Here is a 142,405-nt window from a genome sequence, read left to right as displayed (position 1 = left end):
GGCTTTCTCAACCTGCTCTGCCACCTTCAAAGATTTGTGCACATAAACCCCAGAACTCTCTGAACCTGTGCCACTTTTAGATTTGTGCCCTCTAGTTTATATTGCCTCTCCTCGTTCTTCCTACCGAAATGTATCACTATGCATGTTTCTGCGTTAAATTTCATCTGCCGTGTGTCCGCCATGCAGCCAGTCTGTCTATCGCCTCTTGAGGTGTATCACTATCCTTCACAGTTTCTACCGCCATTCCAAATTGTGTGTCATCTGCAAATTTTGAAGTTGTGCCCAGTGCACCCAAGTCCAAGTCATTAATATATATGAAGAAAAGCAGTGGTCCCATCACTAACCCCTGGGGAACACCACTGTACACCTCCCTCCAGTCCACAAAACAACCGCTCACCACTACTTTCTGTTTCCTGTCCCTTAGCCAATTCTGTATCCATGTTTCTATTGTCCCCTTTATTCATGGGCCGCAATCTTACTGATAAGCCTACAGTGGGGCACTTTATTAAATGCCTTTTTAAAGTCCATATACACCGTATCAACTGCATTGCCTTCATCTACCCTCTCTGTTATCTCATCAAAATATTCCATCAGGTTAGTTAAACTCGTTTTGCCTTTAACTAATCCGTGCCGGCTTTCCCTAATCAATCCACACTCGTCCAAGTGATTGTGAATTCTGTCCCGGATTGTCGTTTCTAAAAGTTTCCCCAACAGTGAGGTTACCTGACTGGCCTCTTGTTGCTGGGTTCACCCTTGCACTCTTTCTTGAACAAGGGTGTAACATTTGCAACTCTCCGCTCCTCTGCACCACCGCCGTATCTTTGGATATTTGGATGATTATGGCCAGTACCTCTGCAATTTCCCCTCTTACTTATATCAGCAACCTAAGATGCATCCCATCCATTCGGGTGACTTATCTACTTTAAGTGCAGATAGCCTTTCAAGTACCTCTTTTTTATCAATGTTTCGCCCATCTGGTATCTCAACTATATCTTCCTGTACTGAGACTCTGGCAGCATCTTCATCTTTGGTAAAGACAAATGCAAAGTATTCATTTGGTCCCTGAGCCACCCACTCTGCCTCCATGAGCAGATCTCCTTTATGGTCACGAATCAAAGTAGGGCTCTTACGACCCGTTTAATGTTTACATGCCTGTGGAAGACTTTTGGATTCCCTTTTATGTTGGCCTCCAGTCTAGTCTTATTCTCTCTCTTTGACCCTCTTATTTCCTCTTTCACATCCCCTCTGAACGTTCTATATTCTGCCTGGTGAATGAATACGTAAAAAAAGTTAGGATTTCCGACAGCCTGAAACAAAAAGTTATTTGTTGATTAATGGCGATTTGAACAACTATTCGTCTTTTTTCAGAGTTTAATGAGTATTGCGAAATTAATACAGTAAACTATTTTGTAGAAGTTAATCCCCTGAACGGGAAAGGGACCCGTCTCCCACATTGAGAGCATTTGCAGACGGCAGCTATCATCTGAGGGTTTCCTATAAGATCGTGTGTAACAGCGTTTCTGTAGTGTAGTGGTTATCACACTCGCCTAACACGCGAAAAGTCCCCGGTTCGAAACCGGGCAGAAACATTTTGAAAACGTTACCCACTAAAATTCAATGAGTGTGAAAAAAGCAAGAATTCAGTCTGTCGTTAAATGTGAATAAAATACCACACCTCACAGAACAGGTATATTTTCCATTCTCTGTATAGTTCAATACAAACTCAAACACTACACATATACAGACAGTGTTTAACACTCACTCACGTTTCCTGAACTGACGGTGCAGAAAGCCCCTCTCAAAGCTGCACATTGCGAATAATTTCAGCTGATTTGTGAGAGATCATTAAAGGCTCCGGCAGTGCAGCTTCGGTTAATAACCACAGTTCTTGACAGCATTGCGGTCGCGGCAACAAACATCAGTTTTTCGATGTTTGATGTTCCCCAGCTCCCGGATTGATTGAGGCCACGACAGAAACAACATTAAGCCCCTCTTTCGGCCCCGCTCTCTCCAATCACACGTTGCTGGCGGGAAGCTGCAATTCCCGCTACAGACAACGCATTACTGCCCATCCCTGGGAAACAAGACACCACCGAAGCTTTGACAACACATCACAGGCATCGTCTGTCCCGGAGCTGTTGCTTCGCAACAAAGGCAGAACTTACCAGCTGTTTCAAAATGTATAGCTTGAACTCTGGAACCTGATATCACTACCCGCTTTAAAAGTTTGATGCTTTAACGAACGAGCTACCCAGGTTCGCTAGTCGTTAAGTTCCCATCTTAGATATTCATAAGAGGACTCTGAATTATCCCTCGAAGACGTCGAACGGGGGTGATGGTCACTGTTCTAAAATTCTCAGTCACGTGTTGAGGGGAATCCTTGATTTTATTGAACATGATCTAAGAAACATGGACAGTGAACTCGTGAGCTTAAAATCCTTGTTGTTTGTGCCAAATGTCTTGTCATTCGTTGGCACGAATTAAAATAACACTTTACCCAGTGGCCCAAAAGCTGAACTTGTCCCACACGGGAGCTGGAAAAGGCCTCTCGACCTATCAGCGTATTAACATCTGCAAGCTGAATAATTTCACCCGTGACACAGAGACACCAGGCAGCAGATTTCCCTTCCAAATTTTCCCCACACGAAACTTCCAACCGATGAATATCCGCTCAACGAAAAGAATAATCGTATGTTTGGTTCCATCGATTTAAAGATCTCATCCCGGCCCCTTTGCCATGACAGCTGACGCTGAGATCCCCCTCTCCCTCAAAAACAACGAAACTCGCATCTGCTCAAGCAAGACGGAAGGCCAGAGGAACTCAAGTGCCCACATGGGAACACTAAGAAGTAGATGCATCATGGAACATACCAGTTGTACTTTGAACTCCGGTCAAAATGCCCGGATTGAAAGGTTTGATTGTTGAAGGTGAAACTTGAACTCACAACCTGAGCACTTCCAGAGCCCATACTGCTTACATAAATACCGAAGTATCAGTGCTTTTATCAAACAGCTTGATTTTCAGCCTCTCAATGATCGCTTCGGGATCTTTCTCAAAGAGAAGCCGCCAATCAAGAGGCGCTTCGTCAAATATCCACAATGATCTTTAAAAGCCGTGGAATCTGAACAAAACCCCAAAAGATAAGAACTTTTATTAATATTATTATTAACTGAAGGACATTTTTTCATGATACTTTAAGGAGGATTTAGGCAAAGTGGGACCTGAAACTCAGAAACTCTCTCTGGGCTGTCCGTGACTGAAGAGATGGACGTTATTTCAATTGAAAACTGAGGCACGGAACTTTCTCGTGGAGAATCATAGAATCATAGAATCATAGAAGTTTACAACATGGAAACAGGCCCTTCGGCCCAACATGTCCATGTCGCCCAGTTTGTACCACTAAGCTAGTCCCAATTGCCTGCACTTGGCCCATATCCCTCTATACCCATCTTACCCATGTAACTGTCCAAATGCTTTTTAAAAGACAAAATTGTACCCGCCTCTACTATTGCCTCTGGCAGCTCGTTCCAGACACTCACCACCCTTTGAGTGAAAAAATTGCCCCTCTGGACCCTTTTGTATCTCTCCCCTCTCATCTGAAATCTATGTCCCCTCGTTATAGACTCCCCTACCTTTGGTGTGACAGAAGATTGCGGTTGGTTAGTGGCAGTTGCCGGGGAGATCTAGAGGAGAGGGAGAAAAGCCATCGTCACAGCTGTGACTGCGCAAGTGCTCTGCTTAGCTGTAATGTTTAAAAAGTAGTGTACAGTACAGGGCAGTGTCCTAGGCCCAATCATCTTCAGCTGCTTCATCAATGACCTTCCCTCCATCATAAGGCCATAAATGGGGATGTTCACTAATGATTGCACGGTTTTCAGTTCCATTCGCAACCCCTCAGATAAAGAAGCAGTCCGTGCCCGCATGCAGCAAGACCTGGACAACATCCAGGCTTGGGCTGATAAGTGGCAAGTAACATTCGCTCCAGAAAAATGACAGGCAATGACTGTCTCCAACAAGAGAGAGTCTAACCATGTCCACTTGACATTCAACGGCATTACCATCGCCGAATCCCCAACCATCATCATCCTTGGGGTCACATTGACCAGAAGCTCAACTGGACCAGCCACATAAATACTGTAGCTTCAAGAGCAGGTCAGCCGCTGGATATTCTGCGGCGAGTGACTCACCTCCTGACTCCCCAGAGCATTTCCACCATCCACAAGGCACTAGTAATGAGTGTGATGGAACACTCTCCACTTGCCTGGATGAGTGCAGCTCCAACAACACTCAAGAAGCTCGACACCATCCAGGACAAAGCAGCCCGCTTGATTGGTACCCCATCCACCACCCTAAACATTCACTCCCTCCAACACCGGCGCACAGTGGCTGCAGGGTGTACCATCCATAGGATGGACTGCAGCAACTCGCCAAGGCTTCTACGACAGCACCTCCCAAACCCACGATCTCTACCAGCTAGCAGGACAAGAGCAGCAGTCACATGGGAACAATACCACCTGCACATTTCCCCTCCAAGTCATACACCATCCCGACTTGGAAATATATCGCCGTTCCTTCATCGTCGCTGGGTCAAAATCCTGGAACTCACTAACGAACAGCACTGTGGGAGAACCTTCACCACACGGACTGCAGCGGTTCAACAAGACGGCTCACCACCACCTTCTCAAGGGCAATTAGGTATAAACAATAAATGCTGGCCTCGCCAGCGACGGTCACATCCCACGAACGAATTTAAAAAAACCTCAAACAAACAAACAGACCTTTTGGATGGGTTCACTAATTGGGAATCGGATTTAACTACTGTGTTTGGGCACACGGCCCCACACTGCTGAACTCCCAGCCCCTTCCATCAGCACTCGCTTTCTTTCACACACCGACTGGATTTCAGCCTGTTGCTGTTCCATCTGAAATTCATCAACGGACTCTCTGCCAAAACATCGAGTGAATCCTAATGCTTGGTCACCTGGCAATTCCCCACGCTCACCATTAGTCTTTGGTCCTTCCAGCATGCTGCATGCAGTGACAAAATCTGTTCTTCCACCGAGGTTTTCTGCTGACTGGATATTTTCAACATTCTCGATTTGGGTGCATGGGCAGGTCATATTGTCCGGTCAGACTTTCTTGTCCTCAGAGTCCAGGGCTTTACATTCAAAAAAAGAAAATAAAAGCGCTTTTATTCTGACTCAGCTCAGACGAAAGGTCATCGACCTGAAACATTAACTCTCTTTCGATATCTAACGATTCTGTCTGACCTGCTGACGATTTCCAGCATCTACTGTTATTATTTCAGATTGGCAACATAGCCATTATTTTCATTTTGAATAAAAGGGCTTTCCAATTTCTGCCCATGTGACGCGGTGGCCCAGAGGTTAAGGCAATGGATTGTTAATCTATTGTGCTCTGCACGCGTCGGTTTGAATCCGATCGTCGTTGATTTTTGTGTTAAAGTCTTGTTTCTCTCATTCACTCCATCCAGAAGGTGTGGCTGTCAGTCCCATGCTTCTCGAAACGGCAGACGGAGGTTTTTGCGTTGTTTGCTGCAATCAGCAACAGTTCCTTCCACGAAGGTGTTGAGATTGTGAGATCGCGACGTATCAAACGGACAGCGGTGTCCTGGTAAAAAGAGTCTATCTTATGGTCAACGTAAGAGAAACTAATCGACCATAATTGTGATTTATATCCCGGATCATTCCGTGTCTGTGTCTGTTTCAAAGGGATGTGCTGTAAGTCCCGGACCATTGCGTGTGCGTTTCACCCGATTTTCTTGATACCTTCTTCCTTCTGAACTGAAATGACGATCCTCTCTCGAGAAGAGGTTTCACCGCCTGCTTCGGGCAACTGGTAGGAAAACTGATGAGACCAAGTTCATTCTGGTGGGCTTCCATTCCAATCTCCGCACTCTATCCCCCATCCAGTCCCACCCCCGCCTGGACATTATAATCTGCGATATTCATAAGGGAATGGAAAAGCCGAATATCAGGGTTATAATTTTCTTGGTTCCTCAACACTGAATAGCATCAATTGTAATGAGTCAGAAGGTAATCATAGAATCATAGAAGCTTACAGAACAGATGGAGGCCATTCCGCAGTGGTACCTGTGCTGGATCTTTCGAAGACCTGTCCACGGACTGCAGCGGTTCAAGAAGGCGGCTCACCACCACCTTCTCGAGGGCAATTAGGGATGGGCAATAAACGCCGGCCTTGCCAGCGACGCCCACATCCCGTGAACGAATAAAAAAAAAAATTAAAAAAATTAGACCCACACCCAGATTTTTCCCTGCAAATTAGTCCTCTTCAATTACATGTCCAATTGCCTTTTGAATGATTCCATGGAATCTGCTTCCACCACCCTTTCAGGAAGTGCGTTCCTGATCTTAAAACACCCTCAGTGTGAAAACATTCTCCTCAGTTCCCCTCTAGTTCTTTTCCCAATTATTTTAAATCTGTGACCTTTGGTTACCGACCCACTTGCCAGAGGAAACCGTTTCTCCCAACTTTTACTTTCAAAACCCCTCATTATTTTAAATATCTCTATTAGGTCTCCCCTTAACCATCTCTTCTGTAAGGAGAATAATCACAGCTTCTCCAATGTCTCCACATAACTGAAGTCCCTCATCCCTGGTGTCATCCAGGTCAAACTGCTTTGAATCCCCTTCAATGCCTTTTCATCCTAATGTGTGGTGCCCAGAACCGTACATATAGTCCAGCTGAGGCCGAACCACTGATGTGTAAGGATTAGTATGAATTCCTTTTTTTGTATTCAATGCCCCTATTTGCAAAGCAAAGTATCCCTTATGCTTTCTAAACCGCCTTATCAACTTGCCGTGTTTTGTGAATATGCACCTCCAGGTTCCTCTGCTCTTGCACCCCCGCCCCGCCATAAATTGTTCCATTTAGATTATACTGCCTCTCCATGTTCTTCTTCCAAAAGTGCATCACTTCACACTGATCTGCATTAAATCTGTCACGTGACTGCTCATTTCACCATTCTGTCTCTGTCCTCCTGAAATCTGCTACTATCTTCCTCACTATTTACAACTTGTTGAACTTTTGTAATATCCGCAAACTTCGAAACTGTACTCCCTATTCCCACATCCAAGTCATTTATATATAACAAGAAAAGCAATAGTCCTAGTACCGACCCCTGGGGGATCCCACTGCATGTTTCCCTCCAGTCAGAAAAACATCCGTTCACCACTGCTCTCTGACTCCTGTCCCTTAGCCAATTACGTGCCCGCATTACCACTGGTCCTTCAACCCCACGTGCTTCTAGTTTTCGAATAAATCTGTTAGGTGATAATTTCTAAAATGTGACCTGAGAATAGCTGTAACCCCGTTATCTTATTCTTAAGCAATGAGAATACAGCTATTAAGACCGAGTGATAGATCAGGTTCATTCCCATTACCCGGAGGTGACGGGACCTGAGGAGGGAAATCCCATCTGGGTTTATATTTTTCGAAAACGGAGACGGAAAATCGCAAAGATCATCCCGTCGAAATACAACATTTGACTGAAGATCCGTCAGCCATACCCCATCCAGACCTGGCCGTTCAAGGAAGACTGATAAGTCCATCAGGAGAAAACACGGAGAGAGAGAAGAAATGCAGACAGAGATAGAGAGAAGCACGCAAAGAAAATAACAGTCTAAGTCTCCACATTCGGTGATTAAGCTGAAGCTTAAAATAAATCCCATATCGTGAAATCTTATAGGTATACATTTGGCTAGATTATCTCTTTATCTCTGAGAGAAGCACTGCCTGGTCATTACAGCTCTTATTTATTTCGTACTATGAGCGTGAGTTGGTTTCGAACGCCCAGTGGATTTCAAAGTCGATGCCTTGTCTCATTCGCTCGGTAACCCACAGGTACCGCGCGGCTGTAAAAGCAGGCTGCACAGGAGCTTTGCAGACTGCATATTCAAGATATATATCACACGCTACACGTGCAACCTGCAGCGATGTGTGCATTAGCGGTTCAGTGGTGGAACCCTCGCCTGCCGGTAGGAAACCAGGGATTTGGTTCCAGGCCAATGCAGCATCCTTTAGCTTTTCATTCTGCACACATGAGATCGCCTGAATGGGAAAAATTCACGTGCCGTCTTCAATCTGTAAAACTTCTTGAAAGATTATCTTCATTTCGTCTGCGTGTCTTTCGTGGACAAACCAGCGGCATTCTGTCCTCTGGTGCTCAAACATGCTCCGTTGGAGATAAGTCAAGCCTGCCTTCTGCACCGCTGAAAAGATGTGAGAAACTAATTGGTGATTTTTGATTGAAAATGGGGACACAACGGGGCTCATCCGGTTTGAACCAGTGACACTCCCTGAGCGAGAATCAGACCGAAAGGCAACGGAGATGTTCAGCCAGGGTAAAATTCCGTTCCCATATACCCGATCCGCTATCCTTTCAGAACGCTCTGTCCATCCAATCTCGCTTTCTTGTACCATGTACGATGGAGAGCAATATCAGGTTCGACACCAATTATTTCAAATCAACAATTTTAGTCTCTCTTTATCAAATTCGTTTTGAATGTACGACTTGCAATATCAAGTAACACTTTACAGAATGAACTGCGCTGAAACGACATTGTCGTCTGTCTCGGTGTCGTCACAATATGCACTCGAACACAAGTAAACTTGACTCAAATTGCTGCTTTCATTCACTATGAGAGCGAAGAGACGTAAGTGGACATTTGCAGATAGCAGATGTACCAGCATTGGTGGTTCAGTGGTAGAATTCTCGCCTCCCACGCGAGGGACTCGGGTTCGATTCCCGGCCAATGCAGGATCGCTTTGCATTCTGCACCAATGAGCAACTTGGGAACTGGATTCCGCCATTTTACCCCTCGAGAGTGTTCTGCAATTCAATGAGATTATGGCTGATCTGTGACCAACATCCATATAACCGCCTGAGCATCATATACCTTAATTCCTCTGGTTCACAAAAACCTATCAATCTCAGGTTTAAAATTAACAATTAAGCTAGCATCAACTGCTGTTTGCGAAAGAGAGCTCCAAACTTCTACCTCCCTTTGCTTGTGGAAGTGTTTCCCAACTTCACTCCTGAAATTGCTGACTCTAACGTTTATGCTATGTCCCTCGTCTCAGGCACCCAACGAGCAGAAATAGTTTCTCTCTATTTGCCCCAACAATTCCCCTTAATATCTTGAAAACTTCGATAAAATCAGCCCTTAACCTACCAAATTCCAGGGTAAACAACCCTAGTTTGTGTAATCGCTCGTCGGAATTTAACCCTTGGAGTCCAGGTATCATTGTCGTAAATCCACACTGCACTCACTCCACAGCCAATATACCCTCCCTCAGGTGCGGTGCCCAGAACTGAACACAGTACTCCAGGTGTGGTCTGACCAGAGCTTTGAATAGCTGTAGCATAATGTCTATTCTCTAGTATTCTATTCCTCTAAATATAAAGGCCAGCATTACATTCGCCTTTTTGATTATTTTCTGCACCTGTCCATGACATTCTAATGACTATGTAGCTGGACCCCGAAGTCCCTTTGGACCTCCACAGTTTTGAGCATTTCATCATTTAGAAAGTATTCTGAAATAACCTCTTGAGGTTCAAAGTGGATGAACTCACACTGGACTAAATTGAAATCCATTTGTCACAGTTTTGCCCTTTCATTTATTATATTAATGCCTCTCTGTAATATTGTTCTTCCATCTGCACTGTGTACAAAGCTGCACATCTTGGTGTTATCAGCTAACTTGGATATGTGGCTTTCTATCCTGTCATCTAATATCAATGAGGCCGCCTGAAGGTAAATTCACATCGAGATTCAATCTCCTCATCAGCTTGAGACATTTATTCACTTCACATGTGTTTCGCCTTGGAAAGTTCCGCACTCTCTCCTCTGGATCTTAAAAATGCTCTAGATATAATTCAATTCGACCAACAGCAACACTGAAAAGGTATCAGAAGCCAAATGGTGACTTTTCACATAAAGCCTTGTGGTTGTAAGCGTCGTCGTGGATTCGAACCCGGGACAGTTCGTATCATTAATCAATAAAATCCCCGAAGTGAGAATCATACCCCGAGAACAACAAACCACTGTCGCTACCGTCGTGCAGCCAGTATAAATGTCCGCTGTCTCCCACAGCCGATCAGCCATCTTTCAGATCGCTTCTGTCCATCCCATCTCGTTTTCTATTCTGGTGCACAGCAATATCAACTTGTACACTAACTATTTCCAGTCACCAATATTAGTCTCCCTTTAACAAACGGTTTTGACTGTACGACCTGTGTTATCAAGTAAGACGTTTCAGAATTAGTTACTCTGAAACTACCTTGCTTGGGAGGATACTGAGAGGTGTAGATCAATACAGGGACCTTGGAGTGCATGTCCACTGATCCCTGAAGGTAGATGGACAGGAAGATAAGGTGGTTAAAAGGCATACAGGATACTTCCCTTAATTAGCCGAGGCATAGACTGTAATAGCAGTGAGGTTATGCTAGAACTGTATCTAACATTAGTTAGGCCACAACTTGAGTACTGCGTGCAGTTGTGGCACCGCACCTCATGGATGCCCAGTTTTGAGCTGCTAGATCTGTTCTGAATCTGTCCCATTTAGCACGGTGGTAGTGCCACAAAACACGTTGGATGGTGTCCTCATTGTGAAGACGGGACTTCGTCTCCACGAGGACTGTGCGGTGGTCACTCCTACCAATGCTGTCATGGACAGATACATCTGCGACAAGAAGATTGGAGAGAGACGAGGTCAAGTAGGGTTTTCCCTCCTGTTGGTTCACTCACCACCTTTCGCATGCCGAGTCTGACAGCTATAGGCTTCAGGACTCAGCCAGCTCGTTCAGTCGTGGTGCTACCGAGCCACTCTTGGTGATAGACATTGAAGTCCCCCACCATAGTACATTCTGAGCCCTTTCCACCCTCAGTGCTTCCCAACATGGAAGAGGACTGATTCATCAGCTGACGGAGGACTTTAGGTGGTAATCAGCAGGAGGTTTCCCTGCCCATGTTTTACCTGATGTCATGAGATTTTATGCGGTCCGGCGTCGATGTTGAGAGCTCCCTCCTAACTGTTGATCACTGTACCGCCACCTCCGGTCGATCTGCCCTGCCGATGGGACAGACCATACCCAGAGATGGATGATGGAAGAGTTTGGGACCTTGGCTGAAAGTTCCGATTCTGTGAGTATGGCTATGTCAGGCTGTTGCTTAACTCGTCTGTGGGACAGCTCTCCCAATTTTGGCACATGTCCCCAGATGTTAGTGAGGAGGAATTTGGAGGGTGAACAAGGCCTTGATTTGCCTGTGTCGTATCCGGTGCCGAGTGCTCCATCCGGTTTTATTCTTATTATGATTTTTTTTGGCGAGATTGTGCAACTGAGTGGCTTGCTGGGCCATTTCAGAGGGCGATTGAGAATCAAGCACATTGCTGTGGGTCTGGAGTCACATATCGGCCAAACCGGGTAAGGACGGCAGGTTTCCTTCCCAAAAGGACATTACTGAACCAGATGGGTTTTTGCGACAATCCAGAAGTTTCATGGTCGTCTTTACTGATTACAGTGTGTTTAATTCCCGATTTTATTCAATTGAATTTAAATTTCCCACTTGCCGTAGCGAGATTTGAACACATAATTTTACATAAATTAGTATAAGTTGTTTGTAATGATTCGTTCAGTAACATAGCCACTATGCTACCGTGCAAAGCCAGTTAAGTTTAGGGTCAATAGTGAGCCCCAGTATGTTGATGATGGGGGATTCGGCGGTGGTGTTGCCGTTCAATATTAAGGGGAGCTAGTTCGACTCTCTCTTGTTGGATATGATCATTGCCTGGCTGTTGAATGTTACTTGCCACTTATGAGCCCAAGTCTGAATGTTGTCCAGGTCTTGCTGCATGCAGGCACGGACTGCTTCGTTATCTGAGGGGTTGCGAATGGAACTGAAAACAGTGTAATCATCAGTAAACGTCCTCACTCCTGACCTTAGGATGGAGAGAAGGTCATTGATGAAGCAGCTGAAGATGGTTGAGACTAGGACAGTGCCCTGAGAATCTCTTGCAGCAATGTCCTGGGACCGAGATGATTGGCCTCCAACAACCACTGCCATCTTCCTTTGTGCTGGGTAAGACTCCAGTCACTGGAGAGTTTTCCCCCTGATTCCCATTGACTTCAACTTTCCTAAGGCTCCATGATGCTACACTCGGTCAAGCCTGTCTTGATGTCAAGGGCAGTCACTCTCACCTCACCCCTGGAATTAAGCTCTTTTGCCCATGTTTGGCCCAAAGGCTGAACTGAGCCATGGAGCCGAGGGTCCCGGCAGAACCCAAACTGAGCATCGGTGACCAGGTTCTTGGTGAGTAAGTGCCGCTTGATAGCACTGCCGACGGCTCCTTGCATCACTTTGCTGATGATTGAGAGGAGACTGATGGAGCGGTAATTGACTGGATTGGATTTTTCCTGCTTTTTCTGAAGAGGACATACCTGAGCAATTATCAACGTTGTCGGTTTTCCACCTTGGTGACCAAGTGACAGTATAAACTTTAATAAGTTTTTGTGTTTTGCCTGAGTTGAATTGTCATCCGTTCCCATTTTACAGTCGTGATTTTCGGACTTGGTTAAAAATGTTCCGTGTTTATGATTCAAGGAATCTGGTGCAGTTAATTTCCCCACCTCAGTAACACAGAAGGACGACGACTGCTCCACTTTATCAAACAACTCCAACTAGTGCCGCCTCAATTAAAGTACATGAACTATTGCCCCCCACTATTGCACAACCACAAATGTGTACATACAAAGTGTGTGTGCGTTTGCTTGACTGTGATATTATGCAACAGCAGCCGCCAATCACTCCGTGTCAATGGAACGTTTGTGAGCGACGAAAATCGAAACCCACCCGGACAGTCCTGGAATATCAATGTCCGGGCTCAATCCACTCGGCCATGCTCTATGCCTCCGTGCAGTGTTGTCCAGGAGAAATTGCTGACGAGCTGCAGGCGTGGCTATGGTGACATCGTTTTGGGCGCATGAACGAATTTGAGTAGAAAACATCTTACACACGAACAATATACAGTACTTCACATTTGTATATTTCATAGCAAACATCTCCCACCATTCAGTAACCAAGGAAGTGAAGCACTCACAACGATCAAAACACCCCTACACTCTGCTTTTCACCATTTTATCAAAAAAACACACAAAAAGTTTAAAGTCCACATGCATGCGTCATGCGAATATGTTTATTGAGATCACAGGCCCAAAGACGGTGTCCATTTCTCATTCTTATTTAATAATCGCAATTGCAATTTGCCACATTTGGATTCCCATTTCGCCAGATGAGGCGAGTGACTAAGGTATTGGAACAAATGATCAATGCCACAATGGATTGATTCCACGGGCCGTGTTCTGCTGACCCCCAACACTACACATTCTTACAACCAATAAAAACAAACCTGCCGTGGACGGATGTCGGGTTGGTTTTCTGGAAGCAGCAAATCAACTTCGGGGAAAAATCAGCTCCAGCAAAAGGAACAAAAAAAAATCCGACATGTAAAGGACTGAATGTGAGAATTCGAAACCACACCACGAGGGGAAATTGCGATCTGAATACAGCGCCTTCGGCCGCTCGCTCATCCTGACTCCAGAAGCTGTAATTTACTGACCCTGATTTTCTCAATGAGGCCCAAGAACAGTTTCACTCACTTTGGTTCTCGGTAAATCCTGCTGGAAGCCCAAGTGATTAGGATATAAACTTCCCGGAGCTTCCTCTACCTGTGTTCGGTGTCTGTGAAGGCTTGGTCGGGCCGTGGTACCCAGTTTCCCAGGGAAGGGCAACAATGCTCGGTCTGAGACTGTATTCGCTGCTTTCCGTTGGCAGCCGGTGATTGGAGAGAGCAGGGCCGGACAGGCGGCTTGAATGGTGCTGCTGTCACGGTCTCACGCACTCCGGGAGCTGGGGAACAGCGAACAACTGATGGGATTGTTGCTGCGTCTGAAATGCGGCTTAGAACTGCTGTTGTTAACGGAGGCAGCGCTGCATGATCCTTTAATGATCCCTCACAAATCAACTGAAACCTGTCGGATTGTGAGTACAATTTGACTTTTCCAAAGCAAGGGGAGTGACAATCATTGCGAAAAAATGGGAAACAGTTTGCGTCTCGCTCACTGCAGAAATATCCACGTCACAGCGAGATAGCCCTCCGGCAAACAATGAGTCTTCTCTTCGGACATGGTCTTTCAAGAAGATTTCTAATTTCCTTTAAGCCAATCTCGGTTTTTTATTTATTGTTCGTGTGCCTGGTCTCCGACCGCAGGCGAAATGTTGGAATATCAGCTCATATCAGCAAATAAGAGACACATTAGAAACCTGACAATGCGAGACAATGAATGTTAAGGTAACAGTTACCCCCTTCTTTCTGTGAGTGGACTTGAACCACCAACCATTATCAATAACCAATTGCACGACTGAAACACGATGCCTTGCGCACTGAACCATTAATTTTCGGAGCTAAAGCTTCAGCTTGCAGCGATCAATGTAACTGTTGTCTTAGCATCAGTTTACTTTTCAAAAATAAAGGCTGTGCAGCTTGCACGATTGAAAATCGGTGCTGTCTTATTTCTGAACTTCAAACTCCCCTTGCCCCTAAATGCCTGTATGTTGGAAGACTCAGTCACCCAGTGATGGACAGCATTGATTTTTCGAGCTGTGATTCACCATCCTCTATTTCAGTAATATTCAGGTTTGCTGAAAATAAGATGAGTTGAAATGAGCAAGTCCAACGAACCGGCCTATAACGCTACACAGCATCAATAAAGTTGTCTCTTCCACCCACAGTGAAGCGGACCGTAGTTTTCACTTTTAAACCAGTGGTTGTAATGTTAAGAAAAAAATGTGTCCGAGAAAGACTGGATTTCAGAGGGTGACTCCGGGCCAGAGTAAAGTTCAGTTAAAATTTATGATTGCCGAGTAGCTGAGCAGTGGATTTGGAACGGCTGTGAGAATGCACTGCGCGCTGTCCAGATCTGTTTGGATCGATATTCCTTCAACTCATCCCTGGCGCTTGGTGATATTTCAAAAATTGGATAGGACCCGTGCCTGATCCAAGCTCGTCACTTACACGCTGACAGATACAAAGCGGCGACAGTGAGCTTCGGTGAGATGAAAGCCGAGGGCAATTTCACGGTCGAATGTAACAGCCAACAAAACTCATTCAAAGCAAGTGCATGTCACTGAGGTGCCTTTAAAGTTCTGATTGTTTGCACTGAACTTCTTCCCAAAGCGTTTGAGATTCACGTGGGGCGATTTGGGGATTCTTTTCATTTTATGCAAAAGTTTCAACTGAAGTTCAAGGTCAAAAGCCCTGGGACCACTGTTGTTCCCAATTTATCGGTGCTGGGACCACTGTTGTTCACAATTTATCGGTGCTGGGCCCACTGTTGTTCACAATTTATCGGTGCTGGGACCGTTGTTGTTCACAGTTTATTGGTGCTGCGACAGTTATTGTTCACAGTTTATCGGTGCAGGGACCACTGTTGTTCACAATTTATCGGTGCTGGGACAGTTGTTGCTCACAGTTTATCGGGGCTGGGGCTACTGTTGTTCACAATTTATCGGTGCTGGGACCACTGTTGTTCACAATTTGCATTAATGATTTGGACACGGAAATCGGAAGTACAATTTCAAAATTTGCGGACGACACCTAATTGGGTGCTGTAGTTAATGCAAAAGAAAAATGCGAAAAATACAGGAAGACATTAGTAAACTTACAGAATGGGCATGTAAATGGCAGATTAATTTCAATACAGTTAAGTGTGAGGGGGTGCATTTTGGTAGGAATAATAAGTAGGCCACATACTGCTGGATGATAAGACTCTAAATGGAGGAGAGGAGCAACGGGATCTATCGGTACATAGACAAATCATTAAAAGTCACGACGCAGGTTAATAAGGCTATAAGAAAACAAACCAAGCACCGGGGTTCATTTCCAGAGGGATAGAATTGAAAAGCAGAGAAGTTATATTAAACTTTCAGTGAGCCTTGGTCAGACAACATTTGGAGTGCTGGCGACAGTTGAGGTCTCCATATAATAAGAAGGATATAGGGGTAATGGGGAAGGTGCAATAAGATTCACAAGGATGCTACCAGGGCTGAGAGGATATACTTATCAGGAAAGGCTGAACAAGCTAAGGCACTTTTCTCTGGAAAAGAGAAGGCAGAGATGTGACCTGATAGAAGTATTGAAGATAATGAAATGGTTTGATACGGTAGACATGGAGAAAATCTTTCCACTTGCCTTGTGGAGGTGTCCAAAACTAGTGGTCATAAGTATAAGATAGTCACTGATAAATCCAATAGTCAATTCAGGATAAACTTCTTTACCCAGGGTGTGGTCGAAATGTGGAGCACGCTAGCACAAAGAGTAGTTGAGACAATCAGCACAGATATATTTAAAGGAAAACTAGTTAAGCACACAAAGGAGAAAGGAATAGAAGGATATGCTGATCGGGTTAGATGTGGAAGGGTGAGAGGAGGCTCGTGTGGTGCATAAACGCCAGCATTGACAAGTTGGGCCGAATGGCCTGTTTCGGTGCTGTAGACTCTATGTAAAAGTCGAGGGCAGAAAGAGACACCTCCCTGAAACTGGGGAACTCGGGAGACAGACTTTAGAGCAAGGTTCTGGATAATTAGAATGAGCAAATAAAACATTCATTCTGGAACATCCAGAATCCGATCAAATCTAAAAACAACTGTTAGCCCCGCGTGATTTGAACACTCAGCTTTCCTGTGACACAATAAGTAATGTAGATGGAAGCAGGAAGTTGAAAAGTGACGTTGACAGATTAAGAGAGTGGGCAAAACTGCGGCAAATAGAGTTCAATGTGGGAAAGTGCGAGGTCATCCACTTTTGTCCGAAGAAAGATAGATCAGAGTATTTTCTAAATGTCGAGAAGCTAGGAATTGTGGAGGAGTAGACAGATTTAGGGGTCTAATTACAGAAAGCACTGCCAACGAGCGTGCAGGTACAAAACATAATTCAGATCAATAACGGACTATTTGAATGGTTCGTCAGCTCACGTCATTAGTCAAAATCGCGGGTTTGATCCCTGTACGGGCAATCAGAAGCTCACTGTATTTGTTCCGGTTTTTTGCAACTCTTAAAATCCAACCTTTACAAGCAAATCCACACTCCGAGTCAAGGGAATTTTTCTGGTTAACATCGATTGCATCTTTGCCCCTGGGGCGGAAAAAACAGATCTTTCTTTTTATTTGTCTTCCTCTGGTTTGCAGATAAACGTTTAACTCGCGGCCTGTTCCCATTAATGGCCAGAAGCAGTAACAGACAGACAGAGCGGGTCTGACCGCCCCGAGATCTGGAAAAGACATCAGTTTAGGACAAATGCATCAAATAAAATGGTCACCTGGAACCGGGGGAGACAAAACCAAGAGAAAAAGGCAGAGGGGAATAGAGAAATAAAAGCTCAAGGAATACGATCGAAATTTTCCCAAACTTCATTCCTTTCTATTCCATCCTCAATCCTTCAGTGGCGGATATAAAATATCACTGTAAATAAATGCAAGAATCGACCCAAATCTGATTCTGGGGAATGAGATGGGCCAAGTGGAGCAAATGTCAGTGGGGGAACGTTTAGGGAACAGCGATCATTTCATCATAAGATTTAGAATCCATAATGTTTATGGAAAAGGACAAGGAGCAATCTACAGTAAAATTAATTAATTGCAGGAGGGCTAATTTTAGTGGGTTGGGTACGGGTCTCCCAGGGTAAATTGGAATCAAAGATTGGCAGGCAAAACTGTAATTGAACAATGGGCGGCCTTAAAAGAAGTGATGGTTCAGGTACAGTCTAGGTACATTCCCACGAGGGGGAAAAGTAGGGCAAATAAAGCCAGAGCTCCCTGGATGACGAAAGAGACAGAGAGTAAGGTGAAACAGAAAAAAAGAGGCGTCGGACAGATGTCAGGTTGATAATACAAGTGAGAACCGGGCTGAATGTAGAGAGTTCAGAGGGGAACTGAAAAGTGAAAAAGGGGCATAGAGTATGAGTATAGACTGGTGGCTAACATAAAAGGGAATCCAAAAGTCTTCTTTTGGCACATGAACAGTAAAGGGGTAGGAAGAGGAGGGGTGGGACCGATTAGGGGCCAAAAAGGAGAGCTGCGCATGGAGGAAAAGGCATAGCTGAGGTACTAAATGAGTACGTTGCATTTTTCTTTACAAAGGAAGAAGATGCTGACAAGATGCAGGAAACGAAGTCGTTGAGATACGAGGCGGGCTATAAATTGTTAAAGAAGAGGTATTAGAAAGGCCAGCTGTATTTAAAGAAGATCAGTCACCTGGTCCGGATGGGATGCATCCTAGGTTGCTGAGGGAATTAAGGGTGGAAATTGTGGAGGTACTGGCCATAATCTTCCAATCATCCTTAGATACGGGGGTGGTGCCAGAGGACTGGAGAATTGCAAATATTACACCCTTGTTCAAAAAGGCGTGTCTGGATAAACCCAGGAACTACAGGCCAGTCAGTTTAACCTCGGTGAAGGGGAAACTTTTAGAAACGATAATCCGAGACAAAGTTAATCGTCACTTGGACAAGTGTGGATTAATTAAGGAAAGCATCACCGATTTGTTGAAGGGAAATCGTGTTTAACTAACTTGATTGAGTTTTTTTGTTGAAATAAGAGAGAGTCGATGAGGGCGATGTGGTTGACATGATATATATGGACTACCAATAGGCGTTGATAAAGTGTTGCATAATAGGCTTGTCATCAAAGTTGAAGCCATGGAATAAAAGGGGCAGTGGCCGTAAGAAGTTGGCTAAGTGACAGGAAACAGAGAGCAGTGGTGAACGGTTGTTTATCAGGCTGGAGGGAGGTGTAGAGTCGTGTTCCCCACGGGTCGGTACTAGGACCACTGCTTTTCTTCATATGTATGAATGACTTGAACTTGGGAGTATAGTGCACAATTTCAAAATTTGCAGATGACACAAAGCTTGGAAGTGTAGTGAACAGCGAGGAGGTTAGTGATGGGACAAAGACAGGCTGGTGGAATGGGCGGACACATGGCGATACATTTTGTTAGGAAGAACGAGGAGAGGCGGAAAAAACTAAAGGGCACAATTCGAAAGGAGTTGCAAGAACCGAGAAATCTGGGGGTATATGTGAACAAATCTTTAAAGTTGGCAGGGCAAATTGAGAAAGCGATTAAAAAAGCATACGGGATCATGGGCTTTACAAATAGAGGCAGAGAGTGCAAAAACAAGGAAGTTACAATGAGCCTTTATAAAACACTGCTTCGGCCACAACTGCAGTATTGTGTCCAGTTCTGGGCACCGCACTTTAGGAAGGCTGTGAAGGCCTTAGAGAGGGTGCAGAAGAGATTTAATAGAATGGTTGTAGGGATGAAGGACTTCAGTTCCGTTGGTAGACTAGAGAAGCTGGGGTTGTTCTCCTTAGAGCAGAGAATGTTGAGATGAGCTTTCGTCGATGTATTTAAAATCATGAAGAGTCCAGACAGGGCAGATAGAGAGAAACTGCTCCCATGGGCGGAAGAGTCAAGAACCGCAGGACAAAGATTTATGGTGATTGCAAAAGAATCAAAGTCGACATGAGGTAAAACGATTTTACACAGCGAGTAGTTAAGATCTGGAATTCACTGACTGAGTGAGTGCTGGAGGCAGATTCAATCGTGGCTTTCAAAATGGAACTGAATAAGTACATGAAGGGAAAAGGTGCTGGGCTACGGGTAAACTGCGGGGGCGTGTGAAGAGCTGGAATGCTCTTGCAGAGGGCCAGCACGGACCCGACGCGCCGAATGGTTTCCTTCCATGCTGAAACAATTCTATGATTCTAGGATTCAAAGAAGCAGAAACTAAATAACTCAAACTGCCGAAACACGAGATCGTAAGACCTTTCGTCTAACGCCCTCCCAACTGAGCGATTTCCTTCCCACTGTTAATTGAACTTGGCGTACTTATGTTGGAAGAATATATATAACCCCGTGAGGAATTGCCCCTCCCGGTCATTCCGCACTTCATGTATAAACATCACACTCATATATACACACCCACAGTTCATATATAAACATCACACTCATATATACACACCCACAGTTCATATATAAACATCACACTCATATATACACACCCACAGTTCATATATAAACATTGCACTCATATATACACACCCACAGTTTATATATAAACATCGCACTCATATATACACACCCACAGTTCATATATAAACATCGCACTCATATATACACACCCTCAGTTCATATATAAACATCGCACTCATATATACACACCCAGAGTGCATTTATAAACATCACACTCATATATACACACCCACAGTTCATATATAAACATCACACTCATATATACACACCCACAGTTTATATATAAACATCACACTCATATATACACACCCACAGTTTATATATAAACATCACACTCATATCTACACTCCAACTGTTTATAAAATAACAGCTCACTGCTACACCACACCCACTTTATATGCACCCAAATTCTTGTTTCTAAGTTCTCATCAAAGTCTGAACACTGAAAGTTTAACTGTTTTCCAGATGCTGTCCGTCCTGCTTTGTGATTTTCAGCATCGGATTTCCTGCAGACCGGCAAAGGGAGCGGAATGGCGGTCCTGGCGGTGAATGCTGATTTCAACGGACGTCTCCTCGTCCAGGAGCGAGCGGGGGTTGGAAAGCTCTTGTGTCGCACGAAGTGCCTGAAAGGCCCGTATACACATGAAGAAAATCTGCGCGGTGCCGACATTTCGTGCTGCAATGTTAGTGTGTCTGACATCAACCAAAAAGGCGGATTTTTGGAAAACGTTGTGGTCACAGTTTCTTTTTGCAATTGAACCTAAAGCTTTCAAGATTAAATGTTTTCTTTGCTGCTTCACCATAAACAACATCTTATTAAAAAAATTGGTTCTTGGTTTTCCCGTGTCAGAGATGAAATTGTACGAACTCGAGCCAGGTAGAAATCAAACCTACAATCTTCTGATCCGTAGCCAGACGCGTGATCCATTGCGCCACTGGCCCATCTGATGATGAGGGACGTGTTTTATTTTATTTTTCATTCAGAATCAACCGACAGTTTGACACAGATAAACACAGCGAAATGGACAAGAGAAATCGAAATGAACCAAACGGCCTCAAACTCCAACACACATTGGCGAGTATCTGACAGGTAACAGTGAGAGGAGATGGTGATTTTGCAGCTTGATTTGGCTCCGTGGCTTCGCTGCTCAAAGTGCCTGTTTCGTCGGGTCCTTTTTTGACTTGAAGCCTCCGATGTGATATTTACCCAATTTGTGAGTGAAGCAACGAAATAACATTTAACAAAATAATATTTGTTTTCGTTTCGGAGTCAACAAGGAAAGGATTCCAGAACTGCAGTGCGGAAGTGCTCTTTCATTGTACAGACGGACCTCTCATACAATGTGTCCGAAACACGTTTCGAGGATACTGTTCGAGAGGGCTGATTTTACAAACTACTTTAGTTACAACCAGCAACCCTTCTCCATTAAAGGTTGCGAAGCGATACTCGTTTCAGAGCAGTTTTCGCTGTTCAGCTTTTGTAAAATTAGTAGATCTGATTTTGAACACATCTTAGTATTAATGAGAATATCAGGCACAGGACAATTGGGATGGAACCGACTCTTACAGTAAGTACAAAGTATAATAGATTAAAAAGTGAAAAGGCCAATCCAAGCTCTCAGTCTCTCTCTTTTCCGTCACTTTCTCGGTGAGTGAACGTAAACCAGCAGAAGAAGCTAAAACAAAGAACTGAGCAGTTTTGTTTGTTTCCTTTTCCTTCGGGCGAGTACAGTTGAAGAGAATGATTTCTGTTTCCTGCTGGACAAATAACTGGAATGAGCAGTGTATCTGGTTCCCATGGTTACCCAGTTAAACATCCACGTTTATATCTCACATTTACACTGATACCTTCCTTCCTTACCAATTATAGGAAACTTTTGGTAAGGTTCAATCACACTTCAGAAGTCCAGAAGCGCAATGGTGACGTCACCGACAGGTGAGAGAGGTTTGCAGGTTTACCTGGAGCTGTAAATGTATAAAGTCCTTCCAATGTACAAACTCCCCTCACCAACAGTAATTCAATTCTAACTGACCTGAGACTTTGGTCATTTATGGTGATTATACTTTGTGGAGTTAAAGCAGCAGTAAAATCCATTGCGTGTTATATACATAGCCGTTCAGTCAATATAAAACATTATCACCCGACCGACCATGAGCAATGCCACACGGGGTATGTTACGTTACGGACAGTTCTGCCTCCAGCAGTTGTTCTCTCGGTCACACATCCGGCATCACCTCTCGGCCTCACACTTCAGGGTCACGCCTGAATATAAACACATTTCTGTTTCAGACTTCCACCTGGAGGTCAACAATTCACAAGTCAAGAGGGAGGGAACAAACAAATCAAATATTTAAGAACTTTAACAGGTAGAAAATTCACCATAAATAACTGAGAAAAAATGAAGCAAACGGATTAAGATGAACAATTAGTAAAAGGTAACAATTAAAGAAAGGAGATGGGGAACCGATCAAATCGCTCCAAATAGTTTTTGAAAAATCCTTTTGGTTTTCATCTTAGTTTCTCCGTTAAGTTGGGGACGGACATCTGGAAATATTTTCCGTAACATCATAAAGACAATTAGAATACAAATTTCACAAAGTAATGATTAATCTTACTTATACATGAGCATCATGCTCTGTGTTTGAAATCTGGGATTATTTTACCATTTTTAAGTGTAGAGACCAGTTCTGAATGTATGTTCTGCATTTAAACGTAAGCGAATAAACAAAAAAAATGCGTAAGTTGTTTTTAATGACAGGAAGAGCTTCGTTTACATGTTACATATCGCGATTTATTTATTTACGCAACTGTCATTTGCCGAAATGAACGAATGCATTTATTTAATTGTCGGTACGGGTAAGGAAATCCCCACTGGATCATCTGCAGGAAACAGTCAAGTAATTAAATAAGTTTATCAAACCCAAAACACCCGCTGGGATTTGCTGATTGAAATTTTCAATGGAAATCGAGATTGTCACTAAGTATTGCAACAAATATACCCGCTGAGATTTCTGGTGTGATAAACACTGAGCATTTTTACAAATACTTACCCTGTTGCGGTTTCTGTATTATCGCGATTATCACGTTCGCCTCACACGCAAAAAACCCCCGATTCGATCCCGGGCAGAATTTTTTCATTATATTGGAACTTGCTCCAGATGTACCTCCAGGGGCGAGTTTCTTCTCCTGTGTTGATAGGTCGACAATCGGCTGTTCCTGTTCAATTTAACAACGGCTGCACCAAACTCCTGGTGTCATACACACTGAACATTTCCAAACAGTCTCCTAAAATGCAGTCTGCAAAGCGTTTCACATACAAAACATATCATTATTCAATTTATGACTGTCACTCGGTAACCACGTTAGCGTCTCTTTCAGTCTGCAACAGAAAATAATAGGTTGGTTAATGGTGTTTACAGAAATATTCCTCTTTTCGTAGAGTTTATTTGGATTCATGTAATTAATTATATAGGTGTGAACGCCGAATCACAACCACGAGCCCACCAGGCACCTGGACAGAGAGTTCACCCAATCCGGTTACTTTGATCACCTGCCCTAATCTGGCAGAAAATCAATAGGATGAACAGCCCTTGTCTGTGAAAAGTGTCCTCTCCCGTTGATCAAACTAATATCTGCAATTGATGTACTGGAGCGAATTGCGCTCGAAGCAGATCTGGAAAATGCGCAATGCAGCCGCACAGGAATTCCAAATGAACTCTCCGTGGAGGAAACGGAGTGACAGAAGCAGAAGGAGATGCCACGTGAAAGATTTGGGCCCGGACCTGCTGCATGAGACTTTAAATGTTGTCAGCCTTTAACTGTAGCTCACAGTGTGAGAACAGTCATTGCTATAATTAGCCCTTTATATATCTTCTTGCACTGCATCTCTTCAATAGCCCCGCATTATCACAGCATCGCTTTCTGCAAATTAAATCCCAGTGTGAAAACATACACGATTTCAAACCTAAGCAAAGTGTTTGAGATTGGAAGGAGAGTGCGAGTGGGGATCATGGGCCTGGGGGGAGGTGAGATCATCTCCTGAATACTAAGATATTCCATAAAGCAAAGAAGCAGGGAGATGAGACCTTTGCGTCTATTTTTCCCGGTATGTGCAAAATCCATCCCTTCTCAATGGCCAGCACCGTTCTTTCCCTCTCTCTCCCTGCTGACCAGGTCAAGATGGGTTTCATGTATTCGTTGTTTTTGCATCAAGCATCTAATTCAACTGGCAGCTGGAGGAGTAGATGAAGCAGGAAGGAAAGAAGATTCAGAAACAGGAGATGCCACTTGAAATGGGCCGAATCTTGTGTGTTCCAGTTGCTTCAAATGATCCACGGCAGCCCTGCGTCGCCTCATAGATTTCCCAGGAGCTGCATCGATTCGGCCTCTGCGTGCGTGTATTTTGGAAATGGAAACAGAGACACCCGCTGCTTGTGGGAGTATTTCACCTCAATTTTCCATTTCACGCGCAGGCCTATCCGCACTCGGTACTGTCATGGCCTGAACACGTCTTTCGTGTTCTCACAGAAAATGCCACTTTTGCGAGCAGCTCGTCTGGACTGGACTGCACTGAGCTGGGACACTGGGAGCATTCAATGAATGAAATCAGCACTTCAAACAGAAAACATTCTTCACTCACTCATCCTGATACATTCGGGTCTCCATACTTGAATTATTCTTTCATTTAATGGAACATAGGAACATGAGTAGGCCATTCAGCCCCTCGAACATCCAGGTTCATGCATCCTTCCTGAGGTGGGGTGCCCAGAATTGAATGCTGTCCTCCAGATGGGGTCTTGCCAGAGGTCTGTGCAGCTTTAACATAACTTCCACTCCTTGGTATTCCAGCGCTCATGAGATAAACGGGGAGAGTGAGAGCTCAAGATGGAAAGCGAGAGTGAGCAAATGGGAGAGAGAGAGAGGACTATGCATTGCACAAACCGTCGCTGTGTCGCTTTCTCAGGAGCTGCTTTGAATCTCCACCGAGCTTTTGAACCACTTACTGCACCGCAGCAAAAGTTCCAAAGCAGCATATGGGTAACGTGAAATAACCTAATCGATAGCCGATTTGTGGCGCCATGGGTAGCACGTGGGACTTCTTCTTATCACTGCAAAAGTTGTGTGTCCAAATCTCACCATCGTTGAATTTTAGCTCAGAGTTCGGTGATTTCGGCGCTGGGAAGTGAAATTTTGCATCAAAACCTCAACAGGATCATTAATGCCCTTCAAGGAAGGGAAACAACCCCCTACACTTCATCTGATACAAGTGGCTCCAGTCCCACCCGAATTTATAATGCTTAATCCACTCTGAGTTGGATTGGCGAAACACTCTCAAGAAGGAGGCTCATCATGTGCTCACCGCAAAAGTCAATCTGCTGGACTTCCGGTTCTATCAGACTGCATGTTCCATCAGACAGGTTTCCAACTGGACAAATGCATCCGGCTGCCGTGCAAGCATTGGTGATTCAGGGGTAGAATTCTTGCTTGCAGTAATTCTATGCTGTAGAAGGAGCTCCTGAAGATCGCAAGATGGAAATTATCGTGGCTGTGCGGTCGAACGCGCTGGTTCAAAGCTCAAGCTAAATCCCATAATTTACAGATGGATCAAAATCATAGTGCGTGGCTCCAATTCCGCAGTCTACCTCCTGTAAACTGATAACACTAAATATCACATCTGATATTGCAACAAGAGGAACCACGTGGCGAGACAAATAATTGATGCATTTTGGAACACTCAATTATTCCTTTTGCTCCGTTCGAAATGTTCAAAAGGAAAAAGATTCGTTTATCTCGGTGAGACTCAACTAACAACCTCGCCATTTCCCGACCCTGTACAGTCATACAAGGACGACGCACTGACTGATTGCGCCGCTGGAGCCCGGTCACTCTGATCAACTGTCCCACTCTGCTGGAAAGAATCTTAAGGTGAGAGACGCTTACCTGTGGAAACGTGTCCTGTCCACTTGATGAAAATAATATCTGCATTTCACTTTTAGCTTCTTTCACATCCTCTGCTCCATCGCACGACAATCGGGTTTTCTGTGAACAGATCAAAATAAACATTGCCAGAAATTCTAGCATCAGTGGGATTCAAACCCACGCCTCCATAGAAATTTGATGGAACACTTTAGACCGCGAGGCCACGCTACCATAATGTCACAGTAACGTTTAAAGAGCTGTTTAATGCTCAAATTAATGAATTGAAGCTGATTGATCGCATTTACCCCGTGCTGGGGTTGTTCTCCTCAGAGCAGAGAACGTAAAGAGGAGATTTGACAGAAGTGTTCAAAGTCATGAAGGGTTCAGATAAAGTAAATAAAGAGAACCTGTTCCCATTGGCGGAAGGATCGAGAACCAGAGGACACAGATTTACGGTGATTGGCAAAAGAACCAAAGGCGACATGAGGAAACACTTTTTTACCCAGCGAGTAGTTATAATCTGGAATGCGCTGCCTGAAAGGATGGTGGAAGCAGATTGAATCGTGGGTTTTAAAAAGGAATTCGATAAATACTTGAAGGCATAAAAATATAGAGCGACCGGAAGGAGCGGGGGAATGGGACTAACTGGATTGCTCTTGAAATGACCCGGCACGGGCTCGATGGGCCGAATAGCCTCCTTCTGTTCTGTAACCATTTTATGATTGTATGATTCTATTTAAACCTTTATTTTCTTTGCATGCATTTCTCTTTCTCTCCCTATCTCTGTCTCTTGTGTTGTTGCCTGATGGGCTTTTTAGGCTTCTAATGAGACCCTAATGTATCAGGATGAGTGAGTGAAGATTTTTTTCTGTTTGAAGTACTGATTTCCTTAATTGAATACTCCCAGTGTCCCAGCTCAGTGCAGTCCAGTCCAGACAAGCTGCTCGCAAAAGTGGCATTTTCTGTGAGAACACGAAAGACGTGTTCAGGCCATGACAGTACCGAGTGCGGGTAGGCCTGAGCGTGAAATGGAACGGCGACGGCTGATCGAACCTGCAACACCAGCAGAGAAAATTAAAGAAAGACTGAGACGGTAGGAAAAGTAAAGGTGCAACCCAGCTGCTGCAGCCAATGTCTACACATTTATGTATCGTCGCTCTCACAGTGAATCAAATTACCAATTTGATTAATGTATTCTTATGGTAGAGTGTATTTTATCACCATGCCGAGACAGACGGCAATCATATCAGAGAATCAGACAATCTGAAAAATTTACGCCAGTGGAGGCCATTCCGCCGATCGTGTTTGTACCGACCGGAAAAGAGGTATCCAGCATCGCCCGACTTACCAGCGTTTGGTCCGTAGTCTTGTCGGTTATGGCTCTTCAAGTGCATATTGAAGTGCTTTTTAAATCCGATGAGGGTTTCTGCTTCTCCCACCCTCTCAGGCAGTGAGTTCCAGACCCCCACCACCCACTGGGTGGAAAAAAATCCCCTCTGCTCCACTCTAATCCTCGACCAATTACCCTAAATCTATGCGCCCTTTTTATTGACCTCCCTGCTAAGTGAAACAGGTCCTTCCTTTCCACTCTATCCAGGCCCGTCATAATTTTGTACACCTCAATTAAATCTCCCCTCAGCCTCCTCGGTTCCAGAGAAAACACCCTCAGCCTATCCAATCTATTCTCATAGCTAAAATTCTCCAGTCCTCTAAACATCGTCGTTAATCACATCTGTACCATTTCTCGTGCAGTCGCATCTTTCCTGTAATGTGGTGACCACAACTGTATGCAATACTCCAGCTGTGGCCTAACTAGTGTTATATTCATTTCAAGAACAACCTCACTGCTCTTACAATCTATGCCTGGGCAACACATGTAAAGTAAATAAAATGTCTCAAGATGATGAAGAGATTGATGCTGAATGTGAATTTCCCCAAGGTCAGGCGGTCTAATTGATATTGGATAACGGGATAGAGAACGACATATCGAAGTTTGCCGATGGACCCAAAATGGGAAGCGATGTAAGCAGTGTAGATGAAAGCATAACATTCCAGAGAGACATTAATATAATAAATGAATGGACAAAACCGTGGCAAATGGATTTCAATTTTGACAAGTGTGAGGTCATCCACTTTGGACTTCACAAAGATAGATCAAAATACTTTACAAAAGGTGAAAAATTCGAAACTGTGGCGTTCCATAGGAACTTAGGTTTTCCCTGTACATAGATCAATAACATGTCATGGACCGGTACAGGAAATAATCAAAAAGGATAATGGAATGGTGGCCTATATATTTAGAGGACGAGAATACAAGGGAATAGACATTATTCTACAGCTACAAAAAGCTCTGGTTGGACCACACCTGGAGTACTGTGTTCAGTTCTGGGCACCGCACCTGAGGAAGGATATTCTGTCCTTGGAGGGAGTGCAGGGTAGATTTACTAGAATGATGCCTGGGCACGAAGCGTTAAATTACGAGGAGAGATTACACAAGCTATGGTTGTATTCAATGCAATTTAGTAGATTAAAGGCTGATGTGATCGAAATTATCAAGATATTATTAGGAACTGATGGGGTAGTTACAAAGAAACTATTTCCGCTCGTTGGGGTGTCGAGGACTTGGGGGCAGAGCCGAAACATTAGAGTCAGGACTTTCAGGAGTGAAGTTAGGACACACTTCTACAAGCAAAGGGAGGTAGAAGTGTGGAAATCTCTTCCACAAACGGCAGTTGATGCGAGCTCAATTGTTAATTTCAAACCCGTGATTTATAGATTTTTGTTCACCAAAGGTATTTCGAGATATGGGAGGAAAGCGGGTCCAGGGAGTTCGGTCACAACTCATTGAGTTACGGAACAGGCTGGAAGGATCAAATACCAAACTCCTGTTCCGAAGTTCCTCCTTGGTGCAGAATGCAAAACGATCATGCATTGGCCGGGAATCGAACCCGGGTCTCCCGCGTGGCAGGCGAGAATTCTACCCCTGAACCACCAATGCTGGGTTGTGAAGAATTTGCATGTTTCTAAATGGAATCCTGTCTGAACGAACATGTCGTTTCCAGCTGCGATGGACGAGTGGTTCAAGCTGTTGTCTCAAAACCCCAATGGAGTTTTCCTGCCTTGGTTTGAATTCGGCTCGCAGTGCTCCCGTTTAAAGATCTCTTCAATGCTCAAATACATAAATTGGAATTAATTGACCGCATTTACCTCTCTCCCAGCATCAGAGATACTTCAACGTGGCCGGTACTTTTAATTGGGCGTCCAATCTTCTCTTCCAAGATTTCAAGACCGAGAAGCAATATTTCCCAATCTGTAACTTAAATTCCGCTAGTTTTCAAAACCTGACATTTATACTCTTTATTTTCTTTGCATGCATCTCTCTATCTTTCCCTGTCTCTGTCTCTTGTCTCTTTGTGTGACCCCTGATGGACTTCTCAGGCTTCCTTGAACGGCGAAGGCTGACCGAACCTGCAACACCAGCAGAGGAGGGTAAAAAAATGGACTGAGACGGTAGGAAAATAAAGGTGCAACCCAGCTGCTGTAGCAAATGATTACACACTTATGTCTCTGCTCTCACAGTGAAACAAAGCACCAACTTGATTAAAGTAAACTTATGGGAGAGTGTATGTTATCACGATGCCGAGACAGACGGCAATCATATCATCGAATCCCAGAAAGTTAGGCCACAGAAGGAAACCATTCTGCACATCGTGCTTGTGCCGGCCGAAAAAATCGATACCCAGCCTTATCTCACTATCCAGCGTTTGCTACCGAATACTTTTAGTAACGGATCTTAACATGCAGATTGAAGTTTTTATTTTTTCAATGCGATGAAGGTTTCTGCATCTCCCACCCTTTCGGGCAGTAATTTCCCGACCCCCACCGTCCACTGGGTGGGAAAAAAATCTTCCTCTCCCCTCTAATCCTTCTACCAATTACCTTAGATCGATGTACCCTGATTATTGACCTCCCTGCTAAGGGAAATAGGTCCTTGCTATCCACTCAATCTCGGCCCGTCATAATTTTATACACCTCAATAAAATCTGCCAACAGCCTCCTCACCTCCAGTGCAAACAACCTCATCCTATCCAATCTAATCTCATAGCTAAAATTATCATGTTCTGGCAACAGTGTCGTAAATCTCCTCTGTACCATCTTTAGTGCAATCACATCTTTCCTGTAATGTGGTGACCACAACTATATGTTGCTTTCTTGCTGAGGATGAACCATTGTTTTATAAATTTCTACCATAACCTCCATGCTCTTAGATTCTATGCGTCAGCTAATAAAGGAGAATATCCTGTATGCCTTTTTAACCACTTTAACTACGTGTCCTCTTACCTTCAGGAATCTGTGGACATGCACTCCAAGGTCCCTCTTTTCATCGACACCTCTCAGTATCCTCCAAAGCAATGTAGTTTCAGAGCAACTAATTCTGAAACGTCTTGCTTGATAATAAAAGTCGTTCAGACGAAACCAATTTAGTAAAGGGAAACTAATATTGGCGACAGGAAATAGTTAGTGTACAGCTTGATATTAGTGCACACCGGAATGGAAAACGAGATTGGATGCACAGAAGAGGTCTGAAAGGATGGCCGATCGGCTTTGGAAGACAACGAAACTTGTCACTGGCTGCACAAAGCAAGTAACAGCGCCTGGTTGATCCAAATGCATGATTCTCGCTTTGGGGCTTTAGTTAATTAAAGTCCGAGAAGTTCCGCGTTCGAATCCCGGATGAGCCTTGCTATTCCACAACTTTGAGTGAAAAGACACCAATCGGCTTCTGACATCTTCTCAGTATTGCTTTTGGTAGGATTGAATTACATGCAGAGCATGTTTGAGCTCCAGAAGACAGAGTGCTGAGTTTTCCAAGGCGCAACACATGTAAAGTAAATAAAATGTCTCTGGATGATGAAGAGATTGATGCTGAATGTGAATTCCCCCAGTTCAGGCGTTCTCATTAATATTAGATGACGGGTTCGAGAACGACATATCGAAGTTTGTGGATGGTTCCAAAATGAGCAGCGTTGTGAGCAGTGCAGATGAAAGCACAACATTCCAGAGAGACATTAATATAATAAATGAATGGCCAAAACCGTGGCAAATGGATTTCAATTTTGGCAAGTGTGAGGTCATCCACTTTGGACTTCACAATGATAGATCAGAATACTTTACAAAAGGTGAATAATTCGAAACTGTGAAGTTCCACAGGAACTTAGGTGTCCATGTACATAGATCAATAACATTTCATGGGCAGGTACAGGAAATAATCAAAAAGGCTAATGGAATGGTGGCCTGTATATTTAGAGGATGAGAATACAAGGGAATAGACATTATGCTACATCCACACAAAGCTCTGGTTGGACCACACCTGGAGTGCTGTGTTCAGTTCTGGGCACCGCACCTTAGGAAGGATATACCGTCCTTGGAGGGAGTGCAGTGTAGATTTACTGGAATGATACCTGGACTCTAAGCGTTAAATTACGAGGAGAGATTACACAAACTATGGTTGTATTCCTTGCAATTTAGTAGATTAAAGGCTGATATGATCGAAATTATCAAGATATTAAGAGGAACTGATGGGGTAGTTACAAAGAAACTATTTCCGCTCGTTGAGGTGTCGAGGACTTTGGGGCATAGCCTAAACATTAGAGTCAGGACTTTCAGGAGTGAAGTTAGGACACACTTCCACAAGCAAAGGGAGGTCGAAGTGTGGAAGTCTCTTCCACAAACGGCAGTTGATGTAAGCTCAATTGTTAATTTCAAACCCGTGATTTATAGATTTTTGTTAACCAAACATATTGAGAACTATGGGACGAAGGCGGGTACAGGGACTTCGGTCACAACTCAGCCATGATCTCATTGAGTTGCGGAACAGGCTGGAAGGACCAAAAACCACAATCCTGTTCCGAAGTTCCTCCTTGGTGCAGAATGCAAAATAATCGTGCATTGGCCGGGAATCGAACCCGGGTCTCCCGCGTGGCAGGCGAGAATTCTACCCCTGAACCACCAATGCTAACTTATACAGAAATTGCATGTTTCTGAATGGAATCCTGTTTGAACGAACATGCCGTTTACAGCTGGGATGGCCGAGAGGTTGAAGCGGTGGTCTCAAAACTCCAATGTGGTTTTCCTGCCTTGGTTTGAATTCTGCTCGAAGCGCTCCTCTTCAAAGATCTCTTCAATGCTCAAATATATTAAATGGAATTAATTGACCACATTTACCTCTCTCCCAGATGCTTCAACGTGGCCGGTGCTTTTAATCGGGCGTCCAATCTTCTCTTCTAAGATTTCAAGACCCGAGAAGGAATCTCTCCCAATTTGTAACTTAAATTCTTCTAGTTTTCAAAACCTGACATTCATACTCTTTCTTTGATTTGCATGCATATCTCTATCTTTCCCTGTCTCTGTCTCATGTCTCTCTGTGTGTCCCTTGATGGACTTCTCAGGCTTCCTTGAACGGCGAAGGCTGATCTAACCTGCAACACCAGCAGAGAAGGCTGGAGAAGAGGACTGAGACGGTAGGAAAAGTAAAGGTGCAACCGAGTTGCAGCAGCCAATGTCTACACACTTATGTCTCTTCGCTCTCACAGTGAAACAAAGCACCAATTTGATTAAAGTATACTTATGGTAGAGTGTATATTATCGCGATGCCGAGACAGACGGCAATCATATCATCGAATCATAGAAAGTTAGGCCACTGAAGGAAGCCATTCTGCACATCTTGCCTGTGCTTACCGAAAAATCGGTACCGAGCCTCATCTCACTTTCCAGCGTTTGGTCACTAATCTTGTAGGTTACGGATCTTCACGTGCATGTTGAAGTTTTTATTTTTCAATGCGATGAGGGTTTCCTCCTCTCCCACCCATTCAGGCAGTGAATTCCCGACACCCACCGCCCTCTGGCTGGGAATTAAATCTTCCGCTCCCCTCTAATCCTTCGACCAATTATCTTAGATCTATGTACCCTGATTATTGACCTCCCTGCTAAGGGAAATAGGTTCTTGCTATCCACTCTATCTAGGCCCGTCATAATTTTATACACCTTAATTAAATCTCCCAAAAGCCTCATCAGTTCCAAAGCAAACAACCCCAGCCTATCCAATCTATCCTCATCGTTAAAATTCTCCAGTTCTGGCAACGTTGTCGTAAATGTCCTCTGTACCCTCTCTCGTGCAATCACACCTATCCTGTAATGTGTGACCACAACTGTACGCAGTATTCTGGCTGTGGCCTAACTATTGTTTCATACATTTCTTCCATAACCTCCCTGCTCTTTTATTCTATGCTTCGCAAATAAAGGAGAGTATCCTTTGTGACTTCACAACCACCTTATCTACCTGTTCTACTACCTTCTGGGATCTGTGGACATGGAGCGTCTGTAAATGAAGGGGAAATGGTGATCGGTCAGGGAGCGTCTGCAGATGAAGGAGAAATGGTGATCGGTCAGGGAGCGTCTGCAGATGAAGGAGAAATGGTGATCGGTCAGGGAGTGTGTGTAAATGAAGGAGAAATAGTGATCGGTCAGGGAGCGTGTGTAAATGAAGGAGAAGTGCTGATCGGTCAGGGAGCGTCTGTAAATGAAGGGGAAATGGTGATCGGTCAGGGAGCGTCTGCAGATGAAGGAGAAATGGTGATCGGTCAGGGAGTGTGTGTAAATGAAGGAGAAATGGTGATCGGTCAGGGAGCGTGTGTAAATGAAGGAGAAATGGTGATCGGTCAGGGAGCGTCTGCAGATGAAGGAGAAATGGTGATCGGTCAGGGAGTGTGTGTAAATGAAGGAGAAATGGTGATCGGTCAGGGAGCGTGTGTAAATGAAGGAGAAATGGTGATCGGTCAGGGAGCGTCTGTAAATGAAGGGGAAATGGTGATCGGTCAGGGAGCGTCTGTAAATGAAGGGGAAATGGTGATCGGTCAGGGAGCGTCTGCAGATGAAGGAGAAATGGTGATCGGTCAGGGAGTGTGTGTAAATGAAGGAGAAATGGTGATCGGTCAGGGAGCGTGTGTAAATGAAGGAGAAATGGTGATCGGTCAGGGAGCGTGTGTAAATGAAGGAGAAATGGTGATCGGTCAGGGAGCGTCTGTTAATGAAGGGGAAATGGTGATCGGTCAGGGAGCGTCTGTTAATGAAGGGGAAATGGTGATCGGTCAGGGAGCGTCTGTAAATGAAGGGGAAATGGTGATCGGTCAGGGAGCGTCTGCAGATGAAGGAGAAATGGTGATCGGTCAGGGAGTGTGTGTAAATGAAGGAGAAATGGTGATCGGTCAGGGAGCGTCTGTAACTGAAGAGAACTGGTGATCAGTCATGGAGTGTGTGTAAATGAATGAGAAATGTGATCAGTCCGGGAGCATATTTGAATGAAGGAAAAATTGTGATCCGTCTGGGAGCATCTGTAAATGAAGGATAAATGGTCATCGAATCATAGAATCATAGAAGTTTACAACATGGAAACAGGCCCTTCGGCCCAACATGTCCATGTCGCCCAGTTTATACCACTAAGCTAGTCCCAATTGCCTGCACTTGGCCCATATTCCTCTATACCCATCTTACCCATGTAACTGTCCAAATGCTTTTTAAAAGACAAAATTGTACCCGCCTCTACTACTGCCTCTGGCAGCTCGTTCCAGACACTCACCACCCTTTGAGTGAAAAAAATTGCCCCTCTGGACCCTTTTGTATCTCTCCCCTCTCACCTTAAATCTATGCCCCCTCGTTATAGACTCCCCTACCTTTGGGAAAAGATTTTGACTATCTATCTTATCTATGCCCCTCATTATTTTATAGACTTCTATAAGATCACCCCTAAACCTCCTACTCTCCAGGGAAAAAAGTCTCAGTCTATCCAACCTCTCCCGAAAAGTCAAACCATCAAGTCCCGGTAGCATCCTAGTAAATCTTTTCTGCACTCTTTCTAGTTTAATAATATCCTTTCTATAATAGGGTGACCAGAACTGTACACAGTATTCCAAGTGTGGCCTTACTAATGTCTTGTACAACTTCAACAAGACATCCCATCTCCTGTATTCATTGTTCTGACCAATGAAACCAAGCATGCTGAATGCCTTCTTCACCACCCTATCCACCTGTGACTCGACTTTCAAGGAGCTATGAACCTGTACTCCTAGATCTCTTTGTTCGATAACTCTCCCCAACGCCCTACCATTAACGGAGTAGGTCCTGGCCCGATTCGATCTACCAAAATGCATCACCTCACATTTATCTAAATTAAACTCCATCTGCCATTCATCGGCCCACTGGCCCAATTTATCAAGATCCCGTTGCAATCCTTCTTCACTGTCCACAATGCCACCAATCTTGGTGTCATCTGCAAACTTACTAACCATGCCTCCTAAATTCTCATCCAAATCATTAATATAAATGACAAATAACAGCGGACCCAGCACCGATCCCTGAGGCACACTGCTGGTGACAGGCCTCCAGTTTGAAAAACAACCCTCTCCAACCACCCTCTGTCTTCTGTCGTCAATCCAATTTTGTATCCAATTGGGTACTACTGCACAGCCCTCATCTATCTTCTTGGTTACCCCTTCAAAAAACTCAATCAAATTCATGAGACGTGATTTTCCTCTCACAAAACCATGCTGACTGTTCCTAATCAGTCCCTGCCTCTCCAAATGCCTGTAGATCCTGTCTCTCAGAATACCCTCGAACAACTTACCCACTACAGATGTCAGTCTCACCGGTCTGTCGTTCCCAGGCTTTTCCCTGCCGCCCTTCTTAAACAAAGGCACAACATTTGCTACCCTCCAATCTTCAGGCACCTCACTTGTAGCTGTCGATGATTCAAATATCTCTGCTAGGGGACCCGCAATTTCCTCCCTCACCTCCCATAACGTCCTGGGATAAATTTAATCAGGTCACGGAGATTTATCTACCTTGATGCGCGTTAAGACTTCCAGCACCTCCCTCTCTGTAATATGTACACTCCTCAAGACATCACTATTTAATTCCCCAAGTTCCCTCACATCCATGCCTTTCTCAACCGTAAATACCGATGTGAAATATTCATTTAGGATCTCACCCATCTCTTGTGGTTCCGCACATGGATGACCTTGTTGATCCTTAAGAGGCCCTACTCTCTCCCTAGTTACTCTTTTGCCCTTTATGTATTTGTAGAAGCTCTTTGGATTATCCTTTGCCTTATCTGCCAAAGCAATCTCATGTCCCCTTTTTGCCCTCCTGATTTCTCTTTTAACTCTACTCCGGCAATCTCTATAATCTTCAAGGGATCCACTTGATCCCAGCTGCCGATGCATGTCATATGCCTCCTTCTTCTTTCTGACTAGGGCCACAATCTGCCGAGTCATCCAAGGTTACCTGCTTCTACCAGCCTTGCCCTTCACTTTATAAGGAATGTGCTTACCCTGAACCCTGGTTAACATACTTTTGAAAGCCTCCCACTTACCAGACGTCCCTTTGCCTGCCAACAGACTCTCCCAATCAACTTCTGAAAGTTCCTGTCTAATACCATCAAAATTGGCCTTTCCTCAATTTAGAATTTTAACTTTTGGGCCAGACCTATCATTCTCCATAGCTATCTTAAAACTAATGGAATTATGATCACTGGTCCCAAAGTGATCCCTCACTAACACTTCTGTCACCTGCCCTTCCTTATTTCCCAAGAGGAGGTCAAGTTTTGCCCCCTCTCTAGTCGGGCCATCCACATACTGAATGAGAAATTCCTCCTGAATACACTCAACAAATTTCTCTCCATCCAAGCCCCTAATGCTATGGCTGTCCCAGTCAATGTTGGGAAAGTTTAAGTCCCCTACTATTACCACACTATTTTTCTTGCAGCTGTCTGTAATCTCCTTACATATTTGCTCCTCAATTTCCCGTTGACTATTTGGGGGTCTGTAGTACAATCCTATCAAAGTGATCTCTCCCTTCTTATTTTTCAGTGATGGGTCAGGGAGAGTCTGTAAATGAAGCACAAATGGTGATCAGTCAGGGATCGTCTGTAAATAAAGGGCAAATGGTGATCGGTCAGGGAGCTACTCCAACCCCCTTGCAATAAATTCCAACATTCCATTTGCCTTCCTGATTGCTCGCTGGACCTGCAAGTTAACTTTCAGTGTTTCTTGTACGAGGACACCCAAATCTCTCTCAACGCCAACATTTCATACTTTCTCACCATTTAAAAAGTATTCTGTTTTTCTGTTTTTCCTACCAAAGTGAATAACCTCACATTTCCCCACATAATACTCTATCTACAACCTTCTTGCCCACTCACTTAACCTGTCTATATCCCTTTGCTGACTCTTTGTATTCTCCTCACAGCTTATTTTCCCACCTAGCTTTGTATCGTCAGCAAACTTGGATACATACTTGTGGCACCCCACTGGTTACACGTCTAAGTCATTAATATATCTCAAAAAGAGTCATGGTCCTAATACCAACCCCTGCGGATCATCACTGTACACTACCTTCCAGTCTGTGAAACAATGGTTCACCACTGATCTCTACATTCTGCAAATTTTGTATCCATGCTGCCATCGGCTTCAATTTTACCAACAGGTCCATTCGGTGGTACTTTACCAAACGCCTTTTAAATGTCCGTGTACACAACATCGAGTCACTACCCTCATCAACCCTCTCCGTTATTTCATTGAAGAACTCAGTCAAATTCGTCAGACATGATTTTACTTTTAACAAATCTATATTGACTGTCATTTATTAACCCACGTTCTTCCAAGTGAGAATTAATTTTGTCCCGGATTCTGGTCTCTAGAAGTTTCCCACCACCGACGTTAGGCTGATTGGCCTGTAATTGCCGGGTTTATCCCTCTCCCACATTTTTGAACCGGAGAGTAACACTTGCAATCCTCCAGTCCTCAGACACCACTCCCATACCAAGAAGGATTGGAAGATTGTGGTCAGAGCCTCCGCTATCTACACCCTTACTTCCCTCAGTAATCCAGGAGGCATCCCATCTGGACCGAAAGACTTTTTTACTTTGAGCACTGCCAATCTTTTAAGTACCTCCTCTTTATCTATTTTTAATCATCTCCAATATCACGACGACCTCCTCCTTTACTGTACAATGGCAGAATCCTCTTCTCTGGTGAAGACAGATGTAAAGTACTCATTTAGAGCCTCAGCCATGCCCTCTGCCTCCACAAGAAGATCTCCTTTTTTGTCCCTAATCGACCCCACCCTTCCTCTGACTCCCCTTTTACTATTTGTATGTTTATAAAAGACTTTTGGATTCCCTTTTATGTTAACCACCAATCTATTCTCATACTCTCTCTTTGCACCTCTTATTCCCTTTTTTAGATCTCCTGTGTACTTTCTTTGTTCAGCCTGGTTCACTACTGTATTATGAACCTTACATTCATCACAAGCCTCCTTTTTCTGTTTCATTTTAATCTCTATCTCTTTAGCCATCCAGGGAGCTCTAGCTTTGGATGCCCTTCCTTTCTCCCCCGTGGGGATCTGTCTGCTCTGAACCTGAACCAACTCCTCCTTCAAGGCCTCCCATTGTTCAATTACTGTTTTGTTGCCAATTTTTGATTCCAATCCACCTGGACAAGATCCCTTTTTAACTCACTGGAATTAGCCCATTTTCACATTTGTTTGTTCCTTGTCCTTTTCCATAACTATTCTAGACCTAATGAGATTATGATCACTGCTGCCCCACTGAAACATGCTCCACCTGCCCCACTTCATTCTCCACACCGAGCCCACTGCTGTACTCACATTCGCTCTCTCACATTCGCTCTCTCACATTCGCCCTCTCACATTCGCCCTCTCACATTCGCCCTCTCTCATTCGCCCTCTCACATTCGCCCTCTCACATTCGCCCTCTCACATTCGCCCTCTCACATTCGCCCTCTCACATTCACTCTCTCTCACATTCACTCTCTCTCACATTCACTCTCTCTCACATTCACTCTCTCACATTCACTCTCTCTCACATTCACTCTCTCACATTCACCCTCTCACATTCACCCTCTCACTTTCACTCTCACTTTCAATCTCTCACAATCATTCTCTCACATTCACTCTCTCACATTCACTCTCTCACATTCACTCTCTCACTTTCAATCTCTCACATTCACTCTCTCACTTTCAATCTCTCACATTCACTCTCTCACATTCACTCTCTCACTTTCACTCTCACTTTCAATCTCTCACAATCATTCTCTCACATTCACTCTCTCACATTCATTCTCTCACATTCACTCTCTCACGCACTCTCACATTTACTCTCTCTCACAATTATTCCCTCACATTCACTCTCTCATGCACTCTCACATTCACACTCTCTCACATTCACAATCTCTCACATTCACAATCTCTCACATTCACAATCTCTCACATTCACTTTCTCAGTTTCACACTCTCTCAGTTTCACACTCTCTCACTTTCACTCACTCACATTCAATCTCTCACAATCATTTTCTCACATTCACTCTCTCATTCACTCATGGTTTAGGACCACTGAAAGATGATGCGATGTGTTTGGATTTCAGCACAGGGAGGAGGGAGAGTGTTTGGGGCGGGGATTTACAGCTTTGGGGAACAAGAGAGGAAAGAATGTTCCATAGCATCTAGAATTGTCTGTTCTGAATTTCTATCCTGTATTTACAGTGATGACTTTTATAAACACCTTTTACAGGGTATGAGAAGGGGAGGATTTGCAGACAGGAAACTCAAACCAAAGATCACGTCAAGATCTGACAAGAGTCATTTGATTCATCAGGACTTGAATATCATCGGCCTTTGAATGTGGAAGGAGAAATGTTCGTCTGTTCTGTCTCTGGGAGAAGATTTCAAACATCAGTGTGAGTGGAAAAGCACCGAGACACACACACCCGAGTGAGAGTGTTCCAGTGCACTGACTGTGGAAAGAGCTTCAACCAGTTACACAGCCAGAAAAAACATTGCACCATTCACAGCGGGGAGAAACCGTACACGTGTTATGTGTGTGGACGAGGCTTCAACTGATGTGTCTCTCCAGGTTGGACTAAGGACACCCGGACCACGGAGAAACCGTGGAAATGTGGGGACTGTGGGAAGGGATTCAATTACCCTTCAGAGCTGGAAATTCATCGACGCAATCACACCGGGGAGAGGCCGTTCACCTGCTCCGTGTGTGGGAAGGGATTCACTCAGTCATACGACTTCCTGATACACCAGCGCACTCTCACTGGGGAGAGACCATTCTCCTGCTCTGTGTGTGAGAAGTTATTCATTTGGTCATCCAACCTGCTGAGACACCAGCGAGTTCATTCTGATAATGGACCTTTCAAATGTTCTGACTGTGAGAAGAGGTTCAAAAGCAAATGTAATTTGCTGGAACACCAACGCACCCACACCGGGGAGAGGCCGTTCATCTGCTCCGTGTGTGGGAAGAGATTCACTCAGTCATCCACCCTGTTGACAAACCAGCGAGTTTAATCTGATGAGAGACCTTTCAAATGCTCTGACTGTGGAAACAGCTTTAAAAGCACAAACAAACTGCTGACACACCAACGCACTCACACTGGGGAGAGGCCATTTACCTGCTCCGTGTATTGGAAGGGATTCACTTGTTCATCCCACCTTCTGACGCACCAGAGAGTTCACTCTGGTCAGAGACCTTTTAAATATTCTGACTCTGAGAAGAGATTTAAAAGCACAAACGAATTGTTGGAACATCAACGCACTCACACAGGGGAGAGGCCGTTCATCTGCTCCGTGTGTATTAAGGGATTCACTCGGTCATCCCACCTGCTGACACACCAGCGAGTTCACACTGATGAGAGACCTTTTAAATGTTCCGACTTTGGGAAGAGGTTTAAACGTAAAAGGAATCTGCTGACACACTAACCCACTCACACTGGGGAGAGGCCGTTCACCTGCTCCGTGTGTAAGAAAAGATTCACTCGATCATCCCACCTTCTGTCACGCCAGCGAGTTCACTCTGATGAGAGACCGTTTAAATGTTCTGACTGTGAGAAGAGGTTTAAAAGCAGAAACGAACTGCTGAGACACCAACGCACTCACACTTTGGAGAGGCCGTTCACCTACTCCATGTGTCAGAAGAGATTTACTCGGTCATCCCACCTTTTGTCACACCAGCGAGTTCACACTGGGGAGAGACCTTTAAATGTTTTCACAGTGAGAGTGCTTTAAAAGCACAAATGATCTGCTGAAACACCAACACACTCACACTGGGGAGAGACTGTTCACCTGCTCCGTGTGTGGGAAGGGGTTCACTAATTCATCCCACCTTCTGAGACGGGTTGCACCAAAGCAGAACCGCGACCAATATCCTCGAGGGGGCATTTGCTAGTTCTGTTGGGGAGGGTTTAAACTAGTATCGCAGGGGGATGGGAACCAAAGGGCAGGTACAGATCGGACAAATTCAGAACAGGAAACGGTAAGTAGAAAAGCAGTTAGTGACGTAGCTAGCGACTCAGAAAGGCAAAAGAAGCAAAGGTTAAATAGTGTTCAGCACAGGAATTTGATGGGGTTAAAGGGTATATACGTCAATGCAAGGAGTATTACAGACAAAGCAGATGGGGTGATATAAATCGTGTACAAAATTATGAGAGGCCGAGATAGAGTAGACAGGAAATACCTGTTTCCCCTAGCGGAGAGATCAAGAACTGGAGGACATCGATTTAAGCTGATTGGCGGAAGGATTAGAGGGAACATGAGGAAAACCTTTTTTACCCAGAGGATGGTGGGTGTATGGAATTCGCTGCTTGAATTGGTGGTGGAGGCAGGGACCCTCAACTCATTTAAAAAGTAACTGGACCTGCACCTAAAGTGCTGTAAGCTGCAGGGCTACGGACTGGGTGCTGGAAGGTGGGATTAGAATGGGCACCTGGTTGTTCTTCGAGCCGGCGCGGACACAATGGGTCGAATGACCCCCTTCTGTGCTGTATTTTTTCTATGTTTCTATGGTTCTATGAGCTGAGGGCATAGATAGACACATGGCAGCATGATACCGTTGCTATAATGGAAACCTGGGTTAAAGAGGGGGATAATTGGCAGCTCAGTATCCCTGGATATAGAGTTTTCAGGCAGGATAGAGTGGGTGATAAAATGGAGGGTGGTAGCATTATTGGTTCAAGAATCAATTACAGTTGTGAGGAGGGATGATATGCTAAATGGATCATTAATCGAGGCCATATGGGTTGAGCTAAGAAATAAAAAAGGGGCAGTCAAACTACTAGGAGTGTACTATAGACCCCCGAATAGTGAAAGAGAGATAGAAGAACAAATATGTAGGCAAATTTCTGAGTGCAAAAATAAGAGGGCGATAATAGTCGGGGACTTCAACTACCCGAACATCAACTGGGATTCAAACAGTGTGAGGGGCACAGAGGGTGCAAATTTCTTGATCGGTGTCCAGGAGAACTTATTAGCCAGTACGTGACAAGCCCAACAAAAGGGGATGCAATTCTAGATTTAGTCCTTGGAAATGAAGATGGGCAAGTGGGTGAAGTGACAGTGGGTGACTATATTGGGGATAGTGACCACAATTCAGTTAGTTTTAGCATTATTATGGAAAAGGACAGAGTTAAATCAGGAGTAAACGTTTTAAATTGGGGGAAGGCAAATTTTACAGCACTAAGAGGTGATTTGGCAGAAGTGGGCTGGACACAACTGCTTGAGGAGAAATCAGTTGCAAGCCAGTGGGAGGCTCTAAAAAGTGGAATTTTACGGGTACAATGCAGACACGACCCTCAAAGAAAAAGGGTGACACTGCCAAATTTAGAGCCCCCTGGTTGTCTTGAAGTATTCGGGGCAAGATAAAGCAGAAAAAGATAGCTTATGACTGTCACAGAAAACTAAATACTGCAGAAAGAACATAAGAACATAAGAAATTGGAGCAGGAGTAGGCCAATCGGCCGCTCGAGCCTGCTCCGCCATTCAATAAGATCATGGCTGATCTGATCCCAACCACAAATCTAAAGAACACAAGAAGTCGGAGCAGGACCCGGCCACATAGCCCCTGGGCCCTCTCCGCCACCCACATGGCATTGACCGATCCGAACTCAGCTTCATGTCCAATTTCCTGCCCGCTCCCCATAACCCCTAATTCCCTTTACTTCGAGGAAACTGTCTATTTCTGTTTTAAATTTATCTAATGATGTAGCTTCCACAGCTTCCTGGGGCAGCACATTCCACAGACCCACTACCCTCTGAGTGAAGAAGTTTCTCCTCATCTCAGTTTTGAAAGAGTGGCCCCTTATTCTAAGATTATGCCCCCTAGTTCTAGTTTCACCCATCTTTGGGAACATCCTTACTGCATCCACCCGATCAAGACCCTTCACAATCTTATATGTTTCAATAAGATCGCCTCTCATTCTTCTGAACTCCAATGAGTAGAGTCCCAATCTACTCAACCTCTCCTCATATGTCCGCCCCCTCATCCCCGGGATTAACCGAGTGAACCTTCTTTGTACTGCCTCGAGAGCAAGTATGTCTTTTCTTAAGTATGGAGACCAAAACTGTATGCAGTATTCCAGGTGCGGTCTCACCAATACCTTATATAACTGCAGCAATACCTCCTTGTTTTTATATTCTATCCCCCTAGCAATAAAAGCCAACATTCCGTTGGCTTTCTTGATCACCTGCTGCACCTGCATACCAACTTTTTGATTTTCTTGCACTGGGACCCCCAGATCCCTTTGTACTGCAGTACTTTCCAGTCTCTCGCCATTAAGAAAATAACTTGCTCTCTGATTTTTCCTGCCAAAGTGCATAACCTCACATTTTCCAATATTATATTGCATCTGCCAAATCTCCGCCCACTCACCCAGCCTGTCTATATCCCCTTGCAGGTTTTTTATGTCCTCCTCACTCTCTACTTTCCCTCCCATCTTTGTATCATCTGCAAATTTTGATATGTTGCACTCGGTCCCCTCCTCCAAATCGTTAATATAGATTGTAAAGAGTTGGGGACCCAGCACCGACCCCTGTGGAACACCACTGGTTACTGGTTGCCAGTCCGAAAATGAACCATTTATCCCAACTCTCTGCTTCCTGTTCGATAACCAATCCTCCACCCATGCCAGAATAGTACCCCCAATGCCGTGATTTTTTATCTTAAGTAATAATCTTTTATGTGGCACCTTGTCGAATGCCTTCTGGAAGTCGAAATACACTATGTCCACTGGTTACCCTTTATCCACCCTATACGTTATATCCTCGAAGAACTCAAGCAAATTTGTCAGACATGACTTCCCCTTCATAAAGCCATGCTGACTTTGTCCTATTAAATTATGCTTATCTAAATGTTCCGTTACTGTCTCCTTAATAATAGACTCCAAAATTTTACCCACCACAGATGTTAAGCTAACTGGCCTATAATTTCCAGCCTTCTGCCTACTACCCTTTTTAAATAACGGTGTTACATTAGCAGTTTTCCAATCTGCCGGGACCTCTCCTGAGTCCAGGGAATTTTGGAAAACTATCACCAAAGCATCCACAATCCCTACTGCCACTTCCCTCAAGACCCTAGGATGGAAGCCATCAGGTCCAGGGGATTTATCCGCCTTGAGTCCCATTATTTTACTGAGTACCATCTCCTGAGTGATTTTAATCGTATTTAGCTCCTCCCCCCCGAGAGTCCCCTGTTTGTCCAGTGTTGGGATATTCTTAGTGTCCTCTACTGTAAAGACTGAAACAAAATATTTGTTCAGCATTTTTGCCATCTCCATGTTTCCCACCATTAATTTCCCGGTCTCATCCTCTAAGGGACCTATGTTTGCCTTAGCCACCCTTTTTCTTTTTATATAACTGTAGAAACTCTTGCTATCTGTTTTTATATTTTTTGCTAATTTCTTTTCATGATCTAACTTCCCTTTCTTAATCAATCCTTTAGTTACTTTTTGCTGTCTTTTGAAGAATTCCCAATCTTCTATCCTCCCACTAAGTTTGGCTACCTTATATGTCCTTGTTTTTAGTCGGATACTATCCTTGATTTCTTTACTTAGCCACGGATGGCTGTCATTTCTTTTACACCCTTTTTTCCTCAGTGGAATATATTTATTTTGAAAGTTGTAAAATAACTCCCTAAATGAACACCACTGCTCATGTACCGTCTTACCCTTTAATCTATTTTCCCAGTCCACTTTAATCAATTCCGCTCTCATACCATCATAGTCTCCTTTATTCAAGCTCAGTACGCTTGTTTGAGAATCAACCTTCTCACCCTCTAATTGGATATGGAATTCAACCATGTTGTGGTCGCTCGTTCCAAGGGGATCCTTAACTAGGACATTATTAATTAATCCTGACTCATTACACAGGACCAGGTCCAAGGTTGCCTGCCCCCTTGTAGGATCAGTTACATACTGCTCAAGAAATCCATCCCTGATGCACTCAATGAACTCGTCCTCAAGGCTGCTCTGCCCAATTTGATTTGTCCAGTTAATATGATAATTAAAATCCCCCATAATTATGGCTGTTCCCTTATTACATGCCCCGACTATCTCCTGATTAATACTTCTTCCAGCAGAGTTGCAACTATTAGGAGGCCTATATACTACGCCCACTAATGTTTTTTTCCCTTATTATTCCTTATCTCCACCCAAACTGTTTCATTATCTTGATGCTTTGTCCCAATATCATTTCTCTGTATTACAGTGATTCCTTCCTTTATTAACATAGCCACCCCACCTCCCCTTCCTTCCTGCCTGTCCTTCCTGATTGTTAAATACCCTGGCATATTTAATTCCCAGTCGTTGTCACCCTGCAGCCATGTTTCTGTAATGGCCACAAGATCATACCCATACGTAGTTATTTGTGCCGTTAACTCGTCCATTTTATTACGAATGCTACGTGCATTCAGAATAAATTACATAAAGGCATCGCTGGGAGTTGAACCCAGGATCGCCTGTTTACTAAACAGGCGCTTTAACCAACTAAGCCACGAAAGCCTAGGGGAGTATAGAAAGTACAGGGATGATGTAAAAAAGGAAATAAGGAAAGCAAAGGGAGGGCATGAAAAATATTAGCTGGTAAGATTAAAGAAAACCCAAAGATGTTTTATCAGTACATTAAGAACAAGAGGCTAGCTAAGGAAAAGGTGGGACCTATCACAGATGATAAGGGTAACTTGTGTGTAGAAGCAGAGGATGTGGGTAGGGTTTTAAATGAATATTTAGTCTCCGTATTCACAAAGGAAAGGGATGATCCAGAGGTAGTGGTTGAAGAGGAGAGGTGTGAAATATTAGACAAGGTAAACATAACGAGAGGGGAAGTAGTAGAGGGACTGCAATCCATGAAAGTTGATAAGTCATCATGGCCGGATGGATTGTTTCCTAGACTATTGAAGGAAGCCAGGGAGGAAATAGCGGATGATCATTTTCCAATCCTCATTAGATACAGGGGAGGTACCGGAGAATTGGAAGACTGCAAACGTAAGACCATTGTTTAAAAAGGGTACGAGGGAAAGGTCGAACAATTATAGGCCGGTCAGTCTTACCTCGGTGGTGGGCAAACTATTAGAATCAATACTGAGAGATAGGATAAACTGTCACTTGGAAAGGCATGGTTTTATCAGCGATAGTCAGCATGGATTTGTTCAAGGAAGGTCATGCCTTACAATTCTGATTAAATTCTTTGATAAAGTGACAAGGAGGATTGATGAGGATAGTGCAGTGGATGTTGTCTACATGGATTGTAGTAAGGCATTTGACAAGGTCCCACATGGCAGACTGGTCAGAAAGGTAAAAGCCCATGGGATACAGGGAAATGTGGTGCATTGGATCCAAAATTGGCTCAGTAACATGAAACAAAGGGTAAAAGTCGATGGATAACTTTGTGAATGTAAATCCACTTCCAGTGGTGTGCCATAGGGCTCAGTGTTGGGTCCCTTGCTGTTTGTGGTATATATTAATGATTTGGACTTGAATGTAGGAGTGCATGATTGGCAAATTGCAGAAATTGGCTGTGTAGTTGATAGTGAAGAGGATAGCTGCAGACTCCAAGAAGATATCAATGGGTTCGTGGAATGAGCGGAAAAATGGCAAATGAAGTTCAACCCGGAGAAGTGTGAGGCAATGCACTTCGGGAGGGCAAACATTAAAAGGGAATACGCAGTAAACAGGAATATATTGAGAGGGGTGGAGGAAGTGATAGACCCTGGAGTGCATGTGCACTGGTCCCTGAAGGTGGCAGTACAGGTAGATAAGGTTGTGAAGAAGGCATATGGAATGCTCTCCGTTATTAGCTGAGGTATGGAATACAAAAGCAGGGATGTAATGATGGAACTGTATAAAACGCTGGTAAGGCCACAGCTGGAGTATTGTGCGCAGTTCTGGTCACCACATTACAGGAAGGACGTAATTGCTCTGGAGAGAGTGCAGAGAAGATTTACAAGAATGTTGCCAGGGCTTGAAAATTGCAGCTACGAGGAGAGATTGGATAGCCTGGAGTTGTTTTCCTTGGAGCAGAGGAGGCTGAGGGGAGACTTGATTGAGGTGTACAAAATTATGAGGGGCTGAGATCGAGTAGACAGGAAGTCCCTGTTCCCCGATCGGAGAGTTCAAGAACCAAAGGACAGAGATTTAAGTTGATTGGCGGAAGGATTAGAGGGGACACGAGGAAAATCTTTTTTACCCAGAGGGTGGTGGGTGTATGGAATTCGCTACTCGAATTGGTGGTAGAGGCAGGGACCCTCAACTCTTTAAAAAAGTTCCTGGAGCTGCTACAGACCGGGTACTGGAAGGTCGGATTAGAATGAGCACCTGGTTGTTCTTCGAGACGGCACGGAAATGATGGGCCGAATGGCCTCCTTCTGTGCTGTATCTTTCCTGTGGTTACCTTATATCCATTAATACCAGGTTTTAGCTGTTGTCAGGAATAGTCCCTTCATGGTCGCCAATTGTAGGATTTAAACCACTATTTTCAGGATTATAATCTGATCCAATCTAAGGACTGGTTCCTGACAACAACAAGATCACCACTGGTACTGGTATTATAGTTAAAGGCAAAAGAGATTGAATAAGCACATCACAATTAGTACAAAAAGGTGATACTTAACATAGAAAAATGGTCAGTGTTCCTTGAAACCTCGGAAGTATCCCTCCAAGTGACTATGGCGCGGTCTCTCTCTCTCTCTCGCTGTGAGAGTTCTCTTCTTCCTTGCCAGAATCTTGCGCGCCTTCCTCAGCTTTTGAGGTCTATTCGAATCCCCTTTTTCAGTTTATGAGCAGTTCACTATCACATCCACATCTCTCAGCCTTACCATTATTCATGTCTCTCAAGCTTCGGAAGTTACATTCCAAGCATAACTCCTGGTACCATCCGTGCCTTGTTGTTACAGACTGAACAGAACCTTATCTTAGAGTTTACATTGTCAGCCTTCACAGAACCGTTTCTATAAACAGACTTCTATTCACTAGCTTGCGGAGGCTCGAGATAGAGAGACCGAAGCCTGCGTGATTACTTGATTTAATTAACCTCCAGTCCCAGTTATCTACATGTCTTTTAGACATTGTGCTATTACAGCACATTCCTCCCTTAGTGCCTGTGATTTCCCCAAGGTCTGTTACTTCCCACTTTACTGTTGTCAGCATCCTTTTAGTTTTAACTGCAAACTTGACTATAATAACCATCATGCATCCTTCTCGGCCCACCAGCACTTTCTTATTGAATACACGTTACATGGTTCATACTATATTAATACACAGTACAGTTTACATTTAGAGATACATAGATTCATAGCACATTTCATTCTACTTCCACTATTGATTATAATTGGACTGAATTATATCTGTTAATGGGATAATCCTTACACGTTATTCTTCCTGACTCGAAACACCATAGTTCAGTCCTGGATGTGATTAACTGCAGAATCCAACCCCTGCAGTAATATGTGAACTCGCTGGTGTCTCAGCACATGTGATGACTGAGTGAATCCCTTCCCACACACTGAGCAGGTGAACAGTCTCTCCCCAGTGTGAGTGCGTCGATGTCTTCACAATTTATATCTGTATTTAGAGCTCTTCACGCAGTCAGAACATTTAAATGGTCTCTCATCAGAGTGAACAAGTTGGTGTGTCAGCAGTTTGGATGAAATAGTGAATCCCTTCCCTCACACTGAGCAGGTGAACGGCCTCTCCCCAGTGTGAGTGTGTTGGTGAGTCAGCAGATTAATTTTGCTTTTAAATCTCTTCTCACAGTCAGAACATTTAAAAGGTCTCTCATCGGAGTGAACTCGCTGGTGTATTAGCAGGGTGGAAGATTGAGTGAATTTCTTCCCACACACGGAGCAGGAGAACGGCCTCTCCCCAGTGTGAACTCGCTGGTGCATCAGCAGGTTGGATGACCGAGTAAATCTCTTCTTACACATGGAGCAGGAGAATGGCCTCTCCCCATTGTGAATTCGCTGGTGTATCAGCAGGTGGGATGACTGAGTAAATCTCTTCTTACACACAGAGCAGGAGAACGGCCTCTCTCCAGTGTGTGCGTTGGTGTGTCAGCAGATTAATTTTGCTTTTAAATCTCTTCTCACAGTCAGAACATTTAAAAGGTCTCTTATCAGAGTGAACTCGCTGGTGTGTCAGCAGAGTGGATGACTGAGTAAATCTCTTCCCACACACGGAGCAGGAGAACGGCCTCTCCCCAGTGTGAACTCGCTGGTGTATCAGCAGTGTGAAGGACTGGGTGAATCCCTTCCCACACACAGAGCAGGAGAATGGCCTCTCTCCAGTGTGAATTCGCTGGTGTGCCAGCAGGTGGGATGCCCAAGTAAATCTCTTCTTACACACGGAGCAGATGAACGGCCTCTCCCCAGTGTGATCACTTTGATGTCTCAGCAGATTAATTTTGCTTTTAAAGCTTCTCTCACAGTCAGAACATTTAAAAGGTCTCTCATCAGTGTGAACTCGCTGGTGTCTCAGCAGGGTGGATGACTGAGTGAATCTCTTCTTACACACGGAGCAGGTGAACGGCCTTTCCCCAGTGTGAACTCGCTGGTGTGACAAAAGTTGTGATGACAGTGTGAATCTCTTCCCGCTCACAGAGCAGATGAACGGCCTCTCCCCAGTGTCACTGCGTTGATGTCTCAGCAGTTGGTTTCTGCTTTTAAAGCTCTTCCCACAGTCAGAGCATTTAAAAGGTCTCTCATCGGAGTGAACTCGCTGGTGTATCAGCAGGTTGGATGACTGAGTGAATCTCTTCCCACACGCAGAGCAGGAGAACGGCCTCTCCCCAGTGTGAACTCGCTGGTGTGCCAGCAGGTTGGATGACTGAGTGAATCTCTTCCCACACACAGAGCAGGAGAACGGCCTCTCCTCAGCGTGAATTCGCTGGTGTGCCAGCAGGTGCGATGACTGGGCGAATCTCTTCTTACACACGTAGCAGGAGAACTGCCTCTCCCCAGTGTGAACTCGCTGGTGTGCCAGCAGGTGGGATGACCGAGTAAATCTCTTCTTACACACGGAGCAGATGAACGGCCTCTCCCCAGTGCCACTGCGTTGATGTCTCAGAAGTTCATTTCTGCTTTTAAAACTCTTCCCACAGTCAGAGCATTTAAAAGGTCTCTCATCGGAGTGAACTCGCTGGTGTATCAGCAGGGTGGATGAATGAGTGAATGTCTTCCCACACACAGAGCAGGAGAACGGGCTCTCCCCAGTGTGAACTCGCTGGTGTCTCAGCAGGTGCGATGATCGAGTGAATCTCTTCTTACACACGGAGCAGGAGAACGGCCTCTCCCCAGTGTGACTGCGTCGATGAGTTTCCAGCTCTGACGGGTAATTGAATCCCTTCCCACAGTCCCCACATTTCCACGGTTTCTCCATGGTGCGGGTGTCCTTGTCTCTCTCCAGGTTGGACGATCAGTTGAAGCCTCGTCCACACACAGAACACGTGTATGATTTCTCCCCGCTGTGAATTGTGTGATGTTTTTTCAGGCTGTGTAACTGGTTAAAGCTCTTTCCACAGTCAGTGCACTGGAACACTCTCACTCGGGTGTGTGTGTCTCGGTGCTTTTCCACTCACACTGATGTTTGAAATCTTCTCTCAGACAGAACAGACAAACATTTCTCCTTCCACATTCAAAGGCCGATGATATTCAGGTCCTGACGAATCGCGTGACTCTGTCAGATCTTGACGTGCTGCTTGGTTTGAGTTTCCCTCTGAAAATCCTCCCCTTCAAATACCCTGTAAAAGGAGTTTATAAAAGTCATCACTGTAAGTACAGGATAGAAATTGAGAACAGACAATTCTAGTTTCTACGGAACATTCTTTCCTCTCTTGTGCCTCAAAGCTGTAAATCCCCGTCCCACACACTCTCCCTCCTCCCTGTGCTGAAATCCAAACTCATCGCATCATCTTTCAGTGGCCCTAAACCATGAGTGAAAGGGTGAGAGAGTGAATGTGAGTACAGCATTGGGCTCGGTGTGGAGAATGTTTCAGTGGGGCAGCAGTGATCATAATCTCATTAGGTTGAGAATAGTTATGGAAAAGGACAAGGGACAGTCAAATGTGAAAATTCTTAACTGGAGGAGGGCTAATTTCAGTGAGTTAAAAAGGGATCTTGTCCGCATGGATTGGAATCAAAAATTGGCGAGCAGAACAGTAATTGAACAGTGGGAAGCCTCCAAGGAGGAGTTGGATTGGGTACAGAGTAGACAGATTCCAATGAGGAGGAAAGGAACGGCATCCGAAGCTAGAGCTCCCGAGATGAATGAAGATATAGAGATCACCATTGCTCCTTCATTTACGGACGATCACTGACCGATCATCATTTCTCCTTCATTTACAGACGTTACCTGACCGATTACTATTTCTCCTTCATTCACAGACATTCCCTGACCGGTCACAATTTCTCCTGCATTTACACTCTCCCTGACCGATCTCCATTTCTCTTTCATTTACAGACAATCCCTGACCGATGACCATTTCGCCTCCATTTACAGACGTTCCCTGACCAATTACCATTTCTCCTCCATTTACAGACGTTCCCTGACCGACCACCACCATTTCTCCTTCATTTACAGCCGCTCCCTGACCGATCACCATTACTCCTTCATTTTTAGAAGCTCCCTGACCGATCACCATTACTCCTTCATTTTTAGAAGCTCCCTGACCAATCATCATTTCTCCTTCATTTACAGACGCTCCCTGACCGATCACCATTTCTCCTTCATTTACAGACGCTCCCTGAGAAGTCCCAGTTTACACCGCGCATGCGCGGGCCCGCGGCCTTTTGTTGGGAGTTGGTCCGGAGCGAAACGGGAGAAACCGGAAACCGGCGGGTAGTGAGGGGGGATAATGTTCACTGTTTTATATTCGGGTCTGGGGCCGCACTCGGGGTTTGTGAAGCCTGAGCCTGGGCCTGAGCCCGGACCCGGGCCCCGGGGTTTATTGATCCTCTTGCTCCGATCCTCTCACCTGCACCGAACGCGCTCCTCCCGCAGCCTCGACTGGCCGCGCATGCTCAGGACACACTGCCCGATTATGAGTCACTACTGCGCCTGCGCGCTGTGTTCCACTGATTCAGATAGGTCACAATCTGTACCGCGCTGCATGCTGGGTGGTGCAGCCGCCATTGTTGATCTTAATATGTGGCCGAAAAGCAAAGACATTGGAACCAGGGAGAGCGCGTTTGGACCAAAGATAATAAAATAAACTGAAACCCCAGCCCTTCGTGCCATTTAAACCGGCAAAAACACACAGCGCAGACGCGCCCCCCACTTTGGTGAACTCCAAAAAATATTTTTTTCGTAAGTTTTATTAATTTCGTTGTACTAAATGTTGCAACTGACGGGTTCAATTAATGTTTATTTTCCAACTGCAACTCAGGACCACCAGTCTCACTATTAACCGCGCCCTGATGATTAAGGGGAGTTCTGGACCAATAGCAGGAGCGGAAATTGGTTGGATGGATGCCGAACAGTTGGTCCTCCAACCAATCGGAGTGCGTGAGGGGCGGGAGTTGCGGCACCCAATGGGCGGGTCGAAGCCCAGATGTCCGTCATTGTCTGAAGCATCATTTAAAAAAAATATTTTTTCTTCAACTCCAGGAGAAAACTCGATCTTTCTGTTGCGTCTTGAAACAGATGAAATCCGATGAGGTGGAGCAAACATTTCAACATTTGTTAGAAAAACACATTAATTAAGAACAGGCAACATTGATTATTTGAGATAATTCAAGTCTACTGATAAATGGAATGTAGTGGATGTTGTGTAGTTGGATTGTGAAAAGGTGTTTGATAAGATGCCGGACAGGAGGCTTGTTGATTAAATTAATACTCACGGTATTAAAATGAATGGGGCAGTATGGATAGGAAGTTGTGTCAAGGGCAGAAAACAGAGAGTAGTGGTTAATGGATGTTCTTCAGACTGGAGGGATGTAAACAGTGGTGTCCCCCAGGGTCAGTGTTGTGACCATTCCTCTTCTCAATATAGAGAATGATCTCAGCTTGGGTCTGTGGGACACATGGTGAAAATCTATGCCCTCTATCTATTGACTTCTCTGCTAATGGAAATAGGTCCTTCTTATCCACTCTATCCAGGCCCCTCGTAATTTTATACACCTCAATTAAATCACCCCTCAGCCTCCTCTGATCCAAAGAAAACAGTCCCAGCCTATCCAATCTTTCCTCATAGCTAAAATTCTCCAGTCCTGGCACATCCTCTGTACTCTCCTCTGTACTCTCTCTATTGCATTTACACCCTTCCTGTATTGTGGTGACCAGTACTTTATGCAGTATCCGAGCTGTGGCCTAACCAGTGTTTTATAGAGTTCCAGCATAACCTCCCTGCTCTTACATTCTATGCCGTGTCTAATAAAGGAAAGTATTCCATATGCCTTCTAAACCACCTTGTCTACCTGTTCTGCTACCTTCAGGGATCTGTGGACATGCATTCCAAGTTCCCTCAATTCTTCGACACCTTTCAGTATCCTCCCATTTATTGTGTGCTCCCTTGCCTTGTTTGCCATTCCCAAATGCATTCCCTCACAGTTCTCCGATTGAATTCCATTTGCCACTTTTCTGCCCACTCAACCAGTCCATTGATATCTTCCTGCAGCCTACAGCTTTCCTCCTCACGATCAACCATACGGCCAATTTTGTATCATCTGCAAACTTCTTGATCAAACCCCCTACATTTAAGTCCAAATCATTAATATATATCACAAAAAGCATGGGACCTAGTACTGAGCCCTGCGGCACCCCACTGGAAAAATCCTTCCAGGCACAAAAACACCCATCGACCATTTCTCTTTACTTCCTGCCATTGTGCCAATTTTGGATCCAATTTGCCACTCTCCCTTGGATCCCATGGGCTTGTACCTTTTTGACCAGTCTGTCACGTGGGATCGTCTTGAAAGCCTTGCTAAAATCCATGTACACCATGTACAAATCCTTGTACAAATGTGCTGCCCTTATTGACTCTCCTTGTTATCGCCTCAATAAATTCAATCAAGTTAGTCAGACACGACCTCCCCTTAACAAATCCATGCTGACTGGCCTTGATTAGTCTGTGGCTTTCCAAGTGACGGTTTATACTGTCGCTCAGAATTGACTCTAATAATTTGCCCACCACCGAGGTTAGGCTGACTGGCCTTTAATTACTCAGTCGATCCCTCGCTCCCTTTTTAAACAATGGTACAACGTTCGCAGTCCTCCAATCATCGGCACCATACCTGTATGAAGTGAGGATTGGAAAATGATGGTCAGAGCCTCCGTTATTTCCTCCCTTGCTTTTTCAACAGCCTGGGATACATTTCATCCGGTCCTGGTGATTGATCTCCCTTCAAAGATGCTAAACACTTTAAAACTTCCTCTCTCACTAAGGTTATCCCATCCAATATTTCACACTCCTCCTCCTTAACTACAACGTCTGCATTGTCCTTCTCTTTTGTGAAGATAGACGCAAAGCATTGATTAAGAACCATACCAACATCTTCCTCCTCCTCACGTAGGTTACCTTTTTAGTCTCTAATAAGCCCCACTCTTTCCTTAGTTATCCTCTTGCTCTTAATGTATTTATAAAAGATCTTTGGGTTTTCCTTGATTTTACTTGCCAATATTGTTTGATGCTCTCCCTTTCCTTTCCTAATTCCTTTTTAATTTCACCCCTGCATTTTTTATACTCCTCTAGGCTTTCTGTAGTATTTTGCTCTCAGTGTCTGACATAAGCTTTCCTTTTCTGCCTCATCTTACCCTGTATGCGCCTTGACATCAAGGGATATAATTTCATATTCATTGTTCTAAACATCACACATTACAATCTAATCTACTATATTACTCACTCTGGTTTAAGTTTATATTATGGTTGATAACAGACAAAGTCTTTTCTTTCTCCTTATCGGTTTCGAGATTCCAACGAGCCGATTCTGTGGAATGGAATGTCTGATCAGTGTTGCCATGGCGACCTGCCCGCAGTCAAGTGCCTGTTTGAGTTTCTAACTCAGACTAAACCTCTCCTCCCCATAATACACATTATATTAGACATTTGATGTCAATGTATTTTAGCCATGTTATGTTAATATCTCGAGACCTGCAAAATGTTCAGATACACAAATCTTTAAAAGTGGGAGCTCAAGTTGATAAAGTGGTTGAAAAAATACATGTGATCCTCGGTTTTACAAATAGGGGTATAGAGTACAAAAGAGGCCATGTAAACCTGTACAAGTTATTGGTTAGGCTGCGGTTAGAATATTGTGTCAAGTTTTGGGGATCTTACACTAGGAAAGGTGTCAAGGCCATGGGGAGGGTGCAGAAAAGATTCACTGAAATGATACGTCTGACGAGAGACTTTAGTTATGAGGAGAGACCAGAGAAACTGGGACTCTTTTCATTGGAACAAAGAACAGTAAGGGGAGATCTGAGGGAGGTGTTCAAATTTTGATTCTGGGCATTGTCTCCATGTGTTCGGGACACTCAATGTCTCCTAAGGACTGTGGACAGGGGAGGAGCAGATGGGTTTATCTTATCATCTTCGGGTTAAATGTTGTTCTCATCGAGATGAGCACCCAGTGTCAACACTCTCCAGTCAGGTACAGCACGGGTTAGATACAGACTAAAGACCCTCTACACTGTACAATCAAACACTCCCAGGACAGGTACAGCATCGGTTAGATAGAGACAAAAGCTCCCTCAGCACTGTCCCATCGAACACTCCCAGGGCAGGTACAGCACAGGTTAGATTCAGAGTAAAGCTCCATCAGCACTACCCTATCCAACACTCCGAGGGCAACCACAGCACGGGTTAGACACAGAGTAATGCTCCCTCTACACTGTCCCATCAAATACTTCCATGGTAGGTACATCACGGGATAGATACAGACAAAAGCTCCCTCTTCTTGTCCCATCAAACAGTCCCAAGGCACGACAGCACAGGTTAGATACAGAGTAAAGCTCCCTCCACACTGTACTATCAAACCCTCCCAGGGCAGGTACAGCACCAGTTAAGTACAGAGCAGAGCTCCCGCTACACTGTCCCATCAAACACGCACAGACCGTACAGAACAGTGTCGGATTTAAACCGCTACTTTCAGGATTATAATGTAATCCAATCTAAGGACTAGTTCGTGACAACAACAAGATCACCACGGTACTGGTATTCTGGTTAAAGGCAAAACAGATTTATTCAGCACATCACAATTCGTACAAAAATCCTCGTGATAGAGAGGCTTAAGCCTGCGTGACTCCTTGATTTAATTAAACTTCAGTCCCAGTTATCTACATGTCTTTTCAACATTATGCTATTACAGCACATCCTCCCTTAGTGTCTGTGATTTCCTCAACGTCTGTTCATTCCCACTTTGATGTCAGTTTCCTTTTAGTTTTAACTGCAAACTTGACTATAATAACCATCATGCATCCTTCTCGGCCCACCAGCACTTTCTCATTGAATACACGTGACATGGTTCATACTATATTAATACACAGTACAGTTTACATTTATAGATACATAGATTCATAGTACATTTCATTCTACTTCTACTATTAATTATAATTATACTAAATGATATCTGTTATTGGGTTAATCCTTACAATTCCCAACCTTGAGGGTGAGGCATTTATGCCGATCCCTCATACTGCATGCGAATATATTTTAGGTTCCCATTTTTTGCTCCTCTCTATTCGGTCTTGGGTTCTGATATCTGATGATCCTGTCACTTCCATGGTGCAATTTAATCCTTTCTGATTCCTATCAAAACCACACGTGTCTACTGAGTGGTCATATAAATCATCGGGGCAAATGAGGGCATCTTCACTGGAATAGCAATCCGGTAGGTTCGGTTCTATCCAAGTTAACTCTCTTAATTGGACCAACCATTGGGGTGGGGTCCAAAATCGGCGAACAGTAGCTCCTCTCACAACTCCTATATTTTGCACTCTGTAGTGTTTTGTTTTAAACACAGGTTCTGGATCTGAGACAATATAGTACACAGGGGAAAGTAAAAGGTGCTACTATATTGTAACACTTATAACATACAAGTACTGTAACAGACAAACAATCAATCACAAGCTCACGTCCGTCTGCCCGTCGGGGACCCCTGAAGTCGACGGCTGGTCATTGAGCCTGTAGTTTTCCCAGGCACCGGATGCACTCCCAGTCCTGAGTGAAGTCCTCCGAGTCTGGGAAGTCCCCGATAGTTATACTGGGGAGTAAACAAGTGGACTTGTGGCGGACGGCCAGCTCAAACAGCTGGTGGCCTTGAGGCGTCTTGCGCGATGTAAACACGTTTAGCTGCTGACAACACTTGTGATATGTCATACAGTTCACCCTTATGTTACACACTCTGAACAGGGTATTGGGTATCGTTCGGTTCATACTACATGGGAATTCCTACTCCTAGTACCAACAACTTCTGGCTCCCTACCTCGTGGCATTCATGCTTGATTGGACGAAATTTGATGAATTTTCTGATTTTACATAAATCTGCATCTCCATTGACAAGATTCAGATTTAAACCATATTCTTGCATCTCCATTTTGAACCTGAATGAAACCGCTCTGGGTCAATTTTCACCTTAACCCGTAGGCTTAAAACAAATCAAAATGTTTTCAAAAGAGGAAAAGCAGATTGGATCAAGGCTGATGATTGCTTTTCCTTCTCTATTTAATTTTGAATTATTGAAACAAAATCACCACGCTGTGACATTTAATATCTGCCGATATCTGCAGCTAAGGTCTTAAATTTTTAACACCACTGGATCGCTTCCTGCCGCAAATTCCTCCAGCAAAGGTTGCACCGTAACTTTGTAAAGCCATTTTATGTCAAAGAACTACTCTTGGTAATCCTGCACCATCAACACTCATGTGTTTCTGAAAATCAGGGTCACCTGTTTTAAACGAAACACAGAAAATCCATTGTGGTGCTTCCTGAGAGCCCATGGGGTTAATTTGTCAAATCATCATTTATTATTTCTTTTGTCCAAAGGAATAATCCCTTTACCCGAAACAAATCCAGAAAACAAAACAGGAGAGAGGGACTGCCCAGCCCCCCTCCCTCTCTCTCTCTGGAGTTGGCAGCCTGTCTGTAATAAAGTCTGTCTCTCCCACACACAGATGTCCGTAGGACTGCCAACTGGAATTTCCAACTCCAAGTCCTTCTCTCTGTGTTTTCAAGATGTAACCACATTAAGAAAAATGTTTTGTGTTTTTGATTTCATTTATTCCCTCAGGGGAGGAGGGTTTATGGGTCCTCACCATCCACTCCTGAAGAAAGGGGGTGACTTCCTTCGAAATTCACAAAAATAATTGTTTTTATCAAGAGACAATAACACTGTTTACAGTACCTGCTCTTTCCACTTTCAGAATGCTGTGACTCCAAAGGTGTCAGATCAACATCTTAAAAAAACTAGTACAGTCCAAATACTTAACTTCAGCAATACAGAAGTACGGGTTAGTTACTTCTTGCATGTCAAAACCTTCAGGGGTGAGGGAGGAATCAATCACAATCGCACAAAATGCTTCGAAGAAGTTCAAATTAATTTATAACCAGAGACCATCCTGCAACTGTAACGTGTAATTCTTTAAAGCTGCACTTTATCTTTTCTTTTACAATTAAATCTCATTTTGTCAATTATTTTATATCAATGCAAAGGTTGTTGCTTGGTGAATTGAAAACAGATGTCAGTGTCCTTGGAAGGGGTTAACTTTATTTTTTGCAGAAACAAAACGACGGAGCCAGATATCAGATGCACGCAGCGTTCTCAGCTTATGTCAACACAGCTTTCACGTAAATTATTTTTAAAAAAACATTCGTACAGGGAAATAGCATCTCTGTTCGTACATTTTAGTTTTTAGTTAGTCCAGTATTTCCAGACTGTTGTGATCAAAGTTTTGTTGAGGTCCCCCTCAATTTCTAATTGTTTCTTAAGTTTTATAATTTGCTATCATCGCCATAATACAACTATAGCTTTCCAATTCATTGTTTTTTCACATACTTTCGTGGGTATGATTGTAACCAACTCTCCGAGCTGTTCTAGGTTTCCTGCTTTTCCTATCAAGGTGATATCAGATATCCTTTTTTATCTGTTCTGTTTTTGGGTCACTTTTTTTTCAAACCACAGCCAATCACAAGATAAAAAGGGGTGTGCTGTTGAGAATCCCTACGTGGTCAGTTTTCGGTAAAATATTAAAATGTCTACGTGGCAAAGAAGCAGAATGTAAAATGGTTAGAAAGGGTTAATTAGTTAGTAACTGAGATTGGTACAGGTGGCCTGGCCTCCTGCTGGGCCATATGTTTGCTTAGTCAGCAGGCCTGCATTGTCTTATCAATGATAGGTCTTTGATGTGAGTCAAGGACTGGTCTGAATGTCTCCATGTTTATGGCAGATCAATATAGGTAACGAGCTTAGCCAAAGTTGAAAGACATTCCAGGTTGGGAGATAAGGAACAGAAGGAACAGGGAAGAACATTCCAAGTTGGAAGGTGAGGAAGTATTCCCTTTGATGTCTAACAGCAACATGGTCAGCACATGGACGATTTATGATTGGCCGGAAATAATGTAACCTCGCATGGCAACCTGTGCCCGGCTTATGATTGGTGTTGACCCTCGTTAAGTATGTTCCAACCCCTATTGATTGTATAAAAACGTGTGGATTTCTGTATGTTTTTGTTCTTGCTCTGCCAGCATAGAGGGACTCTATCAGGAGTCCAAATCAATGCTGCAGACTAAGAACCCTGCTATTAAAGTTGTGCTGAACTTTAAAATGTATTCGACTTCAGTTTTTGCTGAACCAGACTGAGGGGAAAGAATCCGGATCGTCACTGTCAGATCTAACAGCTATCACATTTGAGTACAACCAAGATTAATCCCAAAATTATCAAAATTGATGCCCTGTGCTGGATAACAAGATGTCGTTCTTCGATTTACAGTTACACAACATTAATTACTTACACCAATTCACACTCACCAATACTCAACACAACTTAAACTTCAAATCACTTGAATTTAAGAAATTCAAAATGCCAATTTTTCTGTGAAGATCCCATGTCTGGAATTTGACACACTCACATTTTATAAGAACCAGAATTTAATAGGTCACTTAACCTTAATAACTCCAATTTTAATTCAGCAATATCAGAATTAAACACAAGACAAAACAGATACATTGCACAAAAGAGGAAAACACGTAAGACGCAGTAAGAAGGGGGCGTGGCCCACAACACCAACAGAAAACACTCACAATAAGGACAGGCTTTTTAAAGAGACAGTACACTGAAAACAAAAGAGCACATTCTGTAGTTATTATCCCTCCCTTTTTAAATCATTTATCCTTCATCTCTGCACTCCATTTTCAATCTCTAATTTTTCCTACTTAACTTAATTCTAAACTGATTTAAAATCTCATGTTGAAAGCCCTTTTTACCAGGCTTGTTTTTACTCCCATGTTGAAAAGCTTTCTTGTTTCGGGCAGCAGCTTGGTTAAAGACAATAAAAGGAAAGCCACCTCCCAAGTCTGAAGTGAGAGCGGATAAAATAACATTCTTCATATCACTGTCTTCAAAATTGGGGTGGTAATTCCGAAACGTCTGTCGACACTGTCTTAATTCTAGGGGGCACGTTTGTGGACTAATTGGTCCTAATTGTTGGACACATGCTTGTAGTTCGGAATAATCTCAGGGCTGAGACCGTTGGGATGCACCTGCCCAGGGGACCCCAGGTGGAGAATTTGCTCCTCCCTCTGCTGGTGCTGCACCTGGTACATTGGGAACTACCCGAGTTCTGATAATAACACTCACCGGGTTTTCTGCACTTGGGGAATCAAGTGGGCCTTGTCTTCGCCAGGGACTTTTCCCTCAATTTGGGCAACGGAAACCGGTTTCTCCTCACGGTTCACATGGGGCGGGGGATCTGGTGCAGGGAGGGGTGGCAGAGGGGGATATAAGTTCTCACTATACTCATTTCTTTCTTGACCATAATCCACGTCAGGGTCCCCCAGGGTCACTGCCGCTACCACTGCATGTTACACGTTCAGTTGTTTTTCTAACTGGCTAACTCTTGTATGGCATTGACGATGATCCACCTCTCTCTGGGGGCGCTTGAGAGCTTCTCTCAAAGCACCTCTTGCATCCTCAAAGTTTTTAGTGAGGTGAGTATTGTCTTTCATTACAGTTTCTAGCTGACATCGTATTTCTTCTAAATTATGTAATGCTGATCCAGCATTTACAGCCTTAATACTTTGATGTTGCATGATTGCAGCTGCCGATGCAACTTGGTATTTTAGACCATCAACCTGACTATCTTTCTCGGCAAGTTCTTTCTGCTGCCATTTTAACTGTTCATTCTGTACCAGGATAATGTGCCGATCTTGTCCCGTGCAATACGAGGGTGCAGAAGTGATCAAGCGGATCGCCCGATCCCGCCTCCATTTTTTACGCCACGGCGTCCTTCAATGTAACTTCCGGGCCTTTACCCAACCATTCTAACAATAAGACCTGTCCATCGGTCCCACTACAGTTTTTCTTGATCCGGGTACTATACTCCTTCCAAAGATCCCCGTTCGGCATCTTAGTGTACTTTAGAGAGCCACTATCCGTTTGTTATTACTAATCCCCCACAAGGATTGACTGGTGATCAAGTGATAACCCTCGCGTCCATTACCTTATATCCAGTAATACCAGGTTTTGGCTGTTGTCAGAAATAGTCCCTTCGTGGTCGCCAATTGTAGGATTTAAACCACTACTTTCAGGATCATAATCTAATCCATCTAAGAACTGGTTCCTGACAACAACAAGATAACCACGGTACTGGTATTATGGTTAAAGGCAAAACAGATTTATTAAGCACATCACAATTAGTACAAAAAGGTGATACTTAACAAAGGGGAATAGTCACAGTCTGTTCCTTGAAACCTCGGAAGTATCTCTCCAAGTGACTATGGCGCGGTCTCTCTCTCTCTCTCTTGCTGTGATCTGTTGACTGAAAAATTCTCTTCTTCCTTGCCAGAATCTTGCGCGCCTTCCTCAGCTTTTGAGGTCTCTTCTTATCCGCTTTTTCAGTTTATGAGCAGTTCACTATCACATCCACATCTCTCAGCCTGACCATTATTCATGTCTCTCAACCTTCAGAAGTTACATTCCAAGCATAACTCCTGGTACCATCCGTGCCTTGTTACAGACTTAACAGAACCTTATCTGAGAGTTTAATTGCCAGCCTTCACAGAACCGTTTGTATAAACAGACTTCTATTCACGAGCTTGTGGAGGCTCGAGATAGAGAGGGCTAAGCCTGCGTGACACCTTGATTTAATTAACCTCCAGTCCCTTTATCTACATGTCTTTGAGACATTATGCTATTCCAGCACATCCTCCCTTAGTGCCTGTGGTTTTCCCCAAGGTCTGTTAATTACCACTTTAATGGCTTAATCCTTACACATTGTTCTTCCTGACTCTAAACACCATTGTACAGGACCCTTCTGTTCCATTCCGAGGAGCACTGAACCATGGAAGAGAGCGGCTGCAACACTTTTCTTACACGCCTCAAGATTAACCCGCACGACGACTTTGCTGTCAGGGAAGAGAGACGAGAAAGACCAAAGTGCCGCTTGCCCCTCTCAGTGTGGCCCTGAAGGACTGTGTCCAGGCTGAAGTTCTGTTCCCACCGGACGATCCTCCCCCCAGATTGTCCTTTCTGAGCTCCAGCCAGGCGATGCTAAACACTCAGGTGGGAAAGACCAAAATCTACAACGTGTTTAAAACAAAGCTGATTTATTTAACAGATATCCAGAATATTAAACTCCAGCCCAGTTATAGGGGTTATCAACATCAGCAGAAACAATCCCCAACTGTCAGAATGAACATGTTTCAGTCCTGGATGGGATTAACAGCAGAATCCAACCCCTGCAGTCATATGTGAACTCGCTGGTGTCTCAGCACGTCTGATGACTGAGTGAATCCCTTCCCACACATGGAGCAGGTGAACAGTCTCTCCATAATGTGCGTTAGTTGATGTGTCAGCAGTTCATTTCTGCTTTTAAAGCTCTTCTCAAAGTCACTGCATTAAAAGGTCACTCAATAGTGTGAACAATTTGATGTCTCAGAAGGTGGGATGAATTAGTGAATCCCTTCCCACACACGGAGCAGGTGAACAGTCTCTCCCCAGTGTGAGTGTGTTGGTGTTTCAGCAGATCATTTGTGCTTTTAAAGCCCTTCACACAGTCAGAACATGTAAAATTCTCTCCCCAGTGTGAGTACGTTGGTGTGTCAGCAGATTCCTTTTGCTTTTATATCTCTTCCCACAGTCAGAACATTTAAAAGGTCTCTTATCAGTGTGAACTCGTTGGTGTCTCAGCAGGTGGGATGACCGAGTGAATCTCTTCTGACACACGGAACAGGTGAACGGACTTTCCCCAGTGTGAGCACTTCGATGTCTCAGCAGATTAATGTTGCTTTTAAAGCTCCTCTAACAGTCAGAACATTTAAAAGGTCTCCCATCAGTGTGAACTCGCTGGTGTCTCAGCAGGTTGGATGACTGAGTGAATCTCTTCCCACACAAAGAGCAGGAGAATGCCCTCTCCCCAGTGTGAACTCGCTGGTGTGACAAAAGGTGCGATGACAGAGTGAATCTCTTCTTACACACGGAGCAGATGAACGGCCTCTCCCCAGTTTCACAGCGTTGGTGTCTCAGCAGTTCATTTCTGCTTTTAAAGCTCTTCTCACAGTGAGACCATTTAAAAGGTCTCTCATCGGAGTGAACAAGTTGGTGTGTCAGCAGGGTGGATGACTGAGTGAATCTCTTCCCACACACGGAGCAGGTGAACGGACTCTCCCCAGTGTGACTGCGTCGATGAGTTTCCAGCTGTGACGGGTAATTGAATCCCTTCCCACAGTTCCCACATTTCCACGGTTTCTCCGTGGTCCGGGTGTCCTTGTGTCTCTCCAGGTTGGACGATCAGTTGAAGCCTCGTTCACACACAGAACACATGTACGGTTTCTCCCCGCTGTGAATGGTCTGATGTATTTTTCAGGCTGTGTAACTGGTTAAAGCTCTTTCCACATTCAGTGCACTGGAACACTCTCACTCGGGTGTGTGTGTCTTGGTGCTTTTCCACTCACACTGATGTTTCAAATCTTCTCCCACAGACAGAACAGACAAACATTTCTCCTTCCACATTCAAAGGCCGATGATATTCAGGTCCTGATGAATCAAATGACTCTGTCAGATTTGACGTGATTTTTGGTTTGAATTTCCCTCTGCAAATCCTCCCCTTCTAATACCCTGTAAAAGAAGTTTGTAAAAGTTATCGCTGTAAGTACAGGATAGAAATTCAGAACAGGCAATTCTAGTTTCTATGGAACATTCTTTCCTCTCTTGCACCCCAAAGATGTAAATCTCCGTCCCAAACACTCTCCCTCCTCCCTGTGCTGAAATCCAAACCCATCACATCATCTTTCAGTGACCCTAAACCATGAGTGAGAGAGCGTGAGAGTGAATGTGACACAGTGAATGTGAGAGAGTGAATGTCAGATAGTGAGTGTGAGAGATTGAATGTGAGTGTGAGAGAGAATGAATGTGAGAGAGTGTGAGAGAGTGAATGTGAGTACAGGTGTGGAGAATGAAGTGGGGCAGGTGGAGCATGTTTCAGTGGGGCAGCAGTGATCATAATCTCATTAGGTTTAGAATAGTTATGGAAAAGGACAGGGGTCAGTCAAATGTGAAAATTCTTAACTGGAGGAGGGTTAATTCCAGTGAGTTAAAAAGGGATCTTGTCCAGGTGGATTGGAATCAAAAATTGGCAACAAAACAGTAATTGAACAATGGGAGGCCTTCAAGGAGGAGCAGCTTTGGGTACAGACAAGACAGATTCCCATGAGAAGGAAAGGAACGGCATCCAAAGCTGAAGCTCCCTGGATGACTAAAGGTGTAGAGATCACTATTCGTCCTTCATTTACAGACGCTCCCTGACTGATCACCATTTCTCCATCAGTTGCAGACGCTCTTTGAACGATCATCATTTCCACTTCATTTACAGATGCTCTCTGATCAATCACCCTTCCTTTTCAGCCGTTCCCTGACCAATCATCATTTCTGCTTCAGTTGCAGATGCTCCCTGACCAATCATCATTTCTCCTTCATTTTCAAACACTCCCTTACTGACCATCATTTTCCCTTCATTTACAGATGCTCCCAGACCGATCACCATTTCTTCATCATTCACAGACGTTCACTGACCGATCACCATTTCTCCTTCGTTTACAGAAACTCCCTGACCGATCACCATTTCTCCTCCATTTACAGACGTTCCCTGACCGATCACCATTTCTCCTTCATTTACAGACGCTCCCTGACCGATCACAATTTCAACTTCATTTACAAATGCTCCCTGACCGATCACAATTTCAACTTCTTTTACAGACGCTCCCTGACCGATCACCAATTCTCTTTCATATACAGACGTTCCCTGACCAATTACCATTTTCCTCCATTTACAGACACTCCCTGAATGATTACCATTTCTCCTTCATTTGCAGACGATTCCTGCCCGGTCTCCATTTACAGATGTTCCCTGACCGACCACCATTTCTCCTTCATTTACAGATGCTCCCTGACCGATCACCATTTCTCCTTCATTAACTGACTCTCCCTGACCGATCTCCATTTCTCCTCCATTTACAGACGTTCCCTGACCGATCACCATTTCTCCTTCATTTACAGACGCTCCCTGAGAGTTCCCAGTTTACACCGCGCATGCGCGGGGCCGCGGCCTTTTGTTGAGAGTTGGTCCGGAGCGAAACGGGAGAAACCGGAAACCGGCGGGTAGTGAGGGGGGGATAATGTTCACTGTTTTATATTCGGGTCTGGGGCCGCACTCGGGGTTTGTGAAGCCTGAGCCTGGGCCTGAGCCCGGACCCGGGCCCCGGGGTTTATTGATCCTCTTGCTCCGATCCTCTCACCTGCACCGAACGCGCTCCTCCCGCAGCCTCGACTGACCGCGCATGCTCAGGACACACTGCCCGATAATGAGTCACTACTGCGCCTGCGCACTGTGCTCCACTGATTCAGATAGGGCACAATCTGTACCGCGCTGCATGCTGGGTGATGCATCCGCCATTGATTATCTTACTATCTGGCCGAAAAGCACAGACATTGGAAGCAGAGAGAGCGCGTTTGGACCAAGGATAACAAAATAAACTGAAACCCCAGCCCTTCGTGCCATTTAAACCGACAAAAACACACAGCGTAGATGCCCCGCCTGCCCCACTTTGCTGAACTCCAGAAAATATTTTGTCGGTAACTTTTATTAATTTTGTTTTATTAAATGTTGCAACTGACGGGTTCAATTAACGTTTATTTTCCAACTGCACCGCAGGACGGCCAGTCTCACCATTAACCCCGTCCTGGTGATTAAGGAGAGTTCCGGACCAATAGGAGGAGCGGAAATTTATTGGAATTTCCTGCAACTCGTGGGGTGCCGCAGGGATCAATGTTGGGGGCGTCAAATATTTCCAAAATATATCAACAACTTTGATGAAGGAACAGAGTGTCTTGTGGCCAAATTAGCTGATGATACAAAGATAGGTGGAAAAGCAACTTGCGATGAGGACACAAAGTGTCAGCAAAGGGATGTTGACTGGTTAAGCGAATGGGCAAAATTTGGCAGATGGAATCTTATGTGCGAAATATGAAGTCATTCACATTGGGAGGAAAAATAACAAAGCAAAATATTATTTGAATGGAGAAATACCACAAAATGCTGTGGAACAGAGGGATCAGGGTGTCCTCGTACATGAAACACAGAAGTCAACAGAAGTAGGGGCTTTAACTTTCCCAACATTGACTGGGACAGCCATAGCATTAGGGGCTTGGATGGAGAGAAATTTCTTGAGTGTATTCAGGAGGAATTTCTCATTCAGTATGTGGATGGCCCGACTAGAGAGGGGGCAAAACTTGACCTACTTTTGGGAAATAAGGACGGGCAGGTGACAGAAGTGTTAGTGAGGGATCACTTTGGGACCAGTGATCATAATTCCATTAGTTTTAAGATAGCTATGGAGAATGATAGTTTTGGCCCAAAAGTTAAAATTCTAAATTGGGGAAAGGCCAATTTTGATGGTATTAGACAGGAACTTTCAGAAGTTGATTGGGAGAGTCGGTTGGCAGGCAAAGGGACGTCTGGTAAGTGGGAGGCCTTCAAAAGTGTGTTAACCAGGGTTCAGGGTAAGCACATTCCTTATAAAGTGAAGGGCAAGGCTGGTAGAAGTAGGTAACCTTGGATGACTCGGGAGATTGAGGCCCTAATCAAAAAGAAGAAGGAGGCATATGACATGCATAGGCAGCTGGGATCAAGTGGATCCCTTGAAGAGTATAGAGATTGCCGGAGTAGAGTTAAGAGAGAAATCAGGACGGCAAAAAGGGGACATGAGATTGCTTTTGCAGATAAGGCAAAGGAGAATCCAAAGAGCTTCTACAAATACATAAGGGGCAAAAGAGTAACTAGGGAGAGAATAGGGCCTCTTAAGGATCAACAAGGTCATATGCGGAACCACAAGAGATGGGTGAGATCCACATCGATATTTACGGTTGAGAAAGGCATGGATGTTAGGGAACTTTGGGAAATAAATAGTGATGTCTTGAGGAGTGTACATATTACAGAGAGGGAGGTGCTGGAAGTGTTAACGCGCATCAAGGCAGATAAATCTCCGGGACCTGATGAAATGTATCCCAGGACGTTATGGGAGGTTAGGGAGGAAATTGCAGGTCCCCTAGCAGAGATATTTGAATCATCGACAGCTACAGGTCAGGTACCTGAAGATTGGAGGGTAGCAAATGTTGTGCCTTTGTTTAAGAAGGGCGGCAGGGAAAAGCCTGGGAACTACAGACCGGTGAGCCTGACATCTGTAGTGGGTAAGTTGTTAGAGGGTATTCTGAGAGACAGGATCTACAGGCATTTGGAGAGGCAGGGACTGATTAGGAACAGTCAGAATGGTTTTGTGAGAGGAAAATCATGTCTCACGAATTTGATTGAGTTGTTTGAAGGGGTAACCAAGAAGATAGATGAGGGCTGTGCAGTAGACGTGGTCTACATGGACTTCAGCAAAGCCTTTGACAAGGTACTGCATGGTAGGTTGTTACATAAGGTTAAATCTCACGGGATCCAAGGTGAGGTAGCCAATTGGATACAAAATTGGATTGACGACAGAAGACAGATGGTGGTTGGAGAGGGGTGTTTTTCAAACTGGATGCCTGTGACCAGCGGTGTGCCTCAGGGATCGGTGCTGGGTCCGCTGTTATTTGTTATTTATATTAATGATTTGGATGAGAATTTAGGAGGCATGGTTAGTAAGTTTGCAGATGACACCAAGATTGGTGGCATTGTGGACAGTGAAGAAGGTTATCTAGGATTGCAACGGGATCTTGATAAATTGGGCCAGTGGGCCGATGAATGGCAGATGGAGTTTAATTTAGATAAATGTGAGGTGATGCATTTTGGTAGATCGAATCGGGCCAGGACCTACTCCGTTAATGGTTGGGCGTTGGGGAGAGTTATAGAACAAAGAGATCTAGGAGTACAGGTTCATAGCTCCTTGAAAGTGGAGTCACAGGTGGATAGGGTGGTGAAGAAGGCATTCAGCATGCTTGGTTTCATTGGTCAGAACATTGAATACAGGAGTTGGGATGTCTTGTTGAAGTTGTACAAGACATTAGTAAGGCCACACTTGGAATACTGTGTACAGTTCTGGTCACCCTATTATAGAAAGGATATTATTAAACTAGAAAGAGTGCAGAAAAGATTTACTAGGATGCAACCGGGACTTGATGGTTTGACTTATAGGGAGAGGTTGGATAGACTGAGACTTTTTTCCCTGGAGAGTAGGAGGTTTCGGGGTGATCTTATAGAAGTCTATAAAATAATGAGGGGCATAGATAAGGTAGATAGTCAAAATCTTTTCCCAAAGGTAGGGGAGTCTATAACGAGGGGGCATAGATTTAAGGTGAGATGGGAAAGATACAAAAGGGTCCAGAGGGGCAATTTTTTCACTCAAAGGGTGGTGAGTGTCTCGAACGAGCTGCCAGAGGCAGTCGTAGAGGCGGGTACAATTTTGTCTTTTAAAAAGCATTTGGACAGTTACATGGGTAAGATGGGTATCGAGGGATATGGGCCGTGTGCAGGCAATTGGGACTAGCTTAGTGGTATAAACTGGGCGACATGGACATGTTGGGCCGAAGGGCCTGTTTCCATGTTGTAAACTTCTATGATTCTATGATTCTATAACATAGAGGTGCAGCAGGTAATCCGGAAGGCAAACAGAATATTGGACTTTATTTCTAAGGGGATGGAGTATAATAGCAGGGAAGTCATGCTGCAAGTGTACAGGGTGCTGGTGAGACCACATCTGGAGTACTGCGTACAGTTCTGGTGACCTTATTAATGGAAGGACATACTTGCATTGGAGGCGGTACAGAGAAGGTTCACTAGGTTGATAACGGTTATGGAAGGATTGTCTTATGAGGAAAGATTGAACAGGTTGGGTCGATACGCATTGGAGTTTAGAAGAATGAGAGGAGATCTTATTGAATCATGCAAGGATCTGAGGGGACTTGATAGGGTTGATACTGAGATGATGTTACCCCTCATGGGGGCTCTAAAACTAGGGGCATAGTCTCAGAATAAGGGGTCGCCCGTTTAAGATGGAAATGAGGTGGAATTTCTTCTCCCAGAGGGTCGTGAATCTTTGGAATTCGTTATCACAAAAAGCTGTGGAGGCTGAGTCATTGAATACATTCAAGGCTGAGTTACACAAATTTTTGATCAGCAAGGGAGTTAAAGGATATGGGGAAAGGGCAGAAAAGTGGAGTTGAGGTAAAAATCAGATCAGCCATAATCTCATTAAATGGCAGAGCAGGCTCGAGGGGCCGAATGGCCCACTTCTGCTCCTATCTCTATGGTCTTATGGTCTTATGGTAAATTGACTGGAGGGATGAGCGGATAGTTGGTCCTCTGACCATTCGGAGTGTGTGAGGGGCGGGAGTTGCGGCACCGAATGGGCGGGTCTAAGCCCAGATGTCCCCATTGTCTGAGGCATCATTTTTAAAAATTAATTTATCTTAAGCTCCAGGAGAAAACTCGACCTTTCTGTTGTGGCTTGAAAAAGATGAGGTGGAACAAACATTTCAACATTTGTTGGAAAAACACATTAATTAAGAACAACTAACATGGATTATTTGAGATATCTCAAGTCTACTGATAAAGGGAATGTAGCGGAGGTTGTGTGGATGGATTGTGAAAAGGTGTTTTATAAGATGACGGACAGGAGGCTTGTTGATAAAATTAATACCCACGGTATTAAAATGAATTGGGCAGTGTGGATAGGAAGTTGTGTAAAGAGCAGAAAACAGAGAGTTGTTGTTAATGGATGTTCTTCAGACAGGACAGATGTAAACAGTGGTGTCCCCCATGGTCAGTGTTGGGACCATTGCTCTTCTCAATACAGAGAATGATCTGAGCTTGGGTATGTGGGACACAAGGTGAAAATCTCTAGATGACGCCAAAATTGGCAGCGTGGGGAACTGTGAAGAGGAGTCAGTGACGTCATTGTGACGTCCACAGGTTCGGAAACAGGCAGGTGAAGTTTAATGGAGAGAAATGTGACGTCATAGATTTTGAGAGGAAGAAAAATGAGATGAAATGTAAACAAAATGGTCAAAGTTTAAAAGTAGAGGAGCAGAGAGACTTAGGGGTGGAAGGTCCTAACTAATGCATTGTCTTATTAATTAACAATTCTGAGAGTCAGCAACTTTAATACCTTATTAAGAAATATATGAGTAAATTCTCTTTCCTCTACCGTACCAGAGTAAACATACAAGTCTCCCGTGTACACGAGATGATCCCTCTGGATGGAACCTCAGGCACCCTGAGCTTGATCTCCAGTGTCTCCAGTCCCGACTGTCCCTTACATCAGTATCCCGTCACTGGAGCTGGAACTTCCCTTGTCTGTGGTTTACAAGAACACATTGCATGGTTCCCAGCAGTTATTTTTCTTCAGCAGCTTTCCCATGACCCCTGAACTACCCTGCTTACTGTTAATTAGAATCATACAATCAAAGAAATTTACGGCACAGAAAGAGGCCATCGTGTCTGTGCCGGCCGAAAAAGAGCTATCCAGCTTCACCCCACTTTCCAGCTCTTGGTCTGTGGCCTTATAGTTTACAGCACATACCCACGTACTCTTTAAATGCGATGAGAGTGTCCGCCTCTACCACCCTTTCAGGCAGTGAGTTGCAGACCCCACAACCCTTGGCGAAAGAATTTCTCCTCAGCTCCCCACTAATCCTCCTACCAATCACTTTAAATCTGTGCCCCTGGTTACTATCCTATCTGTGAAGGGATATGGGTCCTTCCAATCCACACTAGGCCCCTCATAATTTTGTACACCTCAATTAAATCTGCATTCAGCCTCTTCTGTTCCAAAGAAAACATCCCCAGCCAATCCAATCTTTCCTCTTAGCTAAAATTCTACAGTCCAGGCAACATCCTTGTAAATCTTTCTTGCCTTGTATAAAATGTCTGCTATTTGAAAGTCGTAACATTGATCAAAGTCTGCGTTAAGTTTTCTTGCCATTTGTGTCAAGATTTGGAAAAGATCTGTTACTTGACTTTAAATGTTGCCGACCTTCAACTGTAGCTCACAGTGTCTGAACAGTCACTGTTATCATTGGACTTTTATGTATCTTCTTGTGCTCCATCTCCGTAACAACACAAGTTGAACACAGCAATGTTTTCAGCAAATGGAATCCCAGTGTGAAAAAAATGCACAATTTCAGAGCGAAGCAACATATGCAAGATTGGTGGGAGATGCGACTGGAGATAATGGGCCTGGGGCAGTGAGAACATCTCTTGAGCATTAAGATATTCAGTATCCGAAGAAGCTGGGAGATGAGATCGTTGTGTCTATTTATCCAGGTATCTGCAAAATCCATCGTGTCTCAATACCCAGCATCATTTTTCCCCTCTCCTGCTTTCCAGTTAAGGTTTTTTTCTCGTTAAGTCGCATTATTTGCTTTGAACATCTATTTCACCGGCATCTGGAGGAGCAGAGGAAGCTGGAGATAAAGTAGTGACAGAAACAGAAGGAGATGGCAGGTGATGGCAGAATCTTGTGTGTGTCAGTTGCTTCAAGTGAGACATGACAGCCCTGCGTTGCCTTGCACCTTTCCCAGGAGCTGCACTGATTCGGTGCGTGCGTTTTGGAAATGGAAACAGTTACACCAGCAGCTTGTGGTAATATTTCCCCTCACTGTCCATTTCATGTACCTGCCGACCCGCACTTGGTGCTGTCGTTGTCTGAACAAGTCTTTCATGTTCGAACAGTAAATTCCATTTTGTGCGAGCAACTTGTCTGGGACGAAAGTGACGTGAGTTTCAAAGGGACAAGTCGGAAAGGCAGCGTTGGTCTGCTTGCTTGAATGAAAATTGCAGCAGATTCGCTGGTGGTCTCGAGCTGAGGATTCGGCGCTCTCGCCGCCGCGGCACCATGTTTGATTCCCGATCAGGGAACTTGACTTTCCTGGTGTTGTTCAGAATAGCACCAACCAAATTCCCCCGACTGAGCGCAAAGCTCGCTCCTGATCAACATGAGCAATTTCACGGCTCCTGCCTGAACAGCCAGCAGCCTATCATTCTTCAATTTTACAACCCATAAGAGCGATATACAATGCACTTTCTTGCCTTCTGTAAAATGCCTCCTGTTCGAAAGTCGTGCCGCTCATCAAAGTCTGCATGAAGTTTTCTTGCCATTTCTGTCATGATTTGGAAAAGATCTGCTGCCTGACACTTTGAATGTTGAAGAACCTTTAAAAGTAGATCACAGTGTCCGAACAGTCACTGTTATCATTCGCCTTTTATGTATCTTCTTTTACTCCATTTCCTGAACAACACCAGCTGATCACAGCTTCGTTTTCTTCAAGTTGAATCCCAGTGTGAAAAAATGAACAATTTCAAAGCTAAGCAACGTGTGCAAGATTGGAAGCAGAGTGCGAGTGGAGATAACTGGCTTGGATCAGTGATCTCTTGAGCATTCAGACATTCATTATCTGTAAGAAGTACGGAGATGATATTTTTGTCGAGATTTATCAGTGTAGAAAAGAAGCAGGGAGTTGAGATCCTTTTGTCCATTCATCCTGCTGTCTACAAAATCCTTCGCCTCTCAATGCCCAGCATCTTTCTTTCCAACTCCTTGCTCTGCAGGGAAGTCTTGGTTTCATTAATTCTCCATGCTTGCAGCAAACATCTAATTCACCTGGCAGATCTGGCCTTGTCTTCCAGTCATAACACGTCCCATCGTGTTGACATCATGTTAGCAACTCAAGATAAGCTGTCCGATGTTCATGGAATGCATTCGAGACAGTTTTCTAGATCAATATGTCGAGGAACCAAAAAGGGAACAGGCTATTTTAGATCTAATATTGTGTAATGAGACAGGATTAATTAGTAGACTGAAAGTAAATGATCCTCTGGGGAAGAATGATCATAATATGATAGAATTTCAGATTGAGTTTGAGAATGATGTCGTTAAGTCCGAAACTAGGGTCTTAAATTTAAACAAAACCAATAACGGAGTTATGAGGGGTGAGTTGGCTGAGATGGTTTGTGAAATTAGATTTGTATCTGTCGTCATAGAAGAAGACACAAAAATCATACCAGCACTATTGGGGAACCAAAGTTCTAATGAGAGTGAGGAACCTAAAGCAATGAAGATTAGTAATGAAAAAGTACTGGAGGAATTAATGGGACTAAAAGCTGACAAATTCATTGGCCCTGGTGGCCTACATCCAGGGTTTTAAAAGAGGTGGCTGCAGAGATAGTGGATGCATTGGTTTTATCTTCCAGAGTGCCCATGATTCTAGAAAGGTCCCCATGGATTGGAAGGTACCAAAAGTAACCCCGCTATTCAAGAAAGGAGGGAGAGAGGAAACAGGGAACGACAAGCCATTTAGCCTGACAATAGTAGGAGGGAAAATGTTAGAATCTATTACTAGGGACTTGATAACAGGACACTTAGATAATCATAACATGATTAGGCACATGCAACACGGTTTTGTGAAAGGGAAATCGTGTTTGACAACTCTGTTAGAGGTTATGAGGGTGTAGATAGCAGGGTAGATAAGGGAGAACCAGTGGATATAGAATATTTGGATTTTCAAAAGGTAATCGATAAGGTGCCACACAAAAGTTTGTTAGACAAGATTAGGGCTCATGGGATAGTGGGTAATATATCAACATGGATTGAGGATTTGTTGATGTACATAAAATAGAAAGTCGGAATAAACAGGTCATTTTCGGGTTGGCAGGTTGTAACTAGTGGGGTGCCGTGAATATCAGTGCTTGGGCCTCAGATATTTACAATCGATATTAATGACTTAGATGAGGGGACCGAGTGTAATGTATCCAAGTTTGCTGACGATACAAAACTAGGTGGGAAAGTAAGCTGTGAGGAGGACGCAAAGAGGATGCAAAGTGATACAGACAGGTTAAGTGAGTGGGCGAGAAGTTGGCAGATGAATTATAACGTGGGGAAATGTGAGGTTATTCACTTTGGTAGGAAGAATTGAAAAGCAGAATATCTTTTCAAAGGTGAGAGACTGCGAAATGTTGGTATTCAGAGGGATTTGTGTGCTCTTGCACACGGATCACAGAAAGTTAACATGCAGATGCAGCAAGCAATTAGAAAAGCAAATGGTATGTTGCCCTTTATTGCGAGGTGGTTGGATTACAAAGATAAGGAAGCCTTGCTGTAATTATATAGGGTTTGGTAAGACCACATCTGGAGTACTGTGTACAGTTTTGATCTCCTTACCTGCGGAACGATACACTTGCCTTAGAGTGGATGCAACAAAGGTTCACTCGATTGATTCCTGGGATGAGAGGGTTGTCTTGTGAGGAGAGATTGAGTAGAATGGGCCTATATTCTCTGCAGTTTTCAATAATCAGGTGATCTCATTGAAACATATAAAATTCTTAGAGGGCTTGACAGGGTAGATGCTGGGATGCTGTTTCCCCTTGCTGGAGAGTCTAGAGCTAATGATGATAATCTCAAGATAAGGGGCCGGCCATTCAGTACAGAGATGAGGAATAATTTCTTCACTGAGAAGGTTGTGAACTATTGGAATTCTCGACCCCAGAGGGCTGTGGATGCTGAGCCATTGAATAGATTCAAAACTGAGATAGATAGAATGCTGGACACGAAGGAACTCAAAGGATATGGGGACAGGTCAGGAAAGTGGAGTTGAGGTCGAAAATCAGCAATGACCTAATCAAATTGGCGAAGTGGGCTCGAGGGACTGGATGGCCAACTCTTGCTCCTTTCGCTGATTTTGCTCCGCTGGAAAAGCAGAACTTGCCAGCTATTTTAAAAGTTTTCGCCTGAACAAGGACTTGAACCCTGGACCCTCAGATCACTACCCGTTCTTAAAAGTCTGATGCTCTACCGACTGAGCTATCCAGGCTCGCTGTTGGATTAGCTTCCATCATATAGATTCATGGTCGGACTCTGAATTATCCCTGTCGATGTCGAATTCGGGGGAGCATCCCTTTTATACAATTTTCAGCAACGTGTTGAGGAGAATCCTTGTTTCTGTTGAACATGATGAAAGAAACATGGACAGCGAACTCGTGATTTTGCAACTCTTCTTGTTTGTACAAAATGTCTTGTCATTCGTTAGCAGCAATTAAAAATAACACTTTACCCAATGGCTCAAAAGCTAAACTTGTCCCACACGGGAGCTGGAAAAGGCCTCTCGACCTTTCAGCCGATCAACAATTGAAAGCTGAATAATTTCAACCGTCACACCGTGACACCAGGCAGCAGATTTGCCTCCCGAATTTTCCCGACACGACACTTCAAACCGATGAATACCTGCTTCACGGAAAGAAGAATTGTGTTTTTGTTTCTTTCGATTTAAAGATGTCGTGCTGGCCGCTTTACCATTTCAGTTGTCGCCAATTGCCCACTCTCACTCCTTTTAACAAATAAACTCTCACCTGCTATTGCAAGACGGTCGGCCAGAGGAGCCTCAGTGCCCACATGGGGACATGAAGAAGTCGATGCGTTATGGAACCGGTTTTACCTTGAACTCCAGTCAAAATGTTGAGAAGTTTCAACTACCTTCGAGGGCGCTGGAGCTCACAACCCCAGCATTTCTCGAGCGTATAATTATTGTGGAAGTAACGCGCGCTGACCCAATGCGCCACCGCAGCCGCGCACGGTCTGTGTCACCACTGCTCGCATCAAACATCTTCATCCTGAGGTTGATAAGGGTCGATTTCAATTATTTGAAATCTCACCACGTGACCCGAAGATTGACCGCAGAATCGAGTTTTTCCTGTAAGTCCTGAATTGAAGGAAAAGGCGCAACAAGCAGGTCGGAGAAATGAAGAGCAGAAAATGTGGATGAAACTTGCACGAGTGAAAATCCCTGTATGTTGGAAGTCTCAGTCCCCAGTGGTGGAGAGGATTGGGATTTCAAGCTGTTTCACAGCTCACACACACACCATTGGCTCATTTAATCACCTTCAAGAACTCGATTACATCATCACTTAATCTTCTATGCACAATGAAAAACAAACCTTTTCTCTGCAACTTGTCCGCATAATTTAAACATTTTAGCCCCGGTATAATTGTGTTGAATCCGCGCTGCACCCCCTCCAAGGCCAATATATCCTCCCTGAGGTGTGGTGCCGAGAACTGAATGCAGTACTTTAAATGTGGTCTCAGCAGAATTTATATAACTGTAACATAACTTCCACCCCTTTGAATTCCAGCTCCCTTAAGATAAAGGCCAAAGTTCCATTCGCCTTTTAAATTATTTTTTGGAACTGCCCACTGATTTTTCATGATTTCTGCACTTGGACCCGTGAACATCTTTCCTCCCCCACAGTTCCTAGCTTCTCACCAGTTAGAAAATATTCTCATCTATCTTGCTTAGGTCCAAAGTGGATGACCTCACACTTCCCCATATTGAAAGATTGAACAGTCTTCGGCTCATTTCCACGGAAAATAGAAGGCTGAGGGTGACCTGAAATAGGACTTTAAGATTATGCAAGGGTTTGATAGTTCAGAGGTGTTTGCAATTTTGTGGGGAGGAGAACAAAATTGGGGCCATAAATATAAGATAGTCACATTTAATCCAATATGGCATTCAAGAGAACCATATTTACAATGAGACTCGCTGGAATGTGCAACTCGCTACCACAAGGAGTAGTTCAGGCGAAAAGCATCGATGCATTTACGGGGAAGCGAGATAAACACATGGAGGAGAAAGGAATATTAGGGTTTGCTCAGTCATTCTTTCCCTAATAACAGATACTGGTAAATTCCCCACAACAGACGTTATACTAATAGGTCTGTAATTTTCTACTTTATCTCTCCTCCCCATCCTGAATAATGAAGTGACTTTGGAAATTTTTCAATCCACGGAACAATTCCTGAAACAAGAGAGTTTTGAACGATCATGACTTAAGGATGTAAAATTTCCTCACCTATTCCTCTTAGTTCCCTGGGGTGGAGATTTCTCTATCTTTAGTCGAATTATTTTCTCCAATACCGTTATTTTACTTAGACTGATTTATTTCTGGGCTCGATCAGGTAGGGGTATAATTCTCGATTCGAGGTTCATACCCCGGAGAAGCCCTAATTTAGCCCTGGACTTTTGTTCTTGAGCTGCGGTACAAACTTTTGCAAAGTGGGAAAAGAAGTCCCCAAATCACTCCACCTGAATCTCAAGCGCTTTCGGAAGAAGTTCAATTCAAACAATCAGGAACTTAAAGGCATCTCAATGACCTGCACTTTCATTGAACGAGCTTTATTTGCAGTTGCCTTTCACCTTGAAACCGCTCTGGGCTTTCATCTCACTGAAACTGAGTTTGGCCGCTTTGTATCTGTGAGCATGTCGGTGACGAGGTTCGCTCTGATATGGGTCGCTTTCAATTTTGAAGATCTCGCCAATCTCAGGGGAAGAAAAACGAGAATCGAATTGTCTCTGTAAGTGATGAATTGAAGGGATTGATGCTTCATGCAGATCTGGAAAATGCACAGTGCGGTCGATCAGGAGTTCCAAATCCATCCTCTCGCCACTCGGTAATTATATAACTGACCTTTACTCTGGCCCAATGTCACCGCGCTGAAATTGAGTATTTCTCCGGCACGTACCTCTTAACTTCACAGTTGCTGGTTTGAGAGTGAAGACCGGCTCGTTGGATTTTCAGTCCTGCAAGCTTCAACCATTCATTTTAGAAAAGTAACCTCTCAGTAGACAGACAGCTGTTATATTGGTCGCTGCAACCTCAAGCTTCAGCTCAGTGAATTACTGGTTTAGCAGGTGACCTCTTCACTTGTCTCGATGGTGCTATTGGTTTGATTGATTCGAGCCCTTATTTTATTTTTCCTCAGGATTCATCGCCTCAAAGTTCCAGGGTTTCAATGTGCGTTTTGTCTGCAAGAAAATGTACCGTGATCATTGGCGGCTGAGCAGGGCTGTTAGTCCAACATTTACCCCGTGGACTAAACAAAAACCTTGTGATCGCAGAGCAGGCACATGAAACATATAAAGGAATGGAACATTGGTTTCACGCAAATCACAATTCATCTTGACAGACAAGGTCCCGAAAGGCTAATTCGCTGTGACATGGAGATTTCTGTAGTGAGCGAGACCAGACTGTTTCTATGTTCAGAGAATAAATGTCACACTCTTTATGTTGGAAAAGCAAAACGGGTGGGGATGTTTGTCATCGCCCGATGCCTTTGTGTTAAATCAGATGCTTCTCGTTGCGTTACTTTCATCTTGATCGCATATTCGGTTAGGGCGTTTCTGTGATAAACGGGGACAATTGCCTGTTATTAATAAATTTAACAACGGCTGCAGCAGATTCCTGGTGTCAGAAGCACTGAACTTTTAATCGCACTCTTAAGATACAGTCTTTAAAATGGTGAAATTTCATCACATGCAAAGCACAAAAATCAACGATTCCAACCACTCGCTGTGTAAAGAAGTTTTTACTCATGTCACCTTTGGTCCTTTTGCCAATCACCTTAAATGTATGCCCTTTGGTTCATGTCCCTTCCGCCAATGGGAACAGTTTCTCTCTATCTACTCTGTCTAGGCCTTTCATGATTTTGAATATCTCTATCAAATCTCCTCTGAACCTTCTCAGTTCCAAGGAGAACAATCCCAGCTTCTCCAGTCTATCCATGTAATTTAAGTCCCTCATCCCTGGAATCACTCCAGTAAATCTCCTCTGCACCCTCTCAAGGCCTTCACATCCTTCCAAAAATGCGCTGGATACAATATTCGATTCGGTTTATAAAGGTTCATCATGACTTCCTTGTTTTTCTACTCGACGCCCCTCTCTATAACCCCAGGATCCAGTCTGCTTTTTAAGCCGCTTTTTCAAACTGCCCTGCCACTTTCAACGATTTGTGCATATATACCCCCAGATCCCTCTGTTCCTCTAACCCTTTTAGAATTGTGCCCTCTAGTTTATATTGCCTCTCCTCATTTTCCCACCGAAATGCATCACCTCGCATTTTGCCGTCTTAAACTGCATCTGCCACGTGTCCGTCCATGCCACCGACGTGTCCATATCCTCTTGAAGCCTATCCACCTCACTGTTCACTACCCTTCCAAGTTTTGTGTCATCTGCAAATTTTGATATTGTACCCTTTACTCCCAAGTCCAAGTCATTAATATCTATCAAGAAAAGCAGTGGTTCCAGCATCGACCCGTATGGAACACCACTTTACACCTCCCTCCAGTCCGAAAAACAACCATTCACCACAACTCTCTGTTTCCTGTCATTTAGCCAGTTCTGTTACCATGTTGCTATTGCTCCCTGTGTTCCACGGGCCGCAATCTTGAGCGCAAGCCTACCACGTGGCACTTTATCAAACGCTTTTTGAAAATCGATATACACCACTTCAACTGCATTGACCTCATCTACCCTCTCTGTTACCTCATCAAACAACTCTATCAAGTTGGGTAAACACGGTTTGCCTTTAATAAATCTGTGCTGGCATTCCCTAATCAATCCATACTCGTCCAAGTGACTGTTAATTCACTCCCGGATTATCGTTTCCAAAACTTTTCCCATCACCGAGGTTAAACTGACTGACCTATAGTTGCTGGGTTTATCTTTACACACATTTTTGAACAAGGTTGTAACCTTTGCAATTCTCCAGTCCTCTGGCACCATCCCCATATCTAAGGATGTCTGGAAGATTATGGCCAGTACCTCTGCAATTTCCCACTTTACTTCCCTCAGCATCCGAGCGTGCATCCCATCCAGACGAGTTGACTTATCTATTTTAAGTACAGCAAGCCTTTCTAGTACTTCTTCTTTCTCATTTTTCAGCCCATCCAGTATCTTAACTATATCTTCCTTTATCGAGAATCTGGCAGCATGTTCTTCCTTGTTAAAGAACAATGCGAAGTACTCATTTAGTACCTCTGCCATGCCCACTGCCTCCATGTGTAGATCTCCTTTATGGTCCCTAATCGTCCCCGCCCCTCCTCTTACTACCCGTTTACTGTTAACATGTCTGTAGAAGACTTTTGGATTCCCTTGTATGTTGTCTGCTCTTCTAATACTCTCTCTTTGCCCCCCTTATTGTTTTTTCACTTCCTCTCTGATCTTTCTATATTATCTCGGTTTGGTACTTGTGTTATCAGCTTGATACCTGTCATACGCCTGTTTTTTCCACTTCATCTTACTCTCTATCTCTCTTATTACCCACGGAGCTCTGGCTTTAGTTGCCCTACCTTTCTCCCTCGTTGGAATGTACCTTCTCTATACCCGAATCATCTTTTTAAAGACAAACCACTGTCCAATTATAGTTTTGCCTGCCAATGTTGGATTCCAATTTACCGGGGCCAGATCTGTTCTCATCCCACTGAAATTGACCCTCCTCCAATTGAGAATTTTTACTAAGAGTGGACAAAGTTCATTTCCATAGCGATTCTAATCCTTATGATACTGATCGCTGCTCCCAAAATGCTTCCCCACTGACACTTGCTCCAATTGGCCCGACTGATTCCCTTGAACCAAGTCCAGCAATGCCTCCTTCCTCAGTGGGCCAGAAACGTACTGGTCGAGAAAGTTATCCTGAACACATTTCAAAAATTCCTCCCCTTCTTTGCGCCTTATATTATTGTTATCCCAGTCTATATTAGGATAATTGAAATCCCCCGTTATCACCACTCTATGGCTTTTGCACTTCTCTGTAATTTCCCTGCACATTTGCACCTCTATATCCGTCCCACTATCTGGTGGCCTATTGAATACACCAAGTAGTGTAATCTCACCTCTATTGTTCCTTAACTCGAACTCAGTACCCAGGAGAAATTCCCGAGTTCCTGGGCACTTTTTATTGAGCAGAATTTAGCAGCAAAATGTGTTTGTAGTGGGCAACCTGTAAAACAGAGCTCCAAGTATCGGTTTAAATGAAGTCCTGAACTGACAAAGGGGAGGGCAGATGAGGATTGAATTAAATCCCAATTAATTGAATCTAAGGTTTAAAGAAGTGAATCTGTCAGGAGCGGGATTCCTGATCCTGTGTGTGAGCTGAAACAGGATCGGTACCGTTCTGTCAAGAGAGAGCGGCAGGCGGCTCCCAGACAGGGCTCAGGCCGGGACCGGTAACTCACCACGGGCGGCGGCTGGATTGGAGAGCGGGGCTCTTGCGCTGTTGCTGCTGCTGCTTCCGCCTCTGAGAGTCCATGTGGCGTTCAATACCGATCTCCCTCCCATGGATCCGGCTCAAAGGGTGCTGTATCGACCTCGTGGCGCAACGGTAGCGCGTCTGACTCCAGATCAGAAGGATGCGTGTTCGAATCACGTCGGGGTCATAAACATTTTCACGGCGTTTCAGTGTCTCGCTGACTCTATTTCACAGCGGATGGTGTGTTCACTATTTGTAAAATAACAATTATCATGGAATCATACAATGGACCGTCCGACCCATCAATCCCGTACCTGCCTTTTGTAAGAGCAATCCAGTTCTTCCCATTCCCGGGCACTTTCCCCGTTGCTCTGCATTTTCCCCATCAAGTGTTCATCCATTCATTTTTAAAAGCCACGATTGAATCTGCTTCCACCACACTCACAGACAGCGCATCCCAGATTATAACTATTCACTGCTTTAAAAAGTTTTCCCTCATGTTGCCTTTGGTTCTTTTGCCAATCACCTCAATTCTGTGTCCTGTGGTTCCAGACCATTCCGCAAATTAGAAAAGCTCTTCTTTCTTTATTTCATCTGAACCCTTCATGATTTTGAACACTTCGATCAAATCTCCTCTGAATTTTCTCTGCTCGAAGGGGAACAACTCCAGCTCGCGGCAAATGCGGTCAATTCGTTCCAATTCATTTATTTGAGCATTGAACAGACCTTGAAACAGTGACCATTGGACCCTGTTCCGAAGTTACTTATTGGTGCAGAATGCAAAACGTTCCTACATTGGCTGGGAATCGAGCCCGGGTCTCTCATATAGCAAGCGAGAATTCTACCCCTGAACCACCAATGCTCGTACCGAGAGTCCCTGCATGTGTCCATTTGGAATTCTGTCTGCACGAACATGGGGTTGACAGCTGCGATGGCCGAATGGTTGAAACGTTGGGCTCAAAATTCCAATTGGGGTTTTCCTGCGTAGGTTTGAATTCTGTTGGAAGCGCTACTGTTTAAAGATCTCTTCAATGCTCAAACAGATTAATTGTTGTTAATTAACCGTATTTACCTCTCTCCCAGCATGACAGATACAACAGCGTGGCCGATGCTTTCAATTGGATGTTAAAACTTCTCTTGCAAGATCCGGAGACGGAATCTGTAACTTAAATTCTGCTGGTTTGCTAAACCTGACATTTATACACCTTATTTTCTTTGCATTCATCCCTCTATATCTCCCTGTCTCTGGCTCTTCTCTCTCTGCGTTGTCCCCGATGGACTTCTCAGGTTTCCTTGAACGGCGAAGGCTGATGTAACCTGCAACACCAGCAGAGAAGGGTAAAGAAATAAAAGACTGAGACAGTAGGAAAAGTAAAGGTGCAAGCCAGCTGCTGCAGCCAATGCCTACACATCAATGTCTCTTCGCTCTCACAGTGAAACAAAACACTAATTTGATTGAAGTATACTTATGGTAGAGTGTATATTATCACAATGCCGAGAGGTTTACGTGTGAGCATTGGAGTTTGAGGGGTAGAATTCTTGCTTGCAGTAATTCTATTCCTGTAAAACTAGCTCCTGAAGTGTAGGATGGAAAGTATCCTGACTGAGCGGTCGGAGGCGCTGGTTTAAATTTCCAGTTAAATCCCACGATTTGTAAATAGATGAAAATCATAGTTTGCGTCTCCAAAACCGCAGCCTCCCTCCTGTAAACAAGTAATACTAAACATCTCATCTGCTATTGCAACAGCGTGGTCCGGAGGAACCACATGGCAATTCAAATAAGTTGATACATTTTCGAACACACCAATTGTACCTTCAACTCCGGTCGAAATGTTCACAAGCAAAAGGATTGTTTGATCTAGCTGAGACTCGAATTAACAACCTCGGCATTTCCCCAGAATCTACGGTATAAAAAGACCGCGCACTGACCGATTGTGCCGCTAGAGCCCGGTCACTCTGATCACCTGTCCCACTCTGCTAGAAAGAATCTTCAGGTGAGATTTCCTCACCTGTGGAAACGTGTCCTGTCCCCGTGATGAAACTAATATCTGCACTTTCACTTTCAGCTTCTTTCACATCCTCTGCTCCATCGCTCTACAATGGGGTTTTCTGTGAACAGGTCAAAATGAACATTGCCAAAAAGTCTGTCAGTGGTGAAATTTGAACCCAGAAACAACACAGACATTGGGTCCACGCGCTTTTGACCACCAGCTCAGGCTTCCATAAAACATGGCCACTGTTTCAAGGTCCGTTTAATGCTCACATAAATGAATTGGAACCAATTGACCGCATTTGCCGCGTGCTGGGATTGTTCCCTTGGAGCAGGGAAGGTTCAGAGGAGATTTGATAGAAGTTTTCAAAGTCATGAAGGGTTCAGATAAAGTAAATAAAGAGAAGCTGTTCCCATTGGCGGAAGAGTCGTAAACCAGAGGACACAGATTTAAGGTGATTGGCAAAAGAAGCAAAGGCGACATGAGGAAAAACTTTATTACGCAGCGAATACTTATAATCTCGAATGCGCTGCCTGAAAGGGTGGTGGAAGCAGATTCAATCGTGGCTTTTAAAAAGGAATTTGATAAATACTTGAAGGGGAAAAAATGCAGGGCTACCGGGAAAGGGCCTGACTGGATTGCTCTTACATAATGCCGGCACGGGTTCGATAGGTCGAATGGCCTCCTTCTGAACTGTGTCCATTCAATGATTCCACAATAATTATTATTTTACAAACAGTGAACAGCCCATCCCAAAAAGACGGTCCCGCTATAAAGCAGAGAGACACTTAATCGCTGTGAAAACGCAATGACCTCGACGTGATTTGAACACGCATCCTTCTAATCTGGAGTCAGACGCGCTACCGTTGCGCCACGAGGTCCACATCCAATAAATGGAGCCGTATCCATAAGAGGGAGATCAGTACCGACCGCCGCAGGGACTTCCAGAGGCGGAAGCAGCAACAGCAACAGTTCCGCTTTCTCATCCAGCCGCTGCCCGGTCCCGGCCTGAGCCCTGTCTGGGAGCCGCCTGCCAGTCTCTCTTCACTGAACGAGATCATTAAAGGCTCCAGCTGCGCTGTCTCGGCGAATAACAACAGTTCAAAACCGCATTCCAGATGCGACAACAAACCCATCAGTTTTCCGCTGTTCTCCAGCTGCCGGAGTGAGAGAGGCTGCGACAACAGGATTTATGGAGGATCGAAGAGAGTGAAACTTTATTTGGGCTTTAGTGGGAAATCCAGTGAAAGTGAGTAAGAGCTCCAGGATTTGAACCAGTGAAACTGCCTTAGCGGGAATCAGATCCAAAGATCAACTGGCAACAGAGCCGTGCAGCCAATGTAAAATTTCGCTGTCACGCAGCCGATCAGCCATCCTTCCAGAACACAGTATCCGTCCATGCTCGCTTTCTTCTACAATATATGATGTGCAGCGATATCAGATTCAACACTTATTATTTCAAGTCAACAATATTATCCTCTCTTCACCAAATTCGTTTTGAATGTACGACTTGCTTTATAGTGATCTGTTTGCAGAATGAATTGCTCTGAAGCTACATAAATGTGGAGACATTGGCTACGAACTCATCAGCTGGGTTTTAACTTTACTTTTCCTACCGTCTCAGCCAGCTGGTGTTGCTGGTTCGATCAGTTTTCACCATTCAAGGAAGCCTGAGAATTCTATCAATTGAATTATTTGGATAATAAATTAAACGATTGAATTATTTGTATAATAAATTGAACCATTTAATTTATTATACAATTATTTTTTAAATTTATTCATAACAATTAAACACGTGAATTATTTATATAATAAATTATACACTTGAATTATTTATATAATAAATAAATCAATTGAATTATTTCGATAATAAATTAAACTAATTAATTATTTATTTAATAAATTAAACTATTGAATTATTTATATAACAAACTATTGAGTTATTTTTATAATAAATTAAACATTTTAATTATTTTGATAATTAAACATTGAAGTGTTTGTATAAAAAATAAACACTTGAATAAATAATATAATAAATGAAACAATTAAATTGTTTATACTATAAATTAAACAATTGAATTATTTATGTAATAAATTAAACACTTGTCTTTATATAATAAATTAAACAATTGAATTATTGATATGATAAAATAAACTATTGAATTATTTATATATAAAATTAAAGGATTGAACTATTCATATAATAAATTAATCAATTGAATTATTTAGATAACCAATTAAGCTATTGAATTATTTATGTAATAAATTAAACACAAATTATTATAAAAGAAATTAAACAATTTAATTTTATATTAACAAATGAAAGACTTGTGTTCTTTATATAATAAATTAAACATTTGATGATATAAAAAATTTTTAAATGAATTATTTATATGATAAATTAAACACGAAGTTTTTATGCAATCAATTAAACAATGTCATAAAAGAATACATTAAACAATTCAATTATTGATATATTAAGTTAAACTATTGAATTATTTATATAAGTTAAACAATTGAATTGTTTAGATAATAAATTAAACACATGAATTATTATATAATAAATTATACACATGAATAATTTATGTAAAAAATTAAACACTTATCGACAAGAGACAGAATCAGTGACAGATACAGAAATGCAAGGAAATAAACAAAGAGTATAAATGCCAGGTTCTGCAATCTAGAAGAATTTAAATTGCTGATTGGGAGATATTCCTTCTCGTGTCTTGAAATCTTGAAAGAAAGCATTGGTCGCCCGCCACGGCGGAATGGCTCTCCAGCTTTGAAAAATGTAAACGCGGTCAATTAGCTCTAGTTTATTCATTTGGACATTGAACAGATCGTTAAACATTAACTCACCGAGTAGAATTCAAACCGGGGCAAGAAAACCCGAGTGGGGTGTGAGTCTAACGCTTCAAACACTGGGCTATTGCAGCTGCACAAAGCAGTTCTTGCACAGCTGTCGGTCAGACTGCGGGGGGTTATCACAGGGCCTCCGTCAGACTACATGTGCTTTCAAACAGGATTCCAAATGGACACATGCAGCAAATGGCCATACGAGGATTGGTGGTATTGGCGTTGAATTCTCGCCTGCTTATCATGCGACCCGGTTTTGATACCTGGCCAATGCAGGATCGTTTTACATTCTGCACCAATGAGGAACACGGGAACAGGAGTCGGCCATTTCGCCCATCGAGCCTGTTCTGCTATTAAGTCCACAAAAAGCAGGACAAATAGAATCCGACCAATTGCCGCACCATCAGTCTGCTCTCAATCATCAGCAAAGTGATGGAAGGTGTCGTCGACAGTGCTATCAAGCGGCACTTAGTCACCAATAACCTGCTCACCGATGCTCAGTTTGGGTTCCACCAGGACAAATAGGCTCCAGATCTCATGACAGCCTTGGTCCTACCATGGACAAAAGAGCTGAATTCCAGAGGTGAGGTGAAAGTGACTGCCTTGAGAGCAAGGCAGCATTTGACCGAGTGTGACATCAAGAAGCCCGAGTAAATTTGAAGTAAATGGGAATCAGGGAGAAAACTCTACAGTGGCTGGAGTCATACCGAGCACAAAGGAAGATGGTAGAGTTTGTTGGAGGCCAATCATCTCAGCCCCAGAACATTGCTGCAGGAGTTCCTCAGGGCAGTGTCCGAAGCCCAACCATCTTCAGCTGCTTCATCAATGACCTTCCCTTCATCATAACGTCAGAAATGGGGATGTTCGCTGATGATTGCACAGTGTTCATTTCCATTCGCAACCCCTCAGATAATGAAGCCGTCCGAGCCCGCATGCAGCAAGACCTGGACAACATCCAGGCTTGGGCTCATAAGTGGCAAGTAACATTCGCGCCAGACAAGTGCCAGTCAAGAGACTTTCGAACCACCTCGCCTTGACTTTCAACGACATTACCATCGCAGAATCACTCAAATCAACATCCTGGGGGTGACAACTGATCAGAAACTTAACTGGACCAACCACATAAATACTCTGGCGACAAGAGCAGGTCAGCGGCTGGGTATTCTGTGGCGAGTGAATCACCTCCTCATTCTCCAAAGCCTTTCCACCATCGACAAGGCATAAGTCAAGAAGGTGATGGAATAATCTCCACTTGCCTGGATGGGTACAGCTCCAACAACACTCAAGAAGCTCGACACCATCCAGGACAAAGCAGCCCGCTTGATTGGCACCCCATCCACCACACTAAACATTCACTCCCTTCACCACCGGTGCACAGTGGCTGCAGTGTGTACCATAACACAAGGTGGACTGCAGCAACTCACCAAGGCTTCTTCGACAGCACCTCCCAAACCCACGACCTCTACCACCTGGAAGGAAAAGAGCAGCAGGCACATGGGAACAAAACCGCCTGCACGTTCCTCTGCAATTCACACCCCGTCTCGACTTGGAAATATATCGCCGTTCCTTCGTCGTCACTGGGTAAAAATCCTGGAACTCCCAACCTAACAGCACTGTGGGAGAACCTTCACCACACGGACTTCAGCAGTTGAAGATGACGGCTCACGACCACCTTCCCAAGGGCAGTTATGGATGGACAATAAATGCTGGCCTTGCCAACGACGCCCACATTCCATGACTATTTAAAAAATGTCTGACCTGTGACCTGACTCGCTATAACCGCCTCAGCCCCATATCTCTTCGTAACTTCGGTTAACAAAACCTATCAATCTAAGATTTAAAATTAACAATTGAGGTAGCTTCAACTGCCGTTTGCTGAACCGTGTTCCAAACTTCCACCAACCTTTGCGTGTAGAAGTGTTTCCTAACTTTATTCCTGAAAGTCCTGGCTCTAATTTTTACGCTATGTTCCCTAATCCTAGACTCCCCAACCAGCGGAAATAGTTTCTCTCTATCTACCCCTTCAGTTCCCCTCAATATCTTGAAACTTCGATCAAATCACCCCTTAATCTTCTGAATTCCAGGGAATGCAACATAGGGACAGGAATAGGCCATTCAGCCACTCGTTCCTGCTCTGCCATATGATAAGATCATGGCTGATCTGTGATCTAACTCCATATACCTGGCGATGGCCCATATCCCTTAATACCTTTGGTTGCCAAAAAAAAAACTGTCTATCTCAGATTTAAATTTAGCAATTGAGCTAGTATTAATTGCCGTTTGCGGAAGAGAGTTCCAAACCTCTACAACACGTTGTTAGTAGAAATGTTTTCTAATCTCACTCCTGAAAGGTCTGGCTCTAATTTTTAGACTGTGCCATCTACTCCTAGAATCCCCAATCAGTGGAAATAGTTTCTCTCTATCCACCCTATCTGTTCCCCTAATAAACTTCGATCAGATCACCCCTTAACCTTCGAAACTCTAGAGAATGCAACCCCAATTTGTGTAATCTCTCCTCGTAACTTAACCCTTGAAGTCCGGGTATCATTCTAGTAAACCTACGCTGCACTGCCTCCAAGGCCAATATGTCCTTCCGAAGGTGCGGTGCCCAAAACTGCACACAGTACTCCAGGTTTGGTCTAACCAGGGTTTTGTACGGCTCTGGCATAACTTCTGCCTCCTTGTACTCCAGTCCTCTAGTTATAAAGGCCAGCATTCCATTAGCCTTCTTGATTATTTTCTGCACCTGATCATGACACTTCAATGATCTATGTACCTGAACCCTTAAGTCCCTTTGGACATTCAATGTTTTTAACTTTTTACCATTTAGAAAGTACCCTGTTCGATCCTTTTTTGATCCAAAGTGGATGACCTCACATTTGTCTACATTGAATTCCATTTGCCACAGTTTTGCCCATTCATCTAATCTATCAATATCGCTTTGTAATTTTATGTTTTCATCTACATTGCTTACAATGTCACCAATCTTTATGTCATCGGCAAACTTAGATATGAAACTTTCGATGCCTTCATCTAAGTCTTTAATGCATATTGTAAATAATTGAGGCCCTAAGACAGATCCCTGCGGGACTCCACTGGTCACATCCTGCCAATGTGAGTACCTACCCATCCCTACTCTCTGTCGCCTTTCGCTCAGCCAACTTTCTAACAAAGTCCGTACTTTTCCTTCGATTCCATGTGCTTCTATCTTCGCTAACAATCTCTTATGTGGGACCTTATCAAATGCCTTCTGGAAGTCCATATAAATAACATCCATTGACAGTCCCTTGTCCACTACTTTAGTCACCTCTTCAAAAAATTCAATCAGGTTTGTCAGGCACGACCTACCTTTCACAAATCCATGCTAGCTCTCTCTGATTAACTGAAAATTCTCGAAGTGTTCAGTCACCCTATCCTTAATTATAGACTCCAGCATTTTCCCCACAACAACCTTAGTTTGTGTAATCTCTCCTCATAATTTAGCGCTTGGAATCCAGATACCATTCTGGTAAATCTATGCTTCACTCCCTCCAAGGCCAATATATCGCTCCTAAGGTGCGGTGCTCAGAACTGATCACAGTACTCCAGGTTTGGTCCAACCAGAAACTTTGTATAGCTGAAGCATGACTTCTAACCCCTTGTATTCTAACCCTCCAGATATAAAGGCCAACATTCTATTTGACTTTTTGATTATTTTCTGTGCCTGTCCATGACAGTTTAATGATGTATGTACATAGACCCCTAAGTCCCTTTGGACCTCAAGAGTTTCGAGCAATTCACCATTTATAAAGTATTCTGATGTAACATTTTTTAGGTCCAAAGTGCACGGCCTCACACTTGCCTACATTGAAATCCATTTGCCACAGTTTTGCCCATTCACTTAATCTAGTAATATCTCTCTGTAATCTCATTCTTCCACCAACACTGCTGACAATTCTGTCATCGGCAAACTTGGACATGTGATTCTCGATCCCGTCATCTACTATCAATCAGACCGGTCAAACTAGGGTAAATTCACATTCAGCTTCAATCTCCACATCATCTTGAGACATTTTATTTACTCCGTGTGTGTTGCGCCTTGGAAACTTCTGCACTTTGTCCTCTGGAGCTCAAATATAATTCAATTCGAACAACTGCAAAGATGTCAAAATCCAATTGGTGACTTCTCACACAGTGATATAAAAGGGCTCGTCCGGGATTTGAACCCGGGACCTCCCGCATATTCTTGGAGTTGAAACACCCGAAGCGAGAATCATACCCCTAGACCAACGAGCCACTTGACGGCTAACCGTGCAGCCAGTCTAACATTTCACCACCGTCTTCAGCCGATTGGCCATCCTTTCAGCCCTCTTCTGTCCATCCAATCTCGTTTTCTATTCCGATGTGCAGCAATATCAAGTTGTACACTAACTATTTCCAGTCACCAATATTAGTCTCTCTTTACCAAATTCGTTTCCAATGAACGACTTGTTTTATCAAATAAGACTTTTCAGAATTATTTAATCTGAAGCAACATTGCCATCTGTCTCGGCATCGTCATAGAATATAAGTTACCATCAGTGCACTTCACTTAAAACGCGGTTTTCTTTCACTGTGAGGGCGAAGAGACATAAATGTGGAGACATTAGCTCCGAATTTATCAGTTGTGTTGCACCATTACTTTTCCTACCGTCTCGGTCTTTTTTTTCTTTACCTTTCCCTGCTGGTGTTGCAGGTTAGATCAGCCTTTACCGTTCCAGGAAGCCTGAGAAGACCATCAGGGGACAACACATAGAGACAAGAGACAAGGAGAGATAGAGAGATTCATGTAAATAAAGTCGCTTATAAATGGGTGGTTCTGCAAAGTAGCAGAATTTTAGTTGCAGATTGGGCAAGATTCTTTCTTGTGTATTTGAATTTTGCAAGAGTACATTGGGCACTCAATTAAAAGCGCCGGCCACGCTCGAGTATCTCTCATGCTCTGAGAGAGATACATGAAGTGAGTTCGATCCAGTTCATTCATTTCAGCTTTGAACGAATCTTTAAACAATAATTCAGCGGGCAGAAATCAAACCTGCGAAGGAAAACTCCATTTGATCTTGAATTTAACGCTTCAACCACTCGGTGATCGCAGCGGCACATGGCAGTACTTGCACTGCTGCAGATCAGACTGAGTTGGGTCGTCACAGGAGCTCTGTCCAACTGCATATTCTTTCAGGTAAGATTCCAAAAGGACACATGCATTTACTGATCATGTAAGTCTTGGTGGTTCAGGGGTCGAATTCTCGCTCACCACCTGACAGGTTTGATTTCTGACCAATGGGGGATCCTTTTGCCTTCCAACAGCATCCACCGAAAATCGGACGACGTGAAACTTTCTTGGCGCCTCATTGGGCAAATCAGGGTCAGTAAATCACAGTTTCGGAGTTTGGATGGCCTCGCGGGTCTGAGGCGTTGCTTTTCGGTCTCCACCTCTCCTGGAGGCATCGGTTGGATTCTGAATTCCGGCATTTAATCCTTTACAAATACGGAGATATTTTTTGTTCCTTTGGCTTTGGTTGATTTTTCTGAGCTGTTGATTTGATCCTTCCAGAAAATCAACCCGATATCCGTCCACGGCAGGTTTCTTTTTAAGTAAACCAGCAGGAATTATCAGAACGGATTGTCCTTCACAGCAGCTGCTTCGCACACGCCTCCAAGCATCTCCACGACCAGCAGAGAAATCTTGCCTTGGGTTGGCCCGCTCCGTGAATACATTAATTACTTTGCTTCAATCAGCTGTATCGAGCATCAGCAAGTGAACAACAGCAGAACGGGAAACCACAGTAATCATGAATGACGCTGAGAAGAGCCCGAGCCTGTGGAAGACAGACCAGGTTACCGGAAAGAAACAGCCGCCGCGAGCTTTCGGAAGCAGGGAAAGTCTGTCTGTCTGACTGACTGGGAGAAGATTTTTTGCCTGAAAGTGAGTGCGGTTTGAAGTGTTGCAGCTCGAAGGCGCTCCCTGCTGGTGAGGAGTGGCAAATGCTCCAGCAAAACAGCCGTGTTCGAGTAGACACAGAAAGCCTGAAGGTTTGAGAAAGGAAAAGAGGCGTCCTGTGCCACAGCGCCAAAATTTTAAGCTGTAAACTTACGAAAGGGGCCTTGAGCTAATTGCTGCTTGATCGCTCCTTTGAGATGGAATTGAAGAAACGATCGTAAAGATCTACTCCTTTGAAGTTTTCTGTTCGACCAGCAAAGCTATCGCAGGCAGGAAAAAACAACGTACTTCTCTTTGGTAATTGTTTAGTGAGCACCTTTTGATGCTCTCAGACTCGTGGTGTCCCGTGCTCATGACCGAGGATGACTCGGGACCTGTTCATCTCGCAGCGCTGTGAGAGTGTGAGCTGCTGCTTACTTTCTGCAATCTGAGGCAGTGGTGCAGTAAATAACGTATCTTCTAATAAATTTAAAACATTATAGGTTCGACTCTTACTCGGTTTAAAGGCTTCTGAATTTTTTGCATTACTTTATGACTTACAATGTGTAAAATGATAAAAATTCATCACATGCAAAGAGCAAAAATCTTATTAAAGTTTTGACTGTCTCTTGATGACCCTGTCAGTATCTCCTTCAGTCTGAAATAAAAAAGTTATCTGTTGATTCAAACAATGATGCAACGACGAACTGCGATTAATTTGCTTCATGCAGTTAATTCAACAGGTTTTAATTCTTGTATAACGTTCATTCCCTGACTGGGAATCGAACCACGTGGCGGTGAAATCACCGAATTCGAACCACCAGCCCACCGGGGAGTTCTCAACATTCCGCACCAGACACTGTGGAACTGATGACATTTATTTCTCTTTCACTCTTTCGTGATTCATTCAGCTCTGTGTTTATTCTCAGGCCTCTGATCTCTCCATTCCTTTCAGCATTTGATTCCGGATATTCTTGCAGTTAAAAATGAATAAGATACCATATCTCACAGCCCCGGTATATTTGCTGTTTCTCTCTGCAGTTCTGTACAAAATCAAACTGTACGCAGATACCGACAGTCTCTCTCTCTCTCTCTCTCTCACTCCCCACAGAAGCAGCAGGAGATGCCACTTTAAACTGCCAGTTGCTTCAAACGATGCCCGATAGACCTGCGTTGTCTTGCAGCTTTCCCAGGAGCGACATTTGATTCGGTGCGTCAATTTAGGGAAATTGAATGATTTTCACCGGCAGCTTGTGGTAGTATATTACCTCACTTTCTATTTCGTGCATATGGCTACTTGCACTTGGTGCTGTCATTGACTGAACATCACCTTTTGTCCCGATCGTAGTTCGATTAGAAAATGCTATTTGGTGCGAGCAGCTTGCCTGGCCCGAAAATGACAAGTGGGAAAGGCCTCGTTTGTCTGCTTGTTCACAGCAAAGAATGTTCAGCGTTACCTTGTGATCTAGTGTTTAGCATTGGGCGCTTTCATCGCCACGACAACAGTTCGATTGGTGTCTGTCTCAACATCTGCCGATTATACGCTCTACCAAAAGTATACTGTACTCAAATTGCTGATTTTTCACTGTGAGGGCGAAGAGACATTAGTGGACATTAGATATGAATTCATCAGCTGGGTTGCAACTTTGCTTTTCCTACCGTCTCAGTCTTCCTTTCTTTACACTTCTCTGCAGATTCAATCATCCTTGGCCGTTTAATAAAGCCTCAGAAGTCCATAAGGTGAAAACACAGAGAGTCAAGAGACAGATTAAAGTATCGAAACAAATATCAAGTTCTGCGAACGAGAAAGAATTTAACATGGAGCTCGGGAGAGATTCCTTCAAATGTCTTGTAAGAGACTATTGGACACTCGTCTGCTGAAATATCTGTTTGAAGGAGAGAAATGTGGTTGGTGAAATCTGGTTCATATTTATTCGAGCTTCAAACAACATTGAAAAACTGGACCTCGCTCGGAATCAACCGTCAAATATTCCAAAGCGAGAATCATACCCCAAGCCTAAAAAGCCACCGAGAACAAACCACCGGTAATAAACCACTGCAGCCACTGCACAATTAAGTACCAGCCGCAGCCGATCGGTTATCCTTTAAGTTCTCTTCGATCCATCCAATCACGTTTTCTATTCCGATGAAGAGAAATGTCGAGTTGCACACTAACTATTTCCTCCGTTCTCTTTCGCAAACATATCGCTGAACAAAACTTCACAAATCACCCAGGAAAAATGATTCAGTTCAACATCATTAGCTTCCGAAGGACCTGCGAGGACAGACTGACCAAACCTGCGTTCAGTCGTGAAGCTTGTGGGTGTTTTGTCACCCGAAGGGACAGAGACAGGCCTGTGACAAAAGGCGAAGGCAGGAACTCAGAAATGTGGCCATTCAGGGCCATAAATGGGCAGACAGTCACAGTCATTGATTCCGACACACAGCCCGGTAGTTGTTCAGTCAGTTGGGGAGCGAGGCCTGCAGCCAGCAATCAAAAAGCCTGAGAATAAGACAAAGACCCAATCAAACGGATAAACAGACAGATAGACAGACAGACATCTGACTCAAACGTCAAAACGCAGCGTGATCGAATCACGTTGGGGTGATATCATTTTCAGAGCAGGTCAGGGTCCTGCACAAAGGTTTTATAGCGGGGCAGTGTTTTCGGGATCGGCTGTTCATTGTTCGTAAAATAATATTGATCGGAATTTAATTTGTTACATTAAAGTGCTCTTTGTTTGTTAATTTTGATTTACATCCTCGACAATGTATACAGAAACAAGTAACAATGTTAAAGGGATGTGGTTTATTCAATATTCGTTGTCAAACCCTGTCAGCTGGTGTAAAAATAAACAGAAACTGCCCAACACGCGGGTAAGCCCATAAAGCTAAGACGTCCTCATGGCCGGTTAGCTCAGTTGGTTCGAGCGTGGTGCTAATAATGCCAAGGTCGCGGTTCGATCCCCGTACGGGCCATAAGGTTCCTATTGCAATATTTTGGTAACTTTTAGAATTTTGGCAGACTTTGGAAACAAGCGAATCCACACAAAATGTCATTAGGTCAATTTTTTGGAGTAACATCCATTAATATGTTTTCTGATCTATCTTTTTGAGGTCCAAAGTGGACGGCCTCAAACTTGCTGACGTTGAAATCCATTTGCCGCAGTTTTGCCCATTCACTTAATCTAGTAATATCTCTCTGTAATCTCATTCTTCCATCCACACTGCTTATAATTCTATCTATCTTTGTGTCATCGGCAAACTTGGATATGTGGTTCTCGTTCCCGTCATCAAATATCAATGAGACCGCCGAAATTGGGGTAAATTCACATTCAGCTTCAATCTCCACATCATCTTGAGACATTTTATTTACTCCGTGTGTGTTGCGCCTTGGAAACTTCTGCACTTTGTCCTCTGGAGCTCAAATATAATTCAATTCGAACAACTGCAAAGATGTCAGAATCCAATTGGTGACTTTTCACGAAAAAGCAGTGAGATAACAGGGCTCGTCCGGGATTTGAACCCGGGACCTCTCGCATATTCCATTAGAAAAACGCCCAAAGCGAGAATCATACCCCGAGACCAACGAGCTGCTTGCTAGAAAGCCCTGCAGCCGGTCTAAAATTTCACCATAGTCTTCCGCCGATCGGCTATCCTTTCCAACCGCTTCTGACCACCCAATCTCGTTTTCTATTCCTATATACAGCAATATCAAGTTGTACACTACCTATTTCCAGTCACCAATATTAGCCTCTCTTTACTAAATTCGTTTACAATGTACGACTTGTTTTTTCAAATAATACTTTTCAGAATTAGTTAATCTGAAGCTACATTGGCATCTGTCTCGGCATCGTCAGAGTATACAAGCTACCATAAGTATATTTTACTCAAATTGCTGTTTTCTTTCACTGTGAGGGCGAAGAGACAAAAATGTGGAGACATTAGCTACGAATTTATCAGCTGGGTTGCACCTTTACTTTTCCGACCGTCTCAGTCTTTTTGTCCTTCAACTTTCCCTGCTGGTGTTGCAGGTGAGATCAGCCTTTACCGTTCCAGGAAGCCTGAGAAGTCCATCAGGGGACAACATAGAGACAAGAGACAAGGAGAGATAGAGAGATTCATGTAAATAAAGTCGCTTATAAATGGGTGGTTCTGCAAAGTAGCAGAATTTTAGTTGCAGATTGGACAAGATTCTTTCTTGTGCATTTGAATTTTGCAACAGTACATTGGGCACCCAATTAAAAGCGCGGCCACGCTCGAGTATCTCTCAAGCTCTGAGAGAGATAAATGAAGTGAATTAGATCCAGTTCATTCATTTGAGCATTGAACGGATCTTTAAACAATAATTCAGCGGGCAGAAATCAAACCTGCGAAGGAAAACTCCATTTGATCTTGAATTTAACGCTTCAACCACTCGGCGATCGCAGCGGCACATGGCAGTACTTACATGGCTGTAGATGCCACTTTAAACTGCCAGTTGCTTCAAACGACGCCCGATAGACCGGCGTTGTCTTGTAGCTTTCCCAGGAGCTTCATTTGATTCGGTGGGTCAAGTTTGGGAAATTGAATGATTTTCACCGGCAGCTTGTGGTAGTATATTACCTCATTTTCATTACCGGTAATGAACCATTGCAGCCACTGCAGAATTCGGTGCCACCCACAGCCGATCGGCCATCCTTTCAGACCTCTTCTATCCATCCAATCACATTTTCTATTCCGATGTAGAGAAATGTCGAGTTGCACACTAACTATTTCCTCCGTTCTTTTTCGCAAACATATCACTGAACAAAACTTCACAAGTCACTCAGGAAAAATAATTCAGTTCAAAATCATTAGCTTCCGAAGGACCTGCGAGGACAGACTGACCAAACCTGCGTTCAGTCGTGAAGCTTGTGGGTGTGTTGTGATCCTAAGGGACAGAGACATGCCTGCGACACAGAGCGAAGGCAGGAACTCAGAAATGTGGCCATAAATGAACAGTCAGTCACAGTCATTGATTCTGACACACGGCCCGGTAGTTGTTCAGTCAGTCGGGGAGCGAAGCCTGCAGCCAGCAAACAAAAAGCCTGAGAATAAGACAAAGACCCAATCAAACGGTTAAACAGACAGACATCTGACTCAAACGTCAAAACGCAGCGTGATCGAATCACGTTGGGGTGATATCATTTTCAGAGCAGGTCAGGGTCCTGCCCACAGGTTTAATAGCGGGGCAGTGTTTTCGGGATCGGCTGTTCATTGTTCGTCAAATAATATTGATCGGAATTTAATTTGTTACATTAAAGTGCTCTTTGTTTGTTAATTTTGATTTACATCCTCGACAATGTATAAGGGATGTGGTTTATTCAATATTCGTTGTCAAACCCTGTCAGCTGGTGTAAAAATAAACAGAAACTACCCAACACGCGGGTAAGCCCATAAAGCTAAGATGTGTACATGGCCGGTTAGCTCAGTTGGTTAGAGCGTGGTGCTAATAACGCCAAGGTCGCGGTTCGATCCCCGTACGGGCCATACGGTTCCTATTGCAATATTTTGTTAACTTTTAAAAGTTTGGCAGACTTTGGAAACAAGCGAATCCACACAAAGTGTCATTTGGTCAATTTTTTGGAGTAACATCCATTAATATGTTTTCTGATCTATCTTTTTGAGGTCCAAAGTGGACGGCCTTCAACTTGCTTACGTTGAAATCCATTTGCCGCAGTTTTGCCCATTCACTTAATCTAGTAATATCTCTCTGTAATCTCATTCTTCCATCCACACTGCTTATAATTCTGTCTATCTTTGTGTCATCGGCAAACTTGGATATGTGGTTCTCGTTCCCGTCATCAAATATCAATGAGACCGCCGAAATTGGGGTAAATTCACATTCAGCTTCAATCTCCACATCATCTTGAGACATTTTATTTACTCCGTGTGTGTTGCGCCTTGGAAACTTCTGCACTTTGTCCTCTGGAGCTCAAATATAATTCAATTCGAACAACTGCAAAGATGTCAGATTCCAATTGGTGACTTTTCACGAAAAAGCAGTGAGATAACAGGGCTCGTCCGGGATTTGAACCCGGGACCTCTCGCATATTCCATTAGAAAAACGCCCAAAGCGAGAAACATACCCCTAGACCAACGAGCCGCTTGCTAGAAAGCCCTGCAGCCGGTCTAAAATTTCACCATAGTCTTCAGCCGATCGGCTATCCTTTCCAACCGCTTCTGACCACCCAATCTCGTTTTCTATTCCTATATACAGCAATATCAAGTTGTACACTACCTATTTCCAGTCACCAATAATAGCCTCTCTTTACTAAATTCGTTTACAATGTACGACTTGTTTTTTCAAATAATACTTTTCAGAATTAGTTAATCTGAAGCTACATTGGCATCGATCTCGGCATCGTCAGACTACACAAGCTACCATAAGTATATTTTACTCACATTGCTGTTTTCTTTCACTGTGAGGGCGAAGAGACAAAAATGTGGAGACATTAGCTACGAATTTATCAGCTGGGTTGCACCTTTACTTTTCCGACCGTCTCAGTCTTTTTGTCCTTCAACTTTCCCTGCTGATGTTGCAGGTTAGATCAGCCTTCACCGTTCCAGGAAGCCTGAGAAGTCCATCAGGGGACAACATTGAGACAAGAGACAAGGAGAGATAGTGAGATTCATGTAAATAAAGTCGAATATAAATGGGTGGTTCTGCAAAGTAGCAGAATTTTAGTTGCAGATTGGGCAAGATTCTTTCTTGTGTATTTGAATTTTGCAAGAGTACATTTGGCACCCAATTAAAAGCGCCGGCCCACTCGAGTATCTCACATGCTCTGAGAGAGATAAATTAAGTGAATTAGATCCAGTTCATTCATTTGAGCATTGAACGGATCTTTGAACAATAATTCAGCGAGCAGAAATCAAACCTGCGAAGGAAAACTCCATTTCATCTTTAATTTAACGCTTCAACCACTCGTCGATCGCAACGGCACATGGCAGTACTTGCATGGCTGTAGATGCCACTTTAAACTGCCAGTTGCTTCAAACGATGCCCGATAGACCGGCGTTGTCTTGTCGCTTTCCCACGAGCTTCATTTGATTCGGTGGGTCAAGTTTGGGAAATTGAATGATTTTCACCGGCAGCTTGTGGTAGTATATTACCTCATTTTCATTACCGGTAATGAACCACTGCAGCCACTGCAGAATTCGGTGCCACCCACAGCCGATCGGCCATCCTTTCAGACCTCTTCTATCCATCCAATCACGTTTTCTATTCCGATGTAGAGAAATGTCGAGATCCACACTAACTGTTTCCTCCGTTCTCTTTCGCAAACATATCACTGAACAAAACTTCACAAGACACTCAGGAAAAACAATTCAGTTCAAAATCATTAGCTTCCGAAGGACCTGCGAGGACAGACTGACCAAACCTGCGTTCAGTCGTGAAGCTTGTGAGTGTGTTGTCATCTGAAGGGACAGAGACAGGCCTGCGACACAGAGCGAAGGCAGGAACTCAGAAATGTGGCCATAAATGGGCAGACAGTCAGTCACAGTCATTGATTCTGACACACGGCCCGGTAGTTGTTCAGTCAGTCGGGGAGCGAGGCCTGCAGCCAGCAAACAAAAAGCCTGGCCTGAGAATAAGGCCGAGACCCAATCAGACGGATAAACAGACAGACAGATAGACAGACAGACATCTGACTCAACGTCAAAACGCAGCGTGATCGAATCACGTTGCGGTGATATCATTTTCACAGTAGCTCAGGGTCCTGCCCACAGGTTTTATAGCGCGGCAGTGTTTTATGGATGGGCTGTTCATTGTTAGTAAAATAATATTGATCGGAATTCAATTTGTTGCATTAAAGTGCTCTTTGTTTGTTAATTTTGATCGACATCCTCGACAATGTATACAGAAACAAGTAACAATGTTTCAGGGATGTGGTTTATTCAACATTCGTTCAAAAACCCTGTCAGCCGGTTTAAAAATAAACACAAACTACCCAACACGTGGGTAAGCCCATAAAGCTAAGACGTTTTCATGGCCGGTTAGCTCAGTTGGCTAGAGCATGGTGCTAATAACGCCAAGGTCGCGGGTTCGATCCCGTACGGGCTATGAGATTTTGGTAACTTTTAAAAGTTTGGCAGACTTTTGAAACAAGCGAATCCGCACAAAATGTCATGAGGTTAATTTTTTGGAGTGACATCCATTAATATGTTTTCTGATCTATCTTTTTGAGGTCCAAAGTGGACGGCCTCAAACTTGCTTACGTTGAAATCCATTGGCCGCAGTTTTGCCCATTCACTTAATCACGTAATATCTCTCTGTAATCTCATTCTTCCATCTGCACTGCTTATAATTCTGTCTATCTTTGTGTCATCTCTCTCTATGTTGGCGGAATCCATAATGAGGGGTTTTAATCTTGAAATTGGAGACAGACCAATCAGGCAAGAAATCAGGAATTACTTTCGCAAACAAAATACGGCCGAAAGCTGGAACTCTCTCGGCCAAAAGGATGTGGATTGTGGCTCAATTCAAATTTTCAAGACTGATATTGATAGATCATTTCTCGCTTTGGGTTCCAAGGGATATGTGTCCAAGGCGGGGAAGGAGAGTTGAGTTGCAGATCACGTCATGATCGAATTGAATGGCACAGCAGGAAGAGGGGCTGAATGGCCCTCTCCTGTTCCGATGTTCCTTTTCAGCTCAGCGTGGTGCTGAATGACGTGCAAAAGGCATCAGACTGACTCCAGAATGAAAATCAGGTGCACAGAAGGAGAAACCCTGAGATTGCAGAACGAACTGAACCCCTGCAGCAAAGCCAACAGCTGTCTCTCTACAATAATAGAATGGGAAGAATTTTAGCAACCAGCCCGGCTAGCTCAGTCGGTAGAGCATGAGACTCTTAATCTCAGGGTCGTGGGTTCGAGCCCCACGTTGGGCGATTTGTGTTCTATTTTTCACAATGGGTAATAAAATTTTCAAATTGCAACCTCTTTTCTCGAGTTCATGAAATCCAGTTAAAAAACAGACACAACACTGAGCTGTGTGAAATTAAATCTTGAGCGTTGCCAAATATCCAGTCCCTCCCGATTCTACCTTCTCATTCCCTCCAGATGGGACACGGCAGATTATCGGTTCAATCGGCTTCATTTATTGCTGTTATCAAAAATGTTGAATGTTCGAAATTGTAATATTTCGAAGATGACATCTCTGGATCCATTCGCCTCTCTGATACATCCTGAGCCCCCCTTACCCTCTTTGATTCTCGCTGAGCTCCTTAACTTCTCTGATACACTCTGTCTCTGACCTCAGAGAGTCCATCATCATCTTTGAACCTTGTCAGCGTTCTTAACCTTCTCTCATACCCACTGAGTGCCCCTTACACAGATCTGCCCTGAGCCCCCTTACACTCTCTCAGACTCGGCAGTCCTTCCCCTCTCTCAGTTCTTAATGTACTCTCCGATGCCCTCTGACAGTCCCTTCTCTGAGCCCCCTGACACTTTCTGATGACATCTGACTATCCCTTCCCCGCTCTGAGATCCCCTTGCACTCTCTGATACCCTCTGACAGTCACTTCCCCTCTCTGAGATCCCCTTGCCCCGATCGATCGCCACTAAGAAGCGATTAGGCTCCCTGATCCATTCTCAGAAACCATTACCCTCCCTGATATCCAAGTGCGATGTAATTTTACAGGTGGATCGACCGGTCTGTGTTAAGGATGAGATCCAGAATTTGTTCGGTCGCTGCTACTTCGGACTCTCGGAATCTGAGAGCTCTATCGGCGATCGGTACCGATCTGCTACTATAAACTGGGTGTGGGTGTATGAGCGCGCTGTTGCTTTATAAACCGAATGAGTTTATATATGAGAGCGATGTTTATATATGAACTGTGGGTGTAAAATATGAGTGCGATGTTTATATATGAACTGTGGGTGAGTATATATGAATGCGATGTTTATATGTGAACTGTGAGTGAGTATAAATGAGCCACAGCAATGTGGTTGATTCTTAATTGCCCTCTGAAAAGGCTTAGCAAGCCACTCAGTTGTAAAATCTCGCTAATAAAAGTCATAATAAGAATAAAACCGGACGGACCACCCGGCATCGGACCACTCGGCACCGGACACGACAAAGGCAAACCAAGCCCAGTCGACCCTGCAAAGTCCTCCTCACTAACATCTGGGGACTTGTGCCAAAATTGGGAGAGCTATCCCACAGACTAGGCAAGCAACAGCCTGACATAGCCATACTTACAGAATCATACCTTTCAGCCAACGTCCAAGATTCTTCCATCACCATCCCTGTGCATGTCCTGTCCCACCGGCAGGACAGACCGATCAGAGGTGGCGGTTCAGTGATATACAGTCAGGAGGGAGTGGCCCTGGCAGTCCTCAACATTGACTCTGGACCCCATGAAATCTCATGGCATCAGGTCAAACAAGTGCAAGAAAAGCTCCTGCAGATTACCACCAACCGCCCTCCCTCAGCTGATGTATCAATCCTCCTCCATGTTGAACATCACTTGGGGGAAGCACTGAGGGTAGCAAGGGCACAGGATGTACTCTAGATGGAGGACTTCAATGTCCATCACCAAGAGTGGCTCGGTCGTATCACTGCTGACTGAGCTGGCCGAGGCCCGAAGGACATAGCTGCCAGACTGGAACTGCGGCAGATGGTGAGAGAACCAACACGAGGGAAAAAGTTACTTGACCTCGTCGTCACCAATCTACCTGTCGCAAATGCATCTGTCCATGACAGTGTTGGTAGGAGTGACCACCGCACCGTCCTCGTGGAGACGAAGTCCCGTCTTCGCACTGAGGATACAATCCAACGTGTTGTGTGGCACTATCAGCGTGCTAAATGGGATAGATTCAGAACAGGTCTAGCAGCTCAAAGCTGGGCATCCATGAGGTGCTGTGGGCCATCAGCAGCAGCAGAATTGTATTCCAGCATAATCTGTAATATCTTGGCCCGGCATATTCCTCACTCTTCCATTAATAAACAAGCCAGGGGATAAACCCTGGTTCAATGTGGAGTGCAGAAGAGCATGCCAGGAACAGCATCAGGCGTATCTAAAAATTAGGTGCCAACCTGGTGAAGCTCCAATTCAGGACTACATGAAAGCTAAACAGCGGAAGCAACATGCCATAGACAGAGCTAAGCGAATCCACAACCAACGGATCAGATCAAAGCTCTGCAGTCCTGCCACATCCAGTCGTGAATGGTGGTGGACAATTAAACAACTAACGGGAGGAGGAGGCTGTGTAAACATCCCCATCCTCAATGAGGGCAGAATCCAGCACGTGAGTGCAAAAGACAAGGCTGAAGCGTTTGCAACCATCTTCAGGAAGAAGTGCCAAGTGGATGATCCATCTCAGCTTCCTCCCGATATCTCCACCATCACAGAAGCCAGTCTTCAGCCAATTCGAATCACTCCACTTGATATCAAGAAACGGCTGAGTGCACTGGATACAGCAAAGGCTATGGGCACCGACAACATCCCGGCTGTAGTGCTGAAGACTTGTGCTCCAGAACGAGCTGCGCCTCTCGCCAAACTGTTCCAGTCCAGCTACAACACTGGCATCTACCCGACAACGAGGAAAATTGCCCAGGTATGTCCTGTCCACAAAAAGCAGGACAAATCCAATCCGGCCAATTACCGCCCCATCAGTCTACTCTCAATCATCAACAAAGTGATGGAACGTGTCGTCGACAGTGCTATCAAGCGGCACTTACTCACCAATAACCTGCTCACCGATGCTCTGTTTGGTTTCCGCCAGGGCTACTCGGCTCCAGACCTCATTCCAGCCTTGGTCCAAACATGGAAAAAAGAGCTGAATTCCAGAGGTGAGGTGAGAGTGAATGCCCCTGACAACAAGGCAGCATTTGAGCGAGTGTGGCACCAAGGAGCTCCAGTAAAATTGAAGTCAATGGGAATCAGGGGGAAAACTCTCCAGTGGCTGGAGTCATACTTAGCAAAAAGGAAGATAATAATGGTTGTTGGAGGCCAAACATCTCAGCCCCAGGACATTGCTGCAGGAGTTCCTCAGGGCAGTGTCCTAGGCCCAACCATCTTCAGCTGCTTCATCAATGACCTTCCCTCCATCATAAGGTCAGAAATGGGGATGTTCGCTGATGATTGCAAAGTGTTCAGTTCCATTCGCAACCCCTCAAATAACGAAGCAGTCTGAGCCGGCATGTAGCAAGACCTGGACAACATCCAGGCTTGGGCTCATAAGTGGCAAGTAACATTGGCGCCAGACAAGGGCCAGGCAATGACCATCTCCTATAAGAGACAGTCTAACCACCTCCCCTTGACATTCAAAGGCATTACCATCGCCGAATCCCCGACCATCAACATCCTGGGTCTCACCATTGACCAGAAACTTAACTGTACCAGCCATATCAATACTGTGGCTGCAAGAGCAGGTCAGATATTCTGCAGCGAGTTACTCACATCCTGACCCCCCAAAGCCTTTCTCCCATCCACAAGTTACAAGTCAGGAGTGTGATGGAATACTCTCCACTCGCCTGGATGAGTGCAGCTCCAACAACACATAAGAAGCTCGACAACATCCAGGACAAAGCAGCCCGCTTGATTGGCACCCCATCCACCACCGTAAACATTCACTCCCTTCACCACCGGCGCACCGTGGCTGCAGTGTTTACCATCCACAGGATGCAGTGCAGCAACTCGCCAAGGCTTCTTCGACAGCACCTCCCAAACCCGCGACCTCTACCACCTAGAAGGACAAGGGCAGCAGGCACATGGGAACAACACCACCTGCACGTTCCCCGCCAAGTCACACACCATCCCGACTTGGAAATATATCGCCGTTCCTTCATCGTCGCTGGGTCAAAATCCTGGAACTCCCTTCCTAACCGCACTATGGGAGAAGCTTCACCGCACGGACTGCAGCAGTTCTGGAAGGCCAATTAGGCATGGGCAATAAATGCTGGCCTCGCCAGCGACGCCCACATCGCATGCACGAATAAAAAAAATGCGATTTTTATATATAAGCTGTGGGTGACTATCAATGAATGCGATATTTATATATGAGCTGTGGGTGAGTGTATATGAATGCAATGTTTATATATGAACTGTGGGTGTTTATATATGCGTGCGATGTTTATATATGAAATGTGGGTATGTTTCTATGAGTGCGATGTTGATATGTGGACTGTGGATTTGTATATGTGGGTGCGATGTTTATATATGAACTGTCGGTGTATATATAGGTGTGCGATGTTTAAATATGAACTGTGTGTGAGTGTGTATGAGTGAGATGTTTATATCCGAACAGTGGATGTGTATATATGAGTGCAGTATTGACATATGAACTGTGGGTGTGTATATATGAGTGCGATGTTTATATATGAACTGTGGGTGTGTATATATGAGTGCGGTGTTTATATATGAACTGTGGGTGTGTATATATGAGTGCGATGTTTATATATGAACTGTGGGTATGTCTATATGAGTGCGATGTTTATATATGAACTGTGAGTGTGTATATATAAGTTCGATGTTTATGTATGAACTGTTGTTATGTGCATGAGTGCGGTGTTTATATCTTGAACAGTGGATGTGAATATATGAGTGTGGTGTTTATCTATGGACTGTGGGTGTGTATATATAAGTGAGATGTTTATCTATGAACTGTGAGTGTGTATATATAAGTGCGATGTTTATATATATGAACTGTTGTTGTGTGTATGTGAGTGCGGTGTTTATCTATGGACTCTGGTTGGGTATATATGAGTGTGATGTTTATATATGAAGTGCAGTAATAAACAGCAAGGCGTCGCTGGGGTGATATTTTCTTGCAAGACAATGGCGAAAAGTTGCATTTGCTTTGGTGTCCCAACAGCTCAGTCGCGGTTGCATTAGACTGAAAACTTAAAGGTCTTTGGTGTAACCCAGTGTTTGGCAGTTTTTGGTTATTTAGTTTCTTCTTCTTTGGGTCGATTCTCGCATTTATTTGCAGTGAAATTTTATCCCCGCCACTGAAGGATTGGGGATGGAACAGAGAGACATCAACGATGGGAAATATTTATATCGTCTGCATTTGGTTTTTATTTCTCTGCTACCTTCTGCCTTTTCCTCTTGGTTTTTCCTCTCTGTGCCGGGTGACCATTTGATTTGATGCATTTGTTCTAAACTGATCCCTTTTCCACATCTCGGGGCGGTCAGACCCGCTCTGTCTTTCTGTTGTTGCTGATGATCATTAATGGGAACAGGCCGCGAGTTGAATGTTTCTCTGCAAACCGGAGAAAGAAAAAGAAAAAGAAAGACGTGTTTCTCCGGCCCAGGGGTAAAGTTGCAATGGATGTTATTCAATAAAATTGTCCCGTGAATTTGTCTGTGGATCTGATTGTAAAGCTTGGATTTTAAAATTACGAATACCCAAAACAAAGCTCCTTATCAACCCCTACAGGAATCAAACCCGCGATCACGACATTGTGGCATGTTTTACTCCAGCAAGCTGTACAACCAGTCTCCTAAAATGCAGTCTGAAAAGCGTTTCACATACAAAACAAATCATTATTAAACTTGTGACTGTCACTCGGTAACCACGTTGGCGTCTCTTTCAGTCTGCAACAGAAAGTTATAGGTTGGTTAATGGTGTTTACAGAAATATTCCTCTTTTCGTCGAGTTTATTTGGTTTCATGCAATTAATTATAGAGGTGTGAACGCCGAATCATAACCACGAGCCCACCAGGCACCTGTACGGACAGTTCACCCAATCCGGTTACTTTGATGATCTGCCCTACTCTGCTAGAAAAACAATAGGATGAACAGCCCTTGTCTGTGAAAAGGTGTCCTCTCCCCTTGATCAAACTAATGTGTGCAATTGATGAACTGGAGTGAATTGCGCTCGAAGCAGATCTGGAAAATGCGCAATGTAGCCGCACAGGAATTCCAAATCCACTCTCCGTGGAGGAAAAGGAGTGACAGAAACAGAAGGAGATGCCACGTGAAAGATTTGGACCCGGACCTGCTGCATGAGATTTCAAATGTTGTCAGCCTTTAACTGTAGCTCACAGTGTGAGAACAGTCATTGTTATCATTTGCCTTTTATGTATCTTCTTGTACTGCATCTCTTCAATATCCCCGGGTTGTTACAGCACTGCTTTCTTCAAATTAAATCCCATTGTGAAAACATACACGATTTCAAACCAAAGCAAAGGTGTGTGAGATTGGAAGGAGAGTGTGAGTGGGGATCATGGGCCCGTGCGTGCGTGCATTTTGGTAATGGGAACAGAGACATCCGCTGCTTGTTGGAGTATTTCACCTCATTTTCCATTTCACGCACAGGCCTACCCGCACTCGGTACTGACATGGCCTGAACAATTCTTTCGTGTTCTCACAGAAAATGCCACTTTGTGCGAGCAGTTTGTCCGGACTGGGCTGCAATGAGGTAGGACACTGGGAGTATTCAATTAATGAAATCAGTACTTCAAACAGAAAACATTCTTCACTCACTCATCCTGATATATTAGGGTCTCGATACTTGAATTATTGTTCCATTCATTGGAACTTAGGAACATGAGTAGACCTTACAGCCCCTCGAGCGTCCAGGTTAATACATCCTTCCTGAGGTGGGTGCCCGGAACTGAATGCAATCCTCCAGTTGGGGTCTTGCCAGAGCTCTGTGCAGCTGTAACATAACATCCACCCCTTGTTTTCCAGCCCTCTTGAGATTAACGGGGAGAGTGAGAGCTCAAGAGAGAAAGCGAGAGTGAGCAAATGGGAGCGAGAGAGAGGACTATGCATTGCACAAACCGTCCCTGTGTCGATTTCTCAGGAGCGCTGTGAATCCCCACTGAGCTTTTGAATAACTTACTGCACCGCAGCAAAAGTTCCAAAACAGCATATGGGTAACGTGAAATAACCTAATCGATAGCCGATTTGTGGTGCCATGGATAGCACGTGGGGCTTCTTCTAATCACTGCAAAGGTTGTGTGTCCGAATCTCACCATCGTTGAATTTTAGTTCAGGGTTCGGTGATTTTGGCGCTGGGAAGTGAAATTTTGCAGCAAAACCGCAACAGGATCATTAATGCCCGTCAAGGAAGGGAAATAACCCCCTCCACTTCCTCTGATACAAGTGGCTCCAGTCCCACCCGAATTTATAATGCTTAATCCTCTCTGAGCTGGATTGGCGAAACACTCTCAAGAAGGAGGCACATCATCTGCTCACCACAAAAGTCAATCTGCTGGACTTCCGGCTCTGTCAGACTGCATGTTCCTTCAGTCAGGTTTCCAACTGGACACATGCATCCTGCTGTCTGCGAGCATTGGTGCTTGAGGGGTAGACTTCTGGCTTGCAGTAATTCTATTCCTGTGAAAGTAGCTCCTGAAGATCGCAAGATGGAAAGTATCGTGACTGAGCGGTCGAACGCGCAGCGTTAAAGCTCAAGCTAAATCCCATAATTTGTGGATGGATCAAAATCATAGTTTGCGGCTCCAATACCGCAGCCTCCCTCCTGTAAACTAATAACACTAAATATCTCATCTGATATTGCAACAAGAGGAACCACGTGGCGATACAAATAATTGATGCATTTTGGAACACTCAATTATACGTTCAGCTCCGTTCGAAATGTTCACAAGGAAAAGGATTCGTTGATCTAGGTGAGACTCGACGAACAACCTCGCCATTTCCCGACCTAGTACGTTCATATAAGGACCGCGCACTGACTGATTGCGCTGCTAGAGCCCGGTCACTTTGATCACCTCTCCTCCTCTGCTGGAAAGAATCTTAAGGTGAGAGACCCTTTCCTGTGGAAACGTGTCCTGTCCCCGTGATGAAAATAATATCTGCACTTTCACTTTCAGCTTCTTTCACATCCTCTGCTCCATCGCACTACAATCGGGTTTTCTGTGAACAGATCAAAATAAATTTTGGCAGAAATTCTAACAGCAGTGGGATTCAAACCCACGCCTCGATAGAAATTAAATTTAACACTTTAGACCGCGAGGCCGCGCTACCATAATGTCACAGTAATGTTTAAAGAGCTGTTTAATGCTCAAATAAATGAATTGAAGCTAACTGACCGCATTTACCCCGTGCTCGGGTTGTTCTTAGATCAGAAAACGTTAAGAGGTGATTTGATCGAAGTGTTCAAAATCATGAAGGGTTGGAATAAATAAATAAAGAGAAACTGTTCCCATTGGCGGAAGCGTCGAGAACCAGAGGACACAGATTTAAGGTGATTGGCAAAAGAACCAAAGGCGACATAAGGAAACACTTCTTTACCCAGCGAGTATTTATAATCTGGAGTGCGCTGATTGAAAGGTGGCTTTCAAAAAGGAATTGGATAAATACTTGAAGGGAAATAAATTCAGGGCTAACGGGAAGGGGCGGGGGGATGGGACTATCTTGATTGCTTTAACAACGAGCCGGTACGAGCTCGATGGGACGAATGGCCTCCTTCTCTGCTGTAACCATTTTATGATTCTATGATTCTGTTTGTACTCTTTATTTTCTTTGCATGCATTTCTCCATCTCTCCCTGTCTTTGTCTCTTGTGTTGTCCTCTGATGGACTTCTCAGGCTTCCTTGAACGGCGTTGGCTGATCGATCCTGCAACACCAGCAGAGAAGGTTAAAGAAAGGTTGAGACGGTCGGAAAAGTAAAGGTGCAACCCCGCTGCTGCAGCCAATGTCTAAACATTAAGATCTCTTCGCTCTCACAGTGAAACAAAGCACCAATTTGATTGAAGTATACTTATGGGAGAGTGTATATTATCACCATTTTGAGACAGACGGCAATTATATCATCGAATCATAGATTCATTAAAATTTACGTTAGCGGAGGCCATTCGGCCCATCATGTTTGTACCGGTCAGAAAAGAGATATCCAGCATCACCCAACTTACCAGCGTTTAGTCCGTAGTCTTGTCGATTACGGCTCTTCAAGTGCATATTGATGTGCTTTTTAAACCCGATGAGGGTTTCTGCTTCTCCCACCCTCTCAGGCAGTGAGTTCCAGACCCTCACCACCCGCTGGGTGGAGCAAAATTCCCCTCTGCTCCACTCTAATCCTTCCACCAATTACCTTAAATCTATGACCCTTTTTATTGAACTCTCTGCTACGTGAATCAGGTCCTTCCTATCCACTCTATCGAGGCCCGTGATAATTTTATACACCTCAATTAAATCTCGCCTCAGCCTCGTCGGTTCCAGAGAAAACAACCTCAGCCTATCCAATCTATCCTCATAGCCAAAATTCTCCACTCTTCGCAACATCGTCGTAAATCTCTGTACCATTTCGAGTGTAGTCCCATCTTTCCTGTAATGTGGTGACTAAAACTGTACGCAATAATCCAGCTGTAGCCGAACTAGTGCTTTATTCAGTTCCAGAATAACCTCCCTGCTCTTACATTCTATGCCTCGGCTAATAAAGCAAAGTATCCTTTATACCTTTTTCACCACCTTAACCACCTCTCCTCTTCCCTTCAGGGATCTGTGGACATGCACTCCAAGGTCTCTCTTTTTAACGACACCTCTCAGTATCCTCCAAAGCAATGTAGTTTCCGAGCAACTAATTCTGAAACGTCTTGCTTGATAATATAAGTCGTAGAGACGAAACCAATTTAGTAAAGGGAAACTAATATTGGTGACTGGAAATAGTTAGTGTACAACTTGATATTGCTGTGTACCGGAATAGAAAACGAGATTGGATGGACAGAAGAGGTCTGAAAGGGTAGCCGATCGGCTATGGGAGACAGCGAAACTTTAAACTGGCTTCAGGATGTAAGTAACAGCGTCTGGTTGGTCTGGATGTATGATTCTTGTTTCGGGGGCTTTGGTTGATTAATAGCTGAGAGTCCCGGGGTAAAATCCCCAATAAGCTCTTGCTGTTCAGCTACGTTGAGTGTAAAATTCACCAATTGTCTTCTGACATCTTTTCAGTGTTCCTGTTGGTCGGATTAAAGTGCATGTTTGAGCTCCAGAGGACAGAGTGCTGAAGTTTCCAAAGTGCAACACATGTGAAGTGAATAAAATGTCTCAAGATGATGCAGAGATTGATGCTGAATGTGAATCTCCCCCTATTCAGGTGGTCTCATTGATATTGGATGACGGGACAGGGAACGACATATGGAAGTTTGCCGATGACACCAAAATGGGCAGCGTTATAAGCAGTGCAGATTATATAGGAAGAGGAACACAGGAACAGGAGTAGACCATTCAGCCCCTCGTGCCTGCTCCGCCATTTGATAAGATCATGGCTGATCTGTGATCTAACTCCATTTCCCTGCCTTTGGCCCATATCCCTTAATACCTTTGGTTGCCAAAAAGCTATCTATCTCAGATTTAAATTTATAAATTGAGCTAGTATCAATTGCCGTTTGCGGAAGAGAGTTCCAAACTTCTACAACCTTTTGTGTGTAGAAATGTTTTCTAATCTCGCTCCTGAAAGGTCTGGCTCTAATTTTTAGACAGTGCCCCCTACTTCCAAAACCCCCAACCAGCGGAAATAGTTTCTCTCTATCCATCCTATCTGTTCCCCTTAATATCTGATAAACTTCGATCAGATCAACCCTTAACCTTCGAAACTCTGGAGAATGCAACCCCAATTTGTGTAATCTCTCTTCGTAACTTAACCCTTGAAGTCCGGGTATCATTCTGGTAAATTCCAGAGAGACATTAATATAATGAATGAATGGGCAAAACTGTGGCAAATGGATTTCAATTTCGGCAAGTGTGAGGTCATCCACTTTGGACCTCAAAAGGGTGGATCAGAATACTTTATAAAAGGTGAAAAATTCGAAACTGTGGAGTTCCAAAGGAACTTCGGTGTCCATGTCCATAGATCAATAACATGTCATGGACAGGAACAGAATATAATCAAAAAGGCTAATGGAATGGTGGCCTATATATTTGGAGGATGAGAATCGACATTATGCTACAGCTACACAAAGCTCTGGTTGGACCACACCTGGAGTACTGTGTTCAGTTTTGGGCACCGCACCTTAGGAAGGATATATTGGCCTTGGAGGGAGTGCAGTGTGATTTACTAGAAAGATAACTGGACTCTAAGCGATAAATTACGAGGAGAGATTACACAAACTATAGTTATATTCCCTTCAATTTAGTAGATTAAGGGTTGATGTGATCGAAATGTTCAAGATATTAAGAGGAACTGATGTGGTAGATGGATAGAAACTATTTCCGCTCGTTGGGGTGTCTAGGACTTGGGGACATAGGCTAAACATTAGAGTCAGACTTTCAGGAGTGAAGTTAGGAAACACTTCTACAAGCAAAGTGTTGGAGAAGTTTGTAACTCTCTTCCATAAACAGCAGTTGATGCGAGCTCAATTGTTAATTTCAAACCCGTGATTTATCGATTTTTGTTAACCAAAGATATTCAGAGATATGGGACTAAGGCGGATACAGGGATTTCGGTCACAACTCAGACATGATCGTATTGAGTTGCGGAACAGGCTCGACGGACCAAATACCACAATCCTGTTCCGAGGTTCCTCATTGGTGCAAAATGCAAAACAATCTTGCATTGGCCGGGAATCGAACCCGGGTCTCCCGCGTGGCAGGCGAGAATTCTCCCCCTGAACCACCAATGCTTGCTTTTGTAGAAGTTACATGCTCCTATATGGAATGCTGTCTAAACGAACATGCCGTTTGCAGCTGCGATGGCCGAGTGGTTCAAGCGTTGGTCTCAAAACCCCATTTGGGTTTTCCTGCCGAGGTTTGAATTCTGCTCGCAACCCCCAACTGTTTGAAGATCTCTTCAATGCTCAAATAGATTAATTGGAGTTAATTGACCGCATTTACCTCTCTCCCAGCATCAGAGATACTTCAACGTGGCCGGTGCTTTTAATTGAGCGTCCAATCTTCTCTTGCAAGATTTCAAGACCCGAGAAGGAATCTCTCCAATCTGTAACTTAAATTCTGGTCGTTTGCAAAACCTGACATTTATACTCTTTATTTTCTTTGCATGCATCTCTCTATCTTTCCCTGTCTCTGTCTCTTCTCTCTCTGTTGTGCCCGACGGGCTTCTCAGGCTTCCTTGAACGGCGAAGGCTGATCTCACCTGCAACACCAGCAGAGAAAGGTAAAAAAAAATGCACTGAGACGGTTGGAAAAGTAAAGGTGCAACCCAGCTGCTGCAGCTAATGTCTACACACTTATGTCTCTTCACTCTCACAGTGAAACAAAGCATCAATTTGATTGAAGTATACTTCTGGTCGAGTGTATATTATCGCGATGCCGAGACAGACGGCAATTATATCATAGAATCCGAGAAAGTTAGGCCAAAGAAGGAAGCCATTCTGCACATCGTGCCTGTGCCGGCCGAAAAATCGGTACCGAGCCTCATCTCACTTTCCAGCGTTTAGTCCCTAATCTTGTCGGTTACGGATCTTCACGTGTATATTGAAGTTTTTATTTTTCAATGCGATGAGGGTTTCCGCCTCTCCCACCCTTTCTGGCAGTGATTTTCCGACCCCCACACCCACCACCCTCTGGATGGAAAAAAAAATTCACTCCCCTCTAATCATTCTACCGATTACCTAAGATTGATGTATCCTGATTATTGACCTCCCTACGAAGGGAAATAGGTCCTTACTATACACTCGATCGAGGCCCGTCATAATGTTAAACACCTCAATTAAATCTCCCAACAGCCTCCTCAGTTCCAAAGCAAACAACCCCAGCTTATCCAATCTAATCTCATAGCTAAAATTCTCAAGTTCTGGCAACATTATCTTAAATCTCCTCTGTACCATCTCTCGTGCAATCACATCTTTCCTGTAATGTGGTGACCACAACTGTACGCAGTATTCTTGCTGTGGGCTAACTATTGTTTTATAAATTTCTAACAGAACCTCCCCTGCTCTTATATTCTATGCCTCGGCTAATAAAGGAGAATATTCTTTATGGCTTCTCAACCACCTTATCTAGCTGTTCTGCTACCTTCTGGGATCTGTGGACATACACTCCAAGGTTTCTCTGTTTATCTGCACCTCTCAGTCTCCTCCCAAGCAATGTAGTTTCAGAGCAACTCATTCTGAAACGTCTTACTTCATAATTCAAGTCGTACAGTCGAAACCAATTTGTTAAACGGAGACTAATATTGGTGACTGGAAATAATTAATGTACAACTTGATATTGCTGTGCACCGGAACAGAAAACGAGATTGGATGGACAGAAGAGGTCTGAAAGGATGGCCGATAGGGTGTGGGAGGCAGCGCACCTTTCAACTGACTCCACGGCTTCAGCATCAGCGGTTTGTTGGTCGAGGGGTGTGATTTTCGCTTGGAGGGTTGTGTTATGTGATACGCGCGCGATCTCAGTTTCAAATCCCGCATGACCCCTCTTCTTTCTGTGCTTTTAGTGAAAAGTCACCAATGTGCTTCCGATATCTTTTCAATGTTGCTGTTGGTGGAATTGAATTATATCCAGAGAATGTTTGAGCTCCAGAGGACAGAGTGCGGAAATTTCCAAGGCACAACACAGGTGAAAAAATAAATGTCTCAATATGATGAGGAGATTGAAGCTGAATGTGAATTTACCCCAGTGCAGTCGGTCTCATTGATATAAGATGACGGGATAGAGAGCGACATGTGCAGATGACGCCAAGATGGGCAGCACTGTAAGCAAAGTAGATGGAAGCAGAACATTACAGAGAGTATTTAATATAATAAATGAATGGGCAAAACTGTGGCAAATGGATTTCAATTTAGGTAAGTGTGAGGTCATCCAACTTGGACCTATAGAGCATTGATCAGAATACGTTCTAACTGGTGAAATGCTCGAAACCGTGGAGTTCCAAAGGGACTTACCGGTCCATATACATAGATCATTAAAATGTCATGGACAGGTACAGAAAATAATCAAAAAGGCTAATGGAAAACTATCTTTTATATCTAAAGGACCAGAATACAAGGTGATAGACATTATGCTACAGCTATACAAAGCTCTGGTTAGACCACACCTGGAGTACTGTGTTCAATTCTGGGCACCGCACCTTAGGAAGGATATTTTGGCCGTGGAGGTAGTGCAGTGTAATTTTGCTAGATTGATACCTGGAATCCAAGGGTTAAATTACGAGGGGAGATTACACAAACTAGGGTTGTATTCCCGGGAATTTAGTAGAATAAGGGCTGATTTGATTGAAGTTTTCAAGATATTACGGGGAACTGTTGGTGTTGATGGAGAGAAACTCTTCCCGCTCGTTCGGATGTCTAGGACTCGGGAACCTGGCCTAAAAATTGGAGTCAGGAATTTCAGGAGTGAAATTAGTTAACACTTCGACAAGCAAAGGGGGGTAGAAGTTTGGATCTCTCTTCTGCAAGCGACAGTGTTAGCTTAATTGTTGATTTTAAACCTGAGACTGATAGATTTGCGGAACCGGCTCGAGTGGCTAAACTCATCTTCCTAATTGGTGCAAAACACGAAACGTTCATGCATTGTCCGCGAATCGAATCCGTGTCAGAGGCCAGAATTCTATCCCAGAGCCACCAATACTCGTGCGTACACGCACTGCATATGTACATTTATGTTACTCTCATAGTGATTGAAAGCAGCAATTTGAGTAAATTATACTTATGGTAGAATGTAAACTATGACGATGTCGAGACAGACGATTATGTTGTTTCAGAGCAATTCATTTTGCATAGTGTTACTTGATAATGCAAGTCTTACATTCAAAGCAAATTTGATAATAAGCGAGAAATATTGTTGATATGAAATGATCAGTGTGGAACCTGATATTGCTCGACATCGTGCATCGTAGAAGAAAGCGGGATTGTATGGACAGAGCCTTCTGAATGGATGGCGGAACGGCTGCATGGCAGCGAAATTTTACAGCGGCTGCACGGCTCTGTTGCTTGTTGATCTTTGGGTCTGAATGTCGCTCAGGAAGTTCGATTTGTTCAAAATTCCGAATGAGCCCTGTTATGTCCCCATTTTTAGTCACAAATCACCAATTGGCTTCTTACATCTTTTCAGCGGTGTGGACTTATCTCCAGCAGAGCATGTTTGAGCACCAGAGGACAGAATGCAGAGGGTTTGTCCACACAACACAAGTAGATGAAATGAAGATAATCTTTCAAGAAGTTGTAGATTGAAGCCGGCACATGAATTTATCACAATTCTGACAATCTCGTGGGTACAGAACAAAAAAGGTAAAGGATGCTGCATTGGCCTGGAAACAAACCCCAGGTTTCCCACCAGCAGGCGAGGGTTCCACCACTGAACCACCAGTGGACACACGGCTGCAGGCAGCACGTGTAACTTTGGATACATGTCTAGAACATGCAATCTGGCAGAGTTCCTGTGATTACCCTGTGCAATCGACTCGACAGCCGCGCGATGCCTTTGTGTTAACTTATACATTAAGCATGGTCGTGAAATTCACTGGGGGTTCGAAACCAGCTTGCACGACAATTGTGAAACAGTCAAATAAATAAGAGCTGTAATTACCAGGCAGTGTTTACTTCTCTCAGAGGTTAAGGGATAATCCAGTCCAATGTTCACCTTTAAGATTTCACGACTTGAGACAGAATTTCAAAAAAACTGCACCTTAAATTCTGCTCAATAACAGAATTTGGAGATTTATGCTATTTTATTTCTTTGCATGCATCTCACTATCGCTGTCTGCGTTTCTTCTCTCTCGGTGTTTACCCCTGATGGACTTATCAGGCTTCCTTGATCGGCCAGGTCTGGAAACTGGGGATGGAAAAGACTGTCGGATCTTCAGTCCAATTGTTGGATTTCGGCGGGATAAGCTTTGCTATTTTCCGTCTCCGTTTTCGGAAAATATAAACCCAGATGGGATTTCACCTCCTCGGGCCCCGTCACCTCCGGGTAATGGGAATGAACCCGATCTAGCACTCGGTCGGAACATCCGTATTCTTATTGCTTAAGTATAAAATTACGGGGTTACAGCTATTTTCAGGACGCATTTTAGAAATTAACACATAACAGATGTATGCGAAAACTAGAAGCACGTGGGATTAAAGGACCAGTGGTAACGTGGGCACCTAATTGGCTCAGGAATGGGAGGCAGAGAGTTGTGGTGAACGGATACCCTTGTACATTATACCCCTCGACCAACGAGCCGCTTGCTCTGAAGGCCCGCAGCCGCTCTAAAATTTCAACATAGTCTTCAGCCGATCGGCTATCCTTTCCAACCGCTTCTGTCCACCCAATCTCGTTTTCTATTCCTATATACAGCAATATCAAGTTGTGCACTATCTATTTCCAGTCACCAATATTAGCCTCTCTTTACTAAATTCGTTTACAATGTACGACTTGTTTTTTCAAATGATACTTTTCAGAATTAGTTAATCTGAAGTTGCATTGGCATCTGTTTCGGCATCGTCAGAGGATACAAGCTCCCATAAGTATATTTTACTCACATTGCTGTTTTCTTTCACTGTGAGGGCGAAGAGACAAAAATGTGGAGACATTAGCTACGAATTTATCAGCTGGGTTGCCCCTTTACTTTTCCGACCGTCTCAGTCTTTTTTACCTTTACCTTTCCCTGCTGGTATTGCAGGTTAGATCAGCCTTTCCCGTTCCAGGAAGCCTGAGAAGTCCATCAGGGGACAACATGGAGACAAGAGACAAGGGACAAGGAGAGATAGAGAGATTCATGTAAATAAAGTCGCTTATAAATGGGTGGTTCTGCAAAGTAGCAGAATTTTAGTTGCAGATTGGGCAAGATTCTTTCTTGTGTATTCGAATTTTGCAAGAGTACATTGGGCACCCAATTAAAAGCGCCGGCCACGCTCGAGTATCATTCATGGTCTGAGAGAGGTAAATGAAGTGAATTAGATCCAGTTCATTCATTTGAGCATTGAACGTATTTTTCATCAATAATTCAGCGGGCAGAATTCAAACCTGCGAAGGAAAACTCCATTTGATCTTGAATTTAACGCTTCAACCACTCGGCGATCGCAGCGTCACATGGCCGTTCTTGCACTGCTGCAGATCAGACTGAGTTGGGTTATCACAGGAGCTCTGTCCCACTGTATGTTCTTTCAGATAAGATTCCAAAAGGACACATGCATTTCCTGATCATGTATGTATTGGTGGTTCAAGGGTCGAATTCTCCCTCACCACCTGAAAGGTTTGATTTCTGACCAATGAGGGATCCTTTTGCCTTCCAACAGCATCCACCGAAAATCGGACCACGTGAAACTTTCTTGGCGCCTCATTGGGCAAATCAGGGTCAGTAAATCACAGTTTCGGAGTTTGGATCGCCTCGCGGGTCGAAGGCGTTGCTTTTCGGTCTCCACCTCTCCTGGAGGCGTGGGTTGGATTCTGAATTCCGGCATTTAATCCTTTACAAATACGGAGATATGTTTTTGTTCCTTTGGCTTTGGTTGATTTTTCTGAGCTGTTGATTTGATGCACCCAGAAAATCAACCCGATATCCGTCCACGGCAGGTTTCTTTTTAAGTAAACCAGCAAGAAATATAAGAACGGATTGTCCTTCACAGCAGCTGCTTCGCACTCGCCTCCAAGTCGCTCCACGACCAGCAGAGAAATCTTGCCTTGGGTTGGCCCGCTCCCTGAATACATTAATTACATTGCTACAATCGACGGTATCAAGTATCAGCAAGTGAACAACAGCAGAACGGAAAACCACAGTAATCATGAATGATGCTGAGAAGAGCCCGAGCCTCTGGAAGACAGATCAGGTTACCGGAAAGAAACAGCCGCCGCGAGCTTTCGGAAGCAGGGAAAGTCTGTCTGTCTGACTGACTGGGAAAAGATTTTTTGCCTGAAAGTGAGTGCGGTTTGAAGTGTTGCAGCTCGAAGGCACTCCCTTCTGGTGAGGAGAGGCAAATGCTCCAGCGAAACAGCCGTGTTCGAGCAGACACAGAAAGCCTTAAGATTTGACAAAGGAAAAGAGGCGTCCTGATCCACAGCGCCAAAATTTTGAGCTGTAAACTTCCGAGAGCGGCCTTGAGCTAATTGCTGCTTGATCGCTCCTGTGAGACGGAATTGAACCAACGATCGTAAAGATCTACTCCTTTGAAGTGTTCTGTTCGACCAGCAAAGCTGTCGGAGGCCGAAAAAAAACGTACCTCTCTTTGGTCATTGTTTAGTGAGCGCCTTTTGATGCCCTCAGACTCGTGGTGTCCCGTGCTCATGACCGAGGCTGACTCGGGACCTGTTCATCTCGCAGCGCTGTGAGAGTGTGAGCTGCTGCTTACTTTCTGCAATCTGAGCCAGTGGTGCAGTAAATAACGTATCTTCTAATGGATTAAAAACATTATAGGTTTGACTCTTACTCGGTTTAAAGGCTTCTGAATTTTTTGTATTACTTTATGACTGACAATGTGTAAAATGATAAAAATTCATCACATGCAAAGAGCAAAAATCTTCTTAAAGTTTTGACTGTCTCTTGATGACCATGTCAGTATCTCCTTCAGTCTGAAATAAAAAGTTACCTGTTGATTAATGCTGTTTCAAACAATGATGCAACGACGAACTGCGATTAATTTGCTTCATGCAGTTAATTCAATAGGTTCTTAATTCTTGTCTGACGTTCATTCCCTGACTGGGAATCGAACCACGTGGCGGTGAAAGCACCGAATTCAAACCACCAGCCCACCGGGGAGTTCTCAACATTCCGCACCAGACACTGTGGAACTGATGACATTTATTTCTCTTTCACTCTTTCGTGATTCATTCAGCTCTGTGTTTATTCTCAGGCCTCTGATCTCTCCATTTCTTTCAGCATTTGATTCCGGATATTCTTGTAGTTAAATATGAATAAGATACCATATCTCACAGCCCCGGTATATTTGCTGTTTCTCTCTGCAGTTCTGTACAAAATCAAACTGTCCGCAGATACCGACAGTCTCTCTCTCTCTCTCACTCCCCACAGAAGCAGCAGGAGATGCCACTTTAAACTGCCAGTTGATTCAAACGATGCCCGATAGACCTGCGTTGTCTTGCAGCTTTCCCAGGAGCGACATTTGATTCGGTGCGTCAATTTAGGGAAATTGAATGATTTTCACCGGCAGCTTGTGGTAGTATATTACCTCACTTTCTATTTCGTGTATATGGCTACTTGCACTTGGTGCTGTCATTGCCTGAACATCACCTTTTGTCCCGATCGTAGTTCGAATAGAAAATGCTGTTTTGTGCGAGCAGCTTGCCTGGCCCGAAAATGACAAGTGGGAAAGGCCTCGTTGGTCAGCTTGTTCGCAGCAAAGAATGTTCAGCGTTACCTTGTGATCGAGTGTTTAGCATTGGGCGCTTTCATCGCCACGACAACAGTTCGATTGGTGTCTGTCTCAACATCTGCCGATTATACGCTCTACCAAAAGTATACTGTACTCAAATTGCTGATTTTTCACTGTGAGGGCGAAGAGACATTAGTGGACATTAGTTATGAATTCATCAGCTGGGTTGCAACTTTACTTCTCCTACCGTCTCAGTCTTCCTTTCTTTACACTTCTCTGCAGATTCGATCATCCTTGGCCGTTTAATAAAGCCTGAGAAGTCCATGAGGTGAAAACACAGAGAGTCAAGAGACAGATTAAAGTATAGAAACAAATGTCAAGTTCTGCGAACGAGCAAGAATTTAACATGGAGCTCGGGAGAGATTCCTTCAAATGTCTTGTAAAAGACGATTGGACACTCGTCTGCTGAAATATCTGTTTGAAGGAAAGAAATGTGGTTGGTTAAATCTCGTTCATATTTATTTGAGCTTCAAACAACATTGAGAAACTGGACCTCGCTCAGAATCAATCGTCAAATATTCCAAAGCGAGAATCAGACCCCAAGCCGAACAAGCCACCGGTAACAAACCACCGGTAATAAACCACTGCAGCCACTGCCCAATTAAGTGCCAGCCGCAGCCGATCGGTTATCCTTTCAGACCTCTTCTATCCATCCAATCACGTTTTCTATTCCGATGAAGAGAAATGTCGAGTTGCACACCAACTATTTCCTCCGTTCTCTTTCGCAAACATATCACTGAACAAAACTTCACAAGTCACCCTGGAAAAATAATTCAGTTCAACATCATTAGCTTCCGAAGGACCTGCGAGGACAGACTGACCAAACCTGCGTTCAGTCGTGAAGCTTGTGGGTGTGTTTTCACCCGAAGGGAGAGAGGCAGGCCTGTGACACAGAGCGAAGGCAGGAACTCAGAAATGTGGCCATTCAGGGCCATAAATGGGCAGACAGTCAGTCACAGTCATTGATTCCGACAGACAGCCCGGTTGTCGTTCAATCAGTCGGGGAGCGAGGCCTGCAGCCAGCAAACTAAAAGCCTGAGAAGAAGACAGAGACCCAATCAGACGGATAAACAGACAGACAGATAGACAGACAGACATCTGACTCAACGTCAAAACGCAGCGTGATCGAATCACGTTGCGGTGATATCATTTTCACAGCAGCTCAGGGTCCTGCCCACAGGTTTGATAGCGGGGCAGTGTTTTCGGGATCGGCTGTTCATTGTTAGTAAAATAATATTGATCGGAATTTAATTTGTTACATTAAAGTGCTCTTTGTTTGTTAATTTTGATCTACATCCTCGACAGTATATACAGAAACAAGTAACAATGTTTAAGGGATGTGGTTTATTCAATATTCGTTGTAAAACCCTGTCAGCTGATGTAAAAATAAACACAAACTACCCAACACGCGGGTAAGCCCATAAAGCTAAGCTGTCTACATGGCCGGTTAGCTCAGTTCGTTAGAGCGTGGTGCTAATAACGCCAAGGTCACGGGTTCGATCCCCGTACGGACCATAAGGTTCCTATTGCAATATTTTGGTAACTTTTAAAAGTTTGGCAGACTTGAGAAACAAGCGAATCCACACAAAATGTCATGAGGTCAATTTTTTGGAGTAACATCCATTAATATGTTTTCTGATCTATCTTTTTGAGGTCCAAAGTGGACGGCCTCAAACTTGCTTACGTTGAAATCCATTTGCCGCAGTTTTGCCCATTCACTTAATCTCGTGATATCTCTCTGTAATCTCATTCTTCCATCCACACTGCTTATAATTCTGTCTATCTTTGTGTCATCGGCAAACTTGGATATGTGGTTCTCGATCCCGTCATCTAATATCAATGAGACCGCCTAAATTGGGGTAAATTCACATTCAGCTTCAATCTCCACATCATCTTGAGACATTTTATTTACTCCGTGTGTGTTGCGCCTTGGAAACTTCTGCACTTTGTCCTCTGGAGCTCAAATATAATTCAATTCGAACAACTGCAAAGATGTCAGAATCCAATTGGTGACTTTTCACTAAAAAGCAGTGAGATAACAGGGCTCGTCCGGGATTTGAACCCGGGACCTCTCGCATATTCCATTAGAAAAACGCCCAAAGCGAGAATCATACCCCTAGACCAACGAGCCGCTTGCTAGAAAGCCCTGCAGCCGGTCTAAAATTTCACCATAGTCTTCAGCCGATCGGCTGTCCTTTCCAACCGCTTCTGTCCACCCAATCTCGTTTTCTATTCCAAAATGCAGCAATATCAAGTTGTACACGACCTATTTCCAGTCACCAATATTAGCCTCTCTTTACTAAATTCGTTTACAATGTACGACTTGTTTTTTCAAACAATACTTTTCAGAATTAGTTAATCTGAAGCTACATTGGCATCTGTCTCGGCATCGTCAGAGCATACAAGCTACCATAAGTATATTTTACTCACATTGCTGTTTTCTTTCACTGTGAGGGCGAAGAGACAAATATGTGGAGACATTAGCTACGAATTTATCAGCTGGGTTGCACCTTTACTTTTCCGACCGTCTCAGTCTTTTTTTCCTTTACCTTTCCCTGCTGGTGTTGCAGGTTAGATCAGCCTTTACCGTTCCAGGAAGCCTGAGAAGTCCATCAGCGGACAACATAGAGACAAGAGGCAAGGAGAGATAGAGAGATTCATGTAAATAAAGTCGCTTATAAATGGGTGGTTCTGCAAAGTAGCAGAATTTTAGTTGCAGATTGGGCAAGATTCTTTCTTGTGTATTTGAATTTTGCAAGAGTACATTGGGCACCCAATTAAAAGCGCCGGCCACGCTCGAGTATCTCTCATGCTCTGAGAGAGATAAATGAAGTGAGTTAGATCCAGTTCATTTATTTGAGCATTGAACGGATCTTTAAACAATAATTCAGCGAGCAGAAATCAAACCTGCGAAGGAAAACTCCATTTGATATTGAATTTAACGCTTCAACCACTCGGCGATCGCAGCGGCACATGGCAGTACTTACATGGCTGTAGATGCTACTTTAAACTGCCAGTTGCTTCAAACGATGCCCGATAGACCGGCGTTGTCTTGTAGCTTTCCCAGCAGCTTCATTTGATTCGGTGGGTCAAGTTTGGGAAATTGAATGATTTTCACCGGCAGCTTGTGGTAGTATATTACCTCATTTTCATTACCGGTAATGAACCACTGCAGCCACTGCAGAATTCGGTGCCACCCACAGCCGATCGGCCATCCTTTCAGACCTCTTATATCCATCCAATCACGTTTTCTATTCCGATGTAGAGAAATGTCGAGTTGCACACTAACTATTTCCTCCGTTCTCTTTCGCAAACATATCACTGAACAAAACTTCACAAGTCACTCAGGAAAAATAATTCAGTTCAAAATCATTCGCTTCCGAAGGACCTGCGAGGACAGACTGACCAAACCTGCGTTCAGTCGTGAAGCTTGTGGGTGTGTTGTGATCCGAAGGGACAGAGACAGGCCTGCGACACGGAGCGAAGGCAGGAACTCAGAAATGTGGCCATAAATGGGCAGACAGTCAGTCACAGTCATTGATTCTGACACACGGCCCGGCAGTTGTTCAGTCAGTCGGGGAGCGAGGCCTGCAGCCAGCAAACAAAAAGCCTGGCCTGAGAATAAGGCAGAGACCCAATCAGACGGATAGACAGACAGACATCTGACTCAACGTCGAAACGCAGCGTGATCGAATCAAGTTGCGGTGATATCATTTTCACAGTCGCTCAGGGTCCTGCCCACAGGTTTTATAGCGGGGCAGTGTTTTTTGGATGGTCTGTTCATTGTGAGTAAAATATTATTGAGCGGAATTTAATTTGTTACATTAAAGTGCTCTTTGTTTGTTAATTTTGATCTACATCCTCGACAGTATATACAGAAACAAGTAACAATGTTTAAGGGATGTGGTTTATTCAATATTCGTTGCAAAACCCTGTCAGCTGGTGTAAAAATAAACACAAACTACCCAACACGCGGGTAAGCCCATAAAGCTAAACTACATACATGGCCGGTTAGCTCAGTTGGTTAGAGCGTGGTGCTAATAACGCCAAGGCCGCGGGTTCGATCCCCGTACGGGCCATAAGGTTCCTATTGCAATGCGTTGGTAACTTTTAAAAGTTTGGCAGACTTTGGAAACAAGCGAATCCACACAAAATGTCATGAGGTCAATTTTTTGGAGTAACATCCATTAATATGTTTTCTGATCTATCTTTTTGAGGTCCAAAGTGGACGGCCTCAAACTTGCTTACGTTGAAATGCATTTGCCGCAGTTTTGCCCATTCACTTAATCGAGTAATATCTCTCTGTAATCTCATTCTTCCATCCACACTGCTTATAATTCTGTCTATCTTTGTGTCATCGGCAAACTTGGATATGTGTTTCTCGATCTCGTCATCTAATATCAATGAGACCGCCTAAATTGGGGTAAATTCACATTCAGCTTCAATCTCCACATCATCTTGAGACATTTTATTTACTCCGTGTGTGTTGCGCCTTGGAAACTTCTGCACTTTGTCCTCTGGAGCTCAAATATAATTCAATTCGAACAACTGCAAAGATGTCAGAATCCAATTGGTGACTTTTCACTAAAAAGCAGTGAGATAACAGGGCTCGTCTGGGATTTGAACCCAGGACCTCTCGCATATTCTATTAGAAAAACGCCCTAAGCGAGAACCATACCCGTAGACCAACGAGCCGCTTGCTAGAAAGTCCTGCAGCCGGTCTAAAATTTCACCATAGTCTTCAGCCGATCGGCTATCCTTTCCAACCGCTTCTGTCCACCCAATCTCGTTTTCTATTCCTATATACAGCAATATCAAGTTGTACACGACCTATTTCCATTCACAATATTAGCCTCTCTTTACTAAATTCGTTTACAATGTACGACTTGTTTTTTCAAATAATACTTTTCAGAATTAGTTAATCTGAAGCTACATTGGCATCTGTCTCGGCATCGTCAGAGTATACAAGCTACCATAAGTATATTTTACTCACATTGCTGTTTCCTTTCACTGTGAGGGCGAAGAGACAAAAATGTGGAGACATTAGCTACGAATTTATCAGCTGGGTTGCACCTTTACTTTTCCCACCGTCTCAGTCTTTTTTTCCTTTACCTTTCCCTGCTGGTGTTGCAGGTTAGATCAGCCTTTACCGTTCCAGGAAGCCTGAGAAGTCCATCAGGGGACAACATAGAGACAAGAGACAAGGAGAGATGGAGAGATTCGTGCAAATAAAGTCGCTTATAAATGGGTGGTTCTGCAAAGTAGCAGAATTTTAGTTGCAGATTGGGCAAGATTCTTTCTTGTGTATTTGAATTTTGCAAGAGTACATTGGGCACCCAATTAAAAGCGCCGGCCACGCTCGAGTATCTCTCATGCTCTGAGAGAGATAAATGAAGTGAGTTAGATCCAGTTCATTCATTTGAGCATTGAACGGATCTTTAAACAATAATTCAGCGAGCAGAAATCAAACCTGCGAAGGAAAACTCCATTTGATGCTGAATTTAACGCTTCAACCACTCGGCGATCGCAGCGGCACATGGCAGTACTTGCATGGCTGTAGATGCCACTTTAAACTGCCAGTTGCTTCAAACGATGCCCGATAGACCGGCGTTGTCTTGTAGCTTTCCCAGGAGCTTCATTTGATTCGGTGGGTCAAGTTTGGGAAATTGAATGATTTTCAGCGGCAGCTTGTGGTAGTATATTACCTCATTTTCATTACCGGTAATGAACCACTGCAGCCACTGCAGAATTCGGTGCCACCCACAGCCGATCGGCCATCCTTTCAGACCTCTTCTATCCATCCAATCACGTTTTCTATTCCGATGTAGAGAAATGTCGAGTTGCACACTTACTATTTCCTCTGTTCTCTTTCGCAAACATATCACTGAACAAAACTTCACAAGTCACTCAGGAAAAATAATTCAGTTCAAAATCATTAGCTTCCGAAGGACCTGCGAGGACAGACTGACCAAACCTGCATTCAGTCGTGAAGCTTGTGGGTGTGTTGTGATCCGAAGGGACAGAGACAGGCCTGCGACACAGAGCGATGGCAGGAATTCAGAAATGTGGCCATAAATGGGCAGACAGTCAGTCACAGTCATTGATTCTGACACACGGCCCGGTAGTTGTTCAGTCAGTCGGGGAGCGAGGCCTGCAGCCAGCAAACAAAAAGCCTGGCCTGAGAATAAGGCAGAGACCCAATCAGGCGGATAGACAGACAGACATCTGACACAACGTCGAAACGCAGCGTGATCGAATCACGTTGCGGTGATATCATTTTCACAGCAGCTCAGGGTCCTGCCCACAGGTTTTATAGCGGGGCAGTGTTTTATGGATGGGCTGTTCATTGTTGGTAAAATAATATTGATCGGAATTTAATTTGTTACATTAAAGTGCTCTTTGTTTGTTAATTTTGATCTACATCCTCGACAGTATATACAGAAACAAGTAACAATGTTTAAGGGATGTGATTTATTCAATATTCGTTGTAAAACCCTGTCAGCTGGTGTAAAAATAAACACAAACTACCCAACACGCGGGTAAGCCCATAAAGCTAAGATGTATACATGGCCGGTTAGCTCAGTTGGTTAGAGCGTGGTACTAATAACGCCAAGGTCGCGGCTTCGATACCCGTACGGGCCATAAGGTTCCTATTGCAATATTTTGGTAACTTTTAAAAGTTTGGCAGACTTCAGAAACAAGCGAATCCACACAAAATGTCATGTGGTCAATTTTTTGGAGTAACATCCATCAATATGTTTTCTGATCTATCTTTTTGAGGTACAAAGTGGACGGCCTCAAACTTGCTTACGTTGAAATCCATTTTCCGCAGTTTTGCCCATTCACTTAATCTAGTGATATCTCTCTGTAATCTCATTCTTCCATCCAAACTGCTAAGAATTCTGTCTATCTTTGTGTCATCGGCAAACTTGGATATGTGGTTCTCGATCCCGTCATCTAATATCAATGAGACCGCCTAAATTGGGGTAAATTCACATTCAGCTTCAATCTCCACATCATCTTGAGACATTTTATTTACTCCGTGTGTGTTGCGCCTTGGAAACTTCTGCACTTTGTCCTCTGGAGCTCAAATATAATTCAATTCGAACAACTGCAAAGATGTCAGAATCCAATTGGTGACTTTTCACTAAAAAGCAGTGAGATAACAGGGCTCGTCCGGGATTTGAACCCGGGACCTCTCGCATATTCCATGAGAAAAACGCCCAAAGCGAGCATCACAACCCGAAATCAACGAGCCGCTTGAGAGAAAGCCTTGGAGCCAGTCTAAAATTTCACCATCGTCTTCAGCCGATCGGCTATCCTTTCCAACCGCTTCTGTCCACCCAATCTCGTTTTCTATTCCTATATACAGCAATATCAAGTTGTACACTACCTATTTACAGTCACCAATATTAGCCTCTCTTTACTAAATTCGTTTACAATGTACGACTTGTTTTTTCAAATAATACTTTTCAGAATTAGTTAATCTGAAGCGACATTGGCATCTGTCTCGGCATCGTCAGAGTATACAAGCTACCATAAGTATATTTTACTCACATTGCTGTTTTCTTTCTCTGTGAGGGCGAAGAGACAAAAATGTGGAGACATTAGCTACGAATTTATCAGCTGGGTTGCACCTTTACTTTTCCGACCGTCTCAGTCTTTTTTTCCTTTACCTTTCCCTGCTGGTGTTGCAGGTTCGATCAGCCTTGACCGTTCCAAGAAGCCTGAGAAGTCCATCAGGGGACTACATCGAGACAAGAGACAAGGAGAGATAGAGAGATTCATGTAAATAAAGTCGCTTATAAATGGGTGGTTCTGCAAAGTAGCAGAATTTTAGTTGCAGATTGGGCAAGATTCTTTCTTGTGTATTTGAATTTTGCAAGAGTACATTGGGCACCGAATTAAAAGTGCCGGCCACGCTCGAGTATCTCTCATGCTCTGAGAGAGATAAATGAAGTGAGTTAGATCCAGTTCATTCGTTTGAGCATTGAACGGATCTTTAAACAATAATTCAGCGAGCAGAAATCAAACCTGCGAAGGAAAACTCCATTTGATCTAGAATTTAACGCTTCAACCACTCGGCGATCGCAGCGGCACATGGCAGTACTTGCATGGCTGTAGATGCTACTTTACACTGCCAGTTGCTTCAAACGATGCCCGATAGACCGCCGTTGTCTTGTAGCTTTCCCAGGAGCTTCATTTGATTCGGTGGGTCAAGTTTGGGAAATTGAACGATTTGCACCGGCAGCTTGTGGTAGTATATTACCTCATTTTCATTACCGGTCATGAACCACTGCAGCCACTGCAGAATTCGGTGCCACCCACGGCCGATCGGCCATCCTTTCAGACCTCTTCTATCCATCCAATCACGTTTTCTATTCCGATGTAGAGAAATGTCGAGTTGCACACTAACTATTTCCTCCGTTCTCTTTCGCAAACAAATCACTGAACCAAACTTCACAAGTCACTCAGGAAAAATAATTCAGATCAAAATCATTAGCTTCCGAAGGACCTGCGAGGACAGACTGACCAAACCTGCGTTCAGTCGTGAAGCTTGTGGGTGTGTTGTGATCCGAAGGGACAGAGACAGGCCTGCGACACAGAGCGAAGGCAGGAACTCAGAAATGTGGCCATAAATGGGCAGACAGTCAGTCACAGTCATTGATTCTGACACACGGCCCGGCAGTTGTTCAGTCAGTCGGGGAGCGAGGCCTGCAGCCAGCAAACAAAAAGCCTGGCCTGAGAATAAGGCAGAGACCCAATCAGGCGGATAAACAGACAGACAGATAGACAGACAGACATCTGACTCAACGTCAAAACGCAGCGTGATCGAATCACGTTGCGGTGATATCATTTTCACAGTAGCTCAGGGTCCTGCCCACAGGTTTTATAGCGGGGCAGTGCTTTATGGATGGGCTGTTCATTGTTCGTAAAATAATATTGATCGGATTTTAATTTGTTACATTAAAGTGCTCTTTGTTTGTTAATTTTGATCTACATCCTCGACAATGTGTACAGAAATAAGTAACAATGTTCAAGGGATGTGGTGTCATCAACATTCGTCCAAAAACCCTGTCAGCCGGTGTAAAAATAAACACAAACTGCCCAACACGTGGGTAAGCCCATAAATCTAAAATGTATACATGGCTGGTTAGCTCAGTTGGTTGGAGCTTGGTGATAATAACGCCAAGGTCGCGGGTTCGATCCCCGTACGGGCCATAAGGTTCCTATAGCAATATTTTGGTAACTTTTAAAAGTTTAGCAGACTTTCCAAACAAGCGAATCCACACAAAATGTCATGAGGTAACTTTTTTGGAGTAACATCCATTAATATGTTTTCTGATCTATCATTTTGAGGTCCAAAGTGGACAGCCTCAAACTTGCTTACATTGAAATCCATTTGCCGCAGTTTTGCCCATTCACTTAATCTGGTAATATCTCTCTGCAATCTCATTCTTCCATCCACACTGCTTATAATTCTGTCTATCTTTGTGTCATCGGCAAACTTGAATATGTGGTTCTCGATCCCGTCATCTAATATCAATGAGACCGCCTAAATTGGGGTAAATTCACATTCAGCTTCAATCTCCACATCATCTTGAGACATTTTCTTTGCTCCGTGTGTGTTGCGCCTTGGAAACTTCTGCACTTTGTCCTCTGGAGCTCAAATATAATTCAATTCGAACAACTGCAAAGATGTCAGAATCCAATTGGTGACTTTTCACTAAAAAGCAATGAGATAACAGGGCCATTCAATTCGAACAACTGCAAAGATGTCAGAATCCAATTGTTGACTTTTCACTAAAAAGCAATGAGATAACAGGGCTCGTGCGGGATTTGAACCCGGGACCTCTCGCATATTCCATTAGAAAAACGCCCAAAGCGAGAATCATACCCCGAGACCAAAGAACCGCTTGTTAGAAAGCCCTGCATCCGGTCTAAAATTTCACCATAGTCTTCAGCCGATCGGCTGTCCTTTCCAACCGCTTCTGTCCACCCAATCTCGTTTTCTATTCCGAAATACAGCAATATCAAGTTGTGCACTACCTATTTCCAGTCACCAATATTAGCCTCTCTTTACTAAATTCGTTTACAATGTACGACTTGTTTTTTCAAATAATACTTTTCAGAATTAGTTAATCTGAAGCTGCATTGGCATCTGTCTCGGCATCGTCAGAGTATACAAGCTACCATCAGTATATTTTGCTCACATTGCTGTTTTATTTCACTGTGAGGGCGAAGAGACAAAAATGTGGAGACATTAGCTACGAATTTATCAGCTGAGTTGCACCTTTACTTTTCCGACCGTCTCAGTCTTTTTTTCCTTTACCTTTCCCTGCTGGTGTTGCAGGTTAGATCAGCCTTTACCGTTCCAGGAAGCCTGAGAAGTCCATCGGGGGACAACATAGAGACAAGGAGAGATAGAGAGATTCATGTAAATAAAGTCGCTTATAAATGGGTGGTTCTGCAAAGTAGCAGAATTTTAGTTGCAGATTGGGCAAGATTCTTTCTTGTGTATTTGAATTTTGCAAGAGTACATTGGGCACACAATTAAAAGCGCCGGCCACGCTCGAGTATCTCTCATGCTCTGAGAGAGATACATGAAGTGAATTAGATCCAGTTCATTCATTTGAGCATTGAACGGATCTTTAAACAATAATTCAGCGAGCAGAAATCAAACCTGCGAAGGAAAACTCCATTTGATCTTGAATTTAACGCTTCAACCACTCGTCGATCGCAGCGGCACATGGCAGTACTTGCATGGCTGTAGATGCCACTTTAAACTGCCAGTTGCTTCAAACGATGCCCGATAGACCGGCGTTGTCTTGTAGCTTTCCCAGGAGCTTCATTTGATTCAGTGGGTCAAGTTTGGGAAATTGAACGATTTGCACCGGCAGCTTGTGGTAGTATATTACCTCATTTTCATTACCGGTAATGAACCACTGCAGCCACTGCAGAATTCGGTGCCACCCACAGCCGATCGGCCATCCTTTCAGACCTCTTCTATCCATCCAATCACGTTTTCTATTCCGATGTAGAGAAATGTCGAGTTGCACACTAACAATTTCCTCCGTTCTCTTTCGCAAACATATCACTGAACCAAACTTCACAAGTCACTCAGGAAAAATAATTCAGTTCAAGATCATTAGCTTCCGAAGGACCTGCGAGGACAGACTGACCAAACCTGCGTTCAGTCGTGAAGCTTGTGGGTGTGTTGTGATCCGAAGGGACAGAGACAGGCCTGCGACACAGAGCGAAGGCAGGAACTCAGAAATGTGGCCATAAATGGGCAGACAGTCAGTCACAGTCATTGATTCTGACACACGGCCCGGGAGTTGTTCAGTCAGTCGGGGAGCGAGGCCTGCAGCCAGTAACCAAAAAGCCTGGCCTGAGAATAAGGCAGAGACCCAATCAGACGGATAAACAGACAGACAGATAGACAGACAGACATCTGACTCAATGTCAAAACGCAGCGTGATCGAATCACGTTGCGGTGATATCATTTTCACAGGAGCTCAGGGTCCTGCCCACAGGTTTTATCGCGGGGCAGTGTTTTATGGATGGGCTGTTCATTGTTAGTAAAATAATATTGATCGGAATTTAATTTGTTACATTAAAGTGCTCTTTGTTTGTTAATTTTTATCTACATCCTCGACAGTATACACAGAAATAAGTAACAATGTTTAAGGGATGTGCTTTATTCAATATTCGTTGTGAAACCCTGTCAGCTGGTGTAAAAATAAACACAAACTACCCAACACGCGGGTAAGCCCATAAAGCTAAGATGTATACATGGCCGGTTAGCTCAGTTGGTTAGAGCGTGGTGTTAATAACGCCAAGGTCGCGGGCTCGATCCTCGTACGGGCCTTAAGGATCCTATTGCAATATTTTGGTAACTTTTAAAAATTTGGCAGACTTTCGAAACAAGCGAATCCACACAAAATGTCATGAGGTCAATTTTTTGGAGTAACATCCATTAATATGTTTTCTGATCTATCTTTTTGAGGTCCAAAGTGGACGGCCTCAAACTTGCTTACGTTGAATTCCATTGGCGCAGTTTTGCCCATTCACTTAATCTAGTAATATCTCTCTGTAATCTCATTCTTCCATCCACACAGCTTATAATTCTGTCTATCTTTGTGTCATCGGCAAACTTGAATATGTGTTTCTCGATCCCGTCATCTCATATCAATGAGACCGCCTAAATTTGGGTAAATTCACATTCAGCTTCAATCTCCACATCATCTTGAGACATTTTATTTCCTCAGTGTGTGTTGCGCCTTGGAAACTTCTGCACTTTGTCCTCTGGAGCTCAAATATAATTCAATTCGAACAACTGCAAAGATGTCAGAATCCAATTGGTGACTTTGCACTAAAAAGCAGTGAGATCATCGCGCTCGTCCCGGATTTGAACCCGGGAGCTCTCGCATATTCCATGAGAAAAAACGCCCAAAGCGAGAATCATACCCCGAGAAAGCCCTGCAGCCGGTTTAAAATTTCACCATAGTCTTCAGCCGATCGGCTATCCTTTCCAACCGCTTCTGTCCACCCAATCTCGTTTTCTATTCCTGCATACAGCAATATCAAGTTGTACACTACCTATTTCCAGTCACCAATATTAGCCTCTCTTTACTAAATTCGTTTACAAAGTACGACTTGTTTTTTCAAATAATACTTTTCAGAATTAGTTAATCTGAAGCTACATTGGCATCTGTCTCGGCATCGTCAGAGTGCACAAGCTACCATAAGTATATTTTACTCACATTGCTGTTTCCTTTCACTGTGAGGACGAAGAGACAAAAATGTGGAGACATTAGCTGCGAATTTATCAGCTGGGTTGGACCTTTACTTTTCCGACCGTCTCAGTCTTTTTTTCCTTCACCTTTGCCTGCTGGTGTTGCAGGTGAGATCAGCCTTCACCGTTCCAGGAAGCCTGAGAAGTCCATCAGGGGACAACATCGAGACAAGAGACAAGGAGAGATAGAGAGATTCATGTAAATAAAGTCGCTTATAAATGGGTGGTTCTGCAAAGTAGCAGAATTTTAGTTGCAGATTGGGCAAGATTCTTTCTTGTGTATTTGAATTTTGCAAGAGTACATTGGGCACCCAATTAAAAGCGCCGGCCACGCTCGAGTATCTCTCATGCTCTGAGAGAGATAAATGAAGTGAGTTAGATCCAGTTCATTCATTTGAGCATTGAACGGATCTTTAAACAATAATTCAGCGAGCAGAAATCAAACCTGCGAAGGAAAACTCCATTTGATCTTGAATTTAACGCTTCAACCACTCGTCGATCGCAGCGGCACATGGCAGTACTTGCATGGCTGTAGATGCCACTTTAAACTGCCAGTTGCTTCAAACGATGCCCGATAGACCGGCGTTGTCTTGTAGCTTTCCCAGCAGCTTCATTTGATTCGGTGGGTCAAGTTTGGGAAATTGAATGATTTTCACCGGCAGCTTGTGGTAGTATATTACCTCATTTTCATTACCGGTAATGAACCACTGCACCCACTGCAGAATTCGGTGCCACCCACAGCCGATCGGCCATCCTTTCAGACCTCTTCTATCCATCCAATCACGTTTTCTATTCCGATGTAGAGAAATGGCGAATTGCACACTAACTGTTTCCTCCGTTCTCTTTCGCAAACATATCACTGAACAAAACTTCACAAGACACTCAGGAAAAATAATTCAGTTCAAAATCATTAGCTTCCGAAGGACCTGCGAGGACAGACTGACCAAACCTGCGTTCAGTCGTGAAGCTTGTGGGTGTGTTGTGATCCGAAGGGACAGAGACAGGCCTGCGACACAGAGCGAAGGCAGGAACTCAGAAATGTGGCGATCAATGGGCAGACAGTCAGTCACAGTCATTGATTCTGACACACGGCCCGGCAGTTGTTCAGTCAGTCGGGGAGCGAGGCCTGCAGCCAGCAAACAAAAAGCCTGGCCTGAGAATAAGGCAGAGACCCAATCAGACGGATAAACAGACAGACAGATAGACAGACAGACATCTGACTCAACGTCAAAACGCAGCGTGATCGAATCACGTTGCGGTGATATCATTTTCACAGCAGCTCAGGGTCCTGCCCACAGGTTTTATAGCGGGGCAGTGTTTTATGGATGGGCTGTTCATTGTTTGTAAAATAATATTGATCGGAATTTAATTTGTGACATTAAAGTGCTCTTTGTTTGTTAATTTTGATCTACATCATCGACAATGTATGCAGAAACAAGTAACAATGTTTCAGGGATGTGGTGCAATCAACATTCGTCCAAAAACCCTGTCAGCCGGTGTAAAAATAAACACAAACTACCCAACACGTGGGTCAGCCCATAAAGGTAAGATGTATAAATGGCCGGTTAGTTCAGTTGGTTAGAGCGTGGTGCTAATAACGCCAAGGTCGCGGGTTCGATCCCCGTACGGGCCATAACGTTCCTGTTGCAATATTTTGATAACTTTTAAATGTTTGGCAGACTTCAGAAACAATCGAATCCGCACAAAATGTCATGAGGTTAATTTTTCGGAGCAACATCCATTAATATGTTTTCTGATCTATCTTTTTGAGGTCCAAAGTGGACGGCCTCAAACTTGCTTACGTTGAAATCCATTTGCCGCAGTTTTGCCCATTCACTTAATCTGATAATATCTCTCTGTCATCTCATTTTTCCATCTGCACTGCTTATAATTCTGTCTATCTTTGTGTCACCTCTCTCTATGTTGGCGGAATCCATAATGAGGGGTTTTAATCTTGAAATTGGAGACAGACCAATCAGGCAAGAAATCAGGAATTTCTTTAGCAAACAAAATACGGCGGAAAGCTGGAACTCTCTCGGCCAAAAGGATGTGGATTGTGGCTCAATTCAAATTTTCAAGACTGATATTGATAGATCATTTCTCGGTTTGGGTTCCAAGGGATATGTGTCCAAGGCGGGGAAGGAGAGTTGAGTTGCAGATCACGTCATGATCGAATTGAATGGCACAGCAGGAAGAGGGGCTGAATGGCCCTCTCCTGTTCCGATGTTCCTTTTCAGCTCAGCGTGGTGCTGAATGACGTGCAAAAGGCATCAGACTGACACCAGAATGAAAATCAGGTGCACAGAAGGAGAAACCCTGAGATTGCAGAACGAACTGAACCCCTGCAGCAAAGCCAACAGCTGTCTCTCTACAATAATAGAATGGGAAGAATTTTAGCAACAAGCCCGGCTAGCTCAGTCGGTAGAGCGTGAGACTCTTAATCTCAGGGTCGTGGGTTCGAGCCCCACGTTGGGCGATTTGTGTTCTATTTTTCACAATGGGTAATAACATTTTCAAATTGCAACCTCTTTTCTCGAGTTCATGAAAATCCAGTTAAAAACAAGACACAACACTGAACTGTGTGAAATGAAACCTTGAGCGTTGCCAAATATCCAGTCCCTCCCGATTCTACCTTCTCATTCCCTCCAGATGGGACACGGCAGATTATCGGTTCAATCGGCTTCATTTATTGCTGTGATCAAAAATGTTGAATGTTCGAAATTGTAATATTTAGAAGATGACATCTCTGGATCCATTCGCCTCTCTGATACATCCTGAGCCCCCCTTACCCTCTTTGATTCTCGCTGAGCTCCTTAACTTCTCTGATACACTCTGTCTCTGACCTCAGAGAGTCCATGATCATCTTTGAACCTTGTCAGCGTTCTTTACCTTCTCTCATACCCACTGAGTGCCCCTTGCACAGATCTGCCCTGAGCCCCCTTACACTCTCTCAGACTCGGCAGTCCTTCCCCTCTCTCAGTTCTTAATGTACTCTCCGATGCCCTCTGACAGTCCCTTCCCTTCTCTGAGCCCCCTGACACTTTCTGATGACATCTGACTATCCCTTCCCCGCTCTGAGATCCCCTTACACTCTCTGATACCCTCTGACAGTCCCTTCCCCTCTCTGAGATCCCCTTGCCCCGATGGATCGCCACTGAGAAGCCATTAGGCTCCCTGATACATTCTCAGAAACCATTACCCTCCCTGATATCCAAGGGCGATGTAATTTTACAGGTGGATCGACCGGTCTGTGTTAAGGATGAGATCCAGAATTTGTTCGGTCGCTGCTGCTTCGGAGACTCGGAATCTGAGAGCTCTTTCGGCGATCGGTACCGATCTGCTACTATAAACTGGGTGTGGGTGTATGAGCGCGCTGTTGCTTTATAAACCGAATGAGTTTATATATGAGAGCGATGTTTATATGTGAACTGTGGGTGTAAAAATATGAGTGCGATGTTTATATATGAACTGTGGGTGAGTATATATGAATGCGATGTTTATATGTGAAATGTGAGTGAGTATAAATGAGCCACAGCAATGTGGTCGATTCTTAATTGCCCTCTGAAAAGACCTAGCAAGCCACTCAGTTGTAAAATCTCGCTAATAAAAGTCATAATAAGAATAAAACCGGAAGGACCACCCGGCATCGGACCACTCGGCACCGGACACGACAAAGGCAAACCAAGCCCAGTCGACCCTGCAAAGTCCTCCTCACTAACATCTGGGGACTTGTGCCAAAATTGGGAGAGCTGACCCACTGACTAGTCAAGCAACAGCCTGACATAGCCATACTTACAGAATCATACCTTTCAGCCAACGTCCCAGATTCTTCCATCACCATCCCTGTGCATGTCCTGTCCCACCGGCAGGACAGACCGACCAGAGGTGGCGGTGCAGTGATATACAGTCAGGAGGGAGTGGCCCTGGGAGTCCTCAACATTGACTCTGGACCCCATGAAATCTCATGGCATCAGGTCAAACAAGTGCAAGAAAAGCTCCTGCAGATTACCACCAACCGCCCTCCCTCAGCTGATGTATCAATCCTCCTCCATGTTGAACATCACTTGGGGGAAGCACTGAGGGTAGCAAGGGCACAGGATGTACTCTAGATGGAGGACTTCAATGTCCATCACCAAGAGTGGCTCGGTCGTATCACTGCTGACTGAGCTGGCCGAGGCCCGAAGGACATAGCTGCCAGACTGGAACTGCGGCAGATGGTGAGAGAAGCAACACGAGGGAAAAAGTTACTTGACCTCGTCGTCACCAATCTACCTGTCGCAAATGCATCTGTCCATGACAGTATTGGTAGGAGTGACCACCGCACAGTCCTCGTGGAGACGAAGTCCCGTCTTCGCACTGAGGATACCATCCAACGTGTTGTGTGGCACTATCAGCGTGCTAAATGGGATAGATTCAGAACAGGTCTAGCAGCTCAAAGCTGGGCATCCATGAGGTGCTGTGGGCCATCAGCAGCAGCAGAATTGTATTCCAGCATAATCTGTAATATCTTGGCCCGGCATATTCCTCACTCTACCATTAATAAACAAGCCAGGGGATCAACCCTGGTTCAATGTGGAGTGCAGAAGAGCATGCCAGGAACAGCATCAGGCGTATCTAAAAATTAGGTGCCAACCTGGTGAAGCTCCAATTCAGGACTACATGAAAGCTAAACAGCGGAAGCAACATGCCATAGACAGAGCTAAGCGAATCCACAACCAACGGATCAGATCAAAGCTCTGCAGTCCTGCCACATCCAGTCGTGAATGGTGGTGGACAATTAAACAACTAACGGGAGGAGGAGGCTGTGTAAACATCCCCATCCTCAATGAGGGCAGAATCCAGCACGTGAGTGCAAAAGACAAGGCTGAAGCGTTTGCAACCATCTTCAGGAAGAAGTGCCAAGTGGATGATCCATCTCAGCTTCCTCCCGATATCTCCACCATCACAGAAGCCAGTCTTCAGCCAATTCGAATCACTCCACTTGATATCAAGAAACGGCTGAGTGCACTGGATACAGCAAAGGCAATGGGCACCGACAAAATCCCGGCTGTAGTGCTGAAGACTTGTGCTCCAGAACGAGCTGCGCCTCTCGCCAAACTGTTCCAGTACAGCTACAACACTGGCATCTACCCGACAACGAGGAAAATTGCCCAGGTATGTCCTGTCCACAAAAAGCAGGACAAATCCAATCCGGCCAATTACCGCCCCATCAGTCTACTCTCAATCATCAACAAAGTGATGGAACGTGTCGTCGACAGTGCTATCAAGCGGCACTTACTCACCAATAACCTGCTCACCGATGCTCTGTTTGGTTTCCGCCAGGGCTACTCGGCTCCAGACCTCATTACAGCCTTGGTCCAAACATGGAAAAAAGAGCTGAATTCCAGAGGTGAGGTGAGAGTGAATGCCCCTGACAACAAGGCAGCATTTGAGCGAGTGTGGCACCAAGGAGCTCCAGTAAAATTGAAGTCAATGGGAATCAGGGGGAAAACTCTCCAGTGGCTGGAGTCATACTTAGCAAAAAGGAAGATAATAATGGTTGTTGGAGGCCAAACATCTCAGCCCCAGGACATTGCTGCAGGAGTTCCTCAGGGCAGTGTCCTAGGCCCAACCATCTTCAGCTCCTTCATCAATGACCTTCCCTCCATCATAAGGTCAGAAATGGGGATGTTCGCTGATGATTGCAAAGTGTTCAGTTCCATTCGCAACCCCTCAAATAACGAAGCAGTCTGAGCCGGCATGTAGCAAGACCTGGACAACATCCAGGCTTGGGCTCATAAGTGGCAAGTAACATTGGCGCCAGACAAGGGCCAGGCAATGACCATCTCCTATAAGAGACAGTCTAACCACCTCCCCTTGACATTCAAAGGCATTACCATCGCCGAATCCCCCACCATCAACATCCTGGGTCTCACCATTGACCAGAAACTTAACTGTACCAGCCATATCAATACTGTGGCTGCAAGAGCAGGTCAGATATTCTGCGGCGAGTTACTCACATCCTGACCCCCCAAAGCCTTTCTACCATCCACAAGTTACAAGTCAGGAGTGTGATGGAATACTCTCCACTCGCCTGGATGAGTGCAGCTCCAACAACACATAAGAAGCTCGACACCATCCAGGACAAAGCAGCCCGCTTGATTGGCACCCCATCCACCACCGTAAACATTCACTCCCTTCACCACCGGCGCACCGTGGCTGCAGTGTTTACCATCCACAGGATGCAGTGCAGCAACTCGCCAAGGCTTCTTCGACAGCACCTCCCAAACCCGCGACCTCTACCACCTAGAAGGACAAGGGCAGCAGGCACATGGGAACAACACCACCTGCACGTTCCCCTCCGAGTCACACACCATCCCGACTTGGAAATATATCGCCGTTCCTTCATCGTCGCTGGGTCAAAATCCTGGAACTCCCTTCCTAACCGCACTATGGGAGAAGCTTCACCGCACGGACTGCAGCAGTTCTGGAAGGCCAATTAGGCATGGGCAATAAATGCTGGCCTCGCCAGCGACGCCCACATCGCATGCACGAATAAAAAAAATGCGATTTTTATATATAAGCTGTGGGTGACTATCAATGAATGCGATATTTATATATGAGCTGTGGGTGAGTGTATATGAATGCAATGTTTATATATGAACTGTGGGTGTTTATATATGCGTGCGATGTTTATATATGAAATGTGGGTATGTATATATGAGTGCGATGTTGATATATGGACTGTGGATTTGTATATGTGGGTGCGATGTTTATATATGAACTGTCGGTGTATATATAGGTGTGCGATGTTTAAATATGAACTGTGTGTGAGTGTGTATGAGTGAGATGTTTATATCCGAACAGTAGATGTGTATATATGAGTGCAGTATTGACATATGAACTGTGGGTGTGCATATATGAGTGCGATGTTTATCTATGAACTGTGGGTGTGTATATATGAGTGTGATATTTATATATGAACTGTGGGTGTGTATATATGAGTGTGATATTTATATATGAACTGTGGGTGTGCATATATGAGTGTGATGTTTATATATGAACTGTGAGTGTGTATATATAAGTTCGATGTTTATATATGAACTGTTGTTATGTGCATGAGTGCGGTGTTTGTATCTTGAACAGTGGATGTGAATATATGAGTGTGGTGTTTATCTATGGACTGTGGTTGGGTATATATGAGTGTGATGTTTATATATGAGGTGCAGTAATAAACAGCAAGGCGTCGCTGGTGTGATATTTTCTTGCAAGACAATGGCGAAAAATTGCATTTGCTTTGGTGTCCCAACAGCTCAGTCGCGGTTGCATTAGACTGAAAACTTAAAGGTCTTTGGTGTAACCCAGTGTTTGGCAGTTTTTGGTTATTTAGTTTCTTCTTCTTTGGGTCGATTCTCGCATTTATTTGCAGTGAAATTTTATCCCCGCCACTGAAGGATTGGGGATGGAACAGAGAGACATCAACGATGGGAAATATTTATATCGTCTGCATTTGGTTTTTATTTCTCTGCTACCTTCTGCCTTTTCCTCTTGGTTTTTCCTCTCTCGGTGCCGGGTGACCATTTGATTTGATGCATTTGTTCTAAACTGATCCCTTTTCCACATCTCGGGGCGGTCAGACCCGCTCTGTCTTTCTGTTGTTGCTGATGATCATTAAAGGGAACAGGCCGCGAGTTGAATGTTTCTCTGCAAACCGGAGAAAGAAAAAGAAAAAGAAAGACGTGTTTCTCCGGCCCAGGGGTAAAGTTGCAATGGATGTTATTCAATAAAATTGTCCCGTGAATTTGTCTGTGGATCTGATTGTAAAGCTTGGATTTTAAAATTACGAAAACCCAAAACAAAGGCCCTTATCAGCCCATACAGGAATCAAACCCGCGATCACGACATTGTGGCATGTTTTACTCCAGCAAGCTGTACAACCAGTCTCCTAAAATGCAGTCTGAAAAGCGTTTCACATACAAAACAAATCATTATTAAACTTGTGACTGTCACTCGGTAACCACGTTGGCGTCTCTTTCAGTCTGCAACAGAAAGTTATAGGTTGGTTAATGGTGTTTACAGAAATATTCCTCTTTTCGTCGAGTTTATTTGGTTTCATGCAATTAATTATAGAGGTGTGAACGCCGAATCATAACCACGAGCCCACCAGGCACCTGTACGGACAGTTCACCCTATCCGGTTACTTTGATGATCTGCCCTACTCTGCTAGAAAAACAATAGGATGAACAGCCCTTGTCTGTGAAAAGGTGTCCTCTCCCCTTGATCAAACTAATATCTGCAATTGATGAACTGGAGTGAATTGAGCTCGAAGCAGATCTGGAAAATGCGCAATGCAGCCGCACAGGAATTCCAAATCCACTCCACATGAAAGAAAAGGAGTGACAGAAACAGAAGGAGATGCCACGTGAAAGATTTGGACCCGGACCTGCTGCATGAGATTTTAAATGTTGTCAGCCTTTAACTGTAGCT

General features: G+C 44.1%; 1 protein-coding gene, 1 long non-coding RNA gene and 21 other non-coding genes across 25 annotated transcripts; 13 read left to right on the top strand and 10 right to left on the bottom strand.

Moving 5' to 3' along the window:
- The first annotated feature begins 1,516 nt into the window (after window positions 1-1,516).
- trnav-aac (transfer RNA valine (anticodon AAC)) lies at window positions 1,517-1,589 on the top strand. Its single transcript has one exon. It is a non-coding gene; the product is annotated as a tRNA-Val (tRNA).
- Window positions 1,590-8,730: 7,141 nt separating this feature from the next.
- Window positions 8,731-8,801, top strand: trnag-ccc (transfer RNA glycine (anticodon CCC)). Its single transcript has one exon. It is a non-coding gene; the product is annotated as a tRNA-Gly (tRNA).
- A 20,174-nt stretch (window positions 8,802-28,975) lies between these two features.
- trnag-gcc (transfer RNA glycine (anticodon GCC)) lies at window positions 28,976-29,046 on the bottom strand. Its single transcript has one exon. It is a non-coding gene; the product is annotated as a tRNA-Gly (tRNA).
- Window positions 29,047-31,993: 2,947 nt separating this feature from the next.
- trnag-gcc (transfer RNA glycine (anticodon GCC)) lies at window positions 31,994-32,064 on the bottom strand. Its single transcript has one exon. It is a non-coding gene; the product is annotated as a tRNA-Gly (tRNA).
- Window positions 32,065-45,878: 13,814 nt separating this feature from the next.
- Window positions 45,879-45,953, bottom strand: trnat-agu (transfer RNA threonine (anticodon AGU)). Its single transcript has one exon. It is a non-coding gene; the product is annotated as a tRNA-Thr (tRNA).
- Window positions 45,954-48,679: 2,726 nt separating this feature from the next.
- On the bottom strand, window positions 48,680-58,331 carry LOC137335617 (zinc finger protein 271-like). Of its 3 annotated transcripts, none has more exons than XM_068000921.1 (2): window positions 57,474-58,331; window positions 48,680-51,182 (listed from the first exon to the last, which is right to left on the bottom strand). In XM_068000921.1, exon 2 carries the CDS (start codon window positions 50,819-50,821, stop codon window positions 49,448-49,450), a length of 1,374 nt encoding a protein of 457 aa, XP_067857022.1. In that variant the 5' UTR covers window positions 50,822-51,182; window positions 57,474-58,331; the 3' UTR covers window positions 48,680-49,447. The 3 variants fall into 3 exon arrangements, with proteins under 3 accessions (XP_067857022.1, XP_067857021.1, XP_067857023.1); XM_068000920.1 differs by having other exon boundaries at window positions 57,512-58,331; XM_068000922.1 differs by lacking the exon at window positions 57,474-58,331 and adding an exon at window positions 52,416-52,532.
- Window positions 58,332-62,245: 3,914 nt separating this feature from the next.
- On the bottom strand, window positions 62,246-66,420 carry LOC137335620 (uncharacterized). Its single transcript, XR_010966461.1, has 2 exons — window positions 66,385-66,420; window positions 62,246-64,708 (listed from the first exon to the last, which is right to left on the bottom strand). It is a non-coding gene; the product is annotated as an uncharacterized lncRNA (long non-coding RNA).
- A 9,428-nt stretch (window positions 66,421-75,848) lies between these two features.
- On the bottom strand, window positions 75,849-75,934 carry trnak-uuu (transfer RNA lysine (anticodon UUU)). Its single transcript is given in 2 exon segments — window positions 75,849-75,884; window positions 75,898-75,934. It is a non-coding gene; the product is annotated as a tRNA-Lys (tRNA).
- Window positions 75,935-82,255: 6,321 nt separating this feature from the next.
- On the top strand, window positions 82,256-82,327 carry trnaw-cca (transfer RNA tryptophan (anticodon CCA)). The gene has a single exon. It is a non-coding gene; the product is annotated as a tRNA-Trp (tRNA).
- Window positions 82,328-84,940: 2,613 nt separating this feature from the next.
- On the bottom strand, window positions 84,941-85,012 carry trnaw-cca (transfer RNA tryptophan (anticodon CCA)). Its single transcript has one exon. It is a non-coding gene; the product is annotated as a tRNA-Trp (tRNA).
- Window positions 85,013-91,174: 6,162 nt separating this feature from the next.
- trnap-cgg (transfer RNA proline (anticodon CGG)) lies at window positions 91,175-91,265 on the bottom strand. Its single transcript is given in 2 exon segments — window positions 91,175-91,210; window positions 91,230-91,265. It is a non-coding gene; the product is annotated as a tRNA-Pro (tRNA).
- Window positions 91,266-98,366: 7,101 nt separating this feature from the next.
- On the top strand, window positions 98,367-98,439 carry trnai-aau (transfer RNA isoleucine (anticodon AAU)). Its single transcript has one exon. It is a non-coding gene; the product is annotated as a tRNA-Ile (tRNA).
- A 2,505-nt stretch (window positions 98,440-100,944) lies between these two features.
- Window positions 100,945-101,017, top strand: trnai-aau (transfer RNA isoleucine (anticodon AAU)). Its single transcript has one exon. It is a non-coding gene; the product is annotated as a tRNA-Ile (tRNA).
- A 756-nt stretch (window positions 101,018-101,773) lies between these two features.
- trnak-cuu (transfer RNA lysine (anticodon CUU)) lies at window positions 101,774-101,846 on the top strand. The gene has a single exon. It is a non-coding gene; the product is annotated as a tRNA-Lys (tRNA).
- Window positions 101,847-113,425: 11,579 nt separating this feature from the next.
- trnag-gcc (transfer RNA glycine (anticodon GCC)) lies at window positions 113,426-113,496 on the bottom strand. Its single transcript has one exon. It is a non-coding gene; the product is annotated as a tRNA-Gly (tRNA).
- A 9,085-nt stretch (window positions 113,497-122,581) lies between these two features.
- On the top strand, window positions 122,582-122,655 carry trnai-aau (transfer RNA isoleucine (anticodon AAU)). Its single transcript has one exon. It is a non-coding gene; the product is annotated as a tRNA-Ile (tRNA).
- A 526-nt stretch (window positions 122,656-123,181) lies between these two features.
- trnap-ugg (transfer RNA proline (anticodon UGG)) lies at window positions 123,182-123,271 on the bottom strand. The gene is given in 2 exon segments: window positions 123,182-123,217; window positions 123,236-123,271. It is a non-coding gene; the product is annotated as a tRNA-Pro (tRNA).
- Window positions 123,272-125,145: 1,874 nt separating this feature from the next.
- Window positions 125,146-125,219, top strand: trnai-aau (transfer RNA isoleucine (anticodon AAU)). Its single transcript has one exon. It is a non-coding gene; the product is annotated as a tRNA-Ile (tRNA).
- Window positions 125,220-127,708: 2,489 nt separating this feature from the next.
- trnai-aau (transfer RNA isoleucine (anticodon AAU)) lies at window positions 127,709-127,782 on the top strand. The gene has a single exon. It is a non-coding gene; the product is annotated as a tRNA-Ile (tRNA).
- Window positions 127,783-130,288: 2,506 nt separating this feature from the next.
- On the top strand, window positions 130,289-130,362 carry trnai-aau (transfer RNA isoleucine (anticodon AAU)). The gene has a single exon. It is a non-coding gene; the product is annotated as a tRNA-Ile (tRNA).
- Window positions 130,363-132,938: 2,576 nt separating this feature from the next.
- On the top strand, window positions 132,939-133,012 carry trnai-aau (transfer RNA isoleucine (anticodon AAU)). Its single transcript has one exon. It is a non-coding gene; the product is annotated as a tRNA-Ile (tRNA).
- Window positions 133,013-135,498: 2,486 nt separating this feature from the next.
- trnai-aau (transfer RNA isoleucine (anticodon AAU)) lies at window positions 135,499-135,572 on the top strand. Its single transcript has one exon. It is a non-coding gene; the product is annotated as a tRNA-Ile (tRNA).
- Window positions 135,573-136,342: 770 nt separating this feature from the next.
- On the top strand, window positions 136,343-136,415 carry trnak-cuu (transfer RNA lysine (anticodon CUU)). The gene has a single exon. It is a non-coding gene; the product is annotated as a tRNA-Lys (tRNA).
- Window positions 136,416-142,405: the final 5,990 nt, after the last annotated feature.

This window comes from Heptranchias perlo, chromosome 20 (assembly GCF_035084215.1).
Source record: "Heptranchias perlo isolate sHepPer1 chromosome 20, sHepPer1.hap1, whole genome shotgun sequence".
In the NCBI taxonomy this organism is placed as follows: Eukaryota; Metazoa; Chordata; class Chondrichthyes; order Hexanchiformes; family Hexanchidae; genus Heptranchias; species Heptranchias perlo.
This window is presented reverse-complemented; position numbering and strand designations above follow the sequence as displayed.

Bases quoted from the DNA above. Each gene is read 5' to 3' on its own strand.
- LOC137335617 (XM_068000921.1), bottom strand. From the start codon at position 50,821: ATGGAGAAACCGTGGAAATGTGGGGACTGTGGGAAGGGATTCAATTAC.